Source organism: Gossypium hirsutum, chromosome A11, assembly GCF_007990345.1.
Source record: "Gossypium hirsutum isolate 1008001.06 chromosome A11, Gossypium_hirsutum_v2.1, whole genome shotgun sequence".
Classification (NCBI taxonomy): domain Eukaryota; kingdom Viridiplantae; phylum Streptophyta; class Magnoliopsida; order Malvales; family Malvaceae; genus Gossypium; species Gossypium hirsutum.
Window position 1 is genome coordinate 13440140 of NC_053434.1, and position 144179 is coordinate 13584318.

At 33.7% G+C, this 144179-nt stretch overlaps 10 protein-coding genes, 1 long non-coding RNA gene, 1 other non-coding gene and 2 pseudogenes across 47 annotated transcripts in view; 8 read left to right on the plus strand and 6 right to left on the minus strand.

Moving 5' to 3' along the window:
- Positions 1–2366: 2366 nt before the first annotated feature.
- LOC121209760 (uncharacterized) lies at positions 2367–4335 on the minus strand. Its single transcript, XM_041081109.1, has 2 exons — positions 4215–4335; positions 2367–3311 (listed from the first exon to the last, which is right to left on the minus strand). The coding sequence occupies exon 2, from the start codon at positions 3202–3204 to the stop codon at positions 2632–2634; it is 573 nt and encodes a 190-aa protein (XP_040937043.1). The 5' UTR covers positions 3205–3311; positions 4215–4335; the 3' UTR covers positions 2367–2631.
- Positions 4336–4474: 139 nt separating this feature from the next.
- Positions 4475–10498, minus strand: LOC107924813 (E3 ubiquitin-protein ligase SP1). 13 transcript variants are annotated; one of them, XR_005904863.1, is made up of 14 exons: positions 10016–10498; positions 9765–9817; positions 9019–9143; positions 8830–8925; positions 8505–8642; positions 8354–8419; positions 6896–7008; positions 6685–6795; positions 6508–6551; positions 6312–6417; positions 5234–5409; positions 4907–5093; positions 4740–4819; positions 4475–4612 (listed from the first exon to the last, which is right to left on the minus strand). XR_005904863.1 is itself a non-coding variant. In XM_016855413.2 (11 exons), the coding sequence occupies exons 1-11, from the start codon at positions 10087–10089 to the stop codon at positions 5307–5309; spliced, it is 1029 nt and encodes a 342-aa protein (XP_016710902.1). In that variant the 5' UTR covers positions 10090–10496; the 3' UTR covers positions 4475–5306. The 13 variants fall into 13 exon arrangements, 3 of the variants coding, with proteins under 3 accessions (XP_016710902.1, XP_016710904.1, XP_016710903.1); XR_005904862.1 differs by lacking the exon at positions 4907–5093; XR_005904861.1 differs by having other exon boundaries at positions 4475–4819; positions 4914–5093.
- A 950-nt stretch (positions 10499–11448) lies between these two features.
- Positions 11449–15989, minus strand: LOC107924191 (uncharacterized). 2 transcript variants are annotated; one of them, XM_041081107.1, is made up of 5 exons: positions 15520–15989; positions 14937–15120; positions 13963–14359; positions 12906–12983; positions 11449–12410 (listed from the first exon to the last, which is right to left on the minus strand). In XM_041081107.1, the coding sequence occupies exons 1-5, from the start codon at positions 15610–15612 to the stop codon at positions 11909–11911; spliced, it is 1254 nt and encodes a 417-aa protein (XP_040937041.1). In that variant the 5' UTR covers positions 15613–15989; the 3' UTR covers positions 11449–11908. The 2 variants fall into 2 exon arrangements, with proteins under 2 accessions (XP_040937041.1, XP_040937042.1); XM_041081108.1 differs by having other exon boundaries at positions 14937–15117; positions 15520–15986.
- A 46289-nt stretch (positions 15990–62278) lies between these two features.
- TRNAT-GGU (transfer RNA threonine (anticodon GGU)) lies at positions 62279–62350 on the plus strand. Its single transcript has one exon. It is a non-coding gene; the product is annotated as a tRNA-Thr (tRNA).
- Positions 62351–69064: 6714 nt separating this feature from the next.
- Positions 69065–73284, plus strand: LOC107924658 (BTB/POZ and MATH domain-containing protein 2). Of its 3 annotated transcripts, none has more exons than XR_001691822.2 (5): positions 69065–69736; positions 71125–71473; positions 71888–72164; positions 72367–72605; positions 72790–72977. XR_001691822.2 is itself a non-coding variant. In XM_016855199.2 (4 exons), exons 1-4 carry the CDS (start codon positions 69330–69332, stop codon positions 72966–72968), a joined length of 1212 nt encoding a protein of 403 aa, XP_016710688.1. In that variant the 5' UTR covers positions 69065–69329; the 3' UTR covers positions 72969–73284. The 3 variants fall into 3 exon arrangements, 1 of the variants encoding a protein (XP_016710688.1); XR_005904865.1 differs by having other exon boundaries at positions 72367–72583; positions 72790–72938; XM_016855199.2 differs by lacking the exon at positions 72367–72605 and having other exon boundaries at positions 72790–73284.
- Positions 73285–73942: 658 nt separating this feature from the next.
- On the plus strand, positions 73943–79091 carry LOC107923143 (sm-like protein LSM2; annotated as a pseudogene).
- Positions 79092–80740: 1649 nt separating this feature from the next.
- LOC107923601 (heavy metal-associated isoprenylated plant protein 42) lies at positions 80741–81623 on the plus strand. The gene is made up of 2 exons (XM_016853784.2): positions 80741–80882; positions 80952–81623. Exons 1-2 carry the CDS (start codon positions 80864–80866, stop codon positions 81566–81568), a joined length of 636 nt encoding a protein of 211 aa, XP_016709273.2. The 5' UTR covers positions 80741–80863; the 3' UTR covers positions 81569–81623.
- Positions 81624–82457: 834 nt separating this feature from the next.
- Positions 82458–85557, plus strand: LOC107922930 (apoptosis-enhancing nuclease). Of its 2 annotated transcripts, XM_016853136.2 has the most exons (7): positions 82458–82637; positions 83194–83345; positions 83424–83557; positions 83870–84099; positions 84183–84389; positions 84901–84981; positions 85114–85557. In XM_016853136.2, the coding sequence occupies exons 1-7, from the start codon at positions 82597–82599 to the stop codon at positions 85364–85366; spliced, it is 1098 nt and encodes a 365-aa protein (XP_016708625.1). In that variant the 5' UTR covers positions 82458–82596; the 3' UTR covers positions 85367–85557. The 2 variants fall into 2 exon arrangements, with proteins under 2 accessions (XP_016708625.1, XP_016708626.1); XM_016853137.2 differs by lacking the exon at positions 84901–84981 and having other exon boundaries at positions 82462–82637.
- Positions 85558–86189: 632 nt separating this feature from the next.
- LOC107923868 (mediator of RNA polymerase II transcription subunit 33B) lies at positions 86190–95694 on the plus strand. Of its 3 annotated transcripts, XM_016854027.2 has the most exons (12): positions 86192–86704; positions 87491–87601; positions 87969–88316; positions 88579–88898; positions 89003–89094; positions 89612–89972; positions 90408–90615; positions 91732–91846; positions 92002–92163; positions 92553–93213; positions 93700–93906; positions 94305–95694. In XM_016854027.2, exons 1-12 carry the CDS (start codon positions 86424–86426, stop codon positions 95423–95425), a joined length of 3987 nt encoding a protein of 1328 aa, XP_016709516.1. In that variant the 5' UTR covers positions 86192–86423; the 3' UTR covers positions 95426–95694. The 3 variants fall into 3 exon arrangements, with proteins under 3 accessions (XP_016709518.1, XP_016709517.1, XP_016709516.1); XM_016854029.2 differs by lacking the exon at positions 92002–92163 and having other exon boundaries at positions 86190–86704; XM_016854028.2 differs by lacking the exon at positions 87491–87601 and having other exon boundaries at positions 86191–86704.
- LOC121209762 (uncharacterized) lies at positions 95346–96634 on the minus strand. Of its 2 annotated transcripts, XR_005904867.1 has the most exons (3): positions 96485–96627; positions 95696–96184; positions 95346–95479 (listed from the first exon to the last, which is right to left on the minus strand). It is a non-coding gene; the product is annotated as an uncharacterized lncRNA (long non-coding RNA). The 2 variants fall into 2 exon arrangements; XR_005904866.1 differs by lacking the exon at positions 95346–95479 and having other exon boundaries at positions 95692–96184; positions 96485–96634.
- An 11013-nt stretch (positions 96635–107647) lies between these two features.
- On the minus strand, positions 107648–111077 carry LOC121209761 (isoamylase 2, chloroplastic-like; annotated as a pseudogene).
- A 711-nt stretch (positions 111078–111788) lies between these two features.
- On the minus strand, positions 111789–119372 carry LOC107924638 (CSC1-like protein At4g02900). Of its 8 annotated transcripts, none has more exons than XM_016855166.2 (12): positions 119050–119372; positions 118616–118954; positions 118197–118346; positions 117427–117562; positions 116310–116411; positions 115978–116094; positions 115744–115824; positions 114836–115176; positions 114014–114259; positions 113158–113482; positions 112410–112643; positions 111789–112176 (listed from the first exon to the last, which is right to left on the minus strand). In XM_016855166.2, the coding sequence occupies exons 2-12, from the start codon at positions 118927–118929 to the stop codon at positions 112000–112002; spliced, it is 2223 nt and encodes a 740-aa protein (XP_016710655.1). In that variant the 5' UTR covers positions 118930–118954; positions 119050–119372; the 3' UTR covers positions 111789–111999. The 8 variants fall into 8 exon arrangements, with proteins under 8 accessions (XP_016710655.1, XP_016710656.1, XP_016710658.1 ...); XM_016855167.2 differs by having other exon boundaries at positions 118616–118970; XM_016855169.2 differs by having other exon boundaries at positions 116343–116411; positions 118616–119372.
- A 1593-nt stretch (positions 119373–120965) lies between these two features.
- Positions 120966–132769, plus strand: LOC107923946 (protein HUA2-LIKE 3). Of its 10 annotated transcripts, none has more exons than XM_041081113.1 (12): positions 120966–121572; positions 122413–122489; positions 127064–129022; positions 129347–129815; positions 130082–130190; positions 130296–130408; positions 130487–130674; positions 130760–131228; positions 131339–131771; positions 131864–132025; positions 132248–132300; positions 132434–132769. In XM_041081113.1, the coding sequence occupies exons 1-11, from the start codon at positions 121450–121452 to the stop codon at positions 132271–132273; spliced, it is 4128 nt and encodes a 1375-aa protein (XP_040937047.1). In that variant the 5' UTR covers positions 120966–121449; the 3' UTR covers positions 132274–132300; positions 132434–132769. The 10 variants fall into 10 exon arrangements, with proteins under 10 accessions (XP_040937047.1, XP_016709649.1, XP_016709644.1 ...); XM_016854155.2 differs by having other exon boundaries at positions 120986–121572; positions 129326–129815; positions 131864–132083; positions 132378–132769; XM_016854156.2 differs by having other exon boundaries at positions 120986–121572; positions 129326–129815; positions 131864–132083.
- Positions 132770–142509: 9740 nt separating this feature from the next.
- Positions 142510–144179, plus strand: part of LOC107924591 (GTP-binding protein BRASSINAZOLE INSENSITIVE PALE GREEN 2, chloroplastic) — a 2776-nt gene continuing 1106 nt past the window's right edge. The window contains exon 1 of the mRNA XM_016855104.2: positions 142510–143946. Within this exon, the coding sequence (XP_016710593.1) occupies positions 142654–143946 (1293 nt within the window). The 5' untranslated portion in view covers positions 142510–142653. The remainder of the gene's footprint in view (positions 143947–144179) is intronic.

Below are 144179 nucleotides of genomic sequence, written 5' to 3' on the forward strand. Positions count from 1 at the left end.
AAGTCTTAAGCAGAAGCAAAGCAAGTCAACAATTTTGTTTTGTGACAATAGTTCTACTATTTCGGTCACAAAAGATCCAGTTCTTCATAGAAGGACAAAACACATTCGCATTCGATATCACTTCTTGAGGGAACTAGTGAATAATGGTGATGTTCAAGTTGAATATTGCAAGACGGAAGATCAGATGGCTGATATCTTCACAAAGCCTCTAAGTGGACAAGTCTTCAAGAAAAATGTTGAAAGGTTGGGAGTTCAAAGCAAGTTTAATTTAAGGGAGGCATTGTTGGCACATAATTAAATTAACCTTACACAAATAAATTATGAAAAGTTAGAAGAGTGAAGAGACTTGAATATGAAAAGTGAAAAAACTTGAATATGAATAGTGAAGAGACTTGAAGATGAAAAGTTAAGAGGCTTGAATATGAAAAGATACACACATGCATGAATAGTCACAACTCCTAGCATATAGTGATATAGATGAATAGTCACTTACAACTCCTATATAAAGAGTTGTATGTGATGAAGAATTATTAACTTTGTGTGCTTGAAATAAAAGATTATTTGAAAGAATTTTTTCATACAAAATTTATTTCTCTTCTCCATTATATTCTTTATCATTTTCTTTGTTTTATTTCTCCAAATATTAATCATTCAACTACAGTTTTCATTGAGATTAAAGAGCACATAAAATGTTGACTGAACCACAAGTGGAATTGTAAATTATTTGTGTTCAAATACTTAATCAAAACAGTCTGGGATTCAATCTCACAACTACCGTTTACCCCTTGAGAAAAGGTCATGTGCTAATGAGATGCTTAATATACCAGTTATAGGAACAGCCCAGGTGAGCTGATGAATGGAAAAAAAAGATGGGGTTTGAGCTTAACAAACAAGGGATAAATGCCTTGAATGCAGTTTGGGCCAAGATAGTGTGAGAGTACTCAAAAGGACTGTTGACAAATCCAAGCTAGTGGGCTTTCTCTCGCATAGTTTTTGTTTTCCCTCCCGCCTCTTACTTTTGCTAATTCATTGTAATGATTTTGGTATGGAATTTAATATTTTTAAAACTAGATAGTCTACAATACCGGTAACACTGAAATTCTCAGTTGAATCAGTTAATAGTTCAAAAAATACAGCTATAATATATTTTATTTAAATACCTTTTATTACACTTTATTGATAACACTTACAAAATCTTCTTATTTCACATAATACATTTCAAATATACCATTAATTTTTTGATTTAAATTTAAATCCCAATCTTCAAGAGTTAATCAAAATTTTCTCATCTCCTACTTTATTGGTTTTTTTTACTGGTTTTCTAGTCTTGTTTTTTTTTTCTCTATTTTTATATTTTTTCTAGTTCGATGACATTCCAGTTAAATGTATAAATTTTAATTCATATTTGATGATGGATCGGATTTAGAGAAGAACTTAAATACTTTTAAGTTTTTAAAAGATGAAAGTAAGTTTGATGATTAAAACTTGCGCTCCGAAATGTTCTCCAATACTTAAGTTAATTCAAAGATTTTTGTAATTGAAAAAAAAGAGAAATAAGATTGTAAAGAAAAATGATGGTAAAGAAAGAAGATGAGATAAAAAGAAGTAGAAGAAGAAGAAGAAGAGAGAACCCTCTCTGAAGGGATAATACTTGTATCTTACCCCTTTAGTCTAAGGCTATCTCTTATTTATTCTTGATCTCCAAATATCCTAACATAGTGGGTTGATTTTTAACCATAGGATGGCCTCATTGATGTTTGACAACCATCATGACTAATATTTTGGTGTGGCAATTTCGACCTTTAGGTCGGAGATAGATTGTAAAATGATTTGGCAAAGATTTGCATCAAGTTGCTTATAGGATACGATACATTGGTTATTTAAGCATCTTGTGGATAGGTGATAAATTATAGTTAGTTTATTTGATATGACTTTGTTGCTTGAGGGATTAAACTCTATCAATTATATGAGAACAAATCTGCAGAAGACAAAATGTTTGACTTGATAGCATCACCCGAGTGATTGACTATAAAATACTAGTTGTTGCTTAGGCGACTATAAAACACTAGTTGTTGCTTAGGCCTCTTTTATGCTAATGAAAATGTCAACTATTGTCCCTAGGGTTTATTACTTTCATACATAACGTTTAAGAATGAGATTTCTTTCGAGTACATATGAATTGATCATGTTTTTTGTTATTAATATGAGAATTCATCTATTTGATTTTGAGAGCTAGTTTCTGTAAGTTAGATATCCTTTCTGTAGCTTATCTTGCTTTTGTTGTCACAGATCGAAAGGCATGTAGTATTTCCTTTTCTTAGTTCCCATTGTTGTATACAATTCTTTAGGTTATGCTTGTTAGAAAGTGGTAAAACATTATATAAAAAATTTATTAAATCAATAATGGGTAGAGTACAAAAGCATATTAAGTGTTTATTGGAAAACACACACACATATATATATATGCATGTTCCAAATATATTTGACAACATAGACATCACCCGACATTATGGAATACGAGATAATTATTCATCGAACCTATTAAGCAGAAGTATGTATAGAATCTCCAGTTTATTCATTGTTTATAAAGGACTCATCATCACTTTTCTATCCTCGATACTTGAGGTAACTCTAAGCGGAAAAGTGATGATTCTTACCATATTCCACCACAACCTTGCCCAAATCCTGCTCCTCCTCATCAACAAATGACAACTTTTTCTTCGTTTGTTCGATAAATTCATCGAAAGTTTTGTAATTTTTGGTTGGTTTCTTGGCTCCCTCCACCTTGGTGGTTTGATGTTGTTCATCTCGGATTTGGATTGGCGACCTATTAGGCTTGGACTTATTTCGTGGCTGCTCACCATTATGAGTGGAGGGCTTTTGTGTTTCCACCTGTTGACCCATCCGGCCAAGTGGTGATTGGCGGGTTGAAGCATTCAAGGTGGTTGCTATTGGCTTTGGTTTCTCAGTAGAAGTATAGTCAAACTTGATGGGAATTGCCGCTGCTTCTTCGGTGGTTGTAGGTTTTGGGTATTGTGGAGATGCCATTTGGGTTTTGACAGGGTTTTGTAATGGTGGAGTTCGAGCATGGCTGATGGTTGATTGTTGTTGGGGGATTGTGATACGATGGGTTGTGCGGAAAGCAGGACCCAAAGTGATTGCTCTAAATAGTTTCTCACACACACCCTCGGGGGAGGAATCCATTGACGGTAATATGAATTGAAAGGGAAATTGGATAAGTTTTGTTTTTGGTGGAGGAACAAGCAGGTACCGGAGGGCAGATATCTACTTAACATGGCCAACCCACAAACCTGTTTTATACTTACTAATAAGGTCTTGTATAGAGACCAGTGAGATTAAGGAATCACACATTAACAAAGTGAAAAGACAAGGTCTAATTTTGCCCTCAGTCCCTATACTTTTCAGACTTTTGAAATTTAGTCATTTTGCTTTTAATTCCAAAATTTTAATATCTACTTGTTTGATTTAAAAATTAAAGTAATTTATATCATTGTTAATTGACTTCTATTAAATTTGACTGCCATCAATTGAACTTACTTTTAATCCCATCTTTGAATATTAAAATGCAACATATTCAAATTTAACAGAAGTTGATTAATAGTGTTTACCAATTAGATTTTAAATTTTAAATAAGACAAATAGGAGAATAAATTTCAAAAAGCATGAAAAGTAGAAGGATAGAGGGCATAATTAAACCCCCAAAACAATAAAACTATTGCATGGTGTAAAAACAAAATCTAGGAAGCTAACTAGCTATCGTAAATTTTGGTACTGATGTGATAGATGGGAAATGAGGGGATCATATTCTCCTCTTTTTCTATGCTTCAATTTCTCAGCTCCAACTATGAACCACAATCTAACTAAATGTGTACAACTTAGGAAGTGAGTATCTTCCTTTTTGACAATGCAATGAAAGAAGTGAGAAAGAGACAAAAGGTTGATGAATTTGTGATGAGAAATGGAGAGGGTATCGGATTCAGTATCTAGGTTTAAATTGAAAAATGGACATGTGAGTTAAAACTATTGATGAGGTTGACAACAACATTCAGGGCAATGGCGTCACCAGTGGGTGACGCTGCTCATGCTCTTCTTTCTTACGTCCCAAAACCTACTGGTCCATTTCACAAGCAGAAACCACTCTGTTTTCCTGGAAAATTCTAGAAAAAAGTGGAATATTACAGTGTGAAAGTTACCTTGGATTGGAAGAAAGAGTGTTGGTGACGTTGGATTCTGGACAGCCTTTTGACTTTGTTAAAATTTGACTTCTTGCAACTTCCATTATTCGTTTCCCAAAACTAGCACAGCACCTGGCACACGTTGCACGTTGCACGCTGCATCTCATGTTTCCCGTGTTCTGTTAATCAGCTCTTTCTTCACTGGGTTATTTTATTTTTATGGAAGATGCTTCATTAAAAAAATCATTAATGGAAAGTCACGTTGGAGTTTCAAAGGGTGAAAAAGAAAGAGCACTAACTGCTCATTCTTTCATAATCTCATTTTCCTTACAAATCCATTGAGCAATACAATCGGATAGATCTTACCATCAGTACTAAGTGAAATAAGCAAGATGATGGACCAGATTGTTACCGGTCTGCAATACATGATCAAAACAAATAGACGTAAAAAGACAGAACTGTAATCTCCTCAACTAAATTTCTCAGGCTGGACAATAATTGTTCATTGCCTGTAAGAAACTTAAATACTGAATCAGCTTCTACCTCAGACTTGTTCCACCTGCAATTCCTTTAAACACTTCATTCCAAGGAAGACAGCTTAAGCTTCTAGTTTCACACAGCATCTGGAAAACAATATACAAATTTTCAAGTTTCAATTAAGCTTCTACCTCCAACGTTTCATGGAAATTTCCTGATGCTTGAAACCAAACCTCAAACCTCTAATGTAGGAAAGCACGACCGAGAGCTGTCCCTAATAAGATCAACAGAGCTCCAGAGGGACAATAGTTGAGGGAGCTGAACAGTTTATACAGATCTCATCTATTTCCTCCTTAATACGAGTAACAAACAATATTTATACTTAAATTTCAGGGTTGGGAAAATATAAACCCTCTGCATCTGTCATTCAATTGCAACCATTTATCATTTGAAATAATGTTTGAATGATAAATCTAAATATTTGAAAGGGCCTTAAGCTTATTATTTTACAGAAAGAAGTGATTACTAGTTTATAGGATTCTGAACTATTGAAAGCTTACCTCTGACCAAAAATGAATACCCTGATTTCCCAGCTGGTATGATCACAACTTAATAAATTTCATAAGCAGAGTTTCAATGGCGGAAGACTTTTACAACCTGCTCAATTCGTCTCCGGCAAAGCGGACAGTTGGTTAAGTGTAAAGAGCATGCCATACAACAGCACATGTGACCACACCTGCATATCATAAGCAATAGGTCATTCATTCATTATGAGTGAACAATTCCAAAGGAGCGAAACTTTAAACAGAACCAAGTATGTAATGTGTCTGAGTTTAAAGTTGGAAATGAAGAAACAAAACTTCAGAAGCCAAAATTTGTATGTTGACAGTGTCTATTATCTCACATGCTAAAACAAGATGAAAGAAAGAATCTACAAACACTTTATGTATAGGTCACAATATAAATATTAACATTCCCAAGAAAGCTTTCAAATGCCATTGGCATAATGCCTCAAGCTCGGGCTTGAGCAAGGGGAAAAGGGAATTCAAGTGTTACCAGAGCCCCTCCTAGCTGATTCCAGTCACAACCCAGAAACAAGGGAGGGAAAAAGAAAAAGAATGGTAAAGATGATGAAGAGTTGGAACAACATTATTTGTGCATTTCACATTGAAGTAAACACCAATCCTTCGTAGAGAAAGAATAACTATGAATTTATGCAAAATAAAGATGTTACTGCTTTCTACTTGATAAGACTTTAAGAAAATCAAGAAGACCATCTAGTTCCAGACCAAGGTAAACATCTTACTTGCAACTCACAGTATGAAACAGAGGCAACACAAATCTTATGCAGAAGAAGCGACTGGTTCAGTATTAGTTCATGTAGTAGAGTGGATATTGATAGAATTAATTTGGTAGATGATAGCTTTTTTTTTCTAATGTCAGCATAAGCATTGCTAACAGGGTTCATTATGGACACAGATGCATAAACTAAAGTCAGACAAACAGCCTTTATTCTCACAGCAACTAGTATCCCATTAAATTTAGTACTAAGGAACCAACAAGCATAGAAATCACGGCTAGGAAGGCAATTTAACTACTTGTATGCTTTAATTAAGAAAATATAAATAGTGGACTTACTGTATGAAAACAGCATTGTACTCTTGCTCAAGGCATATTACACATAGATCTGGCATTACGCAGTCTTGATTGGTCTCTGTTCCATTTTCAGCTTTCAAAGTTGAATCTACAGAAATTATTGAGATGCCAACACATTATACAGACAAAACCATGAAAGAACAAAATTTTGGAGACGTTTAGAAAGCTAGAGAATTACCTTCATTATCTGATCCTGCTCTCTTAGCTGCAGCAGCAAGAACCCTGAATGAACAAAATTTCACAATTCAGTTTGTTATTACAGAACATAACAAAAGCGGACACATAAATACATGCCTCTTACAAAGAGCTTGGTCAATTTATATAATGTTTCGCAACAGACAATCATCAAGCATACCTTCGCCGCAATTCCCAACGGTGTCTTCTCTCCAAAACATAATGGATTGTATGCTTGGAGATTAGAAAGACACCAAAGATGGTCAGTCCAAATGATGCATACTTGTACCACCTAATAAATAACTCAATGTTATTTTCTTCATTTTTTGAAATAATCACCAAAACTAATGCATGTTATATAAAGGAACAATTGCGACTGAAATATTTACAACCTTGCCCACTTCCCAAGGTTGGAAACGACTTGATCAATAGATTTTGGGTACACATAAAAAGGCCCTTTTTGTGGCTTCTGAATCCGAATTGTTCCAATGTCATCCTTGACAGCCTGCCATGTATAGGAGAGAGAGAATGAGAAATAGTAAATAAACCAACAATGTAACCCAAATATGGATAGTGAGCTTAAGAACTGCAGCGTTCTAAGCCATGAAAACATCTCAAACTCAAAAAGTTCTAATAAAAATTCCATTATATTTAGACATTAAAGAAGAATAACACTGTTAATTATGTGATGCTTCCAATGAAATACTCCAACGGGAAGTGATGTACAGGGCCAAGTTATAGATTTAGCGTGGCATAATGGTCCATGGTGATTAAGCAAAGATACAAAGACGGCAAGCAATTCCTTTTGTTATAAACATATTAAAGTGCAGCACAGCCTTTGAATAATAACTTGTGTTATGTATTTTTCAAGGATACAAGGTAACCGTCAGGCACTCATCCAAAGCCATGAGGGATTTGTCAAATGTAAGCCATGGTGTTAGAACACATCTGCATGACACAGCTTTGAATTAAAATGCTCTGTATACATTATCTGAATTCATTAACTCAAGACGCCCTATGCATTACTTAAATTCATTATTTGGATGGTTTAGGCATGCAAGATCTGTTAATTCTCCAACAATGTTCGCATCCGTTATTCTTTTGATGTCCATAATTGCCCCTTCAAAGATACAAGGGAGAATATTACAGAAGTTAAGAGAACCTGCTATCTTGGTGGATGCTTCTTGAAAGAAAGAACTAAAAGCTGGAATAGTAAACCTTCAAAGGAAAGCTCGATACCCTAAACATGCTAAAAAAAAACCTGCTTGAAGTTGCCCATGGAAATGTATTGATGGAAATCTGGCAGGTCAATGGAAGATCTGTAATTTGAAAGTAGTATTAAAGATGAAAGAAATAATATTAGAAAACAAAATTCTTTCTGCCATCACGGATCAGCTTAAGCTTTGACAATTGTTGATAAAAAAGATATTGGTATTTTGTAGGAGCTGCAGCTTAAACTTATAGGCAAGAAATGAGACCTTGGGCCTTCAAATACTAGCACCAGGTCATATCCATTCAAACTATAAACAAGCTGCTTCAGCACTCAGCTTTTCATGTTTTAACATAAGACTTTACACATATAGCCTTCTCTTAGCTTAGGACCGTTTATGATTACACACCAGGAAGGACCATAAGTGAAACCTAAGTAATCCAATTTACTAGGGAACATTCTAGCAAAAGAAAAAAAAAGGATTTCCGACCATAAAATATTCATAAGATACTTCAGAGCACATTATATAGCAAGCTACACCAAGTATATTTTGTAGTATATTGATAATGACACTTCTGTATATTTGACTCTGCATTGATCTTTCTGCATGATTTGCTAAAAACATTAATAAAAAACGTACCTCTCCGACAACAGTCAAAGAAGAACCAGTGGGAAGCACCTGCTCAATTCGCTTGACTCCAAGCATCTAAAAGGAAATTTGGCCATCAAATCAGCTTTAACTGAAAACATGCCACCATAAAATAAACACTTCTAGGCCGGGGAAAATATACCTTGAGACCTTGGAGATAGTCTAATGTTCCACGTACAATTGACCGACCTGACTCTTCAAATACTTCACTTCCAACTGTTAGTGCAAAACCTGCTGCACCACGAGCACCAACTACATAAACACGACCAGTACCATCATCCTATAATTAACGATTAAAGATGTTGTCAGAAAATCTGCTATATTAACTACTTTAGTTCTTGTGCAGTACAACATAATCCCTCAAGAATGACCCCAAAATACAACCATCTTAAGAACCTGAGCAATCATACATAAATAATTTCAGCATAAAAGTCAAAGTAAACGGGCAGCGAGAAATAAGTTCTAACCAGGTACCATGGGACCTCTTTACACATAGAAAGCATCAAAGCAGAATCTTGTATCCAAGAACCGGCATCATTGTGCTTTAGAAAATGTTGTTCCGCCTAAGGAAATATAAACAAGAATTTACATATGCAAGTAGAAAAAGGATAAAATAAGTAGCAGAGTCAATGCTCGTTTAATTAAAAACATATTACCGTTTCCTCTACTATGACACCTCTTAATCCACTGTGCTGACAATTTATTGGTGTCTCGGAACCAACTCTTCCAGAGATTGTAACAATTATAGGTATCATTTTACTTTCAAGGTCAAGCAATTGAGCTGAAAAAAATGTGGTATCATCAAGATATATGTCTTAGCACATGCTAATGATGCCGATTAATCAAATCAGTCTCCAGTAAGTGTATCACCTAGCATTAATTTTATGTTGAACAATTTTAGAGTCATAAAAAATGAAAATGTAGGCCACCAATCAAATACTGTGTCCCACAGACCCACACCCATTTTTAATCAGTAAATGTTTAAGGTGGATGGGACACTTTTTTTTTTCCCAATGGCATCAGACTTTTTAACATGAAATGCTAACTTATCCTCAATATTAACATTGGAACAACCTTGCTGCAACAATAAAGACCAAGCGAATTCACATTTACCTAGGATGTTCCCGTGCCACTAATTTACAAAATACTCAATAAATTCTTAAATAATTAACAAATGCAAAAGCAATCCTCTTCAACGTTGATATGCTATAAGTTTGCATTAATTATAAGCTGGACTAGGCCAACAACTTAAACTATCGTACTCGGCACGTTTCTCACATGATCTTCTAAGCTTTATAAAATGCACGGGGAACAATACCCGACACTATAAATGTCTAGAAGCTATAAAAGAGTCCAGTATCACATAAAAGGAAAAAAGGAGTTGACAATTAGGAATATATACCCAATTCTTTGAGCTGATTGACTCGAGTTACTGTCTTGAGAACCTCTGCATCCCTGTTCCACCATTATTAAGCATAGAACATGATTAACAATTATTTCTGGCAAATAATGAAGAAATTAGCTTTATTTACAGGATCTTACTAAAGGTTATTATCTATCATAACATCTTCATCAATGCTTTGCAAAGGATTGATAGTATGAGCAAATCATCAGCGAAGCCCTTATTTGTAAGAAAGTTGATAGAAATCTAACCTTCCACTGCTCCTACCAAGAAGATAGAGAGCGGCTGCACTCAAGCAGCAACTGAGACCGCCCCATGGAACCATCTTAACGTAAGAAACTGGGAACAAACGAACCCTTACTTCTAAACACCTTGGGTTACAGCATTTATTCCTCGCAAACAAGGATCACATTTTAGGAGAAACGGAAGCTAATTTGATTCTAGAATTACCGAATTAGATACGCCAGCAGTCAAGTGAAGGACATTAGGATTTAGAAAGGAAAGGAGCTTTTATCATCCAAGGCACGCAAGATTCATCACTCACTGCCACTCTAACATTGAAATAGGTACATTTCTGGTTTTAGTCCCTCTATTATCACTAAATGAGAGATTAGTGCCTGCCTATCTGGCACATTTCGATTATCTTATTGTTATTTTATCATCCCAAGTTTTTATTGCATTTCAAAAAAGCAAACCATGTTATCCCAAAATCTAAATAAGCTTTGATTCCACTAAGAAAAACCTTCTTCTTTTTTTATTATTATTACATTCGATCCCATTATCATTAAGGAAAAATCAACCCAAATAATTGAGTATCAAAAAAATTCCATTAATATATTGATGTGACATTTTCTTTAATATTAAAGATAAATATAAAAAATTATACACAAATTTTGGTCTAATATATAATACTATACATTTTTTTTATGATATGTGCAATGCTATATATGAACTTCAATTTTATACAATTATATACATAAAATATTACTTTGATTCAATTTTTACAAATCACTAGTACTATTATGGGTGTATATTGCATGTACAAATAATTATATTAATCAAACATGAAAATAAATAGATATATTTATTTTTTAAAATGTATACAATTAAATCAAAATTAAAATTTAACGTGTACATTTAAACCGCAGCCAAAGTTTCATATAGATAATTGCATCAAATCAAAATTCATGTATTGAATTACAAATTAAAATAAAGTTAATGTGTAGTTTTATTATTTATCGATTTTGATAAGCATTTATGACGAGAGACATTAAAAAATGAACTAATTATTAAAAAAAGTACCATGTAGAGCTAAAATATTTTTCTTTCTTCATTATTCAACCAATGAGTATAGGAGATTAAGAGTTCCTTTGGTTGGGAGATGCATTTACGGTTAATGTAAAAACAATGATAACAATAGATATTATAGCAATACTATAATATAAAATAAAAAATAAACTAAACGCACAATAATAGAAGTAAACGCTCAACCAAAGAGACTCTAAGACAAGCAAATTCTTTAGGATTTGAACAACAATAAGTTATGGTTATGTGGACGTCGGTTTAAGGTTTGTAATCTTTTACCTGTAAGAGAAAGAACTTTGTTGGTGGCTGCAATGAATCGATAAATAGGGGACCGATCAGTTGCACAAGTATTAAAGAGATTGTTAGTGAGCGATAATGATGAATTTTAAGGACTCAATTATTTTTTATTCGGTTTCCAGTGGTGCATAACTAGCCAGCATATCCTTTCATTCCTTGTACATAACTAAATAAAAAAGCACAATCAAACAGCATTTCAAGACATTTAAAAATTGTAGCCCTCTTGGAACCTGAACACCATAACCAGTCATTTTTCTTTGCATGAAGAAGAATATATTAAAGATTAGTACCAGTTCTACTAATCCGCTCCCACCCATTTATGTCCGGCAATGACAATTCGTATTTTAAAATATATGAAAGGTTTTCACCCTCTTCTCCATTCATAGCGCTTAATGATTATTATATATATACAAGCTGGCAGATGCTGAGGTCCTGCTCATATGAGCTCAAGGTCATCACAAGACCATAGATGTCAATGTTTTCTGTTGTTGAAATATTCAGCCAGTCCAGATGGTTATCCAAATGAGTTATATCTTCAGAATTCATACAAACCTTAACATCGCTGCAGCCATCAACGTTGCAGCTCTGATGTAGATGTCATCAACACTTTTCTCAACTCTCTTAATCATCTCTTTTTCCTTCATATCCAACTTGCCAGTATTCTTGCTGATATTTTCGATCGTGTCCCTCAGTCTGTTAACTGCCCAGGAGAGCCAAACTAGCCCGAAACCAAGGCTAGTGCTAAAGAGGTTAGATGTACACAATGGGGCTCTCGCATACGCTACCTTACAGAAAACAGACAAGACAACAGCAAGACCAGTCCCGGCAATGCCAGCAGAGAATTGGGTCAAAAGTTGAGGAAGTTCAGGGCCAGACTTCTTCAGGGAAAGAATTGCCATTTTGCCATGCCGGTGCTTATTTACCATCAAAGAAAGAAGACTCTCACATGCATGGAAATAATTTGCTTTGTAAAGATTTCTCTCCCTGGTTGACTTCTTAGACATCTTCCTTTTTGGTGATGGCTTGGGCTTGATTTTCTCCGGACTGTCAAAAACGAGTTGCATAAAAAACACATTTTAAACAAAAACAGTTGAAAGAAAGCAACAAAAATTATAGTTTTTTGCAGAAGTTCATATTTTAACCATGTATCTATAAAAACAGACCATATTTTAGGTCCAGATCCAGCGGACAATAGCCAAGTTGGAAGAAACCTTATTAAAATATAGGTTAAACCTACCTGCCATATTTACAATATTTAATAAATATATCTATCTATGTCCATTCCATACTACGGTCTTACATGCAATCAACATAAATGAAGTGTTACAACTCACAAATCATTATCGGTTTGTTACAGAAATTCTAGGACTAGATATCAAGATCCCTAAACAACGTAAATCCAATTATTTCAAGTTGACAGTTTCCATTATATCATCTAGAAGAATTATGGCAATGGCAAGGGTATTTATAAATTAAAAAAGAAAACAGAGAGAGAGAGAGAGAGAGAGGGCACAATGAGACAGATGATCAGTCACAGACCTCTTTGGAGGTGCAACACTCGCAACTTCATATTTTGGAGCGAGACTAGTACTAGCATGCACTTTTTTGCTCCGGGTCCTGTTTAATCAGAAGACTGTATGGTCACATTCCTTTCAAACAACAATGAAATCTACTATTCATTTTACATCTTATACGATTGTTTATTAGCAACAAATTTTCAATAACAGTCAAAACACCACAATATGGTCCGTACATAACACAATATGATTGTTTGCTGCATGGTTCTCATTTAATTTAAGAGTTTAAAAACAGATTTTGGCCTTGAACTATGACAATTTTGTCACATTAGTATTCAGAGAATAAAAATTTGCAATAGAATACTCAACCATGTTACCCACAGATGTTTTGACCCCTAGTACTAGCATGCACTTTTTTGTTCCGGGTCCTGTTTAATCAGAAGACTTTATGGTCACATTACTTTCAAACAACAATGAAATCTACTATTCGTTTTACATCTTATATGATTGTTTATTAGCAACAAATTTTCAATAACAGTCAAAACACCACAATAGGGTCCGTACATAACACTATGATTGTTTGCTGCATGGTTCTCATTTAATTTAAGAGTTTAAAAACAGATTTTGGCCTTGAACTATGACAATTTTGTCACATTAGTATTAAGAGAATAAAAATTTGCAATAGAATACTCAACCATGTTACCCACAGATGTTTTGACCCTTTCGACTAACACAGCAAGTCAATTGGCTAAAATGAAAAAAACAGTCAAAAAAAATCTACCACTTCTCAAAAAAATGGTGACTCATTTAGCATGTAAATACCATATCAGCATAAGAAATATTTTATTTTACCCTTCATGTTGGCGTGGCAGTAGATTCACCAGCGACAAGATGATGACAAGACAATTATAACAGACCTAGCTTTGGAGTCAAATGGCTGACAAAATATAAGTTTAAGTACTTCATATGAATTTTAATTCTTTAAACCCTCAAAGTGACAGAAATGTCATAGTATAAGGGCCAAATGAGTATTTAACCTTTAATTCAAATCAAGGGGGTGTAAGTAGTAGTATCCATACCTGTTGAAGTATGGGACCAGTCCCGACTGCCTTCTCGATTTAGTTGAGTTGTTTGATAAGTGAAATTCAGCAACGATTGAAAGAATGTCTTTCATCTCGGTCCCACTACTTGTAAATACAACTAGACCATCTGAATTAACAATAAGTTTTGAATCTTGTACCATCTCTCCTACAATGTCTGGAAGCGGCTTCTGGTCATCAAACTCACTACTTGGATAAATTAGAGAAGCATAAGGCTGCTGATGCACACCAAACATCAACGGTTCAATCAAATCTGATAGCAATGATAAATCAAGTTCCCCTTTATCCACATCCTTTGATCCAGACACAAGAAACTTTAAGAGTTTTTCATGTCTTGTGCACTTCTCAGCTATCCCAGAGCCAAAGAGAGCTGTGTCTAGATGAGCAACAGCGAATAAAACAGGATTAGAATAACCATTAGACAATGATTAACCAAGGGGACTTGGGAAGAAATATAAAAGAAATTGACGTCACAAATGAATAGTCTAACCTATAATCACCCACAAATATGTTTTCTGCCTTCAAGTGTGCTACTAAATTGTTGTACTACATTATCGATTGGAATAACCTGATCTAGCTGCTAACACTTTTATATCCCTTCAAGAATCACCTTTCATATCTATGCTATAACTTATTTTAGTATATCTCATTACTCTTTTCAATCATGTTGGGAGCGGCAAGAAGTGTGGATGGGATTGTAAAAGAGAATCATAGCAAAGATTTGAGTTTACATCCAAATTCCAATACACAACCTCTGTCCAAGGAGAAACAAAATATTTAATCGCATTGTTAGTTAAACTTAATACCACAAACACCCAATCTTTACGGTGTTTTGAGAATTATATATTTTTATAGATTCTAAGAAAAATAATTGGTTTGAGTCGCTTTCCCTAAGTACATAGCAAAAGAAATAACTAGCACATACAAAGAACAAGCAACAAGAAGTTGCAGACCTGGTTTATCAATAGCCATAGGCTTTTGTGCTTTTGGATCGACATCTACAATCAGTTTAGGCTCACAAAGAAGGGTAACTGGTTTTGGCTGCTCTTTGATTCCATTGCACTTCAGATCAAAGGGACCCGTTTGTACCATGTCATTTTTTATTGCTTTACTTGGCAACAAGGTTTGACATTCCTGCTTTTATGGAAACAATAAAAATTCAATAACAAAAAACTCATAAATTATATGCAATATAATTTTTAAATAAAGTTAATAAATAAAAGTATTAGTAGAAAAATAAGAGGGGGGAGGGGGCTGCAAATTACTGATTATTGATGATCAAATATCGAAAATTTATATAATTCATAAAATATATACATATACATATATATGCAGGCACAAAATCCTAATAAAAATCGATTTGTCTTCATTAAAGCGCTAGAGAAGAATCCAATAACTCCATAATATTCATGTCACCCAAACAATTAATCAAAATAGAATTAGCAATCATAGACTGCCAGTAGTAGCTCACAATCGAAATAGTAACCAAGAAACCCAAATCATCAAACTGTACAAAACAAACCAAAAAAAAATTACCTTGATCATCCTGCTAACACCTTTTTCCCGGTGAAAAACAAGTCCCGGGCTGGGAGTGTACCCATGAGAAGCCATTAAACAAAGTTTCAACATTTTTTCTATCTATGGAGAGAATCCAAGATCTTAAATCCCCAAAATTCTCTCCTCTTATTTTCTGACCTCTATTTTTTAACACAGAACCAAACACTTATCCATCTCAAAACCTCAAAATCTTGGATTTTCCTCCCAATTCAAATCTTTCACTTCAGCGGTAACAATTAAAAAAACGAAAAGAAAGTATTAAGATTTGATAACAAGATTTATGTGATTTGATCGTAAGGATTGGAGAAATTTTTCTAGGTTTGGTATCTGTGGCAGGCGAAGCCTTGAGAATCCAGGTAGGGGACCCTGAAATGTACAACAAAAACATATAGCTGTCTTTTATTGGATTATTCACGGAGTCAGACCACCCCCTTTTGAGTTTTATTCTTGACCGTCCGATCGGAATGAGATGGGTTTGATGAGATGTTCTTGCGTTATGATTTTTCTTTAATCAGAGAGCGTGTGGTGGAATACGTTACGCTAGACCCCAGCCGTTGTAAAAATCTGCCGGGGACCATAAAACCCGCTTCAGAAGGATTGACTAAGTTAGGTCATTTGAATGAGTGGCTAAGATTATATCCCATCAACCGAGACTTTCTGGTTTTTTTTAATTAAATAAAATTGTTGGGAAGGAATTTTTACGGTTGTATTTAATTGAAGACCTCTTTTCATGTTAGTTGGTGATTAAATATTTTTATTTTACGTTAGGACATTACGCGATTAGATCAAAATTAATTTAAGAATGAAATTAAAACACATATTTTCTAAGTTTTTTTTATAGATAAATAAAGTAATCAGCAGTCTTAGAATCTAATAGTCTTTACATGAGTTTCTCCCTGTTTATATTTTAACAATAATTTCCTAATAACAAATAAAGGGAATTCGAAACTAACTAGCTCAAGATCATTAGTGGGACAATTTTTGGCTAACCAGTGAACTACTATGACATGTTGGAATTTGATAGTCGAGAAATGTCGACATTCTTCTTTAATTCTACAAACAAGAGATGTAAACAATATTTCCTCTGAATTATCACTGAGTATGTCAATCGCAGTCTTTCTATCACATTCAAGAATTAACTTAGAATAATTTCTATGGCAAGCTACTTGTAGGCCATGGAAGATTGCATGTACTTCAGCCATGAGAATTGAGACTTTACTAATAAATTTATGAAAACCTGTCATCAATTTACCATAAGAATCACGTAGTACCGCTCCTATAGCGGAGTAGTTCCCGTTCACGCTAAACACCCTATTTGTATTGATTTTAACTCAACCATGGCTTGGGGGACTTCATTTTACATGAACACTTCAAATCGTCGAGTTTAAACCCCTCGATTCTTGTTGTGATGCATATATTGATAGCAAGACTTTTAGCCTTTCCAAGTATCTCGTCCGAATTCAAGTTGTCTTGTTGGAATATGGCTTTGTTCTTGCTTTTCCATAAATACCAACATATAACAGCAAAAAGTACACCTCCTGTCTACTCTTTCAATATGTACAACAACCATATTCCTCATATTTGCAATCATCCAATCTTCTAGATCTAGGCCAAATAATTGAGATAAATAACTATAAAAAAAATCAATTTTGAGCACATACCTGTCGTATATGGACAATCTTGCAAGATACGAATAATAGATTCTTGGCACCCACCACAAATATAATAGTCGCTATCTTTAATTAGCCCCCTCCTAGTTTTTTTCTTGGTTTGTTAACAATAGTCCTCTCAAGACCAACTATAAAAAATGCTTTATTCTTGAAGGCAACTCATTCTCCCGAACATCTTTCTATAAAAATGCATTTAAAGAGATGTTTGGTTGAACCAAAATCTTATAAGCTTCTCTAACTAAAAATTTGTCTGATGCATTGGTACTTCAATCCCACCTGTCCTTTACAAGACCACATTTTGGTGGAGGACACGTTGTAATGTACTCTAAAATTTCCCCATCAAAGTATTGGCTTAAAAGGTTACAATTCCACTAACCATCTTAATCTACTAAACCTACAACTTTGAGTTCCATCAGATTAATCGAAATGTCTTTCACGTGATTAATCAATAGCCCCAAGCATGGAATCCAATTATCACATAAGAAACTAACAGTTCTCCCATCTCTTATACTCCAACAAACATTATTAAGAAATAAAATCCAAGAGAACTTCAAATGTAAGAACAATTAGCTCTACTGATAGATAGAAAACATAATTTGGTAACCTTATATTTATTCCATAGGAGTCTTACTAATCTGCTATAATTTGATACGTTAAATTAAGCTCTCCATTACACTTTAAGAGCTTATTCTTAAGCAATTTAAGTGTCTTTTATTTGCTTTTGGCAATTTTTAGTTTTTGCTGTTAATAAAATATTTTTTGTGAGTTTTATGCTCTTTTGAAACCCAAGTTGGCCAAACGTGTCATGGAGAACCTAACAATGTGCTTGAGTGAGTCAATAATGGCCCGAACTTGAAAAAAACATCACTTGAAGGGGGATATCGCAATATCAAAACATGAAAGTTGTGATACCCCTAACAATGTTGCAGTGAGGAAATTTGAGGCCAACTACTTTGATATTGCGATACTAGAGCCTAGTATTACCATACCGAGACTGTCACACTCAATCTCCTAAGGACCCAAACTTAAAGAAAAGTCCAGCAGCCAATTATTTAGAAACAGAAATTTGTGGACTCTAATCAGATATTTAGAAACTTGAGTAGCTTGTTGGGAATGATTATATTTTAATCCTAGTTTAGTTAGATTAGAACCGACTGGTTCTTTAATGAGAGATAAAATGATTATGATTTGTGGCGGTAATGGTCTGTGGAAACCATGTCGGTGGAGTATATATATCTGTCTGTGTGGAAACAAAATTCCTCTCAATTCTACTTCCCAAAATCTTTCTCTCTAAGCATAATCTTCCTTAACCGCTTTGAAGAAAAAGAGGATGTAGCTTAATGAAGCTCTGCATGTTATAGTCATCGTATGATTTGGAGTCTAAAAGTAGAAAGATTGGGAACTGGTAAGTTTCTTTGTTCCTCTGAACTTGTGGATTGAAAAAAATGAGTAGAGTAATAATCCTATAAACTTTGATATAATTATGAATTTTAGGTTTTAAGGTATGAATGTCTTCAAGATAACCGATAAAATGTTGTTATGCTTAGTTGTTAGGACAAATGAGGCTCTGGCATTTGGACAAAGCTAAGCTATTAAGGATAATGAAATAAGGTGAGTTTTTATACCTTACCTTCGGAATGAAAGATAGTTGATGACAAGTAAATTGGTGTGATGTATGTTAAATAATAAATTACATGATATGCTTGTGTATTGTATGTCTGATGTAGGGGAAATTATTGATGAGATAGATGGGGTTAGGATTGGAAAAAGTGTGATTCTGCTAGATACCGTCATATAGTGTTCTTGAGTGCACCCGTGATGTGCGACGCTCCGGGCCTTGTAGAGGGGACACTATGGTGTTCGAGTATCAAAGTTAGGAATGACATAATGGAAGAATGGGCAAAGGAATAGAGAAATTGGAATTCCGTTAAGATTTTACCATCTGGGGTTGTTGGAGAAAACCGCGATGTGCAAAGCTTTGAGCCTTGCAAAAGGGACACTTCAGTGTTTGAGCATCAATGTTATATGTGAAAAATGTCCTTTAGGATGACACTGTGACAGCAGTTGACCATATGCGCATAAAACAAACGGATTTATAAAGTAATTTTAAGGTGCAGTTTTACTGCAAGCGTACAAGTTAGTTGTAATATTTATAGTTCCTATGGAACACTAAGTATATCAAAGGGTCGAACCCAAAGGATTGCCAAGTGGGTAAATGCGTTTATCAAGTTAATTACAAGTTAAGCAATTACTAATCTAATCAAGTAGGAAATTATTAGTACAAGTCCAAATAAAATTGTTTATAAACTAAAATTAAACTATTGATTAAACTAACTAAGCTAAACTTTCTTCCTAATGTTTTAGAAAATGTAAATAATTAAACGATGGTCGATTGATTAGTTGAGTGATGTTTAAACTAATGAACCTATACTAATTATATTGGTTGCCACTTTTAGTTAAGAATCTCCTCTCGGTCTCATCCTAGACTAAAAGATACCACCTAAGGTTACCTCTGGGTCTCACTACTCAACACAATCATATCGAATTATCTAAGGATAAACTCTCATCTCGGTCTCGTTTATCTAGGTTTTCCACTAGGGACATCAATTCTAACGTATTAAGTATTAAGCATTTTGCTATAATAGAATAATCAATCAATCAATAATAGACATCAACTTAAGCTAACAAACAAGCAAACAATCAACCATCCAACAAATTTAACACATATTCAAACTCAAATCCCAAACAAGAATTTTATTAAACATATTGTAGGCATAAAATGAAAGCAAAGGGTTTAAGAAAATGCTTATTCAATTGATGAAGTTCCGTTAGAGCCCAAGAATTTGTCCATCATTGTTTACAAAATCTTTAACAATAAGAAAGTAAACAATAAAACTAAAATCTAACGTAAAAAGAAAAGAGAAAAACTAAACTAAGAATGAAAAGAATAAGAAAAACCCCTAACCCTAAACTTAACCTAAAACTAAGGAAATATGATAGAAACAAAAGTGAAATGTAACATCCCTAACCCATCTCCGTCACAAAATTAGGGTTAAGGAGTATTACGACACATATCAAAACAATTTACATCATAAAACCATTCATTTACTAATTTAAATATCAAATATTCAAACCCGATCATATTTCATAGTATATAAACAATTATTGGCCTTATATCCAGCCTACAAAGCTTAAAAATCAATTCGAGAACAATCAGGGACTTAATCAAAGAGATGATGGAAAATCATATATTAATTAGTGTGCTCAAATGGTTAATTCTCCTGATATTGGTGTCCCATATGTCAATACTCAACAAGCTGCTGCTCCAAAGCCTATAGTATTGTACTTAATTTATTTTTTACTCTATTATTTCATTTAGAAATACATATTTTTTTATGATAATTGAATTTTGATTTTGTTCTGTTTAATTATAATGGTAGCAGGAGACATGCAATGGTTGGTATTGTGATGAATGCAAACCAAAAGACCCTAATACCACTAAAATGTGGACTGAAAATTGGACTGGCTGGTGAGTTTTTCTTTTATTTTCATCTTAAAATTGTTGTTAATTTAATTTAAATTTATAATATTTATATTACATTATTTTAGGTTTAAGAGTTGGGGTGGTGCAGACTCTCTTAGAATAGCAGAAGATCTTGCTTACTTTATTGTTTGATTTTTCCAAAAGGGTGGTACACTACAAAATTATTATATGGTCTATGATTTTTTTAATTTTTGAAATTAAATTCTTAAATTTAATAAAATAATAATTTAAATTTATTAATTAACCTTTTTTTTTCTTTTTTTTTAGTATCATGGTGGTACCAATTTTTAGTAAAACTTCCATTGGTCCATGTATTACCACTACATATGACTATAATGTACCTCTTGATGAATATGGTAATTTCATGCCTTTGAATATATATTTATAATTTTTTATAAATTTTAATTATTCTAATTAATTATTAATTTTTATTAGGAAATTTGAACCAACCAAAATGAGGACATTTGAAGTAGCTTCATGACGTTCTACATTCTATTGAGTATACTCTTACAAATGGGGAAGTTAAAAATGAAAAACTCAACAATCTAGTCATGGAGTCATGGTAACAAAATTAATTTATATATAAATTTATTTGAAAAAAATTATAAATATTTATCATTTTATTCTAATTATTGTTATTGATTATATATATGATTTAGGTTACTGTTTATCAAACAAATAAGAAATCAAGTTGCTTTTTGAGCAATACAAATGCCAAAATAGATGCAAATGTCAAATTAAGAGGCATTAATTATTTTGTTCCAACATGATCTATTAGTATCCTTCCAAATTGCAAGGAAGAAGCATACAATACCGTTAAGCTAGATTCTATTTTCGTGTTTCGAGTTATTTTAATTACAATAAATATGATATGATTAGAAATGGGTTTTTGTGTGTGTGTGTTTTTTTAAATAAATTAGGTTTCTGCTCAAACTTCTTCATTGATGGTTAAGAAATTGAACAAAGCTGAAGATGAATTGAGTTCTTTGAAATGGACATGGTGACCCGAGTTGATCGAATCGACTTCTGTTCAAGGAAGGGAGATGTTTTTGTTAACAAGATTGTTGATAAAAAAGGATCTGGCAAATGATGCTAATGATTATTAGTGGTATATGACAAGGTAAATTATTTAAATTACATTATATTCAATTCATTTAATATAAATTATATATGTTTCAATTAATTAATTAATTAATTAAATTTTTGGACAGTATTGATGTTGCAAAAGATGATCCCATGTTGAATGGAACAGTGATATTGGTCATGTTCTTCATATTCTTTTCAATGGAGAATATATTAGTAATTATGAAATGTATTTTATATATATTATATTGAATTCAAAACATATTTATTTAAATGTATATGTATTGGTTTTCGTAGGTTATCAATGGTCAAAATATGATAGCAACAATGTGATATGTTTTCGAGAGGAACATCAAACTATCCTTTGAGAAAAACTTTATTCAGTGTCACTGTTGGATTCGAGGTGTATATATATACATACAACAAATAAACCCCCTAGAATTTTAACATAGAATTTGAATCAAAATAATGCATAACTATGGTCCATTGTTTGATTTGGTTGGAGCTTGAATTATATCACCAATTTAGTTGGTTTTGAATAAAAATGTCGTCAATGATTTGTCTTCAAATAAATGAACATATAAATTTGGTTTGAATGGGATTTCGAACAAGATTTTTGATATAGATTGTGCTTCAAAATCATCATCCAAATGGGTTTCAGACCCTATTCTGATTGATAGGACTTCACTTGGTACAAGGTAATTAAAACCAATACATTTACTTGTATATAAATGTTACATTATTAATATTTATGTTTAGTTTTTCCGAAATTGCAGACAACATTCAAAGTTCCATTAGGGAATAAACCAACTGTTGTGGATTTACTAGGTTTAGGAAAGGGCATGGCTTGGGTGAATGGTCATAGCCTTGGTAGATATTAGCCATCTTATATAGTTGATAAGCAGCTTTGTAAGACTGGAACTTGTGATTATCGAGGTAGATATAGTGATAATAAATGTGTCTTTGAGTGTGGTAAACTTACCCAAAGATGGTAATACTAATTTTCTTACATATATAAATATATAAATTTATATTTTAGTATTTATTATTATTATAATTTTGTTGTTTTATAGGTATCATGTTCCTCGACCATCTCTTAAAGACGGTGAGAATACTTTGGTATTGTTTGAGGAATCTGGTAGTAATTCGTTCGCTATACAATTCCAAACCGTTGAAATTGGATCGGTTTGCATAAATACTCACGAAATAAAAGAAATGACATTATCTGCCAAGATTAACCAATTTCACTAGTTTTGGTAGTCCGTAAGGTGTGTGTGGATCATTTGACAAAAGCAAATATGACTTGGAAGTCGATGTTTTATCAACTATATGTAGAAGTCGTTTGTGAAGATTTTACATCTTTTTTTTTTAGATTTTTCAATAATTTTAGGTATTTTTAGTTTTATTTTTTAATTATTTAGATTTCAAAGCATGACCAAAAAACCCCAAGTGTGGAAGTATTGCAGCAGCTTTAGAAACAATAATGAACAAAGACATTTATTTGCTTTTAAGTTACAAAAGTTGTCATTAACAAGCAGCTAACATGCTATCAAACATTCGAGGTTCAATTCCTATGATTTTTCTTATTACTGATGTGTCTGTCGAAAACAAGCAAAACATTTGTCACTTTGTCGAAGGCGAGAGAAAAATTTATCACTGTATATAAAAGCATTTGACAAATCAAGAAGTGTGATGTCAATCCATCCATACTTCTGGCATAGGTAATTTTCACATGTTAGGGTCTCCTTTTGATTTCCTTTAAGTTCATTGAATTTAGTTCTCGATGTTGTTGACCAACGCCATCTTGTTCTGTTAATTCTTTACATTGTTATTGTTAGTTAACTTGTTGTGTGGGAAATGGGAATGTTTCAAGTTTATTCTGTAATCATTATTTTCTACCCATGACTGGTGGGAGGAATATAGTGCTGTTTTCGATTTAGGTCTGTATGCATTTTGACATTTTACATTTGAACTTCAAGCCAAATAATTATTTCGATTTCCCAAATTCTACAAGCATGAGTCTGAACCATATGCTAAATCCTTAAATTGTCAGATTTCATTAATCTTACTAATTATTATTGTTGTTATTTCAAATTCTATTGAGGTTCAGATGAATAAATTATTTAGCAAAGGTTTGTCTAGTGTTCTAGCAAATATCACCATTGATGCATTTTAATGATTGGGAAGAAATAGAGTTACGTTCATTCCCTCTGTATATCACTGATATATATCATGATGGTTATTGTGTATGCCTAGTTTCTCTGATTCGTTTTTTTTTTTGCAACAACCATTCCAATTTAGGTTCTCTTCTAATTTGGGTTTCTTTACAATGTTTTCGACTCTTCCTATAAATAGATGATACCGGTTACACAGGTAGAGTTATTTACACAACTTTTGAGAGATTGTTATTCTATCGAAAAATAAAGAAAATTTATTCTCAACTTATAAATATATGTTTCAAAATAACAATTTTACCGATTTCTATTATACAAGAGAGAATTTTCGTTTTCACTCCAAAAGGAAAACTTTTTTTAATTCTGTGTTTTGATTCAATTGGTTCGAGTCTACACTTGAAGCAGTTTGTTGAACGAGAATAGCAAAAAATATTATTTAGTTGAAAGCTAGAAAACATCAAGGATTCGCTTATCTAAAAACACATGTATGAATTGAGTTAAAGTTTATTGCTATAAATATTACAAACCTGGTCAATTTTCAAAATTTTAATTTTTCGTTGTGTAAGAAAATCTTTTTTAAACCGGATTTTTTCCAACATGTGTTTCATTTACAAGTCCCATAATCAATGAGCATTCACATTTGCAGCATGTACTATTTCATTATAGCTAACATTCATATAATTTTTCAATTCAGTCCATATAAGCCACATATATCAATTTCACTAAATTTTAATTATATCTAAATATATAGATGAAATCAAATACAATTCACACGTAATATAAAATAAGATAGTAAGTTTTATATGAATTTACATGTCCAAAATGTGAAAAGAGTAGATACTTCAGGAATCCACAATTTTAGTTTTTCCCCAACTAACTCCACTTCAATCCAATTTTTGACCTAAACAATTATTTATATCCCAAATCAATACCGAACATTCTTATACTATACTATGATATGCATGATCCTATAGAAATTTACTTTTCAATTTCCTCCAAAATGTTCATTTTATTCAATTTAGTACCTAAACTTCGGATAAGCTTAGCTTTTGATTTCTAGCTTCAAATTAAAATCCGATTTCATACATTTTCATTAAGGACCTTATACTTTCTAGTTCTAACACAATTTCATGTCAAGTTTTACATTTATTTAATTTGGTCTCTAATATAACAAGGTTAACAATAAGCTAAATTAACTTTACAAGCTAGTTCTTTTCAAAATATAAGCTTAAAATCTATCAATTTCAAGTCTAATTCTTTAAGAAATCAACAATAATAACTTTCTAAAACTTTAACAGTTTTACAAATTGGCACATGGACTAGCTAAATGAAGCTCTCATGACTTCAAATTCATAAAGATCACAAGAAAATGACTTGAATTTGCTTACCAAATAATGGTCGAAATTTTGTAGAATTTCCTTAGATTTTTCCTTCCATGGACGACAAGAAGAAAAGAAATGAGAAAGATGACATTTTTCCCCACCAATTTAACATTTTATACTTTAATTAACCTTAATTAATTAACTAAACCTTTAACTATTTTACACTAATCACCAGTAACCTTATTAGTGGAAAATAACATCATCATCCATTATCCTATGCTATAAAATAATTTATTTACCATTTTGGATCTTTGGTTAATTGCTATTTGAGTCATCAAGCCTTTTGGCAATTAAAACTTTATAACGATTGAACTTTTACAATTTAGTCTCTAAGTCTTAATTAACTATTAATACGGGAAAAAATACTAGACCAATTTTTAATATTTTACATGTAAATATTAATATTTAATATTTACGAATTTGGTTTATAAAAATAGGGTTCCGAAATCGCTTTGGTACCATTAAAAATTGAGCCATTACAGCTACATTCGTTGCTGGAGCAACTTCATTTAAACAAAACATATTTTCCAATACATATTCCAAATCAGGTTTATATGAGCTTACGAAATCTCTTTTGTTAACCTAGACCATTTAAGGACGAAATTGCAACATTTTCAAAAGATTTAAGGTTGATGTCGCGACCTCCAAGACATTAAACAAGCTTCACTCATTGAGAACCAAATTGCAAAGTTTTCCAAACTATACCGATTGGACGTCGTAACCTTAGGGTTGAATGTAGCGACTTCAAAGGTTGGCGTCGTGACATTAAGTGGTGGTGTTGTGACCCTAAAGACAATATACTATGGTTCATCCTATCTTTCATCTAAAGTCACGACATCAAGGGTTTCAACGTTGCGACGTTAAGGCTGGCGTTGCAACATCCAAAAGATAGTGTTGCGACTTTACCGATAGTCCACTATCAACTCAAATCCTTCTTTAGTTTTACCCTATAAAACACATATGTGCAACCTTGTACACTTACTTGTTTTAAACAAACATCAATTTTCCCATTTTACCGATGCATACTATCATATCAAATTATGCCAAATCTTCATTATAGCACTTTTTCATTCATGGAGCACAAAACACAACCACATTCTCAAACTTAGATATTCCAAGTCATATCCCCACATTAACAAGCCAAGGCATCTCATTTAGAAAATTATGACATATAAAGCCTAAGTAAGCTTAAAATATTAAGTTCAAAATGGCATTTAGCATGATAAAACTAAGCATCAATTCAACCATATACCAAGCTCTTTAAGTGACACAAACTTAGTCACAAATTACATCTTTGGCACACGAATTAAATTGACCATCTACATGACAAAATGATCCTAAATACATGCCACAACATTAAGAAAAAGAAAATGAATATATTTATACCGTTTTGTTGATAGTGTGATGTTCGTAAAGATCCGATTTTGAGAGTTCTGCAAGTCGATCATTTATAAATAGGAGAAGCAACTAAAGTAAGCACACAAATGGTTAGTAGATTCAAATGAAAAATAGTATGTTTACCTTGATCATACCTAAGCATGTTAGCTACCATAGTTTTAGCATAAATTTTGGCTAGAACATGACACTTAAAATTGCAACGAGGTGAGCATAAGTGTTCATACTCATTAAACATCAAAAACAAAACTCAAAACATAATCGATTTATACCACTTCCACATAACTCATATTAATTTCATTCTATCATTAATTTATAAGATTATACAAATTTCACCTATTTCATTTCAATGTCACATTCTATTATCAATCTATAAGTTTACACCAATTACATATTATTAATTTCAATATTGTATCTAATTGATCAATCGAATTTATTTTATTATATTTTCAAGTTTCCAATTTCAATTATAATGTTTCGCTCAATGAAACCCTAATAAAATAGACCCAGATACATAGGTTAACTACACCATACCAAGTAGTTCATAAGTGTAACACCCCCTAACCCCAAACCGTCGCCGGAATAGGGTTTCGAGGCATTACTGAACATATTGGTTAATTTACGAACAATTCATGAATAAACAACAAACATATTAAAATTAAATCATTAAGTCTCTTTTATGAACCCTCGAGGCCTAAATCACGTATTATAAATGAATAGGAACTTATTCAAGTACTCCGAATTTTTTTTTCGTAATATAATTACTTTTATTATTATTTTTTTGTGTTTATTTATTTTATTATTATTATTATTTAGAAAAAAAAACTCAATATAACCCCTTTAGAAACATCTAACCTTCCCTGCAATTTCAAATTTGCAACCAATTCAACACAAACAACAACTCAATAAATACAATCTTCATCCAAATCGCATTCGTTTCATAACAATATCACTAATCCTTATTTTATCTAACATTATATCCATTCATACTTTCAAGTAGTATTTAACCATCTTAGTGAATTTCCATTCATATCATATATTAACTTATATTAGTTTAACTAATATATTCATGAGTTAATACAAAACATAGTCATATAAGCTCCAATACATGCCATATAAACCATTTAAAGTATTTATAACAAAATCTACCGGAAAATCGAGATAGTGTGACTTGAGCCTGATGATCTGATCCTCTGACCCTCTCATTACTCTACAAAGAGCAATAAACATTACAAGTAAGCTAACTATACCTTAGTAAGTTCGTCGGCTTTAACTATAAATCTTACCAAATATTAGTTTTCCAAAATTCAAATCATATGGACATTTCAAGTAAGTTACTTTCATCCTGTAAGTCATAATCTCATTTAAAAAAAATTTACTTAATTGAGCTCAATAATAATAACGATAACATTACTTACATTTTTTTCCACACGTTACATTTACGACTTACCAACTTGTCCATTCAAGGAACAGCTTACGGATTTGAGTACATCGTGATCTGAAGCCCGAAGTCTAACTGAAGCAAACAAGTGTTAAACGGAAGCCCGAAGGCTAACTGAAGCACACAAGTGCTAAATGGAAGCCCGAATGCTAACTGAAGCTCATCAGAGCTGAACTTAAACCCCAAAAGGGTTAACTGAAACTCATATGAGTTAATGGAAGCTCGTAAGAGCTAAACGGAAAGCAATCACGAGAATTCGCAACAAATGCTGAATCTCGATTTACTTGGGTAATTTACCATCAATTCATCTTTTTCACTGAACGATCATACTCATTACCTACTTTTCGTTCTTCCGAAATACTCAGTTCAATTACGTAACTTTTGTACATAATTTACCTATTTTCAACAATTAACATACATAAATATTAATCACCATTCATAAAATAATATTTAAATTTAATAATTTAACCGTACAAACTTACCTGGAACAATTTGCAGTAGTTGTAGAGATTTCTAGAAATATTCCGAAATTTTCTCTTTTCCTCATTTATCTTCGATTACTTGATCTATAATATAAAATTTCTCCATTTATTCATTAGTATTTATTCAAATTATACTCTAATTTACAGCTTATGCACTTTAATTTTTTAAATTTCACTTTTACCCCAAATTTTACACTTTTTACAATTTAGTTCCTGCTCAATTAACCCTCCAATTGAACTATTTTTTTTCAATTAACACTTTATTCTATTACTTTAAACTACTTCATAACATTTTTATATCATAATTTCAGCATTAGACCTTAATTCTAAACTTTTTCACAATTAGGTCCTAAAGATCAATTTCCACTAAAATTGCTTAATAAAATCATCATATAATAAGATTAAAATTTCAAATTCCTGCTAAATCATCATAAAATTACAGAACTTATTCATGGAAATTTTCAATTTCACTCATAGAATAAAAAACAAATGAATTTAATAGTAGGACCTAGTTGTAAAAGTCTTAAAAACGCAAAAATTACAAATAAAAAGCAAGAATTAAACTCACATGATGCAAAAATTTGAAAACCCAGCTTATTCCAGGCCTCCTATGGTGTTTTTAGCTGATGAGAAAGAAGAAATATAAAGAAAAACCTAGATAATTTCAATTTAGTCCTAACTTTATTTAGTTAGTCTTGGCAATATTCCAATTTTTCCCTTATTTCACTAATTTCCTGACTTTTTCTCAGCTATTGCCGGCCAAAATATCTCCCTTAGGTAAATTTTCTCTTTAGGCCCTTCCTCATTAGACACTTAAGCTATTTAATCACTTTCACAAGTTTTACACCTTTACAATTTAGTTCTTTTTATTTAATTAACCACCCAAACGATAAAATTTTCTAACAAAATTTTAACATCATATTACTAACACTCTAAAAATATTTATAAAAATATTTTTGGCTCTTTTTTAAGAGATCGAGGTCTCGATACCTCATTTTCAACTTAATTTATTTAATAATTTCTCTTTAAATTTTAATTTCACCTATTTAAAATATTTCTAACATCTCTCTCACTTATAAATATTATTTTATTTTAATTTTCTAATCCAGTCGTCGGATTTAGTGATCTTGAATCACTGTTCCGACACTACTGAAATTTTAGGCTGTTACTGTCGAAACCATTTTTTTGAAAACGAGAAATTGACTTTTGAAAACGAAAAGTTGGGAGTCGCCACCAATCGTTTTTAATAGGGTGTGATTGGATCACCTCAAAACACGGTCGTTTTTAATAAATAAATAAAATTTTCAAAACGACGATTTTGGTCTGCGAAAATAGAAAACCGGTTCGAGAGTTAGTTATGTACAAGGAAGGATTAACACCCTCGACACGCCCAAAATTGGTACTTGATTGATTATTTAGTGTCTTACTATCGAAAATTAAAGATTTGGACAGAATTCAAAACGCGATCCTTCTTTTATTGGCTTTTAAAACATTTAGGTAAGTCAAATGTGTATTAAAGACCATCTCACCTCAAGGTAAAACATTACATCCAGTACGTTAGGACACAACATTTTTTACCCTCAATTGTGAGTTTGCCTTTAAAACGTGTGTTTTAGCCTTAAGAGGATATTCGAATATTCAAAACAAACAAAGAAAGTGAAACCCAGTACGTTAGGGCACGATTCTTCGAATTCTTTAAATACCGAACATTGCCTTTATTTTAAAAAATTTTGAGAGTGAACTGGTAAGAAGATATTCGAATATTCAAGACAAACAAAGAAAGCGAAACCCAGTACTTTAGGGCATGATTCTTCGAATTCTTTAAATACCGAACATTGCCTTTATTTTGAAAAATTTTGAGAGAAGATCAATGGATAAATGAATTAAGGACATAGATTTTTTTGAAAATGATGATAATAGACAACATGAAAATAATAATATGAGAATAATGCTAACCATATATAAATAATAAAAAATAGTAATAGTAATTAATAGAAATAATTAATAAAACAACAGTAATAATAAATACAATAATGTAATAAACATTGTGCTAATAGTATTAATAATAATATTAAAAACATGATGATAATAACAAAAAATATGTTGACGATAACATTAAATATGAGGGATAATAGTAATATAAAAAAAATTGGAATAACAATGTTAAATTAGTAACAGTGAGAAATAGTAAATAATAATAATTTGATATAAAAATGGTAACCGATAATAAACAATGGTATAAAAATATAATATAATAAGTCTATGTATAATAGAAATTTATATTTAAAATAATTAACTTAGCTTAAAAATATATATATTTACATAATAAATATATAATAAATAATATAATATAATAATATGAAACATAACTCAAATTAATTAAATTAATAGAAAATAATAAAAAAATATAAAACTAATGCGAATAAAGCTCAAATTAATTAATTTAACAGTAAAATAACAAAAATAAAAAAATGGGTTAAATTGAATTAAAAATGAAAACTTTGGGGCCAAATCAGAAAGGAAATAAAATCAGAGGTAAACTCCCTCTCTTTTCCCTTCTTTCGTTTGTGTAAAGAAAAAATGTGAACGCCAAAGTAAACAAAATTGAATAATATAAAAAGTTAACTTAAAAATCTGATTTGTATTCTCTTTGATTTCGTATGTGTATTCTCTAAAAAAAATCCTCCCCTTTACAATAGTTTTTTCCATGGATTTTATAACCAAATTTTACAACTTATAACAAGTAGGGTGATGGAGTTAGTGGGGGTGATGGAGGTAGTGGATGGTTTAGTAAGGTATGGGGGTGATGGAGATAGTGGATGGTTTAGTAGGGTGATGGAGTTAGTGGTCGGTTTAGTGGGGTGTTTAATTTGGGCTGGTTTGATTGGGCCCGGGCAAAAATTGGGCTTAACAGCTGCCCCTCTTTGCTTGTTGTCATGTAATAGAAACGAAGCAAAGATTACAAAAGCCAATTTTACCCGGTCCTGTTAGATCTCGGCTTCTTGGTGTAACCTTATCGCAACCCACTGCATCCTATTGCTTCTAAATGAAGATACGATTTGTTGGAACTTTATCTGATCCGCTCTTGCTCAACGAAAATAAGATCTGTAATTTTAGCCTGTTACCCTACTGTTTAGGGGGTTAAGGCGAGTCTTCGACCTGCTCCACCACTGCTCGGAGAGCCAGGATCTGTAAATTTTAGCCTGTTACCCCATTGCTTAGGGGGCTAAGGCGAGTCTTTGACCTGCTCCACCACTGCTCGGCGAGCCCAAGTCTGTAAACTTTAGCCTGTTACCCTACTGCTTAGGGGGTTAAGGCGAGTCTTCGACCTGCTCCGCCACTGCTCGGCGAGCCTAGATCTGTAAATTTTAGCCTGTTACCCTACTGCTTAGGGGGTTAAGGCGTGTATCTTTGATCTGCTCCGCCACTGCTTGGCGAGCCCAAATCTGTAAATTTTAGCCTGTTACCCTACTGCTTAGAGGGTTAAGGCGTCTATCTTTGATCTGCTCGACCACTGCTCGGCGAGCCCAGATCTGTAAATTTTAACCTGTTACCCTACTGCTTAGAGGGTTAAGGTGTGTATCTTTGATCTGCTCCACTATTACTTAAGGAGATAAGATCTATAATCTTCAGCTTGTTACCCTATTGCTTAGGGAGTTAAAGCGTGTATCTTTGATCTGCTCCACTACCGCTTAAGGAGACAAGATCTGTAGTTTTTAGCCTGTTACCCTACTGCTTAGGGGGTTAAGACTGGTGGTTTGAATCTGCTCCATTGCCGATACATTGAGATAAGATCCGCTAAAATTTGATATGTTCCACTCTTGCCAGTGGGATGAGATCTGCTATATTTAGCCTGTTCCACTCTTGCTCAGTGGGATAACGCTGGTGGTTTGAATCTGCTCCATTGCCGATACATGGAGATAAGATTCGTCAAAATTTGATCTGCTCCACTCCTGCTCAGTGAAGATAAGATCTAGAGTTTAGCCTGCTCCACTCCTGCTCAGTGAAGATAAGGCTGGTGGTTGAAATTTGCTCTATTGCCGATACATGGAGACAAAATCCGCTGAAATTTGATCTGTTCCACTCCTGCCAGTGGGATGAGATCTGATATATTTAGCCTGTTCCACTCCTGCTCAGTGGGATAAGGCTTGTGGCTGAAATCTGCTCCATTACCGATACATGGAGATAAGATTTGCCAAAATTTGATCTGCTCCGCTCCTGCTTAGCGAAGATAAGATCTGTCGAAATTTGATCTGTTCCACTCCAGCCAGTGGGATGAGATTTGCTCTATTTAGCCTGCTTCACTCCTGTTCAGTAAAGATAAGGCTGGTGGCTGAAATCTGCTCCATTGCTGATACATGGAGGTAAGATTCGCCAAAATTTGATCTGCTCCGCTCCTAATCAGCGGAGATAAGATCTGTCGAAATTTGATCTATTCCACTCCTGCCAGTAGGATGAGATCTGCTATATTTAGCCTGTTCCACTCCTGCTCAGTGGTTTAAGGCTTGCTGAAATCTGTAATTTTAATCAATCTTGCTACACTGTCCACTGGGGAATCCATCAATAGAAGTGATTTTCTGTGGTTTATGCTTATGCTAAATGATTAGGATGCTATGATCAACATGAATCAAATACCCCTAACTAAATGTATTATGAATGACATTTGTACGAATGCAGAATGTCATGAAAATAATCCCATTTTAATGCTTGGGCTACCATAACTCGCTGTCTGTTAAGGCTATCGCTTCATTAACATGAGTCTTTCTTGTTCAGCTGCTACTTTTCGACAGAAAACTCATAGAAACAATCCATTTTCTTCAACTGGTTTGCCCCACTATAATTTCAAGGTCCAGTCCACTGTACTTCATGGGATATAAGGCTTGCACCATCTTCAAACTCTCCTACTGCAACTCGAGGGAATATAATCTAATTCCTCTTCAATTCATTCCCCCTGTAATTTTAAGGGTACAGGATTTGACTCTTCTTCCATTAATTTGGTCTGCTACACCATTCCTTGGGTGTCATGACCAGATGTATATGCTCGATATTTGCATGGATGCAAAATACCATCTTTCTCTCGAGAATGATCCCCTTTTAAAGCTTGGGTTGACATTGCTTGCTATTCGTCAAGATTGTACCTTCGATGCAATATTTGTCTCTGATATATTTGACAGAAAATCTTAAGGGGTAGTCCCTCAGACAATTCCAACCCTTAGGCTCGGTAAATTCTAAACAACAGTCCTGTTTCAAGTTCCCGTATTATTTAGAAACTTCTAGAGTCATAAGCAAAATCTCCTTTGTGGAAATATTTTAATCTATATTTCAATGCGAAATGCTTGAAAGAGATCATGGCAAGGGATAAGAATTAAATTAATTAAGAGCATAGCTCGCAACAATTAAAGTAATCGGAGATATCCAAGGTAATAAAATAAAAATAATTGGGGCGTATCTCGAAAAGAATAAGGCAACCAATGATAGTAAACATGGGTAAGATAGAAAATTAAGTGCCCCAGATATCGCAGCCTGAGCTTCTCTGTACAAACTTCTTGATGACCATTTGAGCTCAACATGTGTTTAGGTGATCCGAAGTACTTTGTCAATGCCCCAAGATGTAGCATACTTCCTCATTGTTAACTCAGGCATAGTAAGACTACTGTAAGCCCCACTTTCGAACCAAATTTGAGCCGCCCTTTCAGGTTTTCAACTCAAATCCCCTTTGGTCTCAAAGCGTCCTTTGCGGGTTTTCGCCTTGGCCTCTCCTTTGCTTTTCTTTTCTTTCTCTTTTTTGTTTTTCTCTTCTTTTTCTTTTTCCTTTTTTCTCTTTCATTTTTCTCTTTTTTTTTGTTTTTGAAAGTGAAGTATTCTTCGATTAAATCCAAGTTCACATGGTCAGACAAGTTCTTTTCATTTATCTTAATCAACATCAATGCCCCCACCAGGGATAAGGTCATTACCAATTTGACATCCATTTTCACTGAGATCCTTTTGTATAGGAAGGATCCTTCTCAAAACTAAGTTTCCTTAATGAAATTTTTTGGAATGATTTTTCCGTCATCACTTCGTATCATTTGACCGTAATGGATAATTTTCGACCTCCTTTTTCAATCAGGTTCACTTGATCATCGGAATTGGATTTACTCAACTCTGACGAAACTCGTGGAGAAGAGACCTTGCCAAAATTGCATTCATTCCATAAATCAACGAAAAACGTTACCCCGGTGGAGGTTCTGATAGAGGCTCCAATGATCCTTTTTTTTTTGCATCGTTCATTTTCGGGTGATATGCTATTAAATATTGAACAGCCTGGATGCTTCAAATATCGTACTGCTATTTAAATTTAGTACATCGTCAGATATGGTCCCTTTCGGTACTCCATACTAACATAGAAAATGCTGGCTATTGACCTTGTATCATTAACATATGAGGCAGCTTCTGTCCACTTGGCAACATAATCGATGACTACAAAAAGAATCAATACTCGTCAGAGGCTTTTGGCGAAATCAGCCTGACGGCACACATGCCCCATATAGAAGAAGATTATGGGTTTCACTGATTCTTTGCAACATGAGGTTTGCTTCTCATCTTGTTCACCGTCATCAATAGATCAGGAGATAAGCTACAATTCTAGTCATCTTCAAAGTCTTGAGGTCCCACTAAACACATATCTCGCTCAAAAGGAGATTCTAAGTTAGCAACAGTGTCACTCATATCATTGATATCTGGAGACCTGTTATAAGGATAAAAGAAACTTTGAAGAACAAGAGAAACCAAGAATATTTACTCGTGTGGTATGATCATGAATGAAATGGTAAAGAACAGATGTTTGAAATAAGAAACAAAAGAATGTATTTCATTGAAATAAAGACGCTAGACATAAGCCTATTTCACAAAAGGATTCTTATTGCCTCTAGTCTTAAAGTAACAAGTGTGTTTTGAATATGACTCTAGATTAGCCCAAAAAAATACAGGGATCTCTTCCACTATCCCATCGTTTAAAACACTCCCAAGTATGCAAAGGTGAATGCCTGTCAAATTCTTTTCTCCGCATGATCGATTATTGCATTTACCCCCTCATTAGCATGGTTGGGTAACAGATTTTCTACGCCAGACCTGTTTTCGAACTTCACAATACCCATTTCAGTGAGCCTTTCAACTAACTTCTTAAAAGGGATGCAATTTTCTATCGACTGCCCCGTGATTTTCGCGTGGTATTCGCATTGGGTGTTTTCATTGTACAACTTAGGGTATGGAGGTTGCATGGGTTTTGAGTAGAACGGTGCTAAAACATGAGCATCAAATAATCTTTTGTATTGCTCTTTATATGTCACTAGGATAGGGGTAAACTGTATCCTCTCCGTATCTCTCCTAGTGCTGGGCTCTTGCCTTGGTGAAGCTTGTTGGCCTGTGACTACCGTTCTCGATTGATTGACGATGACAGGTTTTGAATAGCCTGAGTTCACATTGCTTACCTCGCTTTCCTTTTTCTTTGGGGCTGACCTTCTCGTGCTTTCCCCCGTTTCTATCTTCCCGCACCTTATTGTATTTTCTATCATTTCACCAGACATCACTATGTCTGCGAAACACTTAGTCTCGCTCCCCAACATATGATTAATGAAAGGTGCCTTCAATGTAACACCCCTCGCCCGCATCCGACGCCGGGACGGGGTTCGAGGTGCTACCTGACTTTTACTAACACTTCCATACTAAACAGGGCCATGAAATCTCAAATAATTAAAAACTTTAATTTTCACATACAATCTGTCCCATATACGGGCTTACGAGGCCCAAAACATACATCCAGAGTGGTTCGAGACCCAACCGAGAACTCATGAAAAACTTAGAAAATCTCTTGCATTAAGGCTTCATACGCCCGTGTGGGTATAGAGCACACACCCATGTGCTAGGGACACGCCCGTGTCCTAAACCCGTGTCCAAAAACCTGGACAAATACAAGGCTATTTTCCAAGCCATTTTGCCACACTCACAATAGATACACGCATACTTATACAATAACATACAACATAGAAAAATTAGGTACTCAAACATTCCTAACATGTCATGATTATGGCAATTTCACATGCAATAGATATCATAGATTTTACTCACATCTTTACCACATTCATACTATAATCATTACAAACTCATCACATAATACCATAGCACATGCATGCATAATTAAAATAGATTTACAACCCCATAATCAAAATAGGCCAACACATATGGTTAAAACCATATCACATACTCTAATATTTAAACTCCTATACAGGCCATAGGCTCAAAGTACTTGAAATCACTACACCAATAGCGTTAGCTTAACAGTGTGATAATATCTCTGACGCCCTCCAACCCGAGCTAACCTGGAAACTCTAGAAAACATGGGAAAGAAGAGGGGGGTAAGCTTTCGCTTAGTAAGTTCATATGAAAACAATAAGCACTCATTAACTTGTTTTATCAATGTTTACAACATATTCTCAAGTTCACTACAAGTTGTCTTTCTGAGCAACAGTCACTAAATTATTTATATCTGGAGCTAAGAAACTCCAAATTAAGTTCCGCTAATTTTACCTGAAACTAGACTTATTTTCATTTCTTCCATAAAATTTTCAAAATTTTTGGTTAATCCAAATAGTACAGTTTATTCCTCAAAGTTACCCCTGATTCACTGTCTGACAGTTCCGACCCTTCTGTACTAAAGTTCAATTATCTCATAGTACAAGACTCGAATAATGTTTTTGTCTATTTCTCTTGAAACTAGACTCACATTTCTACTTAATAATTTTTTCCTAGAATTTTTGGTTGGGCCAATTAGTACAGTTTATTAGTTAAAGTCTCCCCTATTTCAGGGTATGACCACTCTAACCCCTGTGCACTACAAACCGAATTTCTCCCTGTACAAAATTCCAACGACCATGGCGTTTTTTTCACCTAAAAATAGACTCAATAAGGAATCCATGCATGTAAGGTACGACTCTTAATAATTTTTTTACAATATTTGGTGAATTTCTAAAGTCAGAACAAGGGATCTCAAATTCATTTAGACCCTGTTTCACAAGAATTCAAATATCACACAATATGGAATTCTTTTTCTTCCCCTGTTTCTTTCATGTGAAAATAGACTCATTAAGCTTTAATCTCATATTTTATTCTGTCTCTAACACATTTTCCACTATTTTTAGTATATTTTCAAAGTTACACTACTGCAGTAACTCAAATCTGTCAAGGCTAAATTACTCATTCATGATCATTGTTCACAAAATTAATACAACATCATTTGTATAATCATCACCGAGACATTCATATCACATTTTCATTTACCATCTTACCATATTGTTGTTATGTCGAGTTTTCAACCCGAGGGTTAAGTACATACCTGTTCAAAGTATCCATTTCATAACATTTACCAATACGTCCCTTTCATCTCGAGTATTCCTCCATTTGAGTAGAATTTTACCCGTTGAACACATCGGAATATAATTCGGATACATGGAAAGTTTGCACATAAGTGCCACATATGTAGCCAAGCTACCATGTAACCTGCCCATAAGTAAACTCGGACTCAACTCAACGAGCTCAGGCGTTCGCATCCATAAGTGAACTCGGACTTAACTCAATGAGCTCGGATGCCTAGTTACATCTCACGAACTCGGACTCAACTCAACGAGTTCGAACATTCGCATCCATAAGTGAACTCGGACTCAACTCAACAAGTTCGGATGCTCAACCATCCTAGTGACATGTCACTTGTATCCTAATCTATTCCTAAGGTTCAAACGGGATTTTTCTCAAACACATATCCTTGCCATCTTCCGTAAAATACCGAAACCAATACTCGGTAGCACTTTATATTTAACAGATAATACACATAACTTGCATTTGATTCGAAAATAACCACAAAGCATATATTTCATGATAAAAATCAGCATATCATATATTTAACATCAATAACATAAAAATAACAATTATGCTACATTATTTACACATGAACTTACCTCGATACCACAAAGGTGAAAAAAAGACGTAATTATCCTTTAATCGATTTCTTTCCGTTCTAGGTCCAAATCTCAATTTTCATCATCTAAAATATCACATTCAACTTATTAAAACAATGTACTGATCAAATTAGTCTATTGACACACTTGGGCAATTTTTACAATTTTGCCCCTATATTTTGCCAAAATTACCAATTACCCCTAGGTCGTAAAATAATTTTTATCACATTTCTTTACTCCTTGAGTCTAGATGAACCATTTTCATAACTATAGCAACTCATAATTTCAACTATTTCACACATTTACAACTCATTTTACAACTTAGCAATCTAGCCCTTTTAAGGTGTTTTCATGCAATTTCTTTCACAAAAGTTGTTTATTAGACAATTAGGACTCATAATCTTCCATAAAAACACAGCAAACAACACATTTAATCTCATGGCAAAACCCTAGACTCTTCATCATTTTGCAAAATAGACCCCTCATATGAAAGCTCATGCTTTAGGGGTTCCAAAAATGTAAAAATCATCAAGAAAAAGCATTAAAATCACTTACTATAAAGGGAGTTTCTTTGCTGAAAGTTTCCAGCTTCTAAACCCTTTCTTTGCTGCCATTTTTTTTCGGTGGAGAGAAGATGAAGAAAAGATGATATTTTCTTTTCTTTATTTTATTACTTATTTGTCAAATAAGTCATCCAACACTTACCTAACATGTTTGACCATTTCATTCCTTGTCTCATGGCCGGCCATCACTTTTTAAATGACCTAATTTCAATTTAATGACCCCCAATTTAAAATACAAGGCAATTTAACACCTTTAGTATTAAAACTCAACTTTTACCTTTTACGCGATTTAGTCCTTTTTCGAAATTGGACTAGAAATCGCTAAAATTAACTTACCAAAATTTACATGCACTTATAAAATTATATTATAACACAAAATAATGCTAAAATAATTTTCTCTGGCCTCAGAATAGTGGTCCCGAAACTACTGTTTCGACTAGGCCCAAAATCGGCCTGTTACATTTCTTCCCCCTTTAGGGATTTTCGTCCCCAAAAATCTTACCAGAAAAAAAATTGCTCTCTACTTTCACGAGTGACTTATATTTTTCTCTCAAAACTTACAAAACAACTCAGCTGAAACTCATACTCATGATTTCCGTAATCTTTCCACAATTACCATAAAATTCTCGGCTCAATTTGAAATACTGAAAACTGATATTTTAAGAACTATAAGCTTAGAAACAGAACTTGTCCAAACCCAACTAACAATACCTCTGTATATACCAGAATAGTCATGCAGACTACTATCATCAATCTATCAAAATCCAATATGGTATCTCTTATTTCCCGGAGAAGAGAGACATCTCGATACGAAATTCATACTAATCATTTCTCAATTTTCTCTTTCAATATCAGCACTGACAATTATAATCTTGAATATATCTGATAATCGGCTTTACCCGGTAGTCAATTTAACATCCTTTGGAAGAATAAACAAAAGACTGCTGTGAACTCTGTACACAATTCTCTGCATAGCCTGAAATTTCTCAGTACACTAATCTTACTCTGAAATAATAGTAACAGAAACCAGAAATCAAATCTTCCTTGCAATTCCAAATTAAAAGTCGAATCATGCTGTACTTGTTTAATTTACCACTTATAGCCACATTTCTATACTCTGATCATCAACTGTTTAGAAACTTTACTAACATGAATCAAATGATTCCAACTTCATAGATGTGGTCTCTTTATTAATCAGGATAACTATACTTATAACATCTCTCGAACAAGAGAAATCCAACTAATATGTTTCCATAACATACTTTCAAGAATAAAACCCCATCATTTCTGACCGTACGGCTACTTACCAAAGAACACGTAACAGTGTTCTCAAACCAGAGAATAAACTTAAATGCACATAACTTAGATTTACTTTTGCAGAATAACCATTCTTTACCCCAGGAATTTTAAAGAAATCTCGACACTGAAATCCCCACACTTTTATAGTTGAGTCAGAAGAATAATCATAACAGATTTTAATGTCGCAAGTCAAAGATTACTCATAAAGATAAGCCAAGCTCGATAATTCTCGAAACAAGAACGAGAGAAAAGCCAATATAAGAAATTCCAAGATATAAAGACTATACCAGAAATTCGAGAATATAATCCAAAAGAAAATAATAAAGATGATCCAGAAAATCCCTCAGAGAAAACCAGAAGGAAACTACTGTCTGTACGCTCTAGAATTTCTTGTAACAGAGATAATATAATTCTCGCATATATAAACCATAATCAATAGAACATCAGAATAATCTTACATAGATTTTTAATGTCAACTTCATTCCAATATATCAGAATAAAAATCTGAAGAGATGGGGAAATGTAGATCATAACTAACTAGACCAATAGAACTTTTCATCTAATATCACAGTCTCTAGCATCCTCACACAATAGAATTCCCACTCGAAAGGGATAACCATACGTATTCCCCAGAATAGAGGAAAACATAGAATACTCAAAAGAGAAAGATAGCCATCACTTTTGTTTAATTGAATTCGTCATACTCAGACATCTGTGCAAGTCCGACATTATTCCTCTAACTAATTATGTCTTCGCTAATCTCATACTATTCCATTTTTGTACTCTTTAGTTTCACTTTTGCAAGCTTATGCAACATATCTCTCGAGAATCTCATCGTATAACTCTATTCTGGTAAGGGGGCGAAGATTGTAAAGCCTCTAAACTTTTGACTCTCAAGCAAATACATATTCAACAACAACATAGCTTTACGCATATTGATTCAAACATTTCAAATTTCCAACTTGTTATAAACACATTTTCACATATCTCAGTAATACATGTAACTTTATTTCATGCGAATATTAGCTAAACATAAGTGAATTTATCATAACTCAAACTTTCATTTCTTTTTTCTCAAATTACCCTTAATGTCTTATCAAGTTTCCATATCTAGTCTTAATCACTTGCCAATATTTATCAAATTGGAGAACGTCTTACGGTTTTGAGTACATCGTTTACTTGATGCCATAGTCCAACTATGGTCTTGTACTAGCTTTCGTCTATCTGTGTCGATGCCGTGTCCCAGACAGGTCTTACACTGACACATGTAACCGTGCCGATGCATGTCCAGACATGTCTTACACTGGCTCTCATAATATGGCTGATGCATGTCCCAGACATGTCTTACACTAGCCCTCGTCTCAATGCCGATGCCATGTCCCAGACATGGTCTTACACTGGCACACAAATCTCATGTATTGCTACGGTCCAACCATGGTCTTTTCCGTTAATTCATTAGTGAACGATCGTATTCATTCCCTGCGTTCCACCCAATTTGATCTTTCATTACAACTTTCATGCTATTGTGACATTTATGATTCTGTAATTGAGATTATAAAGCATAACATTACTGCATCTTGACTTTATCAATCTAGACATAAATGTCAACCTCATGTATATACTGATTATTAATCATGCAATAAAAGCATTCATACATACATTCTGTCATTTCAAGCAAATTTCTTTCTTTTCCTAAACACTTGGCCAAATCAAGTTGGACATTTAACATCGTATGAATACTAACATGCATAAAAGCATTTTTCACAACTTAACTGTGTAATGACCCAAATTCCCGGGCACCGAAAAAACAAGTCGTAGGGCCTCCGTCTTAGGAAATTAAGTCCGTAAATATTTATTAAAAATATTTATGAGGATAATTATGAGTTAAATTAGAGTTTAATTAAGTGAATTTAATTTAATTAAGAGTGACTAAGTAAAAGGACCAAATTGAATAAAGTGTGAAAGTTAAATTATAGATTAAAAGAAAATAAAAAGGACCAAAATGGTAATTATGCCATTTGTCCTAAGTGAGGCGGCACAAACATAAAAATCTGATATTTTTATGTGTTAAAATATATATTAAATTATTATTATTAAAAGTAAAGTAAATAAAAAGGAAATAAAAGAAAAAGTAAGATAGAAAAGAACAGAGAAGCTCACGAAACTGAGAAAGAAAGGAAAGGAAGAAAAAAAAAAGGGAAAAATTGGAGAATTGAAGCTTGAAAGTTAAATTGGTAAGTTAATTAAGCCATTTCCTTTCTAATTTTGGTATTTTTGAAGCTTTAGAGAAAGATTTTCTTGAATTCGTGAGAAAATATTGAAAATTAATGAAGGTTTGATTATGGTTTATGTTGAAGAAATGATGAAATTAGGGATTAATTTGATAAAATTTTGAATTTGAATTGAATTAGGGACTTAATTGTAAAACAAGCCATAAGTTTTGAGTTTTAGGAATTAAATTGAAAGAAATTCGGAATTATAGAAAAATGATGAAAATTTGATAGTTATATGAATATTTTGATGGAAATTGAATAGAAATAAGGTGTGAATTGGTGTTATAAACTTGGTTATTAGCATTTTACATCAAAACAGTTTTGGGAAGTAGCAATGGTCTGACTTTGAAAATTCACTAAAAATTGTAGGAATTGAATTATAGGATGAATAAGATATGAAATTAAATCTTATTGGGTCTAGTTTCTTATAGTGGAAATAGTGTAAGCAATGAATTTATGAATCAAGAGGTATTTGAAATTTTGTAAGACTGGTTCAGGGTGATTTCGAGACACTCTGTTTTGACTTTGGAAAACCATTAAAAATTGTAAAAAAATTATTATGGAGTATAATTTATATGTGTGAACTCCTTAATGAATCTAGTTTTAAAATAAATAAATAAGAACCTTATTCGAGTTCTGTACAATGAGATAATTGATTTTTAGTAGAGAGAGGTCAGAACCGTCAAATGGAGTAACAGGGGAGTATTTAATGAATAAACTGTACTAATTGGCTAGACCAAAAATTCTGAAAATTTTATGGTGAGAATATATATGAGTCTAGTTTCAAGGAAAATTTACGGATATTAATTTCGAGTTTCGTAGCTCAAGATATAAATAATTTAGTAACAATGACTCAAACAGACAGCTTAATGGTGAAATTATATATCTTAAAAAAAATGGTCAAATTTGCATGTTTATACTCATGAATTAAATTGGATCGTATTATATTAATTAATTATAATTATGCTAATTTTCGTAGCAAACAAAGGAACCGAGGCATCCAATACAAAGGGGAAAGAGAAAGTAGTCGAGGAATAGCTCGGGGAAAATCGGTTTGTATTATCATAATTCAAAGTATTTATTATTGCATATTTAATTGTAATATATATATGAACGTGCGTGAAAATGACTTGAATGTGAATTGTTGATTAGTTGTGATTACATTGAGAAATATAAGAGAATTAATTGAAATGTGAAAATGTTTCGAAAATGGAAATATGATCGAAACCCTATTAACTAGTCGGGCTTAGTGGATATAATTGGCATGCCATAGGATTGGAAGTGTTCAGGGATTCAGGGATTCTTCGACCTCGAGTCGATGAGGCACTAGGTGTGCCATAGATTTACTTCGGATAGTTTCGATGAGGCTTTGGTAGCCACATTGCTTCGGCTTGGCCGATGAGGTACTTGGTGTGCCATAGATCTGATTTACTACAAACTATCCGATGAGGCGTTGGTCGCAACTCTGGTGTGTTTGGTTGGATCCGCGTATCCACCTTGGTCCGAGTCAGGTTAATAGGGCCTATAAGTGAAATGAGCAAAATTATCTAAATCTGATTATCTGAATTATCGAATGAAAGGTAAAAGAAAATGATGATATGAAATGTGAAAAGAAATTGTGCTGTGAAGTTGAAAGCATGAACTTTATGTTTATGAATTATGTATACATGAAATTGTTATGAATTAAGTGTTTACATGTCGGTGAAAATTTTATAATCATTTGAATGACATTAATATGACATGAATTGGCATATTCAATTGACTACTTGTGCATTTATGTTTTGAACTTGATTTGATGTTATGAATTGAATTATGATAATACCACTGAGTATTTTCAATACTCAGCGTACGGTTGTTTTCCGTGCGCAGGTTAGGTAAAATAGAGTCCGATTCTGCATTCAAAATCATCTCCGACTCCAGCTCATTTTGTGGTAAAAATCTTATCTTTTGGTAATGTGGCATGTACTAGGTTTTAGGTGGTCATTTGTATATATTTAATGTTTGAATGTAAAAGATGGTGTATAAACTTTAAGGAGTTTGACGTATAAAGGGACGATTCCTAAGTTTATGAAATGAATGGTATATAGTTACATGTTATGTGGAAGTGAATTGGATTGGTTTGTATAATTGTGTTTAGTGTTTCAGGGAGGCCTGTAGAGTTAGGATTCGAATCCTAACCCCACGAAAGGTTCATATTAGGTCCGTAGAACCTCGATAAGGGTAATTAACCTTATTTGAGTATAATTTTGTGGTTATTTTCGATTTGTAATAATAAAGTTTGTCTGTTTTCAGTAATGCCCTGTAACCCTATTCCGGGGACTGTTTGGGGTTAGAGGGTGTTACAAACTGTATTTTACTCCACTATTTCACATTCTTTATCTCAAGAGTATCACATAATGAATACTAGTTCATATAAAAAAATATGGATTTCTTTTCATACATTTCCCAATTTTCAGCATATCATAAGCATGATTCAATAATCTCAACTTTACTCTTACCTCTATCAAGATTTGCTTGGTTGGAACTCATTCCTGTCTTAATCAACAGTTTTATTAGGGCCGAGAGATATCACACTATCACGAGTAATACTATGGCATGTATAGCTAGACTCTCTTACGCTAGGTTAGTCCGAGAACCGACTAAACCATGCTCTGATACCACTAAATGTAACACCCCTTGCCCGCATCCGACGCCGAGACGGGGTTCGAGGTGCTACCTGACTTTTACTAACACTTCCATACTAAACAGGGCCATGAAATCTCAAATAATTAAAAACTTTTATTTTCACATACAATCAGTCCCATATACGGGCTTACGAGGCCCAAAACATACATCCGGAGTGGTTCGGGACTCAACCGAGAACTCATGAAAAACTTAGAAAATCTCTTGCATCAAGGCTTCATACGCCCGTGTGGGTATAGAGCACACGCCCGTGTGCTAGGGACACGCCCGTGTCCAAAAACCTGGACAAATACAAGGCTATTTTCCAAGCCATTTTGTCACACTCACAATAGATACATGCATACTTATACAATAACATACAACATGGCAAAATTAGGTACTTAAACATTCCTAACATGCCATGATTATGGCAATTTCACATGCAATAGATATCATAGATTTTACTCACATCTTTACCACATTCATACTATAATCATTATAAACTCATCACATAATACCATAGCACATGCATGCATAATTAAAATAGATTTACAACCCCATAATCAAAATAGGCCAACACATATGGTTAAAGCCATATCACATACTCTAATATTTAAACTCCTATACAGGCCATAGGCTCAAAGTACTTGAAATCACTACACCAATAGCGTTAGCTTGACATTGTGATAATATCTCTGACGGCCTCCAACCCGAGCTAACCTGGAAACTCTAGAAAACATGGGAAAGAAGAGGGGGGTAAGCTTTCGCTTAGTAAGTTCATATGAAAACAATAAGCACTCATTAACTTGTTTTATCAATGTTTACAACATATTCTCAAGTTCACTACAAGCTGTCTTTCTGAGCAATTGTCACTAAATTATTTATATCTGGAGCTACGAAACTCCGAATTAAGTTCCGTTAATTTTCCCTGAAACTAGACTTATTTTAATTTCTTCAGTATTTTTGGTTAAACCAAATAGTACAGTTTATTCCTCAAAGTTACCCCTGATTCACTATCTGACAGTTCCGACCCTTCTGTACTAAAGTTCAATTATCTCATAGTACAAGACTCGAATAATGTTCTCGTCTATTTCTCTTAAAATTAGACTCATATGTCTACTTACTAATTTTTTCCTAGAATTTTTGGTTAGGCCAATTAGTACAGTTTATTAGTTAAAGTCTCCCCTATTTCAGGGTATGACCACTCTAACCCCTGTGCACTACAAACCGAATTTATCCCTGTACAAAATTCCAAAGACCATGGCATTTTTTTTCACCTAAAAATAGACTCAATAAGGAATCCATGCATGTAAGGTATGACTCTTAATAATTTTTGTACAATTTTTGGTGAATTTCTAAAGTCAGAACAGGGGATCTTGAATTCATTCAGACCCTGTTTCACAAGAATTCAAATATCACACAATATGGAATTCTTTTTCTTCCCCTGTTTCTTTCATGTGAAAATAGACTCATTAAGCTTTAATCTCATATTTTATTCTGTCTCTAACTCATTTTCCACTATTTTTAGTGTATTTTCAAAGTTACACTACTGCAGTAACTCAAATCTGTCAAGGCTAAATTACTCATTCATGATCATTGTTCACAAAATTAATACAACATCATTTGTATAATCATCACCGAGACATTCATATCACATTTTCATTTACCATCTTACCATATTGTTGTTATGTCGAGTTTTCAACCCGAGGGTTAAGTACATACCTGTTCAAAGTATCCATTTCATAACATTTACCAATACGTCCCTTTCATCTCGAGTATTCCTCCATTTGAGTAGAATTTTACCCGTTGAACACATCGGAATATAATTCGGATACATGAAAAGTTTGCACATAAGTGCCACATATGTAGCCAAGCTACCATGTAACCCGCCCATAAGTGAACTCGTTCTCAACTCAACAAGCTCGGGCGTTCACATCCATAAGTGAACTCGGACTTAACTCAACGAGCTCGGATGCCTAGTTACATCTCACGAACTCGGACTCAACTCAACGAGTTCGAACATTCGCATCCATAAGTGAACTCGGACTCAACTCAACGAGTTCGGATGCTCAACCATCCTAGCATCCATAAGTGAACTCGGACTCAACTCAACGAGTTCGGATGCTCAACCATCCTAGTGACATGTCACTTGTATCCTAATCTATTCCTAAGGTTCAAACGGGATTTTCCTCGAACACATATCCTTGCCATCTTCCGTAAAATACCAAAACCCTAGACTCTTCATCATTTTGCAAAATAGACCCCTCATATGAAAGCTCATGCTTTAGAGGTTCCAAAAATGTAAAAATCATCAAGAAAAAGCATTAAAATCACTTACTATAAAGGGAGTTTCTTTGCTGAAAGTTTCCAGCTTCTAAACCCTTTCTTTGCTGCCATTTTTTTCGGTGGAGAGAAGATGAAGAAAAGATGATATTTTCTTTTCTTTATTTTATTACTTATTTGTCAAATAAGTCATCCAACACTTACCTAACATGTTTGGCCATTTCATTCCTTGTCTCATGGCCGGCCATCACTCTTTAAATGGTCTAATTTCACTTTAAAGACCCCCAATTTAAAATACAAGGCAATTTAACACCTTTAGGTATTAAAACTCAACTTTTACCTTTTACGCGATTTAGTCCTTTTTCGAAATTGGACTAGAAATCGCTAAAATTAACTTACTAAAATTTACATGCACTTATAAAATTATATTATAACACAAAATAATACTAAAATAATTCTCTCTGGCCTCGAAATAGTGGTCCCGAAACTACTGTTCCGACTAGGCCTAAAATCGGCCTGTTACATTCAAGGTATTAATAAACGGCATAGTCGTTTCTTTTTCCAGCAGTGGTGGTTGGACTTACGTAGCGACTTCCCTCCACCTCTGGGTGTATTTCTTGAAGCTTTCACCTGACCTTTTCTCCATGTTCTGTAACGTAATCCTGTCACGCGCTATATCAGTCACATAGCCATACTGTTTCATGAAGGCTTGCGTCAAATCCTTCCATGATTTGACCTGAGCCCGACTCAATTGATTGTACCATTTGGCTACGGCCCCAGTCAAACTATCCTGAAAACAGTGAATCAACAATTGGTCATTGTTGACATATCCCGTCATTCTCCGACAGAACATTATAATGTGAGCCTCAGGGCAACTGGTTCCATTATATCTTTCAAATTTTGGCATCTTGAACTTCGGAGGAAGTACTAAGTCCGGGACCAAACTGAGTTCCTTTGCGTCAACTACGCAATAATGCTCAGCACTTTCTAGCTCCTTGAACTTCTCCTCTATCCATTTGCACCGATCCTCGAGCTGCTTTGGGAGCTCCGCCCTTACTTTTTCCCCTTCAACCTCATCGAAGTCAGGGATCGTGGGATTTGCCATATTGTCTCCAGGGTTAAAGCACGAGCCAGTTGGGAAGTTTACCAGTGCCAAAGTGTCGGCTTGATATAGAGGTTTAACATTAACAGACACCTTTGGTGGCTGTGTTTGAATGTTTACTGGGCAAAGCTTGTAGGATAAGCAGAGTCACCGTTGTCATTCCCAGTATCACCCATAGGGCCTTTTCCTTTGTCAGACCCTCCCTTCAGCAGCTGTGTCAGCTGGCTTATCATGTTGTTTTGTGACTCCAGCATGTTTTTCTGGGACTCCAGCATTTGATCCCTCATCTCTTGCTGGATCCTAGCCAGCTGTTCTTGCTTCTGAGCTTGTAGTTGCTCCTGCATCTCCTTTTGCATTTGTTTTAATTTCTCTAACCTCTGATCCATATCCCTTGTTTTCCTCCGTGTATAGTAGTGATGTTCCAGGGTAACTTAAAAATCTCTAATTAATAGGGTTCTTTTGTGCAACTTAATGTTTATGATGCTATGCAATGCAAATGCATGACATGGATGCAAAAAGGAGACATCGATTCGAATTCAATTCCATTTAAAAAACTTCACTGAAAAACAAAATCTTTTACATAAAATGAATTACATATACGATCTTGCCCTAACACCCAAAGCTTTTATTTTCCTAAGAAGGCAGGCTAACTCTCGCCCTCGATCTGACTTTAACTCATATTTAACTCCTAGCACATCTGCTTGGACCGCCAAAGTTTACAAATAATCAGCCACCTCTCGTATTTGAGCTACAGCTTCGCCCATGAGGTAATCCCTATCCCAGACCTGATCCTGAGATCGGTGAAGCTGCTCCCCTAGTTGCTCATTATTTGCTTCTAATAAATTAATTTGATTCTCACAGTTCTGAAGTGTAGTCTCAAGTTCTTCTCCTTTCTCCTTCAAATTCTCGATCTTACTTAAGCTAGCCATTAATTCAATTACTGAGTTACGACTCCGATGTTGCTGTAGTGCTGTTCCTAACTCTGCCACCCGAGCTCTTAACATCTGTTTTTCATTCTGGCTATCATCCAAACTCTTTTTACAAGTGACTTCTCGAGCTTGAGCATCATGAAACTTTTTCTCCCACCAATCAGCCCTAGCCTTTTCCTCTTGGATTTCTTGCCTCCACTGTTCAGACGTTTTACCCAAGCCAGCATTTCTAATTGACTTATGCAGCTGCTTGTAATCAGTCTTCAGATTGTCCAGGTCTTCCTCAACCTCTCTCTTTCTCTTTCTCAAATTCTCAGCCTCGGATTTTTGAACATCAACATCCAGCTTCAAGTACACTTTTTCCTCCTCCAACTGCTCTATTTTCTTTTCTAACTCCAGGTCCTCTTTTCGAAGTCTTGCTTTATGATTTCCAATTCGGAAGGAACCACTCGCAGATATTCCTCTATCGGTCGAGCTTCTTCTAAATTTGGCCTCGGGATATTGTCGTTAACCCTTCTACTCCACCATTCATTATACTCAGGAGTTACCATTGGATTCACAGCAACTCCCTTTATTCGGCAGGTTTGGTTCCATGCATTATAAATCTCGCGGCTCTTTTTCTTGGAGTCTTTCTCCCCATACGAGAACTCACTCTGAGCTAGCCCATGCGTCATCGGTATAAATTTTCTCGATCTATATTGTCTCGATCTATATTGCCTTAATACAAGCAGAGGGGCGTATCCAATGGCTCTCCAAATCCCCAACAAAGGGACCCAATCATAACTCCTATATCGGTAAAAAATCTCATCAGAAACCATCCAAGGGGCTTTCTATTCGATATCCTCCTCTTGGAGATTTTGAAGTATCGCCATCCATTTTTCCTCTGTTATGTCATCTCTTCTCGATATGGTCACTATCTCCTTCAAAGGTGAGTAATCTCCGAGAAAAGGTCGGTAAGAGGCCTTTTCTACCTTCCAAAAGTGGCTATGAAACCATACTAACAAGAGTTGTGCACACACAATAAATCTGCCTTCACCTGCCCTCCGATATGCACTCAAAGATCTGAAAGTCTCAGCCAAGATTGCAGGAACATGAGTGACTCCTTTACCAAATCGGTCAAATAGATCGGCGACTGCTTCATCTACATGCCTTAAAGCCTTAGGGAAAATAACCAAACTATAGACGCTCAAGGCGAAGACATCAACTCTTTTCTTCATATCAGGGTGTGTTAGGATCAGATCTCTCAAATTTTCCCAATGGATACACTTTCTATTGCCTTTCTGCTAGACTCGAGCTGCAACCCACTGTTCACTTATCCCAGTGATGTTCATCAACCTCTTTACAAAGGTTGGGGTATTGACAGCTCTAGAATAAATCTTATCAACTTGAAACCTCGAACAACGAAGCAAGGTTGTATATTCCTCGACAATAGATGCTAGATCCACCTTTTCGAAAGAAAAAAAACTGTAGGCGAAATTCCAAAATTGAGCCATGGCGCGGAACAAATACCTATCTACCTTAACATCGAGGAGATAAGGAATATCACCATAATTACAGTAGAGTAGCTGCTTCATCTCCCCATCCCAGCGACTCCATAATTCTTTCAATTCCTGAAGATCATTCTGAACCACACTAATACAGGTAAAGTCCCATAACTCCGACGTGTACTCCTTTGTCAAACTGTCACCTTTCTCTAACTGTGCATTTTTCGACCATCTTTGGACAAACGCGTTGTCTTTCACTTTATCAAGGAATTCATCCTTCATGGCAAAACTTTCTATTAGTAACCGAACCGTATATCGACACTTCCTTTTATGATGAAAATGTTATGCAATCACTATTAAAGAAAGAAGGAAAAACACAAGTCAGAATTATGCATAAGAATAGAAATCAAAGCAATCAAGAAATTGTCAAACGCCTATTCGGGAAACCACTAGGGCTAGGTGTAATTCTACCTAAGGCGGGTTCCTACAGCTTACTATATGTGGTTTAGTTCTAGAGTAAAGGTACCTGAACCAGCATATTCCTCGATCCTCGCCCATTATAGGTTCATATGGATCAATTTGGTTCAGGGGAATACATTTCCTTATGCCCGTGCAGAGGTGAAAACCTCACGAAGACATAAGTACGGATGTATTTCGGAAGCGATCCCCTAGCCCATGCGGAGGTGAAAACCTCACGAAAGCATAGTTCCTCACTCCTACTTAAAAGGTGTGACCACAACGGTCATGCGATATAATGCGAGAGTATATAAAGAAATTCAACGAAAAAACAAACTCAACAATAACACAGAAAATGCAAAGCAAGGATCGTGTATTTTTAGAAAAACCGAATTTCTAACTTTTGACAAGAAGACAAAAAAAATCAATTTACAGGTCGACCCTCTTATTGGTCCCCAGCGGAGTCGCCAAGCTGTCGAAACCATTTTTTCGAAAACGGGAAATCGACTTTTGAAAACGAAAAGTTGGGAGTCACCACCAATCGTTTTTAATAGAGTGTGATTGGATCACCTCAAAACACAGTCGTTTTTAATAAATAAATAAATTTTTCAAAATGACGATTTTGGTCTGCGAAAATAGAAAACCGGTTCGGGAGTCAGTTACGTACAAGGAAGGATTAGCACCCTCGACACGCCCAAAATTGGTACTTGATTGATTATTTAGTGTCTTAATGTCGAAAATTAAAGATTTTGACAGAGTTCAAAACGCGATCCTCCTTTTATTGGCTTTTAAAACATTTAGGTAAGTCAAATGTGTATTAAAGACCATCTCACCTCAAGGTAAAACATTACATCCAGTACGTTTGGACATAACATTTTTTACCCTCAATTGTGAGCTTGCCTTTAAAACGTGCGTTTTAGCCTTAAAAGGATATTCGAATATTCAAAACAAACAAAGAAAGCGAAACCCAGTACGTTAGGGCACGATTCTTCGAATTCTTTAAATACCGAACATTGCCTTTATTTTGAAAATTTTTGAGAGTGAACTGGTAAGAGGATATTCAAATATTCAAGACAAACAAAGAAAGCGAAACCCAGTACGTTAGGGCATGATTCTTCGAATTCTTTAAATACCGAACATTACCTTTATTTTGAAAAATTTTGAGAGAAGATCAATGGATAAATGAATTAAGGACATAGATTTTTTTGAAAATGATGATAATAGACAACATGAAAATAATAATATGAGAATAATGCTAACCATATATAAATAATAAATAATAATAATAGTAATTAATAGAAATAATTAATAAAACAACAGTAATAATAAATACAATAATGTAATAAACATTGTGCTAATAGTATTAATAATAATATTAAAAACATGATGATAATAACAAAAAATATGTTGACGATAACATTAAATATGATGAATAATAGTAATATAAAAAAAATTGGAATAACAATGTTAAATTAGTAATAGTGAGAAATAGTAAATAATAATAATTTGATATAAAAATGGTAACCGATAATAAACAATGGTATAAAAAATAATATAATAAGTCTATGTATAATAGAAATTTATATTTAAAATAATTAACTTAGCTTAAAAATATATATATTTACATAATAAATATATAATAATAAATAAATAATATAATAATATGAAACATAACTCAAATTAATTAAATTAATAGAAAATAATAAAAAACAAATATAAATATAATGTGAATAAAGCTCAAATTAATTAATTTAACAATAAAATAACAAAAATAAAAAATGGGTTAAATTGAATTAAAAATAAAAACTTTAGGGCCAAATCAGAAAGAAAATAAAATCAGAGGTAAACTCCCTCTCTTTTCCCTTCTTTCGTTTGTGTAAAGAAAAAATGTGAACGCCAAAGTAAACAAAATTGAATAATATAAAAAGTTACCTTAAAAATCTGATTTGTATTCTCTTTGATTTCATATGTGTATTCTCTCAAAAAAAATCATCCCCTTTACAATAGTTTTTTCCATGGCTTTTATAGCCAAATTTTACAACTTATAGCAAGTAGGGCGATGGACTTAGTGGGGGTAATGGAGGTAGTGGATGGTTTAGTAGGGTGTGAGGGTGATGGAGGTAGTGGATGGTTTAGTAAGGTGATGGAGTTAGTGGTCGGTTTAGTGAGGTGTTTAATTTGGGCTGATTTGATTGGGCCCGGGCAGAAATTAGGCTTAACAGTTACAATAAGAACTTGAATACATCACACTAGGGCAAAAAAGTGCAAAACCCATAGGCATCACATGCATATTCATATGCAAATATCTCTTTTCTAGTTTTCATTCATAATAAAACATTAAAAAATTTCAATTTCTCTTTATTTTCCTTTTCATTAATATATTTTCCAAACATTAAAACAAATGAAGATGTCGTTATTATTATTATTATTTATTTCCAATTTCTTTCTCAACATTCTATTTGGAAAAAGGAGATTGCGTGTCCAATTTCGTTTATTGTATATTATATTAGTTGATTCTATATATTATTATAGTTGATCGAACTTTTATTGATTCTTATACTTGCAATATATATTACATTCTATACTTATAATTATATTATCTTGTATTAATGGAACTTTCTATTTATATACGAGACCTTGATATTTTTTAGATATGTTAAGATAAATAGAAAGATTATTAATATTTTCTTCTTGTCACTCGTAAAATAGTTTGCACAAGTAGCATAAAGTTTGAGTTCAATTCGGAACTCAAGCTTTAAAATTCTATTTTATTTTATTTGAATTTTATTTTCAGATTTTTAAGATAAAAATTAGTTTATTTATTTATTTCATTTGATTAAGCTTACTTTTTAATAAAAAAAAAGTTTGATTTCAGTTTCGATTTTGAGTTTTCTTAATTTATTCAATAGTTTTAGAAATTTAAATTATAGCAGAAATAATTTAATTTTTTTCGAATTAGACTTATATAAATAATTATGTAAAAAACATAATTTAATAAAAAATTAAAATTGAACATGGAGATAATTTATTAAGGACTAACAATATTGCTATTTTTTTTATGTGTTTTAGTGTAATCAATATATTGTAGGAATGAGAAGGGAAGTTTTTGTGTGCCAAAAAGAAAAAAATAAAATAAAAACAGAAGAAGAAGAAATTAAGTTTTATTTGGTCTCGAGAAGCAAATGTTATTTTCTTTTTCATGAAAAATGAAAAGCATTCAAGAAAATGTATTTAGTTGAATTTTTTAAAAATGATATTTAAAAAGTGAAAATATGTGAAAAGTAAAAAATAATAAAAAGTTGTTTTTCGTTTATTTTCACTATAAAATGCTCTGTAAAATAGAAATTAAATGAATTGACAACGTAAAATATTTTTTTAATAAATTTTCAAATATTAACTCTGGTTCGATTTCATATATATGTAATTTATTTCATTAATTATGTTTTTATTATAGAAAAATAGATATCAAAATTGTTTAAAACAATATTTTATATCTATTTACAAATTTATTTTTTCAATTTTAATAAATAGAAAATGAATACTGTTTTTTGAAAATAAATTTAAAAAATATTTTCAGAAAATAAAAAAATAAATTTGTTTTTTTTTTCTAAAAATGAAAATAAGTATCAAACACGTTGTCATTACTGAAAACCACTTGATTTCAAAAAGTTGAGGAACTTTCATTTTATTAATATCTAAGAAAACACAAATGGTTAAATTTTTTTGAAAACAAAAATTTTAAATTTTAAAATTTAAGTCCCTGTTAAATTTTTTGTTAAATTTGTTAGTGTGATATTTTAGGAAAAAAATCACTTAGTAGCTATGTAATTAAAAGATAACATTGTAATGAACTTAAATTTAACGAAAAAAATTAATAATGTTAACAATTAGACCTAAATTTTAAAAGTTGAAATATAAAAATATTAAATTCTTGAAAAATAAAAATACAATGACTAAATTCTAAATTTTCAAATAATATGACCTATTTTAACTTATTTTTCTTAACAAGTTTTAAATTTTAAATTTTAAATTTTTTACCTCATTAAAATCTAATAAATGTAGTGATTTTTTAAATTTTATTTCTCATAAATTTTTATTTTTATTTATCAAATATAATTTTAATTTTTAAAAATATAAAATAAAAACATAAAACATTTTTAAAAACCTAGTTTGCTTATGATATCAATGTAAAAGAAACCTAGGCCTTGCATAGTAAATGAACATTGAACAGTCAACATCTACTGATGATACAATCTTCAAAATACAAAAGGATAAGAAAAAAAGCTACAACAAAATTGAATAGTCAATATCTACTGACGACAAGCTCATTTATAAGTAGATTCAATATCTAACTAACCAATATAAATTTTCTACTTTTTTCTGGATATGAAAGTACGAGATCGTTGGCATTTTTAATACCCCCATTGACTCAAACATAAATATGTTAAACAGTAGTTAATTTATAGGAGATAATGGGTAAAAGTGTCATCAAACTCTCTATATTATGAGTTAATTTTCTGGATAAATTAATCTTCGATCATTTTTATTAAAAAATTTATCTATTTATAATGTTAAAAATTAGTGTGAATGCCAGAATAATTAGACAATGCCATGTGTACCTTATGTTGATGTATGGAGAGGTAGGGATCATGTTTTAACAATAAAAAATAATAAAATTTTTAATAGAAGGACTAATTTACTTTTTGATCTAATGCTGAGACCCATTTTAAATAGAGGATGTAAAATAGAATCTTCTAATACAAAGGCCTTCATAATACTTTTATTGTCATAATATCATTGTTGATATCTTAACTAGAACAAAACTTATCTTACTAGACTCAACGATTAATTAGATCGAATTAAATATCATAATAATGTTTAGATGAGAGTACAAAACTCTGTTGCAAATATTAGGAATGCTAAGATGTTTAAAAACCTAAAATTGACAAATTTATACAACAATCGGTAGCGCAAAGGAATTGTACACCCTCTCCAAATCTTTGAAAGTTTTATTGAATTATTATTATTTAATAATAAATAATAAATATATAATAATAACTCAATAAAAATATGATTTTCAATCTTATAAAGAATTAATAGAACATTGGAAAATCAAATTTACTAAAAGTACTGATAAAAATAAAAGAATAGAATATTTAAAATTAATAGAAGAACTTTATGAAAAACATAAAGATCTATTTACTCAGTTTAATTACTATTATATGTTAAATTATGATACTACAGAAAGTAGTAGTTCTAGTAATTCAGACAATCAAGAAGATTTAAATGTAATTAGTTATAAATTTGATGAAGAAAATACTTCAACAGATGAGGATGAAAATATAAATGTTTCAGAACCAATGGATACTAATCAAACAGATCCTTATGGTAAAAGAAAACTAGAATCAGATGATCAAACAGATGATTATCTGAGAGCTTTAAACAAAGACTTTGAGACAGTTGAAAATACAACTAGAATTTTTTGTAATCAAACCGAAAATATAGCTACTAATGAAATTAAAACCGAATATACAGGAGAATCTTCTAATCAACAATCAAGTCAAACTATACCTATACCACATAGGATAGATGATTTAAATAAAAGAAATGTGGCTCAAGGTGGAATATATTTAGACTTAACTAATATTTCAATGTCAGACTATGAAAAAACTATAGATGATTGGGCACAGTCAATGGCAATCATTGTAAACAACAACGGTACTTGGTCAAAAGAAAAATTCTTAAATTATTTTGTAGGAACTTTTCAATGAGATGTTTTACAATTTTTAAGGCGATGGGTAGAATCAGAAGTAGGAAAAGTCCAAAAAGGACAACTAATTAATCAAATAAGTACTCCTAAAGATCTTTTAAAAGAATTAAAAAATATTCTAAAAACAGAATTTTGTGGCTATTTTGATAAAAAAGATCAAGATAGTATAGCCAGTTATACTTTTTCAAAAATTAAACTATGTGATATAAGATATTTAAAAGAATTTTCTAAAAAATTTCTTCATGAATATCAAAAGTTAAAAAATGAAAATATAGAATTTTGAAAAAACCAATACTTTCATAAATTACCCCCACCATGGGACGAAATATGTATAAAGAAATATGTGTCCTATTTAGATAAACATAGTAAAGAAGCAGGCATAGCAAAAGAAAATATAGATTCTATAGGAAATAGAATTAATTTTACAAAGGAAAGAATAACTTTACATTGTTTACAGACTAAAGCTGCTAAACAAGTAAAAAATAAATTAAGTTATAGTCATTGTACAAAAATTCTAGAAAATGAATGGGAATTTGGATGTAAAACAATACGTCCTAATACTTATAAAAAACATAGAAAGAAAAATAGAAAATATAAATTTATTAGATGGAAACCAGGAAATAAAAAATATACTGGTAATAAGAAAAAGAAAAAATTTGTTAGAAGAAAAACTTCTAAAAAATCTAAAAAACAAATATGTAAATGTTTTATATGTGATGAAGAAGGTCATATAGCACCAAACTGTCCTAATAAAGGAAAAAGTGCTAAAAAGATGATTAAAAGTCTTGAAGAATAAGATTTAGAAATCTGTTATGAAGAGGAAATAAATCCTGAAGAAATATTATATGAGTTAATATCAGAAACAAATTCTGATTCAAATGAAGAAGAATATATATTTATGTTTAATGTAGGTAGTAGTTCTAAAAATCAATTAGAAGAAATCTCTAAGTCTGAACAACAAGATATAAAATTAGGAAATTTGATTGGAGAAGAAAAAGACTTTTCTAATAAAATGATAGAAAAAATAAATAAAAATCATATTTCTAAAGAAGAAATATATAAAATATCTAAGTTTAAAATATGGAGTCAAAGACATATAGAAAAAATTAGTGGCAATACAGTCGCTAAGGATACTAGAGGAGGATTAACAGAAATCCCATTATTTACTAAAGAAAAAATTAAGAGAATTAAAAAGAAATACCCTCAAGTTAGATATATACATTTAGGTATAATTATGATAACAATAAGAGCCTTATTTAGAAAAGGACATGATATACCTATAATAGTAGTTTTATTAGATAAAAGATTTGAAAACCCGATAAAAGCACTTATTGGTAGTATTCAGTCTAATTTACATACTAGTGTAATAGGATTTAAGGTTAAACCAAACTATTTTATATCCATTACAGATCCTCTAATAGAAGAATGTTTATATTTAAGAATTCAGATAAAAAATTCTGAAATTAGTGATTTAGCAGAAGATCTAGCAATAAGTTGGACTTCTATTAATGAATATACCAACACAGCAGAAGTAGAAATTAAAGAAATTAATAATAAAATAATTGAGTTATTTGAACCCAATAAATTTACTACAGAAATACAACCAAAATTATTACATCTAAAAGATCTGTCAATACCAAAAGATTGGATGATTGATAGAATAAGTGGTGCTAGTACTTCAAAACCAGTAAGTACTATAGAATATATGTCATCTGGAGATAGATTATATTTTAAAAATAATGCTATAACAAATACAAATGATAATTTAGTTTTACCCTCTAATTCTCAGATAGAGGAAGAAGAAGAAGAAGAAGATAATATGAGTACAAATTCAACAACACTAATAGGTATGAAAACAGTTCAAATACCTATTTTCCCCACTGAACCTAGTAGAAATTCTAGAAATACTAGAATGGAAGAAATACAAGCTACTACTATTATTCAACAAATGAAAATGGGAAAAAAATGATATTATTACATTTTCAAATTTTCAACCTAGGAAATATTATACATATATAGAAATTACATTTCAATTTAGAGAATATAAAACATATTTTTTTCATGCCTTATTAGATACTGGAGCTACCACAAGTAGCTGTCGAGAGAATGCCATCCCTGTAGAAAAATGGGAATTAATGAAAAACCCAATTAGAGCCATAGGAATAGATGGTAAAGAAACCATAATCCAATTTAAGGCTAGAAATATACCAATTTACATAAATAATGTAAGATTTGTAATTCCTAAAATATTGTGTTTTCCTGAAATGCATGGAGACATATTATTAGGAAATAATTTTATATATCATCATTTACCGTTTTCTATAGATAAAAATTTAGTAATATTGTCAACAGAAAAAACTTCTATAGACATACCTTTAATAGAAAATCATAAATTTGCATGTAATAAAGGATTTAGTCCAATAAGATATGAACAAATTAAACAACTAGAAACAAATCATTGGTTGTTTAAAATTCTAGAAAATAATTTTAGTGAAGAACCATTAAAATTATGGGAAAATAGTCCAAGATATTGTGAAATAAAATTAAAAAATCCCAATAAAATTATTAGAATTAAACCTGTAACGTCCCCCTACCCGAGACCGTTGCCGGAGTCAAGCAGGAGACATTACAAAACTTATCTTAGCACTTAAACAGTTTTCGTAGTAAACTATCCATCTGCATCACGGTCTCTAAAAAAATCATATCTTGAGTTACGAAACTCGAAATCCAATTCCGTAAATTTTCCTTAAAACTAGACTCATATATCTACTTACTAATTTTTTTCTAGAATTTTTGGTCAGGCCAATTAGTACAGTTTATTAGAAAAAATCTCCCCTGTTTTAGGGTTCGGCTACTCTGACCCTTGTGCACTACGAATCAAATTTCTTCCTGTACAGAAATCCAATGACTATGGCATTTGTTTCAATTAAAAATAGACTCAATAAGGAATCCATACAAATAAAGTTTGAGTCCTAATTCTTAATACACAATTTATGGTGAATTTCTAAAGTAAGAACAGGGAATCTAGAAATTGTTCTAACTCTGTTTCATCAAAATGTAAATATCTCATAAAACACAACTCTTTTACCTATTTTGTTTCTTCCATATAAAAATATATTCATTAAGCTTCAATTACATATTTTATTCATCATCTAATTCACTTTATACTATTTTTGGTATATTTTCAAAGTTGGACTACTGTTACTGTCCAAATCTGTTTTAGTATAAAATGTTGATAACTAAGTTTATAACATCTTCATTTCTTCTCTCTACAACATTTACCAACAATTCCTCTTATTACTCTTCACTAACATATCAAAACATACCATACTTAAGGTTTTGGTAACATTTACAAAACATACCAAAATATCACTTAACAACTTAGATACTTTCAAAATGACCAAAAGACATCCTAGGTACAATGCCATTTTCCAAAAAGATAGAAACTTCACCAATTTGAGTTCGGGGATCGGCTTGTATGCTGAGTCCTTATACTTTCGTACCTAGCCTGCGCACGGAAACAAACCGTACGCTGAGAATACTCTCAGTGGTATTTCTATAAACAATAGCTTAATCAACTTTAAAACATGGTAATTCAAACACATTATTGCTATTATTCAATATCAATCAGTACTTTAATAATCTTTACTTTATTTACCCTTATTAACATAACTCGGACACTGACGGATACACGGATCCAACCCACACTCCGGGATAAGTACATAGTGCTTCATCGGAATAAATCCGGAACTTTAACATTATAGTACACAAAGTACTTCATCGGAACAAATCCGGAACTTTAACAGTAGTCGACACATAGTGTCTCATCGACTCAATGTCGGAATATCCCAATACTTCCAATTCCTATGACATGTCAACTATATCCGACTAGCCCGACACTGTTAATAGGGTATTCAAAATCACATTCATTTCAATATGGTAAAAATACTTACCTCATTCACATTTTCATACAATATAAATATCAAATATAGCAATAACGATTAAGCTCGGTTTATAGAAATACAAACCACTATTTATCGAATTTAATCGATATCTTCGTTCACTTTCTCTTTTCCCTTCTTTGATGACGTATCCGGTGCTACATTTGCTACTAACAATCATGCAATTAAAAATCATCAATATACTAATTCATAAAACACATTTTCACTTTCTATCAAACTTTTACAAAAATTTCAATTTCGTCCTTTTTCCATTACTAATATTTTTTTCTTTAACTTAAGCTTCATATTCTCTTTTAATCAACTCATTAACAATTTCTAACTCATAAAATTCATTATAAAACATAAATTTTGAGCTCTATTCAACTTAATCCCTATTTAAACCTAACTTAGAATTCTTTTAATAAATCACTCAATTTTCACTTCTAACTTCAATTCCTATCAATTTAACCCATAAAACCTCAATTTATTCAACTAAATCAATATCTAAAAATTTTCTGTTTTTCTTCATTTTAACCTCATACATGTAGAACTTTGAATTAGGCATCCATAAACATAAAAATCATATAAAAAATGAGCTAAAACAACTTACCAATCAAGCTTTAGGGCCTTAATCCTCAAATTTCCCTTTTCTATTTCTTTCTTTCTTTCTTTCTTTCTTTCTTTCTCACGTTACACGTTAAGTAAATTAGAATTCTCATTCCTAAGAGCTACTAGCCACTATGAGTCTACTGCATATACTTATATATATAAATAGATCTTATCCGTCTACTAATTCATTCAGTAATTGAATCGAACCGCCCTTTTAACTCAGTGGTAGAGTAACGCCATGGTAAGGCGTAAGTCATCGGTTCAAATCCGATAAGGGGCTTTTGACTTTTTTTTTCATAAAACTCCTATGAAATGGTAGTATTCATATTGAAACATAGGGATGTTGTTTTTATTGGTAATAAAAACCCAACTGTATATGTATAATAATTGAATTAGAAATTGTATAATTTAACTCTAATAAGTTATTATTCTAATGAGTTAGAGTAGAGTAATTCTAAAAGAAAGTTGAAATTATAATGAATAATGATAAGCCGTCTCTTGAAGCGACAAATATATATTTATATTTTGTTTTGATTTTGAATTAGATTATTCCAATCAAATCCATTGTAAAGAATTGTAAAGATTAGAAATCAACAAAAGAAAAAGTAAGTGGATCTAACCCATTGAATCGTGACTATATCCACTATTCTGATATTAAAATTCGATAGAGATGAAATTGGAACAGTCGATTTCTTTTTATTTCATATTTATTCGGACTCCACAAGAATCTGTCGATATTTCCGATTCAATCTTCTTGTTCCTAGGAATAAATTAATATTCTATTCCTTTCGAGATAAAGAGAAACATTTATTTCAAGTTACAACCTAAGAGCCTTTTTCAACATCTTATCTTTCTTTGATTCCAGAACACAACAAGATAGCTATTTATGATACTATGCAATTTGTGCAACCAGATGTGCATACAATATGCATGGGATTGGCTGCTTCAATGGGATCTTTTCTCCTGGCCGGAGGAGAAATTACCAAACGTCTAGCATTCCCTCACGCTCGGCGCCAATGAGTTTTTTTTATTTGATGGAAAGAAAAAAGAAGACTATGCCTTCGCCATATGAAATATGAATTAGTAAGTAATAATAGCATGGCACTTCGAATTCGATATGAAATTTTTTTTGATTTCTTTTTTTTTTTCAAAACATTAGATTATGTATCGAAAGAGTAGTATGAGAGAAAGGGCATTTCCAATTTTATCTTAGCAAGTTCCTTTTCGAAATCCGGGAGAGGAAGATGCAGTTTGGGTTGACGTATAGTGTGACTTGTCAAATATATTTTTACTCATTATTCTTTATTCATTATACTATATTATATTATTATTAACCTATAATAAATATAAAATTAACATGTGTAATAGCTATAACATAAAATATCTTATAGCTATTACACATATATACCAACTATTACACATGTTATATCATACATTCACACACATGGCACTTAGGGTCTAATTACTAGATTAGTCCCTTTTACTAATCTTTAATCTATAATTAAACTTTTATACCGTATGCAATTTAGTCATTATTCTAAATTCAAGCTACTTAACTTAATCAAACATTAAATAACCATTCAACTATAATTCATAAATATTTCTAATAAATATTCATGAATAAATTTCACGGAAACAGTACTCAAGACTCAATTTCCGATACCGTAACTTTCGGTTCATTACAAAACCCATGATCTATACTAAACAAGATATAGAAGAATTTGATACACAAATCAAGGAATTATTGGAAAAATGATTAATAGAAAAAATTAATAGTCCACATTCAAGCCCAGCTTTTATGGTAAGAAACCATGCAGAAATAAAAAGGGGAAAAGCTAGGATGGTAATTAATTATAAAAGACTAAATCAAAATACTGTTTTTGATGGATACTTTATTCCACGAAAAGATGTTTTGATTAATCAAGCTAAACAAGCAAAATACTTTAGTAAATTTGATTGTAAATCAGGATTTTGACAAATAATACTAACTGATGAATCTAAATCATTAACAGCCTTTAGTGCACCTAATGGTCATTATCAATGGAAAGTAATGCCATTCGGGTTATGTAATGCACCTCAAATCTTCCAAATATGGATGGATTCTATATTTAATAAATATAAAAATTTTGTGTAGTTTATATAGATGATATTTTAATATTTTCAGAAACTCTGGAAAAACATAGAAAACATTTAAATATTATCTCTCAAGAATTCATAAAATATGGAATTATTTTGAGTCTTAAGAAAATAGAATTAGAAAAAACAGAAATATAATTTTTAGGATTAAATTTATCTACTGATGGTCTTAAACTACAAGATCATATTATAGTAAAAATAAAAGAATTTCCTGAAGAAATTAAAGATCAAAAACAACTTCAACAATTTTTAGGAATAGTTAATTATGGACGAAACTTCTTTCCTAACTTATCTAAAAAAATAGGTGACTTATATGAAAAATTAAAAAAGGATAAAACTTTTAGCTGGTCTAAAAAAGACTCGAAAATTATTAAAAATGTAAAATCAGAAATAAATTATACCCCAAAAGTCTATTTACCAAAACAAGGCGATAGATTAATTTTAGAAACAGATGCATCACAAAATTATTGGGGATGTATTTTAAAGGCTAAAACAGCAAAAAATGAAGAACTAATATGTGGATATATTTCTGAAAAATTTAAACCAAATGAAGTTAATTATGCTATATATGAAAAAGAATTATTAGCTATTAAAAAAGCAATAAAAACCTTATATGAAAAAGAATTATTAGCTATTAAAAAAGCAATAAAAACCTTTCTTATATATCTAGCATCTGAAAATTTTATTATTAAAACTGACAATCGGGCAGTTAAACAATTTCTTACTAATAATAGTTTAGAAAATGTACCTAGAAGAATTAGATTATATAATGAATTATGTAGTTTTAATTTTGAAGTTTTATATGTAAAAGGCACTGATAATATTATTGTTGATTATCTTAGCAGGCCTTATGGATAGAGGTAAAAAACCTCTAGAACAAGTAGGGGAATGGACTACTGTCCATAAAAAACCCAACAAAGGAAAGCAAATAAATCCTAATCAAGGATTTACTCCTATATTAACATCATTCTATCCTAACCAAGGATATTACGTTCCTTATCCAATGGTAAGACAACCAACTGGATCTCCTTCATCATATGCATCAAGAATGGTAAGCCAATACCATCCAAGAACAATAAGCCAATCTCCTTGGTCTCAGGATCCAAATTTAGCATATCAAACTAATTATTCTGAAGTTATAAAAGGAGCAGAAAATTTGTTGAAACAACAACAAATTCCAGAAATAAAAGATTTTTATAATCTAGGTTTACCAAGTGAAATTTATAAATACATTAATGAAATATGGAAAACCCATATTTTAGAACAAAGAGCAAATTTTAGACAAGCTCTTACAAAGTTTTCGCAATTTTTAGTTGGAAAAACAACTAAAGAAAACGAAGCACATGATTTATTATTAAAAGATGTTTTATACAGATACTGGGAAGAACTCGAAATAGAGTATATAAATATCAATGAGATAAATAATCTTATTGATATATTACAATATTTTATTCATAAAGGAGCAAGTAGTCCCATTATGAATAAAATGTTCAGAATATGTTTATATAACAAAGTTAAGAAAATATTGCCAGGAGAAATTTTTGGAAAAATCAATAGAATTATCTGCAACCAGCAGGATCAATTTAAAAAAGATCTTTTCTGAATACTTTTTACAAACATATGTTTTACTAAATGAAATAGGAGAAGAAATTCCTACTATAAAATTCAGACTAGATCATGAACCATTTGATATAAACAGTATTGAATGGGGTTTTGTCAGAGAAATTGTAATACAAAACTTTTCTTTTCATTTATTAAAAAATTTTCCTGCTATTATAAAAGCTATATTATCACTTTTGGTATATCAAGATGATTTTTATTACTATTTTTATATCCAAATAAGTAGTCTTATTGGTATTACTGAAAAAGAGCGATTTTATCAACCATATCAAATTTGGATTATTCAAAGAATGATTGATAGTCCTCATTTATCAGCAGTCAAAGAAGATAAAAAACACTTGACAAAAACCATTGACAAGTGTTACAATAATCCAAAATACTTTCAAATACAAGCCGGAATTGATTTAATGTCAACAGCTCAACATGTACTTCATCAACAAACATACAAATTATCCACCGATGGAAAAAGAATAGTAGCTAATGACACTGGCGTAGTCCAGAAAACAAGAGATGAAGAATCCATACAACTGCTAAAGAAAATAGCAGATATAGAAATAGATGATTTTCCTTCAGAAATAATTGAAGAAATCAAGAACACGTGGGAGACTTGGAATTCACCAAGACTATCACCAGAATCTTTACATCTGGACGAAATAGAAACGTGGAACCTTGACAATATCCAAGAAAGATAAAGACAAAATAAAGACCACGTGGAGAGTCAAGAAGACTTTCAAGTAGATTTTCAAGATTGGCAGTAAATTGAAAATTAAGGCATCCATGTACGGACCAATATATGATAAGACAACTGACAATACACGTAGAAGCAACAATAAATTCATCCTTATCAGAAACACTATTCGGAATTGAAGAAAAATTAAATAGAACTTTGAAATTCTGCTATAAATAGCAACGTAAGAAGCCTAAACAAGGCATCGAAAAATAGCTTAGAAATCTTTTCTTTTACTTTCAGTATTCTCTCTTTGTAAACACTATCTCTTTGTAAAACCATTCATTTTACTTTTAATAAAATAACTATCTTGATAAATAAAAACCATTTATAATTTACAGTCTGAAATTATAAATAATATAAATATCAAAATACTTTTATTAAAAATATTTATAATTTGAATTAATAGAAGTTTTCTTTACCATAAGGATCTGTTTGATCAGTATCCATTGGTTCTGGAACATTTAAATCTTCTTGATTGTCTGAATTACTAGAACTACTACTTTCTGTAGTATCATAATTTAACATATAACGGTAATTAAACTGAGTAAATAGATCTTTATATTTTTCATAAAGTTCTTCTATTAATTTTAAATATTCTATTCTTTCATTTTTATCAGTACTTTTAGTAAATCTGATTTTTCAATGTTCTATTAATTCTTTATAAGATTGAAAATCATATTTTTGTTGAGTAATATTTTTTCTTTTCTGTTTTTTAAATTTTTTATTTCTATTAACAGTAGAATATGACTCTTCTGAAGATAATTTAAATATTTTAGATAATTTTATTAGTAAATTATTTTTATATTATTTTATCTTCTTTGACTGCTGATAAATAAGGACTATCAATAATTCTTTGAATAATCCAAATTTGATATGGTTGATAAAATCGCTCTTTTTCAGCAATACCAATAAGACTACTTATTTGGATATAAAAATAGTAATAAAAATCATCTTGATATACCAAAAGTGATAATATAGCTTTTATAATAGCAGGAAATTTTTTTAATAAATGAAAAGAAAAGTTTTGTATTACAATTTCTCTAACAAAACCCCATTCAATACTGTTTATATCAAATGGTTCATGATCTAGTCTGAATTTTATAGTAGGAATTTCTTCTCCTATTTCATTTAAAAAAACATATGTTTGTAAAAAGTATTCAGAAAAGACCTTTTTAAATTGATTCTGCTGGTTGCAGATAATTCTATTAATTTTTCCAAAAATTTCTCCTGGCAATATTTTCTTAACTTTGTTATATAAACATATTCTGAACATTTTATTCATAATGGGACTACTTGTTCCTTTATGAATAAAATACTGGAATATATCAATAAGATTATCTCATTGATATTTATATGCTCTATTTTGAGTTATTCCCAATCTCTTTATAAAACAGCTTTTAATAATAAATCATGTGCTTCGTTTTCTTTAGTTGTTTTTTCAACTAAAAATTGCGAAAATTTTGTAAGAGCTCGTCTAAAATTTGCTCTTTGTTCTAAAATATGGGTTTTCCATATTTCATTAATGTATTTATAAATTTCACTTGGTAAACCTGGATTATAAAAATCTTTTATTTCTGGAATTTGTTGTTGTTTCAACAAATTTTTTGCTCTTTTTATAACTTCAGAATAACTAGCTTGATATGCTAAATTCGGATCCTGAGACCAAGGAGATTGGCTTACCATTCTTGATGCATATGATGAAGGAGATCCAGTTAGTTGTCTTACCATTAGATAATGAACGTAATATCCTTAGTTAGGATAGAATGATTATTTAAATAATATTCAAATAATTATAATAATCCAAAATACTTTTAAATTCAAGTCAGAATTGATTTAATGTCAAGAGCTCAACATGTACTTTATTAACAAACATACAAATTATCCACATATGGAAAAAGAATAATTAAACATACTACAATAAATATATTATAATAATTATTATTAAAAATTATATATTTAAGAATTTCCTGGATCTCCTACTATCATCTTGTTTTCGTGGAAAACCCCACATGTAATTGATACAGGTGGCTCTTCCCTTGATACCCTAGGGATGGCAAAGATCGATGCCACTATTAAAGATGATATTAAGAAATGGCTGATGGGTAAGCGAACTGATACTTGCAAAGATGCCAATATCAACTAGATGTCATCACTATTATATTTCTTATTACTAATCATTGATGCATGATTGCGAGAATTTTTGGTCAAAGAAAACAATAAATGTATCTAATTTTAAATTTATTGGAAATGAAACCTACTTTTTTTCTACTTATTTTACATGAGGAGACCATGTCACTCGCCAATGACACAACAAAATGGTTTAGGTTCAAAGACACAAACCTTAATAATATTTTTCGCATCCATAACAGAATATGTAAAAGAAAATGAATTTAAATGTTAATTGAAATTGATAAATATTTTTTTTATCAATCCAATTAATAAAAAAAAGGAATTTTAAAAAAATGACAAAATTTTAGTTATATTATCAAATTGAAAGAGAATTGAAACTCTATATAAGTTGATTGGTAACTTGAATTTCCTTACAATTACGTATACCGATACAGTCACCATCTTCAATTATCTCCCCTTTTTTCTGTTCTCTCTCTTGGAAACCCTAGAAATTCATTCTCGTAATAACAGAAAGCAAGAAAAGAAACCTAAATTTTCTCAAAGAACCTCTTCCCTAGAAAATCCTTATCGATTTTAACAGAGAAGAAAGTTTTAAAAAGCTACAATTCCAGGTTAAGGAAATTACTATTTTCTCTGGGGGAATATGGGGAGGGTTTTACGGGAAACGTTGAAGCCATCGACCTCCTCCGTCAGCGCCACCACGACGTCGACGTCGGTGACGGAGACGGTGAACGGGTCACATCAGTTCAAGATCACGGGGTATTCGCTGTCGAAAGGTTCTGGGATTGGCAAATACATAGCTTCAGACACATTCATGGTGGGTGGATATTTGTGGGCGATCTATTTTTATCCCGATGGGAAAAGCCCCGAAGACAATGCCGCCTACATTTCGTTGTTCATTGCCTTGGCGAGCGAGGGGACCGACATTAGGGCGCTCTTTGAGCTCACACTTTTGGATCAAAGCGGCAAAGAGAGGCATAAGGTTCATAGCCATTTTGGGAGGACGCTTGAGAGTGGGCCCTATACGCTTAAGTATCGCGGCAGCATGTGGTAAATTTTCTTCTTTTTTTTTCACTGGATTGGTCTTTGGCTTGGTTTTTCGTTGGAGCTAGGGGGTGGTTTTTTTAGGCTTTACAATGGCGAGTTATCTTTGGGTTGATTGATGTTTTGGTCGGTTTTGAGGGTTTGACATTGTTAATCATGACTCTTGGTCCTCTGTCGTAATGTTTTACGGAGTTTAAAGTGTATTGCTACCCTTTAAGAACTGCTCGATGGGTTGGTTGTGTTTCCTGTTCTGTAATTTTTTATTCCCAGGTTGACAAAAGGATGGGTCCTGGGCCTTTTTCTGCTTCATTTTTGAGCTTTATGTTGATTCGTACGGAGTTGGGATGTTTGCATGACAAGTGTGTTGCCTATTATGGTAGATAGCAACATGTTAGAAGAAATTGAGGAATGAACTTCTATCTGGTGTTATATTTTTTTTGAAATCAAAAGAAGTTGGGGTGGCTGGCTGATCATAATGTTTCAAGAATTTTGTTAAAATTGGTTAGTGGCCTAGATGCTATTAGCCACTATTCTATGTTACTTGCCAGTGCATTATTCTTTTCCCATTATTGTTAGCTAGCTAAGTTCCTGGCTGACTTTAACATTCACTACTAGTACTATTATTTTGGTTTTCTCTGTCATTTGTCTCGCCTCATTGAGATTATATGACATGTACTCTTAATTTGAATTTGGTAATATGTCTGGTTTGCAATTTCGAGCTTTGCATGTGTATGGGTTACTTTTTATTGGATATTGTACTAAAATTGAATGTTTTGAGGCTAATGTTTAAGTTTTGAGGTTCTTTTTTTAATATGTTTAATATATTTTAATTCTAGTATTTTGCGTAGTGCCTACAGTTTGATTGTTTGTCTACATTGATTATTTTCTGAAGCCATGCTTCTTGTGCTTGATGTCAATCCATACAGTTTGACCTCACTGCAGCTTGTGTATTTTGTGGCATCATAAAACAATTTGGTTACAAGTACAATCCTGTCAGAAATGATCCACAAAGATATATGCAACAACACTATTTCTAGCCTAATTGAATAACTCCATTGTTTGTAGCTTTTGTTTGCCTCATTGTCTGGGTGTTCATTATGTCTGACTTTAACTAACTAGATGTTAAATGTTAGTTATATATTTTTGGGTTGTGATATTTCAGAATTTTGGATTAGCTGGTTTTCCCATAAGTTCTTAACTGAATGTTTGTTGGGGGATTTGTCAAGTTCCAGGTTTTGATTCCTTCAGTCTCTTTTGCTTCCCCCCTCCGCCCCAAAAGAAAAAAAAAAAAAAAAACAATGAGCTAACTGAAGAAGAATATTTGTTTGTTTCCCTTCCAATTGCATATCAAAACTTTTGGTGAGTAGTGAAGTAATTAGTTTGATTTGACACAGGGGATATAAACGATTTTTCAAAAGAACGCTACTGGAACAATCAGACTACCTCAAGGATGATTGTCTATCTGTTCACTGTAGTGTTGGCGTTGTTATGTCACATACTGAGGGTCCTAAGATTTTCTCCATAGCTGTTCCGCCTTCAAACATTGGTCATCATTTTGGACAGCTACTAGAAAGTGGAAAGCAAACTGATGTTAGCTTTGAAGTTGATGGGGAATTCTTTCCAGCCCACAAGTTGGTACTTGCTGCTCGTTCACCCGTGTTTAGGGCACAACTTTTTGGTCCAATGAAGGATCATAATACAAAGCAAATAGAAGTTGAAGATATGGAAGCTCCTGTTTTTAAGGTTCAGTGCAATACCTCCTCCTGTTATGTAGGACTAAAGCTCATGCTACTTCTTATAGCATTCACTGGACTCAGATTCATGATGGCTACTTCCCATTGATAGCATGCCTGATGTGAATAAGTAGTTATGGAAACTTCGCATTAGAAACCATATGCTGTAGTGTCTGATTTTAGTAGTCTGAAATCAGAATCATAGCATGTATTGTCTTAAGCTTTTAGTTAATTGCTTCATATAAAGCATGTGCGGGTGGTCAAGATGTATTTGTCTTTGCATTTCTGAAAAATATTCATGCCATATTTTAAGTATCTATAATTTACTTGTCAAGCTAAAGTAAATTGACTACTAATGTGTACGCAATTATTGTACTGATTACTGATAAAGGATTGTCTCTATGCCATATTTTGCACATTTCAGGCCCTACTTCATTTTATATACTGGGATTCTCTTCCCGACATGGAGGAGCTCACTGGTCTCACCTCAAAGTGGGCCTCTACTTTGATGTCTCAACATCTGCTCGCATCTGCTGATAGGTATGGACTAGACAGGCTGCGACTAATGTGTGAGGCTAACCTTTGTGAGGTTGTTGCCATTAACACTGTGGCAACTACTTTGGCCTTGGCTGAACAACACCATTGTTTCCGACTGAAAGCTGTGTGTCTCAAGTTTGTTGCAATGCCCGAAAATCTAAGGGGTGAGTCTTTTAAACTGGAAATCTTTGAAATTATGGACTGCTCACCGCAGGCAGACAAGTTGGTGAGAATTGTTTTTAGATAAAATCCTAGGAAGTCATCTTCTAGCTCCTTATTTCCGGGCCCTTGCTTTTAAGCCTTGTAGATTGGGTGGAAAGACAATAGGTTTGAACATTTATTCGGATATGTCTTACATTTATATAGGTCACACAAATGCCACTGCTTAATGCAGTCAAAGCTGGTCTGACCTTGGAGTTCCATGTGGTGCAATTGTGTCTTATCCTCCATGATATGGTGCAACCATTTTTCTTGCGAACAGATATAACAAATGCATAGGGCCTGTTACAAGCTTTTGTTGAGATCTCAGACTTTTCCGGCCTTTATACAGTTATCCTGTATCCCTCATTTGGGATTTCAGGGGGTAATGACTTCATATTCATTATGTAAGAGTTGTTGCAATCTAATAAACGTCTGAAGTATGACTTTTAAATATCCATAGTTGTTACAAGATTTATCCCATTGTCAGCATTGCGGTTGTAAGTTATCTTAGTTGGATGAAAATCAACGGTGTGTTCTTTCTAACAATGTTTCTTAACTGAACCGCTGGTTTAATTTTCTTGTTTGCAGCTGTAATGCAAACTGATGGTTTTGAGTACTTGAAGCAAAGTTGCCCTTCTGTCCTGACTGAGCTATTGGAGTATGTGGCTAGAGTGAATGAACACCCAGTGATCGTATGCAGACATGGGAATGAAGCCATCCTCGACGGAAGTGATGCCAATGGTAGGCGGGTGAAGCAACGGCTATAGTAGCTGCAGCTTTTGTAGTTGAAAAGGAAAAGCAAATGATTTTTTTTTCTTTCTTTAAGGAAAATATAAATTTCTGTAGGATTAGGAAAAAAGTTGTTCCAGTAGTAAAAGGTTTTGTTGTTTTTTCAGTAAGAGATGTAAATGCAGTTGTTCATTTGGTGTCCATCTGTTTCCTAAGTTCTCCAAAATTGAAGCTCCCCCTGATGTTTGTTTGAAGAACGCATGAATCAGTTGCTAATTTTACATGAATTCTGCGAATATTTTGAATTGGGTGACGTTATGAATAAAATAAATGCTGAGGAGTAAAATAATTTAATGTGGGGAGTTGTTCTGATTTCGAATTATTTGAAGCTCAATGTGGAAACTTCTTTTTGACATTTAAAAAGAAAAAAAAATCTGAAGAAATTCAATTATGGCAGAAAAGCCTCATACTTATGAAAGAAAGGTGGGGCTATATTCGTAATTGAGTAATGGAGTGGTTAAGTAATAAGTTTGGTTTTCGTTGTGCAACTCGGTTCAGCTTTAGGAAGGTTACCGGCTGTGCTCCATCAAATTCTTATTTTAATTTTCTTCGCAACAAAACCCTGAAAACTATCTTTTTCAGGGATAATATTTTATTGCTGTAATTTGGATTTCCTTTTCTGTTATTTCTGTTATGTTTTCCTTTTTGTTCTTTCCTGTTAATGTTGTTAGTCGAAAGCATCATTTAGGATCATAATTTAATGAAACGGTGTGTGTTAAGGCATGGTATGGGATGTCACTGTTTATGAATCGGTGCGTTTCATGACTACAGCGGTACGTAACGAGCTTTAATCGAAATTCAATTTCCTTTTAACAGCAGAGGCAAGGGGCAATTTGTTACCATTCTGTTATGGAATAAAATTTTCATTTTCTTCCTCCTCCATGGCTTCCTTCTCTTCTTGTGGACTTCTGGAGATTTCTTTTAACAAGATATCAGAGCAAGACAATCCTCAATGGCCGGTGATGGAATTTCAACGCAGCTACAAAAGGAGTTTACCCATCTTCAACCGGAGGTGACGAAACTTCAAATTGAGTTATCTGAATGGGACATCAAGTTGGAGAGATGTTTGAAAGATGATTTTGTTGAAATACGTGTTGAAACCCATATATTTTGGGATATTTTTTTGCTATTTAGATAAATAAGTCTTAGAATAATCAATTGAGATTTGTTAGAATTTTATTTATTTATTTTTTAGTTGTTTACTAGAATAAGGGAATTAATTTTGTAGTTATGTTGTAAGTCTTTTTTGTATTTAAATTTAATTTTGTATTTAATAAAATTAGAACAGTTTTATTAAATACTCTTTTGAAAGCTTTCATGGTATAAAAGCTGGGTTATATCTCCAATAACACTATGGCTAAAACAAACTTTATATCTCCAATAACACTATGGCTAAAACAAACTTCACTAAAGATAAGAGATTCAGCAACCAAATAGAGATACAAAGTTTTGCCGTCGGAACAATTACTGAGAGTGCAATGACTCAAGGGACAAAGGCGTCTCACCTCTCTTTTTAGCTAACATTTCACAAGCGGAATGGCAATAATTACCTCGAATGGTCGCAGTCCGTGAAGTTAGCAATTAATGGGTGCGATAAGCTAGGACATTTAATTGGGGAAGTCGAGCAACCATAGGTGGGCGATCCAAGGATAAGCACGTGGAGGTTAGAAAATTCTATAATAATTGTGTGGCTTATCAATTTCATGGAAGCATCCATAGGTAAATTTTTTTTTCTCTCGACTGTTAAAGATGTTTGAGACACTATGAAAGATACCTAGTTAGATTTAGAAAATGCTTCACGGATCTTTGAGTCAAAAATAAAACTGTGGAAGGCTAGACAAGGGGAAAATGAGGTTACTTTTTATTATAACGAGATGTCTCTTTGGCAAGAGCCAAATCAATGTTATAATGATGAATGAGTGTCTAGAGATAGTGTAAAAACTATGAAAAAAAGAAGAGAATGAGAGAGTTTATTTATTTCTGGCTGGTTTAAATAGAGAATTTGACGAAGTGAGATATCAGATCTTAGGGAAAAATTGCTTCCAACACTCGGTGAGATTATTTTTGAGATTAGAAGAGAGAAGACTAGGAGAAAAGTAATGTTAAGGCCAAGTTTTGAAGCTAACGATGACTTCTGCTCTCGTGACTATTAAAAATGATAATGATAGTGAAAAAAGAAAGAAACCTTGTTGCCACCTTTGCAAAAAATATTGGCACATTCGAGATACGTGCTGAAAGCTCCATGGAAAATCGATGAACGAGAGAAATAAGAGTGACAATGGTTGTGGTTCACAATTTGGAGATAGCAGAGCTTTCCAAATGATTAATTGAAATCATGAGCAACAAAGTTCTCTAGAAGGGTCTCTATTCACTAAGGAACAACTAGAGCATTTACACAAGCTTTTTCAATCACCACAGTTTCAAATGAATTCTTCTATTCTTAACTCATCAAATACTCCTTGCTTTTTTGTCCAATCAAGTATTGATTCTTTTGTTTTTTCAGTGTCAAGCCTTGTAAAACAAACACGTGGATAATTGATTCTGGAGCTAGTGATCACATGACTAGTAGTCATTTCCTTTTATCAAGTTACACACCTTGTGTAGAAAACAAAAAGATCAAAATAGCAAATGAGTCATTCTCGACAATAGTAGGGAAAGGTACTATTAAAATTTCACCTTTGTTGGTTTTACATGTAATCACATATTTGTCAATAAATTATCCCAGACCTTGAATTGTTGTGTTATATTTAACTCATCTATGTGTAAATTTCAGGACATGGTCTTGAGGAGGATGATTGATAGTGCTAAAAAATTTGGTGGAGTTTACTTATCATTAAGTCGACCAACAACTACTCTATGTTTGAACTATGTTTCTAGTTTTGATAAGGTTATGATTTGGCATTATAGGCTTGGACACCCTAATTTTTACTATTTAAGTCACTTGTTATCTGATCTGTTTAAGAATAAAAGTCCTTCTTCATATCGCTGTGAACTTTGTGAATTAGCTAAACATCATTGGTCATTATTTCTACCTCAAAAATATAAAGCTTCCAAACCTTTTTTCGTTCATTCATAGTGATATTTTAGGACCTTCGAGAGTCAACTTTTTCAGGAAAATGTTGGTTTGTCACATTTATTTATGATCATACTCGCATTTGTTGGGTGTTTTTATTAAAATATAAGTTTGATGTTAAAAATGTGTTTTAATCTTTTTATACTATAGTGAAAACACAAATTGGTGTGAAAATAAAAATATTTCGAAGTGACAATGGTAGAAAATGTTTTAGTGACCAATTAGACATTTTCTTAATCAAATATGAAATAGTCTACTAAAACTCTTGTACAAATACACCACAATAGAGTGTGATTGCGAAAAGAAAAAACCATTATCTTTTGAAAGCAACTAGAGCTTTGATGTTCACTAATCAGGTATTACATTATCTTTAGGGAGAGACTTTGCTAACAGTTACATATCTTATTAATAGAATGTCCAGTAAAACTCTAAACTATAGAGTTCATTTTAGTCTTTTTGAAGATAGCTTTCCTCGAATTAAAACCCTTATTAATTTTGGGCTAACTGGTCTAAATCAAAATTTTATTATTATTATTTTTTTATAATTTTTATAAGTTTATATCTATTTTAATTTTGTTAATTCTGTTATGTTTCCTTTCTGTTCCTTTCTATTTATGTTGTTAGTCGAATGCACGTTTAGTATCTTAATTTAATGAAACAGTGTCTTTTAAGTTTTAACTTGAGGTTAAAACATACGTGCGATGGCTTGGTATGAGATGTCACCCTTTAATGAAAACGGTGCGTTCTATAACTACAGCTTACATAACGATGTTTAACCGAAATTCAATTTCCCTGTAACTCCTCCCTCGTGTTTCAACAGTTTTTAGCAGCAGAGGCGGGGGCAATTGGTTACCATTCAGTTATGGAATGAAATTTTCATTTTCTTCTTCCTCCGTTGCTTTCTGTTCTCTGCTTCCTTCTCTTCTTCTCGACTTCTGGAGATTTCTCACATATCTCTCGGCTTCTGATTAGAGGATCAAAATCATGGTAATCTTCTTTTCCTTTCCTCTTTTTCGTATATTTTTTCTGGCTGCCATTTTTTTTATTATAATCTTTTAGATTCAATTGAGTTCAGAAACTATTTCCCCTTAATTCCAATGGGTTCCCCTTCGATTATCTTTTTGTTCTTTCTGTTGTTGGGGGTTGCAGTTGTTTTTTTCGTATTTCAAGGACTTAGTGGGAAGAGAAGTGACGGTGGAGCTGAAGAATGATTTAGCAATTAGAGGAACTCTTCACTCCGTTGATCAATAAGCTCGAGAATACTAGGGTTGTCGATCAAGACAAGTATCCTCACATGGTATGCCCGCCCTTTCATCTGCTAATTGATTTCCACCTCCATGTTCTTATTTTCATTGGGATTTTTTCAAGGAATTACTTTAAAATTAGGTGTATAAAGATTTAGGGTTCTTTTGGAAAAAAATTAAATTGGGTCCTTCTAGTCTCTGCACTCGCCCTCTTCCCCTCCCTCTCAGGAAAGGGTAAACATGAGATGATGGAAGCTGAATTTAGGGCTTTTCAGTTCTTTTTTACACTGTGACACTGTCTTCCTTTATTTATGTTATCTCCTTTTTTAGCTGATTTTGTACTGAGTATCTGCCAGGTATTTCATAATTTAGCCTTTAACTAGTATTCGCCATTGTTTTACTTGAGAGGTGATGAATATAGTAAACTTTGCATTTTCAACACCCCAAAGTCCAAAACCTCTCATCTTAGTTTAAATTGCCACTCCCCAGCGTTTCTTCTTTGCATCTAAAATCCTTGCTCTTCCTTTACGTCTGTTAAAAATTGTCTCCTCTTATCATCTATTGTTCTTTACTTTTTGTTTTTTTTTTGTTTGCACGATTGGTATGTCTCCCTGTGTTATGTGAATGCCAATTTATTCCTCTAAGGTTTATCTTTAGGTGAAAATCCACAAGCACTCGTATTTTTTACGGGAACTTCTTGTTCCTATTTTTTTGGTCAGAAAAGTGGATTCAGGAACATTACACTCAGTACTGCAAAATATGCCTTGTCAATATCATGGTTACCTGAAAGAAGTCGTCCCAGTATTATCTATTACCTGAGAGACTTTCATCCCAATATTGGCATTGGATTCGGCTCAACTTTGAAAACCCATGTAGTAATTGATCACGTGATCTTGCCCCATGATGCTTTGAGAATAGAGTAGCAATGTAATCCAACTTGTTTGCTGCTATGAAAGATTGGTTTGTTTTGGACCCAGATAAACCTGTCAATGTTATTGGGGTTTGCTATAAGTACACCTGCCAATTCTGTCGCCAACCTAGAAGCTCAACCCGATAATCTGAACCATAACTCGTCTCAATCCTGATTTGACCATAAAAGCCAGTAACCGAAACCCACCTAACGCAAATCTGAAAATGTTTTGAACCAGAAATGACTCAAATCCTAACAAAAATTATTCAAGCCTGAAATGATCCAAATATGAAATGATCAGAACTGGAGATGACCTGACCTGAGAACCCAGTTGTCCTAAACCCAAAATGACTGAACTCAAAACTGACCTGAACTTACTCGACTTGGTCCAATTTAAAGCCAATTCAACTCATCCAATGGATAGGTATAGCTACAGTGATCCTCTATTGTGGCTAGCCTGATACAAATCTGTTGATCATTTATGAAATAGATTTTGCTAGGTTTTGGTTAGTGCATCTTTTCTCTTAAAAAGTATATGCATTTTGAAACTTTCTATGTTTCTTTCTGTTTACAACTTTCAGTGAGGAACTGTTTCATCAGGGGTTCGGTTGTGAGGTACGTCCAGCTACCTCCCGAGGGAGTCGACATTGAATTGCTTCATGATGCCACAAGAAGAGAAGCTCGGGGAGGCTGAAATACTTTTTAATGAACATCTGACTTGAGATACTTCTAATAGTTTCTGAATTAAGCAAAGATAAGTTACTTAGTAATGAAAGAGATCCTTCTTTGTACACACAAATTGATGTTGGCTTGTTTATCAACATATTTTATTGGGTAAACTGCAAAAATAGTAACTTTTGTTTGTTTCAGGTTACATTTTAGTCACTTATGTTTGAAATGTTATGTTTTACTCACTTATGCTATTATTTTGTTATGAAGTGATCACTCTTCCGTTAAGTTCTGTTATCTCCTTAACGGTAATACTACGTGGCAGCCTAACTAGATTTTAAGTGCCAACTTGAATTTTCTAATGGGATGAGAATAGATTTTTTTATTAAATAAATTTAATTAATTAAAAATTTTAAACCCTAAATCTTAGTTAAAAAACCGTTCATCTTTCCCTTTTTTTAGTTTTCTTTTTTAATTGACTAAAAAAGCTATTATCATCAAAATTTTGTATTCACGTACAAAAAGGTGATTCAATGGAGAGTCCAGGTATGTCTTCTTCACCCACAAATTTATGTTCTAAAACTTAAAATGAAGTGGTTGTCGACAAATAAGAAGATGGTAATCGTTTTTGTTCCTAATCATTGTATTTTTCAATTCTTCGCGTTCTTGAATAATTAGTTTCTCAATCCGATTTTTTCTGATCTGAATCGACTTGTTTGTTCACATCCCTTTGTGGGTATCTTTTTTTCTGATCTGAAATTCTTTTAGTTGTTAATATTCATATCAAGAATTTTAATTTAGGGTTTTCATTAAATAATAAAAAATCTAATTTTTTATTTTTTAGTATTGAATAAAAGAGATATTTTTTATTTTTTAGTATTGAATAAAAGAGAGAAGAATGCAAAGAAGACATACCTCCATCTTTGTGAAGCAGTTAATTTGATTTCAACTATTTTGATCTTAATAATAGTTTTTCCAGTCAAATAAAAAAAAATCATTGAAAAAAAGAAGAGACTGAAGAAAAATTAAAAAGAGGAGATGAACAGTTAGAAATCCAAGTTGACATCTAAAATTTAGTTGGACTGCCACGTAGGATTACCGTTACCGTTAGAGAGAAAACGAAACTTAACTGTAGAGTGATCTCTTCGTAACAAAATAGTAATATAAGTGACTAAAACGTAACCTTTCAAACATAAAGTGATTAAAATATAACTTGAGACAAACAAAATTGACTATTTTTATAGATTACCTTATTTTATTTGCTGCAAGAATATTGACTTATCAGAGACGTGTAAAATGCATGCTGTGAAATGTCCACTGTTGAAGATGCTGTCTCGAAAATGAAAATATTTCATGTTTATTACAGTTATTACCGTTCCTAGTTATATTATCAATACCAATTTGAGAAACACTCTATTTATTCTCCAGAAGTTATAATATTCAAGGCAATCGATCATCAATCAAATCATAACCCCAAAAAAGAAAGAGCAATCAATCAATCTTATTTAGTGGTCATTTCGGTTAAGCAATCAATCAAATCTTATTTAGTGGTCATTTCGGTTATCTTATCTTCAAAGAACAAACGTAAATTCTTGTCATCATTTATGGAAAAGTAATCTTGCCCATTGTACAACAACATGGTTTTTTTCCCCTTAAGTAAAAAGAAAGGAAATAAATCATCGAGATTTTCCTTTTAAGTAGCCACCAACACGCTTCAAGGAACACGTAACTATATTACCCCTCTCTTTACTGTCTTCTAACTACCGTCAGTTCCATCAACCATTTTTCTCTGTTTTGCTAAGCTTTTCTTGGACTCCAATGGCAGATGCTCCGACTGTCCCAGTATGAAACTCTTTTCTATATATATATATTTATCTTTTTCATGGTTTTTAATCTTTGCTTTTAATCTCATTGCAGAGTTGTGTTTTGAAAGTGAACGTTCATTGCTGTCCTGCATGTCCCAAGAAAGTGAAGAAAATGTTGCAGAAAATCAATGGTAAAGAATATTTAAAAAAACACCTTTTAAAAATGCTTTCCCATTTTTTTATTTGATTTTGTCACCTAGGGGTGGTTGCCGTCGACATAGATACCGAAAACGGGCTGGTCACTGTTCATGGCATTGTCCAACTCTCTACGCTCATTCAAACGATATCAGAAAAGATGGGCAAAAAAGCAGAGCTTTACGCCTACGAGAAGAACCCCAAGACTAATAACGAGAAACTAGACAATGAGAACACTTGTTCTGCTTGTAAATACGAGGAAAAGAACCAAACATGTTCTTTTGCTGATAAATCTAATGACGGTAAAGCTAAAGACCCTGTCCCACAAGGACCCGAAGTATCGAATCACCCACAACTTGTCACGGAAAAGAAGAAACACTGGCTTGGTTGTTGGTTTGGCAAGAAGAGCAGTGTTGAACCAAGAATGTTTGGCAGTTTTGGAGGAACAAGGCCAGGGTGTTACGCATGGCTGCCGCCACCACCATTGCCACCTGCATTTCGACTGCCATCATATAGATGTAGACAATATCGACCAGTTTATCCTTACTCGCCACCTTACCAGATAACAAAGCCGCCGCGACCATATCCCTATGATTTCTATGAGGATACGGAACCGCCAATAGGCAACTCTGTTTTTCACACATTTCATGATGATAATGTTAATGCTTGCAGCATAATCTGAGCTGTGTGCTGTAAACTTGACTACTTTCATTGATTTATGACTATTTTTTCCACGTTGTCCCGGCAATATATATTTTAACATATCATTTACTTTGCTCTATATACAATTTATTACCACATTTTTTTATCAACTAAGATAATTAAGATTTTATTATTACATGCAGGGCGAAGCTAAAAATACTGATAAGAGATCCGCATATTCATATAAAGTTTGACATATTTAAATTCAGAATAGTGTTGGCTATCAATGACGGTTTAAGTCCTTGCGCGTGACTATTGTATAAAAGATATTTCATGAGCCATTAGGGGTCAACATTTGATTCAGCGGAGTCAAATTAAATTTAAAAATTCGAGTTAATTAAATTGATAAATTATATTTTAATAACTAAATTTACTTTAAAAATTTTTTGAATCGAGTCAAGAAATTTTAAATTAAGTCGAATTGAGTTAATAATCATATTATTTATATTCAATATTACATTTACATAGACCAATTATTTACCTAGTTGACAGTACAATATTAGTTAAATACATAAACAATGAATAATTGGTAAACATTTATTAAAATGATATAGTCTTTGAACTTAATGGTTTTGATTTTACATTTTCCTATTCAAATTTTCGAATAACTCAAATTGTGTAATTCATATTTGAATTAAATCAAAAATTTTAATTTTTATTCAAGTTGATCTAAAAGGCTTGATTAACTTAAATAACTCAAACTATTTAATTTAAAATTTAAAATTTTTATATCATTTTTCGAATCGAATCAGATTTTACTCATCCTTAATCTAAGTATTAAATCGGTCTGTCTACAGTAATTACCAAAAAGGTTCACAGCGTTCAAAACGGCATCGTTGTCTTAAGTTTTTCTTTTCCTTTTCTAATCTCAGTTGCACGTCCCACTCCGTCCCTCCCACTCGTCGACGAGTTCAATTGCTAACTTCTTTTTACCCAAACTCCAAAACCCACGTCTCTGTTCACCGGAAAATTTATCTTCTTATTTAAAAAATTCCGGTGCTACTTCCGATGGCCTCCGACCCCGATCATCCAAAGCCCAAAACCTCAAGGTCCCATTTCTCTCTAATCTTTTGATCGTTTATTTATGAGATGGGTTTGGATGCTTCTTACGTATGGGCAAGAATGTGGAAGAAAATGTTTGATTGGTTCACTTACTTTGCTGTTACTTGATTTTTTACTTCTGGGTGCTAAAGAAAGTAACACATGCACTTAGTTCCTTTTGTTTGCTCGAAATTTCTGGGAACCACTCTTTTATTGTGTTTCTTTTGCTCTGAGGTTTTATTTCGTTTCTAATGCCTACTTTTTCAGCTACAATGTTGAAAAGGGCTTACCCTTTTTCCCCTTAACCTCTTACTTTGTTGTTGCTTCTATTTATGGACACAATAGACATAGGGAATCAGCAATTGGAGTTAAAACTGTTTGAGCATGATACTGTGAAATAAGGGGGGAAATAAGATATTGCTGGAAAGTTCCCAAAGCTTCAGTAGCCTCCTCTCTATTTAGATTTTTTAGCTGATATATTGTCTTTGTTTGATGATGATGCATTGGTTGTGATTATAATGCATGTGAAGTAAACGTTTCATTGTTCTTCATTTTCTATTACAGGCACAAATGCCCTGCATGCTATAAACAATTTAATAGAAAGCTGCATCTTATTGAGCACATGAAAATCTCGTACCATTCAGTTCATCAACCTAGATGTTGGGTGTGTCAAAAGCACTGCAAATCTTTTGAATCGGTGCGGGAACATATTAATAGTAAGATAATCTGCATGTTCATTCTCATTTGTCAACGATTTTATTGTGTAATTTTCTTATTTCTTTCCTTCTACATAGGTCCATTATCGAAAACAAATTGTTCGAAGATTTTTGTGGAACAAGGTTGCAATCTTTGTTTAAAAGTTTTGGATAGCCCCTCTGCCCTTAAGGAACATAAGCAAATGTGCTGCCTAGTGGCCCCTGCTCCCCTTGTAAGTAAGCTTTGTGATTAAAATGCTAATTGGAACCTTATCTCTTATAGAGCTTTACTCCGCTTCCCTTGTTTAATTGTCTATAATATTAATCATTAATATGCCTGTTGTGTGTATTTTGACTATATTTTTCTTGATTTTGTATTTTGGATGTCTGATTTCTAAGTTCTATGTCAAAATAATCTTGAAAACAAGGAAAATTTTGGCTAAAATTGAGACTAGATGGTTGAATACCTTATGTGTAGGGACTGCAACACATTCATATTACATTATAACTTGATATAACCTAATATTATGTTGTTGTTGTTGCAGGGAACAAAGATCACGCCTTGTATAGAATCTAATGTCACTATGTCAGGTTCAATCATGGATGAAATGCACAATGGCAAAGCTCAAAAAGCCGTTGCTATGGATTGTGAAATGGTTGGTGGTGGAAGCGATGGATCAATTGATCTTTGTGCTAGAGTATGTCTTGTTGATGAAGATGAGAATATAATTTTGCACACATATGTTCAACCACAAATTCCTGTCACCAATTACAGGTATTTCTATGCTCCATCTTCACTTAAAATAGCCACCTTTAAGCCGAACTACCTATCATGCCTTTATTCATACATATATGCAGATATGAAGTAACTGGGCTAACAGAAGACCATCTGAGAGATGCCATACCACTTAATGAAGTGCAAGATAAAATAAAGAAAATTCTATACAATGGAGAGTCTGTTGGAAGGATACCCCCAGATGGGGGGAAGGCTACGCTTCTTGCGGGCCATGACGTACAGCATGATTTGGACTGCTTGAGAATGAAATACCCTGGCTTTCTGTTGAGGTTGGTTGAAATATTTCAAAGGCTATCAATGAAGCAAGCGCATTCAAAATCCTTTTGACAAGTGAATCTGCTGAAAATGGTGTCTGCATTTTTTAACGAAACCCTTTGTGATGTGTTTCCTTGATTGTCAGTTGGCATAACCTAGTTCGTTTTTAGGTGAAATATGTCTTGATATTAACATATAACAAACTAATGGCAAGTGGCAACATATTAGTATAATAAGGGTCATCAGATAACCTTCACAAATTAACTCATTCTGTATTTGTGTCTCATTTAATCCTATGCTTCGAAAGAGGAAATGATGCATGGTATAGCCAAGCACAGATGAAAAGTAAGTGTAGAAGGGTTGGAATAATTTTAGATTTTGGCCTTTTTTCACCATGATTCGACTTTGAATTTTCCCAAACCCGTTTTCCCCTTTCTGTATTTCTTTTTTTTCGTATCTTCGACATTCTAAAATAAAGATATGCAGAGATGTCTTCCATTACACAAGCTATTTTCTATTGTGCAGGGACACTGCAAAATACCGTCCATTGATGAAAACAAATCTTGTTAGCCACTCACTGAAGCACCTCACAAAAACATATCTAGGGCAAGTTGCTATTTCAGAGTCTACATTCCAGTTTTAGATAAAAGAAAATTGCTCTTGCTGCTGCTCTCTGTACACTATTTTCTCCTTTTACTCCCTTTTCTTTCTGTAGCATCATGGTGTATTGTTTGACAGGTACAACATCCAGTGTGGAATTCACGACCCATACGAAGATTGTATATCTGTGATGAGACTGTACAGGCGAATGTGTGGCCAAGACCATCAGCAAGTGTTCAGACTTGGAGATGAAAAAGCTAACAGTGGCTTTGATTCTTTTCGATCAATGGAATTGGAAAAGAAGGCTCCGGATGAACTATATGAGATCTCAACATCTGATTATAAGTGTTGGTGTCTGGACTTGACCAAAGATTGCAACCCTGGCAGCTGACTATCCATTTTCCTTTTAACACCTGCAATATCTACCCGAGAAGGGCATGTTTTTGGTATATGTATGTTTGGTGTCTTCTTTGGTGGGTTGTTGGGGCAAGATCAGATCATATAACTTTGGGTTTGGTCAGATGTTTTGGTTTGTATGTTCCCAAGTGAAAGCAAAATGAAAGTTTGATTGGCTTTGTTCAATTTGAAAGTAAATATTTTCATGTTAAATCAACTTCTAGGCGTGCAAGACAAAAAAAGTTTAACATTTATGTTAAAAATTTTAAATTTCTCACTAAGTTTATGTTTTGATCACTCTTAACTTTAAAAGTTTACAAAATGGTTATTGAACTATTTGAAAGTTTTTATTTAAGTTATTTAACTGTAAAATGGTTGATGAATGATATTTTCTATTTGCATCAATTGAAAGATCTTATTTCTTTCTCTTCTACAATTTGATTTTTTTTATATGAAATAACTTTGAATCTCATAAATTTGTGAATCAAAATTTAAATAACTTTTTTTTTCAATCTTTAATATTTGACTGTTAGATTAACTTAAATTTAAGGTATATTATTCTACTCATTTATGGATAGTTTATAATTTTTAATGTTATATCATCAAAAAATAAACTTACTTATAAATTAATGATTCATAAATTTATTATAAAAAATAATAAAAAAAGTCATAAAAGAACAAATTTGGAGGAAGAAATTATTAATGAGTGCTATCCTCCTAAGAACAGAGAACTGGTCGTTTAGGTGGAAAATTAAAACGGTCCGCAAAATTGACTTCAGTGGCCCCTTCATTTGACAAGCAAGCACGGATGGTCAAATTTTAAATCTCCCATACACGTTAAATCTCAGAGGGTAAAAAAATTTCCTAAGCGAAAGTTGCTTGTCCATTTTCACCCATTCTTTCGATCAAGGTGCCCCTATTGATTAATAATCTTGGTCTCAAGTTTTGATTTTGAAAAAACAGCCGACTCAACTCTCTACTTTAACTGAATCCACTGCAAGTACAGGCATAATCAAGCTCCATTGCAGCACCAACTTGCGGCGGCAGCCGGCATGGCGGTTTCCGTACAGGCGGCGAGTCCGGTATGGGAGTCGGTGCTGGAGCAGACCAAGTCGGCCCAGGACAAGAACAGAGATCCACTTCTCTGGGCTGTTCAGCTCAGTTCTAGTCTTAACTCGGCTGGGATTTCTTTGCCTTCAATCGACCTGGCTCACCTCCTTGTCTCCCACATCTGCTGGGATAATCACGTGCCCATCACGTGGAAGTTCCTAGAGAAGGCCTTGACTGTCAAATTCGTGCCTTCAATGCTCGTCCTCGCCCTCCTATCTACCAGGTCGGTTCCCTCCCTCCCCCCCCCCTTTAAGTTCTCTTTTTTTAATAGAAAAACAGGGTCGATGAGTTTTATGACATATAAGTTCGACTTGTTTCTTAGCCATTTTTGTTATTTGGTGTGTACGCGTGTCTGCTTTTTTTCCCGGTGGCTATACTGCTTGGTTCTCGGTTTTTGAGCTGATTGAAGTTGATAGTATAGCCCTTTTGATTGGCCATGGTTTAAGATTCTAAACACAATAATATTCTATGGTTCATGCGAAAGGATGCTGTACATTTTGTTGTTCTCTTGTCTTGTAAGAATTAGCCATACATTTAGGTTCTCACACCTTACCCTTGGATTCCTATTATGATCTGTAATCTGTTTTAAACTCTATTGCCAGTGTACATGATAAACTTGTATGTACGTGTTTGTACTTGTTAATAGATCATGTAATATTAGGTGTTCCAAAAGTTATTTTAAGGCCATTTGCTAGCGAGTGACTAAACTTCAAGATATGTGACAACCAGCTGTTCTACTGTGGTTCATTTCTGTGGATTGTTGTTAATGTTGCTTTTTTAATGTCGGTGCAGTTTTGGAAAAAAAAATTCTGTTTGGTTTTATGTTCGATTGCAATCTTTAAAGAGCTAAATTTTGGGTTTTTTTTTTGGCAAAATGTTCATCTTAAAGTATTCCACCAGTACATGTTGTCTAACATTTGATGGCCTGTGGAATCATGATTTTGGTGGAAGTTCCCATTGACTTGATATTTCTAAGACTGAAATTGACTACACCTGGAGTCTATGACAGGGTCTTTCCAAATCGTAAGTTTCATCCTGCAGCATATCGGCTCTACATGGAACTCCTCAGGAGACATGCCTTCTCACTTAAATGTCAAATCAATGGACCAAATTATCAGAAGTAAACTTCAATTTCACCCCCACCCTTCTTGTCATAGAAGTATGCTTTATTTATGAAATGCCATTCAAGTTGACTGCTTGCACTGGCTATAGTAAAATGGATGATTCATTAGAGCGGTTGTACATTTTATTTTATCTGCAAAGATATGTTATATATTAGTTAAATTATATATATTTTAAGAAAAACTATATAGCATGTTACAAAATAATGAAACCTAAATTTACGTCTGCTAATATTCTATGAAATTGGTTTGATCTAGTCATGTAAAATATCATATCTTTGCCGGTCTTTCACTTTATGTCATTTTAGGGATACTTGGCTAAGCTACTACTGTAAGTATTAATGCAAGTTTCTGGTGAAATGGCAGGATTATGAAATCAGTAGGTGATGTTCTTCATCTTTCCCAGATATTTGGTGTTAAAGTGTCTGAACCTGGTCTGCTTTTAGTTGAATTTGTTTTTTCAATTGTATGGCAACTGCTTGATGCATCACTAGATGATGAAGGGTTACTAGAACTTACACCAGAAAAGAGATCAATATGGCCCACAGTAACTCAAGACATGGAAATAGATAGTGTTGATAACTTTAATGAGAAGAGAAGTGAGCACCATGATGTGCTGTGTAAAGGAAACACTACAATGGCTATTGAGATCATTGGGGAGTTTTTGCAAAATAAAGTAACTTCAAGGATTCTTTTCTTGGCACGGAGGAACATGTAAGACTTACTTCTAGTGTTGAGTTTTCTTTCTGTTGAGGCATTATGGTACTAGTTATGCCCTATGAATAAGAGAGAGATCCGAAAAAGGCAGTTCATAGAGTGCCTTTTTGATTTATGTAATTCCATCATTTGGTAGCTAAAATAAAAAAGAAGAAGAAACGACTTTACTGAACTAGTGAACTTTGGGTGGGATCCTTGTCATACTTTGTGATAATTGAGTAAGATGTGACTAACACTTATATTCCTTTATTCTTCTTAGGCCTTCGCATTGGGGAACTTTCATTCAGCAATTAAGAGTTCTTGCAGCAAAGTCAGTGGCATTGAGGAATGCAAAACATATAACTCCAGAGGCCCTACTTAATTTGACGTCTGATATGCATAAAGTTGTGTCTAGGAAGTGTAAAACAATATCACAACAGGAGTTTAATGCTGTCATTGGTTCTGGGTCTTTAACAACTTCATCTGGTCAGTGTCACGGGACTAGTCCATCTGCACATTGGCTTCCTATTGATCTGTTTCTTGAGGATGCTATGGATGGATCACAGGTGGCTGCAACTGGTGCTGTTGAAAGTCTTACCGGTACTTGTTAATTGCTGTCTTCAGATTCCGAATTCATTGCTTTGTTTGAAGCATAGTGACTATGGGTCCTTGATCATGTTACTAAGGCAAAATTAATATTGCAGGTTTGGTCAAGGCTTTACAGGCTGTAAATGGTACAACATGGCATGATACATTTCTTGGTCTATGGATTGCAGCTTTGAGGCTTGTTCAAAGGGTAGGAATTTGTGCAAACTTGATCAAGCTCTTGTTTACCTTCGACCATCGTTCTTCTCTTTTTCCCTGAGAAGAAAAGTCTTGAATTTGCATGTGTTTGTGTGTATATGTCTGCTATAGCATTTATGTATTCATTTTTCTAGATGGATGGATGTGTTTATGTACCTGTCTGTTGCAGGTAGAGAAGCTTCTGCATTTGTGGCTTCCTACTTTTGTGCTTTAAAGCCACTTTAAGTTTAGTTCTCTGTTTTGATCTTATAAACTTGTCAATTTGTGAGGAAATTTAATGTGATTTGTTGTGACAAACCAGGAGATAATACAACTATTCTCTGGGAATACTGGAATATTTGAATGATTATGTCTAATAGGAGAACATGATATTGAGAAATGATTAGTTTCTACTGAGTTCTGTTTCTAAAAGCATATAAATTAGAAATTATGATCTGGGACACTCAGATATTCTTTGTCCACTATTTTGTGTTACAAACTGATGCCTTTTTGTTCTGTTTGTTTCTTAGGAAAGGGACATTAGTGAGGGTCCTGTACCTCGCCTTGACACATGCTTGTGCATGTTGTTGTCAATTACACCACTTGTGGTGGCCAATATTGTTGAGGAAGAGGAAAGTGAATTGATTGATGGAAGTGATTGCAGCCCAACCAATCAAATAAAAGAGAAACAAGCCACAGGAAGATGTCGTCAGGATTTAATTTCCAGCTTACAGATGTTGGGTGATTATGAGGCTTTATTGACCCCACCTCAACCAGTTCGTTCAGTAGCCAATCAGGCTGCTGCCAAAGCTATCATGTTTGTTTCTGGTCTCACTGTTGGTAATGGATACTATGAGTGCATGAGCATTAATGACATGCCCATGAATTGCTGTAAGCACTAGTACCCTTATAATATATATAGTTAACCTGATCTATTAAGGCAGTTTTGAAATGTGTTACTTGCATGGTTAATTTTAGTGCAGATGACTATTAGATCAGTTCAAGTGGAACAAGGGTAGCCACTTTTTTACTATTTAAGATTTTTGAAAAACACTCAAGTATGCTTCTTAGAAATTTCAGTCATGCTATTAAAATATTGATTTTGTTGACTGAACTACTCTGTTTGAGCATGCTTATTGTGGACTCTTTCTCTCTTTAGATTTGTTTTCTTTCCTGAAAACTAGTTGATTTTTTTCTCTTCATTCCTTTCAGAAGGATTTATTTGCCCCATTTTCTAATTCTCTTATGTCTGTTGAAAGTTGTTTCTTTCCATAAATTCTTTTTCCAGCTAATGCTTTTCCAAATTCTTCAATTTATTCCTTGCAGCTGGGAACATGCGGCATCTGATTGTTGAGGCTTGTATTTCTAGAAATCTATTGGACACATCCGCATATGTTTGGCCTGGTTATGTAAATGCACGTGCAAATATACCCCGTAATGTTCCTGTTCAAGTGACTGGTTGGTCATCACTGATGAAAGGATCCCCTCTAACTCCCACGTTGATAAATGCTCTGATTGCAACTCCAGCTTCTAGGTATGCTGCAAATAATTTTTTCCTTTTCTTTTGCTGTTGCTGTCGCTTTAGTAATGGGGAGAGTTAGGCTTGGTCACTTAGTTGGCAACCTTTCTCTTTCATTGTCCCAAATGTCTAAGATGGGGCTGTTGAAGCAAACATCAAACCTCTGGACCTAATACTATCCATGCAAGCTCTGCCATCTGCTTCTTTCTCAGTTGCAGGGGCCATAAAATTCATGGAATAGACCCATTATCTATCTTTTATTATATTCTGACATCTCAGAGAAGAATGCACAGTTTTTATGAGGGTTCAATTCGCTATGCCTGGTCCCTAAAGTTGTATAAGTTACTAATACTATTACTTTGATTTTATTGGAATGTCTTTTGGCTTCATTGGAACCCTTTTTTTTTTATCTGCTTGTCTTTTTGGTTTTCCCAAATGGTTATTCTTTCTGCTTTTTCATATGAGTTTGAATGAACTGTGATCCTACTACTTTATGTTATTACTATACTTAAATGATATGTGGGAACCTGTCAATGGGATGGATGAAAGATGCCAAGAGTATCAGTATACCTTATGGTTATTATATACAGCTTAGGAGTTGGTCATATGGAATTTGATTTAATTAATATCTGCAAAAGTTTTATATTATTTCCAATTCTCACCGACTTCAGTATGTTTTTTCATTTTGCTTTTGGGTGTTTGATTTATGATGCTGTAATTGAAATTAATTAGCTGAAAGATGGCTTAGTGATAGTGTGCTTCAACTTCATAGCATCATATTTTCTCTCTTTCTGTTCGCCTATGATTATTCTCTTCATCTTAATATAAGCTCCTATATATGATACATATATATACTCACATGCGTACAGAAATTAGAAATGTATGTCAGTATGCCTCCACCACACAGATACTGGATATTTATCTCATTATGGTCTGGGTCTATGTCTGTGTTGCCGTGGGGACTGAAAGTGTCCAGACTGATTAACTGTTGTATCCAATTAATCTGGTGTCCATGACCTGGTCTTCAGTTACAACTTTCATTATCCTGAAGCCAGGTATATGAGATGCTCTTTTTTGTAAATTTACCCAGTGTTAAGGCAACTGAATTTAAGCTCATGGATTTGATGGAAGCTTAGCAGAGATCGAGAAAATATATGAGATTGCAACCAAAGGTTCAGATGATGAGAAGATTTCTGCTGCTAGCATTCTTTGCGGGGCTTCTCTAGTTCGTGGTTGGAATATACAGGTAATTTGACAGAAAGTCCCTTGCTACAAGGTGCATTACAATCACATAATCTGTCACTACTACACTTAAGTGCTTCTGAAGTTTTTTTATCCTTTATTTCTTTAAATTTATTGTATGTGTACTATTTTTGGGTTTATTTTGGTGTCGCTTTGTAGGAACACACCATTCTCTTCATTACAAGCTTGTTGTCGCCACCAGTTCCTGCTGATTATTCTGGGAATGAGAGTCATTTAATCAGTTATGGTCCATTTTTTAATATTCTTCTCGTTGGAATATCACCTGTAGATTGTGTCCAGATATTCTCTTTACATGGCTTGGTAGGTTTTTTTTCACTTCGTGATCCATGTTTTTGCTGGTTTATATGTGTATTCTGTGTATCATATGAATTGAGGAAGGTTCAGTGGAGCTAATCTTTTAGCAAGCACGCTAAAAAGATCCTCCTCATATATTGCACATTAATGATATATGGATTTCCCCCATTTTCTGTAGAACTGAAGGGAATTCCTTCTTATCTTTGCAACTTTGGACCATAAAAATTTAGTCAGCTGTTCCTTTCTGCATTGACAGAGAGAATATGTTGCGGAATCATTATGCATGCAATGTAGCATGCATCCACATAACAAAAGAAGAGGATACAAACAATTTTCTAGTGGAAGTAGAAACCATATGTGCTCCATGCACTGATATCATTTGATATTCTTGTCAGGTTCCACTGCTTGCTGGTACATTGATGCCCCTTTGTGAGGTTTTTGGGTCAACTTCTCCCAATGTGTCATGGACACTTCCAACAGGGGAGGAGCTGACTAGTCATGCGGTCTTCAGCAATGCATTTACTCTTCTACTGAGATTATGGAGGTTTAATCATCCACCTTTTGAAAATGCGATGGGAGATGCAACACCAGTGGGATCCCAACTAACTCCTGAATATCTGTTGTTGGTTCGAAACTCTAAATTATCAGATTTTGGGAAATCACCAAAGGATCATATGAAGCTTAAAAGAATGTCAAAAAATTTAAATATCTCCTTGGAACTCTTATTTATGGATTCCTTTCCCAAGCTAAAAAGCTGGTACCGGCAGCATCAAGAGTGTATTGCTTCCACCCTGTCAGGACTTGTACAAGGGACCACCGTCCATCAGATTGTTGATGCACTCCTCAATATGATGTTCAGGAAGATAAGCAGGGGTGGTCAGTCTTTAACTTCTACAACTTCTGGAAGTAGTAATTCTCCTGCATCTGGAGCTGAAGATGTATCTATGAGACTAAAAGTGCCTGCATGGGATATCCTGGAAGGAGCTCCCTATGTGCTTGATGCAGCTCTGACAGCATGTGCGCATGGAAGACTTTTGCCCCGTGACCTGGCAACAGGTTTGGCTTATTTATTTATTTATTGCCTCAAAGTAGGCAAATAAATGGAAAATATATCAGTTTACCATGAATTAGAGATGATAATATATCAAGATCTTATTGAGGAAGACACTGATACATCTTGTCAAGCTAAAGTGGACTGAATTTCATGATATCAGAGCTGGGGGTCATTTCATGCATGTTATCATATGCTTCTTCCTGATATGTTGGGGTCGATTAATAAATTGACCCTTTGGTTAATTACTCGTATTCTGCAGAAGTGTAATTACTTGATTTTAATCTCGAGTTTGTTTCCTATTCTAAAGCATGATATCACATATAGTAGGAATAGTTGCAAACTATTTTTTTCTTTTCTTTCTATATGGCATAATCTAACCAATTGCACTTAACATTTATTGAAACAGTCTTTAAAGTGACCAAGGTTCCCTGTTCTTCTAGATGCCTTTATTCCTTTACAACATAATTTTGTTGCCTGCAATATCTCAGGACTCAAAGATCTTGCTGATCTCCTTCCGGCTACCCTGGCAACCATTGTCAGCTACTTATCTGCTGAAGTAACACGAGGTATATGGAAGCCAGTTTTTATGAATGGAACAGATTGGCCGAGTCCCTCAGCAAATTTATTCATGGTTGAGCAACAAATCAAAAAAATTATAGCTGCTACTGGTGTTGATGTCCCAAGCCTTGCCATAGGTATTATTCTATACCATTATGTAAATTTTCTATTGACCTAAATCTCCAGCTCTCCAGAAGTGACTTTTTGAACTAAAGTTGCATCAGTTATACTGGCCACTGAATAGGTTTTCTGTATCTTTGAATGTAATTAAGAAGAAAAAGGAGAGAAAGGATTGGATGTGTGTGTTTGAGTTTTTTCCATGCTTAACAGAAACATGAATGGAAAGCGTATCCAAAATCTGGAGGAACCTACACTTACTTTAGACACAGACTGCCGCCAGTTATTTAGCAGGATTCTGGCAATTGTAAAAATGTTGGAAAACTGAATTTTACTCCAAGCATATATTGGGATTTTTATGATTTGACAAATCTATCAGTAATATTTTGGTCTCTGATCTTGTTTTCTTTACTTGCAGGGGGGAGCTCTCCAGCCATGCTTCCTCTGCCCTTGGCTGCCCTTGTTAGCCTCACTATAACCTATAAACTTGATAAAGCTTCTGAACGTTTCATTGTGTTAATTGGCCCAGCATTGAGTTCGCTAGCTGAAAGTTGTCCCTGGCCATGCATGCCCATCATAGCCTCTTTATGGGCTCAGAAGGTTAAGCGTTGGAGTGATTTCCTTGTGTTCTCTGCTTCTCGTACCGTCTTCCACCACAACATTGATGCTGTAGTCCAACTTCTCAGGAGTTGCTTCACATTGATCCCTGGATTAAGCCCCTCTACCATTTACAGCAATGGTGGAGTTGGTGCACTCCTCGGCCATGGATTTGGCTCCCATTTCTCTGGGGGAATGTCTGCAGTTGCCCCAGGGATTCTGTACTTACGAGTGCATCGATCAGTCAGAAATATCATGTTTATGACAGAAGAAATCGTCTCTCTTTTAATGTCTTCTGTAAGAGATATTGCCAATAGTGGGTTATTCAGGGAGAATTTGGAGAAACTGAAAAAGGCGAAGTTTGGATTGAGATATAGACAAGTTTCTCTTGGTGCAGCAACAACACAAGTCCGACTTGCTGCATCACTTGGGGCATCATTGGTTTGGCTATCCGGTGGATTAAGCTTGGTCCAGTTGTTAATCCAAGAAACATTACCGTCTTGGTTTCTATCAGCCCATAATCCAGATCAAGATGGTGGGGAACCTGGAGGTCTAGTTGCCATGCTGAGCGGCTATGCACTTGCATACTTTGTAGTGCTTTGTGGTACCTTGGTGTGGGGTGTGGATTCCTCCTCACCGACATCAAAACGGCGACCAAAGGTCCTTGGGGCGCATTTGGAATTTCTTGCGAGCGCAATAGATGGCAAAATATCACTTGGATGTGAGCATGCCACTTGGCATGCGTATGTAACAGGGTTTGTGAGCTTGATGGTAGGTTGTACTAAGAAGTGGGTTTTGGACGTCAATGTTGATGTTTTGAGAAGGTTAAGCAATGGATTGAGGCAGTGGAATGAGGAAGAACTGGCTATCGCATTGTTGGGACTTGGTGGTACCGAAGCCACCGCCTCCGCAGCTGAACTGATTATTGAAATTGGACCGTAGACAACTTGTTAGCTACTTTATCCACTTCCAATTCTATGCGTTGTCGTTGCTTTCCTATAAAAGATCATAGCATGAGTTCTAGCAGCGGAATTGACAAACCAATCTTATTAACGTTTTGTAAATATGGTTTTAAATGTTGTTTTTGTTGGAAAATCTGAAAGCACTTCGCTCGCTTATGAAGCTGAAGTTTTATATTTCCTTAAGAACGTTGATATAGAAACATTCACTCAAAGATTAATTGAAAAGAAGTGGATATGCAGCATTGCTTACCCTAAAAACCTTTAATGTTTTTGCTTACTTCAATCTGTTGCCATTACAATTATACAACAAAAGTAATGATACAGAAAAGAAGGTTGTTCCTGTAGCATTTACTATTCTAAAAAGTTTTCAATGAAGAAAATGAAGGGTAACTATATTATTAACTACCATCAGTGCAAGCTTCAAACAAAGTGCAGCTGCGAGACTTCATTTTGTAAGCAACTAACCCCATCATTTGCTCAAGAATAGGCTTACCATCAGTTGAGAAAAAGCCAGGGTAAGGTAAAGCTGTATCGACTAATTGACGCTGTTACAGCCCATTTTGCCCGGGCTTAAGGCCCAACTACCCACCAAACAACCCATTAACCCAAACCCATTTCTACCAGCCCAAATAAACAAAAAATAGAGAAAGAAAGAAAACCTAATCGGTCCTGACTACTGCCGCCGTTCCTCTGACCACCGACGCACGGCCTCACCTGCTCCACCAACTCCTCTGACTCCCTGCAAGATGAAACCAAACACGCAAAGCAGAGACAAAAATAGATAAAGAACTCATGTAAAATGACTATAAAAAGCCAAGCAAAATCGGTTGTAAGGGGGGGCTTTTAGTTTTCTTTTTTTCTCTTCCGATTCTTGTAACAAAGAACAGTTTAAGTAGATAGAAAATATAAAAACTAAATTTCAAGGTGACTTTCTTCTTGTTTTGTTTCGGATTCTTTTTATTTCTTTCATTTTTTTTCAATCATATATATATATAATAGTTTATATTTACGAAAATAAAAAAAAAGTGAAATTTTTTACCTTTTCGAATTTTCCGGCCACTGCACGCGGTGGCCGGAGCACGGCGGCCGACGGCGATCCTCACGCCGGAATCTGGGCAATGCCCAGCGGAAGCTAGAGAGAAAACAAATTTTTTAACCCCTTTTTTTTAAAAACAAAACTGCTGAAATGAAAAAAATAAAATTTTTGGGCTTTTATACTGTTAGCGAAACGACGTCGTTTCATCTGGATGCTTTAGCGCCAAAACGGCGCCGTTTAGCCCCATTACCCGCGCATTGACCCGACCCGCAACCCAGGGTCCGCGTGTTTTTGTGCGGGTGGGTTATTTGCGGTCCAGGTCCTTCCGCATTTTCAGTTTATTTCGATTTGGCCCTGTTGCTTATTTTTAACCTTTTTTGAGATTTACCCATAGAATTTTGCTTTGTTTTCGATCAGGTCCTTTCCCATCAGCGCATTGAAAGCGGACATGTGTCCGAATTTGTCCTTTTTTCCATTTGGTGCTCCTCTTTTATTTTACTTTCGATTTTGACCCCGAATCTTCGTCCTATTTTCAAATCAGTCCCCTTTTGTATATTGTTGCTATTAATTAATTTTAATAATAATATTATCAGTATTTTTACTACTATTATTATGTTTAATACTGTTATTTATGTATTTTTACTACTATTATTATTATTCTTATTTATCTATTTAATATTGTTGTTCATTTATTAATGCATGATTATTTATTGTATTTCTTATTTCTTATTATCACCATGTATTTATATATACTTTTGACCCCAAGCTTCACTATGTATACATGTACATACAAACATGTTTGTCTTTCTATGTTTTATATTTATATATATAGATATATATATATATACATACGTGTAGTACCATCCATACATTTTTTTTGTATAATTTCGAAATACATATATACATACATTTTAATATACCTTCATGTGAATATTTTATATTTCATATGTTTTACCTACTTAGTAGCTTCAAAATACATTTATATACATACTCGTATATTTTCATACATATCTATATTTATTCACACATTTATTTTCATAAAAACGTATACCTATTCCTTATTTCTTAAAATCCTTTTTCTATGTTTTATAGTTCGTATATACGTATTTTTTATATTCTAATACATATGCATATATATATATATCTATGTACGTTTTTGTAAATATATATACATACACATTCATACATATCTTTTAATCTATATATATACATGTATATATTTTTACATTTTTGATTTGTTATTCACATGCTCATTATTGTTTTAAAAGAATGTTTTCATTTTATTCATTCATTTATTTGATATTATGTACTTGATTTGTTTCTTATGTTTATTTATTTCATTTTTGGTGATGGCTTATACATACCTTATTGAATTCATTATTATTTTGTTATGTGCATTAACCTCGTGTTTCATTTTACCCGATATATCAAAATCCGTTTCAAATAAATCACATGTTTAGATTCAAGAAGGTCATACCCTAACGTATTGGGTTCCGATTTTCTTCGTTGAATTTAAATAATCGAGATTACTCTTTTAAAATTGATAAAAAGCTCGTTATCAAGAATTCAATATGTTGTATCCTAACGCATTGGATGTGACACGTTGTTTTCTCGAGACGAGGATTTTTCAAAATAAACGTAATATTTAATGTTTAATATTTTGAAAAATTGTGCCCTAACGTATTGGGTTGCGATTTTTTCGTTTGATTTAAACAATTGAATATTCTTTTAAGCTTTATTACACGATTTTTTCCTCAAACTCAAGTTTTAAACAATATCGGGAATTAAAAAAGGATCGTGTCCTAACTTACTGGTTGTGATCCCTTTCTAAATCCAAGATAATTAAATATCTTTTAAATAAGCATTTTTCATTCGCATATCGGGAATTTGAGATATTGTGTCCTAACTTACTGGATATGGTTCTCTTTCTCGAATAACGTGAAATACCCCTTTTTCTCGAAAATTTTTAACGTTTTAATACAAGGATCGTATTTTTAAAATTCTTCAAAGTTTTCAATCTTCGACATTAAGACATTAACTAATCAACTAGGTACCAATTTCTGGGCGTTACGAGGGTGCTAACCCTTCCTCGTACGTAACCGACTCCCGAACCCGTTTCCTAAATTTCGTAGACCAAAACCGTTGTTTTAATAAGATCAAATTATTTATTAAAAACAACCTCTTTCCAAGGTGACCCAATCACACCCCAAAAAGGATTGGTGGCGACTCCCGTTTCATTTTTCAAAACCCAAGCTGACCCCGTTTTCATCCAAAAAATGGTGTCAACAGCTTGGCGACTCCACTGGGGACAAAACACGAGAGTCAAGCCATGAGTTGATTACTTTTTGTCTTTTTGTCACAAATCAAAACTTAGTTTAAATATACGATCCTTTCATTGTATTTTTATCTTTATTATGATTTTCGTCATTATGATTCATAATTGCTGTGTTTAAGTTCAGATTTATTTTTGCACATTGCATTGCATGACCGTTGGTCATACCCTTTTAAGTGGGAGTGAGAAGCTACGCCTTCGTGAGGTTTTCACCTCCGCATGGGATAGTGAATCGCTTTCGGGATACATCCGTACCTATGTCTTCGTGAGATTTTCATCTCCGCATGGCCATAGGGAAATGTATTCCCCTGAACTGAACTCAGTCCGTATGAGCCTATGATGGGTGAGGATCGAGGAATCTGCTGGTTCGGGTACCCTTACTTTAGAACCAACCCTCATATAGTAGACTTAGGAACTTAACCTAGGTAGAGCCACTCCAAACCCCTAGTATCTACCCGATTAGGTACTTTTTGTTTTCTGTGCTTGCTTATGTTTTGTACTAACCCTTCTTGTTGTGTTTTGATTATGATTGCATTACATTGCATTTGCATCTTAGGAAAGAGATATGGACTCAAATCCAATTACTAAATTAGAAAGCTTGTCATGGAATACGAATTCCTTGATAAAGTGGAAAACAATACGACTTCCCAAACATATTCTGAGAAACACAAGAATGGCGATGGAAGAGTTCGTGACCTTGCTTGGTGGCCTGGGGATTCGAGACGATTGTCCAAAAGCCTTCAACAAGCTGACGAGCCTTATGAAGATGGGCAGATGATGGATCACGACCAAGATCAAGAAAATGAGCTAGCAATGGCATATATTGGTGAGATTACTTCAAACATGCGGATGAAGAAAAAATCGATGTTGTTTCTTGGAATATGAGGGTGAGGTCGTACATGTATCCGTTTTATGTAAGGGAATTTGCTTTCTAGAAAAGTCTCCTAAATGTAATTGAATCAGAATCAACGTCTCTTTAGGCATTCATTTCATGCATTTGCATTACATCGCATCATATGCATTAGACTTTCACGAAGTGACCCTAATTATGTAAAATTATTTCAGCTAATCTGGAAAACCAATCAACCAAACATCCTTACGGTACTCGTCGCAAAGCCAAAGAAATGGATCAAAGATTAGAGAAACTGGAGCAAACGCAAAAAGAGATGCAAGACCAGTTACAGGTGCAAATGAAAGAACATATGGAAAAGATCCAGAAAGACATGGCACAAAAGATGAAGGAGTCTCAGGATGAACTAATGACTAAATTGACGCAATTAATAACCAAGGGAGTGGATAAAAGGAAAAATCCTGTGATTTGCGATGAAGAAGGAAACAATGATGAGCCACTTTTTTCTCCAGGATACGCGCCTCCGCAAGCGCAAATTCAGATTGAACCACATCCACGAAGATCTTCTGTCTCGATTAGACCTCAGCACTTTCAAGGTGACGCTTCAATACCGAAGAACCTTCAGGTCAGATCTGGTTCTAATCCTGACGATAATCTGGTTGTCCCGGACTTCGATGAAGTAGCGGAGAAAGACAAGATGAAGGAGGAGTTACCAAAGCAGTTTGAGGAGAAATGGAAATGGATTGAAGAGAAGTTTAGGGCGATAGAAAGTATCGACGGCATTCTTGGAATAGATGCGAAAGATCTGAGTTTAGTTCCGGATTTGATACTTCCTTACAAATTCAAGATGCCGGAATTCGAGAAATATAATGGGACCAGCTGCCCAGAAGCTCATATTACTATGTTCTGTAGGCGTATGGCCGGATACGTCAACAACGACCAACTGCTCATACACTGCTTTCAAGATAGCCTCACAGGGGCAGCGTCTAAGTGGTACAATCAATTGACGCGTATCCAGATTAGCTCTTGGAAGGATTTAGCACAAGCCTTTATGAAACAATACAGTCATGTAGCTGATATGGTCCTTGACAGAATTACCCTTCAAAATATGGAGAAAAAGCCTAATGAAAGTTTTAGGCAATACGCACAAAGGTGGAGGGAGGTCGCTATTCAAGTTCAGCCGCCACTCCTTGAGAAAGAAATGACGATGCTCTTCATCAATACATTGAAGGCCCCGTTCATCACCCACATGTTAGGAAGTGCTTCGAAGAGTTTTTCAGACATAGTCATGAGTGGTGAAATGATTGAAAATGCCGTGAGAAGTGGAAAGATTGATGCTGGAGAAAATAATAGGAGGTCAGACTTAAAGAAGAAGGAAAATGAGGTGAGCAATGTGAACACCTACAACAAATCGATTACACAGCCAAGAAAGGTGATTACTAGTCAGCAAGGTTCATCTAGACAAGAATCGTATGTGAAGCAAGGCACTGAGAACCTTCAATTCACGCCAATTCCGATGTCATATAAGGAGTTGTATCAAAGCTTATTCAACGCACGTATTGTCGCCCCTCTCTACACGAAACCTCCACAGCCACCGTACCCCAAATGGCACGATGCGAATGCACATTGCGAATATCATGCGGGAAATACGGGGCATTCCATAGAGAACTGCATAGCCTTCAAGAAACTGGTTGAAAAGCTCATCAACATGGGTGTAGTCAAGTTTGGTGATTCATCTAATGCAGAAAATTCGCCACCCAACCATGATTAACAATGGGGTGAACGCAATATATGAGAAAGTGTTGGGAAGTTTTCACATCAATACCATATATGAAGGCATAATTGAAAAGGGATCTTGTTAGATGTCCGCCTTTATAAACCTGGAGTGCTCCAAGCAATGAGCTTGTAGAAGAAATCTCTGTAGTTTTTAGAGCTTATTTAGAGTAATGTTCAGAACATTTTTGCTGTTTTTAGCCTGAAGCGATAGAAATTCCTTTGTGAAATAGGCTAATGTCGAACGTCATTATTCTAATAAAATACATCTTTGCGTTCCTTTTTGAGCCAATATTCTTTCATTCTTTTTGATTATTTCAGTCTGTTGGATTTTCTTCCACAACATTCATTCATAATCATATCGTAAATAATCATTCATAAATTTATACATTCTTTTGTATATTCCTCGGTGCTTATTATGGGTCCTCAGATATCAATAACATGAATGAAACTGCTACAAACTCAGATTTTCCACTTGAGCGAGATATGTGTTTAGAGGGATCTCACGACTTTGAAGATGACACAGATCGTAGCTTATCTCCAAACTTGATGAGGATGGTAGAACAAAAGGATAAACAGATCCTACCTCTCAGTGAATCATTAGAAATTGTGAGCTTGATGAAGACTAGAATTGACCTGCCTACAGAGACGAAAAATTCAAAGATGTCTTTGTATGATCATGCCAGGGTATCCCTCGATTCTTATAATAAAACCTGCACAACAGCACGATGTCAGGAATTTACAGTGCGAACGATGCAATTCTTTGCCGGGGCAATACCGTTCTCGTCAATTCAGCATAGCTTTGCCCATTTGAAGTCGAGTTTCTATTCCTTCAAGATGTTGCTGGATTTTATCCCGATGGAAGAAGAAGATCAAAAGTTTCCAGTTGTAGTTTTGCCCTAAAAGGCTCTATAAAGGAAATTCGATATCAGAGAAGATCCTTTGAAGGGGATAACAAGGACTTGCCTAATCCCAAGAGTTTAGATCCGATTCAAAAAACAAGAAAAAAAAACAAAATCAAAATCAAAATAAAAAAATAAAAAAGAAAAAGAGAAATCAATCAAAGTCAAAATAGAAATAAGAAAAGTAAAGAAAAGAAAAGAAGAGGCCAAGGCGAAAAACCAAAAGGGGCGCTTTGTGACCAAAAGTGGTTTTGAGTTGAAAACCCAAAAAGGGTGACTCAAATTTTGAGCAAAATGGGGCATGGACATCACCATTATCGAAGACTTCTAATGGGCATTGCCTCACTATTGAGATCATTAATTACTTCATCAAATGGATAAAGGCTACAGCATGCGTCAATGTCATCATATGCCAATATAGAAATCCAGAGACGATGGTATGGGAAAATGTATTGAACTGGAATGACAACATGATAGTTGAGGGCTGTAATCGGTTCAAAATCAGACATCACAGTTTGTCACTGTATTGTAAGACAATGAAGTTCAAAAAAAAAAAAAAGATGAATAATGAAAATGGAAAATGAAAAGAGTAAAAATGGAGAGGCTAAGGGGAAAACCCGCAAAGGGCGCCTTAGGCCAAAGGGGATCTGAGCTGAAAACCCGAAAAGGGCGGCTCAAATACTGATCAAAATGGGGCATGAGGTGATATAAGCTGCTAAAGTTTTGTTCATATTGAGGCATGTGTTGATCTTGCCATGCCTGAATCAACAGGAAAGGATAGGCGACATCTTGGGGGCATCGACAGAGCATTGTAGATCTCCTAAACACATGTCCAACTCAAAAGGGTCTTCAGAAAGTTTGTATAGAGAAGTTCAAGCTGTGATATCTGGGGCACCCAATTCTCATGTTATTTGTTGTTCTTGGAATACTTTTTCTTTCTTTCCAAGATATACATTCCCAATTAATTCTTTTGTTGTCCTTCTTCACTATTTTCGATAATTTGTTCTTTCGAGCTATGCTCAGAACCAACTTTATTCTTATCCATTGTTATGACCTTTTTGCAAGCATTGGAATAATGATTAATGGACTAATAAAACTTTCACAAAGGAAGTTTTGCATATTACTCTGAAAAGTTTCTAAATAATACAGGAACCTGAAACAGGACTATTGTTTAGAACATGCCAAATTGGAAGGTTGGAAATTTGAGAAGGAAGAGTCTAAGTTTGGACTTTCTCTTTGGATTTTGTTGACAAATGCAGTGATTGAACAAAATGACAAGATGTCGTGTCAATGAAAAAGCTTAAATAAACAAGCAAGCAATGATTGTTAGGCAATAGGAAGAGGTTACCTCAGAGAAGAGAGCCTTCATTTGTGCATGAGTCTTTGAAACGACACCCTGGAAATGGTGTAAGGGGGACCAGAAAGATTAAGATCCTATATCCTTGAATTGTGATAAAAGAGGATTGAGGAAAAACCATATTTCTACCCTTGGATTGTAGAGGGAGAATGATCGTACAAATTTTGTGCCCTAGTGGATTAAACTTTAAGGTTTACCGTGAGGGCAATCGGATTAAGTGATTCTTTGGATATGCTAGCCGAGCAAGAAGGTGGTATAGCACGTCAGTAATAAAGCCTTAATATGCTTTTGTGTGATGATAACCTAAGCGTTAAGGAATCATTTTCATGACATTTTGCATGTCATTCATACACATCTAGTTAGGAGCATTTGATTCGTTCTGATCATGTCATCCTAATCTCTAAGCATAATTAGGTTCATAAAATAGAACATACAGGTCATGTTCCCTAGAGAACAAATCAGTGAACATCGAAAACAAGCCTTGCCTTCATTGGTTGCAGTGGAGCTGGTTAAAGAAGCAGATCTTGCCCTCCTGCATTAATAGCGAAGCAGATCGAGAATAAAACCTTGCCTCCATTGGTTGCAATGGAGCTGTTTAAAGATAGCAGATCCTGCATTCCTACATTAACAGCGAAGCAGATCGAAGACACAAACCTTGCCTCTCTCGGGTGTAGCAGAGCTGGTTGAAAACAGCAGATCTTGCCTTCCTGCATTAACAACGAAGCAGATCGAAGACACAAACCTTGCCTCTCTCGGTTGTGGTGGAGCTGGTTGAAGACAACAGATCTTGCCTTCCTGTATTGACAGCGAAGCAGGTCGAAGACACAAACCTTGCCTCTCTCGGTTGTAGTGGAGTTAGTTGAAGATAGTGGATCTTGCCTTCCTGTACTGACGGTGAAGCAGATCGAAGAAACCAGATCTCATCTCCCTAAGCAGTAGTGGAACAGATCGCATCAAGTCTTATCTCCCTAAGCAGCAGTGGAGCAGACGAAAGAATAAATCCTATCTCCCTGAAGTTACAGTGGAGCGGATTAAAAACCACAAATCTCATCGCCATAGAGTTGCAACAGAGTAGATTGAAGCCGTATCTCTCTGAACTGCAACGAAATGGATTGAAGCTGCAAGTCAGAACACTCTGAAGTGCAGTGGAGTGGATCGAAGCAACAAGACAAAGTGGACTGGAGTGAAGCTACTTGAAGAAAAGCGTCAAGAGGAGTCCAGACTCGGCGAGACCGGGCAAAATTGGGCTTTCTTAGTCTTTGCTCTGTTCTCGTTACACGACAACGAGCAAAGAGGGGCAGCTGTTACAGCCCATTTTGCCCGGGCTTAAGGCCCAACTACCCACCAAACAACCCATTAACCCAAACCCATTTCTACCAGCCCAAATAAACAAAAAATAGAGAAAGAAAGAAAACCTAATCGGTCCTGACTACTGCCGCCGTTCCTCTGACCACCGACGCACGGCCTCACCTGCTCCACCAACTCCTCTGACTCCCTGCAAGATGAAACCAAACACGCAAAGCAGAGACAAAAATAGATAAAGAACTCATGTAAAATGACTATAAAAAGCCAAGCAAAATCGGTTGTAAGGGGGGGCTTTTAGTTTTCTTTTTTTCTCTTCCGATTCTTGTAACAAAGAACAGTTTAAGTAGATAGAAAATATAAAAACTAAATTTCAAGGTGACTTTCTTCTTGTTTTGTTTCGGATTCTTTTTATTTCTTTCATTTTTTTCAATCATATATATATATAATAGTTTATATTTACGAAAATAAAAAAAAAGTGAAATTTTTACCTTTTCGAATTTTCCGGCCACTGCACGCGGTGGCCGGAGCACGGCGGCCGACGGCGATCCTCACGCCGGAATCTGGGCAATGCCCAGCGGAAGCTAGAGAGAAAACAAATTTTTAACCCCTTTTTTTTAAAAACAAAACTGCTGAAATGAAAAAAATAAAATTTTTGGGCTTTTATACTGTTAGCGAAACGACGTCGTTTCATCTGGATGCTTTAGCGCCAAAACGGCGCCGTTTAGCCCCATTACCCGCGCATTGACCCGACCCGCAACCCAGGGTCCGCGTGTTTTTGTGCGGGTGGGTTATTTGCGGTCCAGGTCCTTCCGCATTTTCAGTTTATTTCGATTTGGCCCTGTTGCTTATTTTTAACCTTTTTTGAGATTTACCCATAGAATTTTGCTTTGTTTTCGATCAGGTCCTTTCCCATCAGCGCATTGAAAGCGGACATGTGTCCGAATTTGTCCTTTTTTCCATTTGGTGCTCCTCTTTTATTTTACTTTCGATTTTGACCCCGAATCTTCGTCCTATTTTCAAATCAGTCCCCTTTTGTATATTGTTGCTATTAATTAATTTTAATAATAATATTATCAGTATTTTTACTACTATTATTATGTTTAATACTGTTATTTATGTATTTTTACTACTATTATTATTATTCTTATTTATCTATTTAATATTGTTGTTCATTTATTAATGCATGATTATTTATTGTATTTCTTATTTCTTATTATCACCATGTATTTATATATACTTTTGACCCCAAGCTTCACTATGTATACATGTACATACAAACATGTTTGTCTTTCTATGTTTTATATTTATATATATAGATATATATATATATACATACGTGTAGTACCATCCATACATTTTTTTTGTATAATTTCGAAATACATATATACATACATTTTAATATACCTTCATGTGAATATTTTATATTTCATATGTTTTACCTACTTAGTAGCTTCAAAATACATTTATATACATACTCGTATATTTTCATACATATCTATATTTATTCACACATTTATTTTCATAAAAACGTATACCTATTCCTTATTTCTTAAAATCCTTTTTCTATGTTTTATAGTTCGTATATACGTATTTTTTATATTCTAATACATATGCATATATATATATATATATCTATGTACGTTTTTGTAAATATATATACATACACATTCATACATATCTTTTAATCTATATATATACATGTATATATTTTACATTTTTGATTTGTTATTCACATGCTCATTATTGTTTTAAAAGAATGTTTTCATTTATTCATTCATTTATTTGATATTATGTACTTGATTTGTTTCTTATGTTTATTTATTTCATTTTGGTGATGGCTTATACATACCTTATTGAATTCATTATTATTTTGTTATGTGCATTAACCTCGTGTTTCATTTTACCCGATATATCAAAATCCGTTTCAAATAAATCACATGTTTAGATTCAAGAAGGTCATACCCTAACGTATTGGGTTCCGATTTTCTTCGTTGAATTTAAATAATCGAGATTACTCTTTTAAAATTGATAAAAAGCTCGTTATCAAGAATTCAATATGTTGTATCCTAACGCATTGGATGTGACACGTTGTTTTCTCGAGACGAGGATTTTTCAAAATAAACGTAATATTTAATGTTTAATATTTTGAAAAATTGTGCCCTAACGTATTGGGTTGCGATTTTTTCGTTTGATTTAAACAATTGAATATTCTTTTAAGCTTTATTACACGATTTTTTCCTCAAACTCAAGTTTTAAACAATATCGGGAATTAAAAAAGGATCGTGTCCTAACTTACTGGTTGTGATCCCTTTCTAAATCCAAGATAATTAAATATCTTTTAAATAAGCATTTTTCATTCGCATATCGGGAATTTGAGATATTGTGTCCTAACTTACTGGATATGGTTCTCTTTCTCGAATAACGTGAAATACCCCTTTTTCTCGAAAATTTTTAACGTTTTAATACAAGGATCGTATTTTTAAAATTCTTCAAAGTTTTCAATCTTCGACATTAAGACATTAACTAATCAACTAGGTACCAATTTCTGGGCGTTACGAGGGTGCTAACCCTTCCTCGTACGTAACCGACTCCCGAACCCGTTTCCTAAATTTCGTAGACCAAAACCGTTGTTTTAATAAGATCAAATTATTTATTAAAAACAACATCTTTCCAAGGTGACCCAATCACACCCCAAAAAGGATTGGTGGCGACTCCCGTTTCATTTTTCAAAACCCAAGCTGACCCCGTTTTCATCCAAAAAATGGTGTCAACAGACGCCATGCCATCCCTTCTGGAGGTGGGGGTAGAATAATGGTCTCCGCTCTATCAGCTGCATTGAAGGCAATAAACAGGTCACCCTTTAATTGAGATGCCTCAGAGCTCAACTGGCCCTCTGCTTTATCAGCTTTCAATCTCATAGCCAGGAATTTGCAGGAGGGGTCTTCCCATCCTGGCGGTGACCGATTGCTTCCATGCCATTCAATGTTTTCTTCTTTGAGAAAGTTCCTTTTTGAAGGAGGTCACTTCGCCTCTTTCTAAGCGAAATCAAGAATGAGATAAACTTTGTTGTTTGAATACCAAAACCTGTTGTCATGGTATTCCAATCTAAATGTTTTCTGCTACCACATGACGGGGAACCACTGGAAGAGTGGCCACATTCATCTCCCATGTTAAGAACAGGAATGCCCAGCGAAATGTACAAAACAAAGAGAAAATTACGAATTTGTTTCAGTCTTCTTTCGAGCACAGCAGTGTTACTTGTAGGTCCTTCTTCCCCACAGTTCCAACTTACTTCTGAAGCTAATTCAGCATTACTATAGCTGACCAAGTCCACAAGAGGAAGTCCAAAATTCCTAGCAATAAAATTGAATGAAAATGCTGGGCCTCGGCCATCAGAGAATATGTCCCCGCTCCCACAAAGCCGTGTAGCAAGACTACTCAGGGCGCCTTGGCCTCTCAAAAAGTTCCTTATATCGGAACAAAACTTTGTATTCATTTCTGCCCATTTTTTCCAATGAGGAAAACGTATCTCCTTTGGCATCTTGTCATATGGATCCCAGCAATCTGCAATGATTTTAGTCATGGACAGCACTGGTTCAAAAGCTATTGCTTCAACCAAAGGAGGACGAGACAAGCGTTCACCATGAACCCCTCTCAACAGACATGAAGCATTGATGAAACAGAAACCATCAATGTGGAATTCAGTCACCCAATGCCGAAGGCTATCTAAAATCAACTGTTGAACAACAGGATAGTTACAATTCAAAGCATTTCTAGCTTCTAAATCTTCAACACTATCTTGTGATAATAGGATAAATCATCAAGTCCTTGCAGGGCTCCACCCTCAGCAGTATGGGTAAAAACCACTTCCAGGAAGATCTCTATCCCATTGGCATGCAAGCTCTTAACCATCCCCTTCATCGAGTTGATAGCAGATACAGAACCATTAGAAGGTCCATACAGGTTTGCTGGTGAAAAGAAATGACATGGGAAATATGGTCCCTTCTGCTCATTGAATGTAAGTATTGGCTCTAATAAGACAGCATTAATGCCGAGATCTTTTAAATGCTGTACTTTCTCAGTTACACCTGAGAAAGTCCCTGCCACATCAGCTGGTAGCTTACTAGATTTGTCTTTAGTAAATTGCATAACATTCAACCGATACACCAGTAATTGTTCCAAAGGTATCTTTGGAGAAAGATCACCACTCCAGTCAAAAGCAGGCTCCTTGCATAGTCGCCCAAGGTGTTTCGGGAGCAAACCAGACTCATGATGATTAGGAATGGAACTCCCAATTATTTTAGCATAAGGATCCAAAAGAACATGTTTTGCATGGAATGTGTCCCTGTTTCCCTTGCACCGATAACCATAGCTCACAAAAGTCCATGCACCTTCTATTGAAGCATGCCAAATATCACCAGTCCGATTAACGTAAGGATCAAGGTCAAGCTCTAAAGCAGGTTCTTCAGATGCATTATCATCATACAAGCACAGGACCAAACTTTCTGCGTTTCTTGAATAAACTGCAAAGTTCATGGAACCATCTGTTGAAAAGGAAAGACCCAATGGAGCTGGATACCCTTGATCTAAACCAATCGGTACACAAAACTAGACTTCCTATGACTCCTGATTTCTAAGCCACTTGAACTTACACGTGATGAAGCTTCAGCAAGAACGATAAGTAGCATGGGACTTCTTCAGCTTCAAACTCCAACTCAAGTGCCAACTCACTGGAAGACCTTGCTATAAATGGGGTTTCAATGATCTGGTTTATTATATCACGATTGGATCTGTACAGACCTCCACTTAGCTTCAGGTGGCTGTCATCACTGGAAAACTGCAGGGATGAAACTTCAATATCTACTACATATTTGACACTTCTTTTGCAAACAAAAACTTTGACCTGACCACCAGTTTCTGTTCGAAAGAGATAAGTCGATTGCTTTTGAAGTTCATCAACTTGGCTAGTTTTATTGACTGATTCTTCAGCTTGCTCAACAGAAACTCGTGCTGCAGCAAAGCATCTCAAACCAAGACTCCAACGAGGAGATTGAGCGACATTATGTACAACTTCTCCAGGTAAAAGCTTTCTTCCTACATCTATTCTCTGAAGGCTCTGTCCCACTTTGCTTTTACAAACACAACTGGTAACAGCCGATTTAGACAGTTCATTGGCTCCCAAGTTTAGGCAATGGGACCCTATTGTATGGAAAGGAGAAAGAGTAGCCATAAAATCTTGCAGAAGAAAAAGGATTCTGAACCAGAGAACAGCACAGAAACTTCTCAAGGAGGATAATTTTTCCTTACTGAATTAGAGATATCTTTCTGCTAGAAATTAGAAACGAGTTAGCTTACTGAATCAGTAAAACTTAAACAGAATAACTGTTTTCGTCAGGTTTAGATACCAAAGCCTTAAGAAACATTCAGACCCAGAAAGCAATCAAATACATGTTAACGAATGCAATTGCGGAACATCAACAACTCCCCAAAGAAGATCGATCAGATACATAACTAACATAAAGAAAGTAGATAATGCATAAAAGAAATGAAGGTTTTACATGCAAGAAAATCAAAAGAAAGAGAAACCCAGATCAATTGCAGCCTAAGAAACTATGGGAAATTTGAAATATGAAGTGCTGATAATAAAAATGAACTGATTCCCAGTTGATAAAAGAAACGTACAGTAGCAGTAATAAACCCAGATAACCAAGAAATCAATAGAATAAAGTAGCATACCAGAAGCAGAGAAAGAGTAAATTGAAAGTAGAACTTACAGCATTGGAGACTATCAGCCGAAATTGATTAGTGATCAAAGTCGGAGTACTGAGTACTGAGTACTGAGTTAAGGAGAGCGAGTTAGCAGAGAATGAGAAGAAAAAGAGAGAATTGGGTGAAGTTAGTTGCAGTAACCGAAATCAGTGTAGAGTTGTCGTTTCTTGGACATTGGAATTTATAGCTTCCGCAATGACCGCACAACGCATTCGTCTCTGATCTACGCTCTTTCTTTCCTCAAGGCATCGTTGTGATTTGTAACTTAAACGGTGCGTTTTGGTTCCAACAAATAAAGAGATTTTTTTCTTGTTGTTCTCTGTTTTCAGATAATAATTTTCTTTGACTTGTTGTGAGGAAAGGGGATATTTTCTTTCTTATGTAGTAATGATTGGTTATAGAGAAATGTACGAACGGTCCATAATATTAAAAGTGTCCATCAACTAATTCATTTTCTTTTCTTAAATAAAAAGTTAAATTATTAAAGCTTCTATCCAAAAAAATATTAAACTATTAAAGAGTTTGCTTATTTGAAAAAAATTGAAAAAATAAAGATTTATTTGGATGTTAAATAAAAATATGAAATTTGTTTAAATAAAGTATCTCTATTTTGAATCTATTAAAAGTTTATCAAATTAAAAGAAACATGTAAGAAGAATTGAATTGAAGAGAATATCTTAATCAATTGTTAAGGTATTTTAACATTCAATCAAATTCGATAATTGAGATAAACAATCACTTTATCACAATCAAACTCAAAGATAAAATACAATCCGATCTTTTACCTACTATCACACAGTGTGGATAGTCATTGCTTTTGCAACCTCAATGAATGTTACAGGGACATCAAATAGAGCTTTCTGAGTTGTTATTTGTCATTTGACATACCACAAAAATCTAAATCTAAATTTACCATTTTAAAAAAAGTCCAATGATAAGGGTGTGAAAATTTTACCAAACCAAACAATTTAATGTTTTTCGTTTTAATGTTGAAAAGCAAGAGAATCATCATAAGTTCATTCAGAACCAACTTAATGATCATGTATAAGCAATTTGTTTCGACCATCTTTCTGGCTACGTTTCAATAACTAAATACCAAAATCTTGTTGTATACTTATATTATACCTACAAGAAGATAGAATAAGAATATGAAGACCAAATGCTAATACTGAACACCCATGCTGGTTTATTCCATCTCTAACTACCATCAGAACTTGATACTGAGCACCGTTAACTGCTCCTCCTTGTCAGAACAAGCGTGTTGTTCTCTTCATCAGGAACCAACAGAGGGCTCTCGAAGTGGATTCTGCCCTTGAAAACTGGATGTACATAAGCATCCTTAAGGTAGGCTCTCAAGTTTAGGTTAGGCTCTGTTGCCCGTTCTAGGGTATCTTTGGTCATTGCATCCTGTGTTTTAATAATAAAAAAGAGTCACCAAGACAAAGATCAAGGAAGAAATATGATATTTTCCTAAAACCTTGATCCAAATTAAATGGCTTCATAGAAACTCTAGAATTCCAAAGTGCATGTTACATTTTAGCAGTATCATGTAAATATATTCCTTTATATTGATGTTTCATCAAGTTTAAAACTCTTTCTTTAAAAGATTAATGTAGATCATAAAGCAAAGAGATCCTCACCTGCAACGAGAACCTTACAAATGCAGATTGGAAACGGCCCTTGCAGTATACATGAAACCAAATGGTCAAAATAGGAAGAGGAAGAAGCGCAATTGTTGACTTCTCAACGCTCTTTGTGCTCAACAATCCCATTAGAAGAAGTTGAGATATTAGTAAACCAATAAGCAGACGTCGATGCACATCTGGCCAAAATGAGCCTCCACTCTCGTATCTTTGAGCGTACACGTTGATTACCTTGCAACATGAAACAGCATTGTGAACCAATAACAGATGAGTATTACACCATGAGAGGAACATTTTGCGATCATAACCATAAAAAGCAGGACATATTGAATACTGGCGCAATATGCATCATTGTAGCCAAAAGAGAGGTTGTCTTATGGGGCTAAAGGCTGCCCCTACCTCAAAGGGATGTGCTATACCTTTATTTTACCATATTAATAGTTGTTCGACCAGAGAACTCTATATGATGAAATTAGCCCCTTGGATTCACTCCGCTTAATAATTAATCACTAAGGATACTATTTCTTCATCTTGGATTGGTCTACATGTACGGTATTGTACAACTATAAAATATCTATGTATATTTCCAGCATTCATATAAAAATTATGTATGAAAGGAAGAAAACAAAATGCTTATGTATATTTCCAGCATTTATTTAGCATCTAATGGAATGAAAGGAAACTTAAAAAGCTTTATATAGCTTAGAAATGCAAAGACAATAAAATATTAGGTTGAATAGTGTACCTGGTGACGAAATACCACATAGGAAAAAGCAAAGAAGATGATGACAAAAGGAAGAAGTACAGGTGTGACGGCAGAGTAAACAAGTCCAAGCAAGAAATACAATTGTATCTTTGGTTCATATGTTGCAAAGTTCAAACAACCAGGATCCATTGCTTCCTCCCTATCTTGTTCTGTTTTCACTAAAAACATATTTTTCAGGTGGAAAATGACTAACGGTACTAATCTGAGGATTTCTGCAGCAATCCCCGCCCATCCATCAACCATTATATAAGTAATGAAAAAAGTGGCTTTCATTGGGATAGATTCACCAACAGTTTTTGGAATCCTGCAGTACAATATCTCTAGTCAATCACACTTCCATATTCTGGTATGTTAAGATAAAATAGCATGATATAAATAGCATGAGAGGAGAGGTTGGATCTCAGGGGTGCAGACATAATGGTATGCTTATCAGCATAGCATCAACTCATAAACACATGAATGAGGATCATGACAGAGAAAAGCATGCACTGTGACTGAAAAAGTATGATAGGAACTAAAGAGTGAAAAAGTGAAAGAAAATCAGTGGCCCAGCATGGATTAAAAACTATGAAGGTAATATGTCTCAGTTCTGGTCACAAAAACATCGAACGGATTTATAAGAATACCTAATGAATTGGCATGTTGGAGTCCAGTACAAATAACTAAATGTCTTTCAGAATATATAGCAATCATTGCTTCTCAAACTTAATAAATTTCTTGTCGCAGTAACCTGGGTTTTTAACCCCCAATTTGTCTCAGTATTCAAACTGCATGTGTATATCATAGTATTAAACGTGTTACCCCGTCCATTTTTTTGGAAAGAGTTTGTACATACTCTGTTAGAGGCTGGTGAAGGAAAGTTTTAAGCTGCTGAAATGCCGTGCCAGTGATAATACTTCCAAGAAATACATTTATGAGAAGGAATAGGTGATATTTCCCAGCTGATCTTCTATCCAAAGATGAGCATGATGAAAATCCTTCTACCTTGGACATCATCATAAGAATTGTTGGAAGTAGAATGAGAAATATCTTTAGTACAATCCCAGGGAGAAACCCTTGGATGAAGGACCTGACAGACTTCCTGAAAATGCATTTTCCAACAGCTGAAATTTCACATACATCAAATCTCAGTCGTTAATAATTGAAAGGAATGATAAGCCTAATGATTATGTCTAAGATATCAGCCTGTGGCGAAGATCAGGTAATAGACCACAGCTGCTAATATATTCATTTTCTTAACTTTTTCTTCCCCTCCCATTGAGAGCCAGTTATGCATTAAGCAGGTGAAAATATTCTACAGGTTTTCTCTGGAAATTACACCAAAAAGAAGTTTAACTTTTCAGCATTGCAAAGCCAGAAATTTAACTATTTTACTAGTTGCAAATAACAGGAACAGAAGTAATCGGTGCTATAGTGTGTCCATGAGGCTCAAGAAATTAACAGTTAAATACTTCTTTCTTTCCATAACAATATATATTATGTAGTGCAAGATGCCATCCCTATCCATGCGCTGCTTGAGAAAATGGTTAGACGAGATGGAGATGTGAACCAGGATTCATTTAGGTCAAACACATAAATGACTGATTAAATGGAGGAAAATATTGAGGACATATAAAGAAATGCGACGCTAATAGAACAACACTGACAAGGAACTTACGTTTCTATTAAAGGCGTCAAGAAAGGAAAAACCTTCTCAATCCCTTCAATATTGGCTAGAGATTGAACAAAAGCTATAGGGATCATGAAGAAGAAAATAAGAAAAAAAAGTGCAATGGCCATGAGCAACCTTCGAATGGTGAGATCAAAATATGGTATTGCAAGATTCCTCCAATAAACATCACGTGGCTCAGGGGCCCATTCTGTCAACCAAATTGTTGGGTTATGGGATAACTGAGTTTGAGCACAGACAGCAGCCGCCCATCGGGACTTGAATGAAACAAATGCTGCTCGAACTATGGCCTTTGGATCACTCAGGACTTTTTCTCTTTCTAAAGCTTCCTACATAACAATGACAACATTACAGTTTTCCCTGTAACTAAATTACCCATTAACATAAAGGGAAGAAACAACAAACTCTATTGTTGTCTTTGACAGCATACAGCTTCATGTTTTTTTGTATTCCTTATTAAGAGAAGAGAAGAAAAGAGTAGAGAGAATATGGCGTTTCCTGGAAGTAAACTTTATATGATCTTATTGTATTGTTGCCTTGCTCCTGTCAATTCTTTCCTTAATTGAATAAGAAATTGAGAGAAAAAGTTGCCTCACTTGTCAATGTATGTGTGTGTGAATGTAAGGAAGGGAGTGCGTCTTAACCAAGAGAGACAATATAGCAATTTCCAAAAGATAGACTCTTCATTGGAAACTTTAACCATATAGCATGGTTTCAGCATCAAAATGAGAAATGCTATTAAAAATTATTTCCCTTTAAGCCAAGAATGATTATAGCAAAAAAAGATGTAATGACAAATTGTCAAAGAATAGCAGGTACAAAGCATCACATGAAACAACAGTGGAATTTAAAAGCAAAAATCCCTGGTACAGTCGCTACGGTGCACTGAAACTTACTGCTTCACTCAGCTTCTGAATCTCAGAAGAGTAATAATCGATTGCATCAACTTTAGTGCCAACAACACCACCGAAACCTGTCTATAATAACAAAAAATTTGATAATGAACTACACAGCTAAAAATCAATATGGAATAGTAAATTGCTTTGCTGTACACATCAACTTTATTCTGCCAAGAAATGAAATGGAGCCAAATAAATGTTAATAGTAAGATTGTTGTGCAAAGATATTACCCTTGTGATCGGCCTCTTTGAAGTCCTCTCATACTTATTAAAGTAGTAAGTATACCAATTTTGTAAACTCTTCTTCTTTTGAACCAATTTTGCAAGCTTATTTGCGTTATATACAACCTATCAAGTTACAGAGTAAAGTAGTTTATGTTATAGAAACTTATATCACTGGCAAATAGAAAGATAGTACTTCTAGACACCATCAGTTCCAAAATTACGTCTTATTATTTTTGATGTTAAACAGCCTATTATTATCCTTTCCTGCACTGCTGCTACTTCAAACTAATTTACCGGTTGAATTATCATAGGTGATGCAACTTTTCAAAGAAACACACCTGATGAGTGAGATAAGAGTCAGGGTGATTTACACGAAAAAAATGTTCAATGTGCTCACTAACTGTTTCATCAGGATCAGGAGGAACATTTCTCACTAGAACCTGCAAAATATATTAAAGCAAACAAAAGCAAGGAAAATTAAGTGCTAAAGCTGGGATAAGACAAAAATGCTTCAGATACATGCACATGTACATTGATTGTGTCAAACATGACAGACTCACAACTGCCATCTATCTTACACCAACAACATGTGACCCTCTAAGTCGATCAACTTTAGGTAGAATGACAGGGTCCTCATGGAGACACCATGATTCTATAATTGACTTGCACAAAACTGGGAGCTTTCAAGGTTGAATCTTAAGTTTTAAGATGGAGGATCTTATTTACAGAATGGGAGAGTGCTACCTCCCGTCATATAGCCCAAGGCTCAATGTACCCAAAAACATTTTCAGTTGAATAAAGAAGCAATGATACGAGTATGTCAGTTGTTATAAATTATAATAGAAAAATGATCCTGGAAGACCAAAACTGTGGGATGAGAAAAGAGGGGAAAACCTAGAAGAAAAGTGCCTAATTCAACGATAATGCAATGCCATTGACAAAGATACTTCAAAAGCTTGATCAATAGGACGTTATATGACAGTTCATGTTATACTAGAGGCACAACTTCATCATGTGCTAAAATACTTGATTAAGACAAAGCAAACCTTTCTCTATTTAATTGTATAATACATTAGGGAGCATAACTTTAGGTTATCTGATTCAGATATTACACATGAATGCATGATCTGTCTAGTCAGAGACTTGAGAATCTCTGATATTCATCATGAAAAACATCTTAGCCTGCAATTTTAATACGAATAAAATATTAAATACCATTTAATGATGATTGAAAATTTTAAGGACAGCCTTTTGAAGCTGTTGCGAGACATCCAATCCAATTACTTCAAATGTTCAAGCTAGATATGGTGCCAGTATCAGGATATGCGTGTGTTTTTATGTTTGCAACTAGAGATTCTGGTGCACTTAAGAGATCAGCTTGCATAAGATAATCAACAGTTGTAAATAACAGCATAACAATATAGGCATTAAGCAATGAACAAAGCAAAAACTCACAGTGAATTGATCAGGACGACGATTTTCTGATGCTAGATATCGTAACCTCATAGCAGCTACTTCTTTGTATTCAACATATAGCACATAAAATGTCCAAAGTGCAAATACATATGACATAACAATATGCACCCAGAACCTGAAAAGGATAAACTGAAACCTCATAACAGAGAAATGGAATAGATACTTCGTGCAAAATGAAAACTTTACAGTATAACAATACTTGGGCAAATGTAAAAGCCGAAAAGGAAAAGAGACAAAGTACTGTATTACTTGGATGAGGGCCTAAAACTGGATTTTTATCTCTAACATGCCTCGTGCACAATCCTTTAGAAATGGAAGTGCTAAGCACAAGCTTTACTTTTGCCTTGTGCTAATAATAGAATGATGGCACCAGATGTTTGAACCATTCAACCCTAAAATGTATGTTACTGCATGAGGACCTTGAGAACAGGTAGCAACAAACCAAAACAGTGTAAGAATCAGATTTCAGAACTCCAAAAAGGAGATGGAGTACATTAACACGGTATTTAATATAGTTTGCAACACCTCCTCAGAGCTGCATATAACATAAATATTGAAATATTAAAACCTGTCTCACGTTCTGCTTGAACAAAAATTACATCACTAGTGTTGGGAAGGCCTAGTATTTAAAAATTAATCTAGACCCCAATTTTTTTCCAATTCTGTAACTGATGAATTCCAGATGACAATCAGGGTAGGGCATTCGATAAGAGAAGAGCTAAAGAAAAAAAGAAAAAGTTATTCCTGACCTTTTTGATCCATCTGGAACATTTGATATTGACAGCTTGTCGATGTCGTTGTATGCTAAATTCTTGACACCCTCTAATGTTTCCCCCTTCCAATTGACAGGGACCAAAACCAAAAAGGCTAGCACAGCTAAGGGGCCAATTACTTTCAAGCTGCACATAATCGGCATCATAATCATATTATGCTGCTTAACCCATAGCAAACAACAATACGAAACTGTAAACTGTACACTGATTCGAACACAATTATTTCGTATTATACAGTACATCATGCATTTCGTACTTTGAGGGGGGGGGGGGGACATCGATATGTCGCTTCCAAATTATCGTAAAGATTAGTATATTATTTGTTTCTGTCTAATTGCACTTTTTGTTTGGCAAATAACAGAACCATCAACCCAACGGGTATCTAAAAAACTGACCCGAGAAGGTAAATTCGAATATATACAACAGAATCGAGCCCAGCATGATCAATGAGTTCGAGTTCAGGCATTCTAAAAGCTGCAGGCATCCAATTCAAGAATTTAATGTATGTCCTCCAATCTAAGTTGACAAATCGGGTTACGCATACTCCAGATCGCCTCGGGCTGTTTCTTATCCCCCTTCGATACCATTTCGGAAAGTAAACCCTATCATTAATTGGTTGAAGCCTCAATATTGCAAAAGCCACAAGGAATGCAAATGCAGAGAGAAGATTCAAAGCAGCTGAAACAGATATCTCTCCGAGGTTCGCCATTTCTTTCCTCGCTGGTGCAATTTACCTTGAATAAAAAGTCACTGAAATCTTGGTTATACCATCATGAGATTTCGGGTAATAATAACAATGAGAAACCAGAGGAAGAAACGAAAAGCCGACCTGACAATGGCGAGGCCTTTTCAAAATTGGACTTTCGACGAAACTGGCGACGAACCGAAATCAGATTCAATTTTCTTAGGAAACGGAGATGAAAATTAGTGGGTTTTTTTTTGTTTTTTTTTCTTGTTTTCCTTTTATTTTCTTTCCTTCGTCGCTTTTTTCTTGACATCAAATAGATTTGAAAGAGTGCAAATGCAATGGCGGCAAAAAGGACGGAACTCGGTTTTGGTGTCGTTAAAATTTTCAAACTTGTAACTCACGAAGCTCAAATATTTAAAATTTTATGGGATTACCCTTTGGCCTTTTTGGTTTCTTCACGCCCTCTCTGCACACTCGTGTTTATAGAGAAGGTAAAGCTTTTAATTTTTACAAAATTTTGAAATAATAAAATTAAAGGATAAAAAAAACCTCAGTAATAATTTTAAAAAAAAGTCAATTAAGTACTTTTAAATTTTAAAAATTTATTTAAAAATTATAAATAAAATTCATAAAAAGAAGTTATAAAAATTATAATTTTTTTATTAAAAACAACAATATTAACCCAATAAAAGAGTAGGAGTCAATTTTTTTAAAAAATTTATAACCATTTAATTTTAGTGGATTGTTATTGTTATTTTTATTAATAATTTTATAATTTTTATAAATTTTTGTTTATAATTTTACCATTTAGTCTTATCAGTTTTAAAAAAAACTATTTCCTTTCAATAAAAAAATAAGATTCAAATTGAGTAAATATATAAAAATTGAGGGTTATATTTATTCTTATATCTTATATATAAATATCAAATTTTAATTGAAAAACTATTTTAGTCACTTGTCTAATATATATGAATAATTTACTCATTTTTCACTAAGAAAACTAAAATACAGTTTAACAGTTTTATCATACTTTTACCCTCCCAGTATTAAAAGATGGTGGCAAATTTTAATACTGCAAACACTTTTTTAACTAAATTCATTGAGAGAACATTTATAACAATATACAGATTTCCTAAAAGATAAAGCATTTTTCGCCGATGGTGGCAATTTTTTAATACTAATAACGTTTTAAAGAAAAGTCATTGATTAATTGATGTAATAAATACAGAAACTAATATTGAAGTTTAAATTGATTTTTTTTTATCTTTGACATTTATTTTACTATTTATGTTTTAGATTTATGATTATCTTTTTTAATAGTATTTATATGTGTTTTTTTAAATGTGGTATATTTTATCATTTTATTAAATACTTATTAATATATTTCATTTTAATATAATATTAGATATCTAATAGTAATTTAAACTAGCCACGTGAAATTGACTCCATGAAAAAAAAAGTTATAATTCAACAATTTCAACACATAAAAAAGTATCATGAATAATTGTATAAAAAATATATATCATTATTCAAATTTATTTGATGTCTTTTTTCTAATTATTATTTTAATAGATTTTCAATAATTAAATTAACTATATGCATTAATTTATATAATTTTTATAAACGACTCAATTTTAAAAAATGGACCATAATTAAAAATTATGACTCAATCCCTAAACCAATTTTTGGGAAAAAATTAAAAGCCTGTATACCATTAAATACTAATAATCAATAGGCCCAATTTCCATTCTAATGACCCATGATAAGACCCATTTCCCTCTAATAATAATCAAATGAGAAAAAAAAATAATAAACATAAAAATTAAATTAATAATTTTATTATAGATTCTGATGATAATTATACTGATAATTTGAATCTTAAAAGCTAATTAATTTTAACTTAGACATTTTTACTACCGATACGGGGAGATTTATTCATGTTTTAGGTTTTTTAAATTACAAGGAATGAGAATAACATGAAGGGGTTAAAATATAGGAGAGATAGGTCGTCCAAAGTATGAACTCTTCTGAATCATGATAGCGTTTTGCCTCGTTATCATTAGTGAGTGACACTAAGTTGGGTGAGTCACGTGGATTTGCTTCCACCTTTTGACCCTTCCACACCCCTCTCTTACCAGTTTCCGCCACCCCCCAAGTCTTAACCTACGCTCCCTGCGTTTTAGCACTTTTCCTTTCTCACGGTTACTTAACCTACACCCTAACGTGTACTTTAGCAATACCCCATCCCCTCCATTTTGCATATTCTCTTTAGTGATTATCTTTCTATTTCAAAACCAAGAAAGGAAAAAAGAACAAAAAAGCACTCTACAAAACAAAAAAAAAACTAGGGTTTTTTCTTCTTTTCACAGAGTATCAGACTTTGTTGCTCACTCACTTTCGATTCGAGGTGGGCGCTTCAAATGCCTTCAGAATTTGTGCCAAATTGCTGCGCCGGAACCTTAGAGAGTGCCAAAGTATTATGCCTTTTGGGCGATTTTGGCGTGCCTTTGAGTTTGGGATAATTGTTTTATATATACTCTGATGGCGCCCAGCCGAAGGAAAAGCGCCAGTAAGGCGGCTGCTGCGGCTGCCTCTCGCCGCCAATGGAAAGTCGGCGATCTTGTCCTCGCTAAAGTCAAAGGTTTCCCTGCTTGGCCTGCTACGGTATGCCAAGACTTATATCACTATCTTCTATTTTCTCCTGTTTTAAATCTCTGTTATGCTGGAATACATGTTATTGCCTTAGGTTTGTGGTTGCATGTGAGTTTTAATGATCCTTTTCTTTTGTTGATTTAGTGGCATGATCAATTCTATTTAGCATATGTTTATGTGTTAATAGTGCATTAATCAGGAGGAATTCTTTGGTGGGTTTCTATTTTGTTTTACTGATTAATATTTAACTATGTTCTGAAGTTGCTTTTCCCGAATCCAAAGGGGAATTAAGTGTTTGTTAATTACAAATTTGAATGCATGAGTTAGAAGTTAAATTAGAAATCTTTTCGCTAGTTTTATTTGAAAATTAGATTTTAGGGAAAATTGAATCCTTGGTATCTCAGTTCTGCTAGAAAGTACTTAAGAGAGGAGACATATTTACCTTTTGTTTTGTAAGATTTATTTATTTCATATCTAACTTCTTTACTTTTGATTTCTTAGTAATATTTTTTTTCATATCTAAATTATAAATCTTATAAAATACTTTTGATTCATTTCTAACTTCTATTTTGGGAGGAAAAAGGACAATTTTGACTAAAATAAATAAAACAAAGGGAAATTGGTCCAAAATTTAATACTATGCCCGTAATGTAAGTGGTATTAAGATTACACCCTGCATTCTGGCATCTTGACATTATTTGACATTATTTGGGAATGTGAGATTATGTGGTGGCTGTAATGTTGAGGATCAAAACAACCTAATCTTATATCAGAATGATATTATGAGGGTTTAATGTAACATTCGCGAACCAAATGCACCTTTAGGCTTATATTTCTAATTGCTTTTGGCAGGTAAGTGAGCCTGAGAAGTGGGGCTATTCATCTGATTGGAAGAAAGTTATGGTTTACTTTTTTGGAACACAGCAAATGTAAGTACACATTTGAATATTTTCATCTTGTTCAATTTATCTTTTCGCTTTGCTTTACTTGTTTATAAGTCATGACAAGTTGCAACTTTGCATTCTCTGTTTTTGGTTTTTCTTGTTGATATTAATGTAATATTTTGAAAATGTTTCGTTGACTTGTGTTATTTGATTATTCCAAGCAAATATGATTTGGATGGGATCTGTCCTTGTAGCATATTGTCTAGATTTATTGATCTATATATTTTTATCATCCCAACAAATGAGATAATTTGGATTTAGGACGTCCTTGAAGGGTAGAAGCATCTAACATTCTATTTCTAGATGATTTATTAAACTATATTGACAACTAGAGGTTTTCATGGGCTAGGATTGGGTTTATATTTTTCTACCCTGGGCTGGCTCGGCCTGACCCAATTTGCTGTTATACAATTGCATAACATTGATCTAATATAAAGAAAACAAAGCTCAAAAGTAGGATTATGGTGTGGTAGAATTTGGTCTACTAAGTGGTGATTTGTTTATATTATTCTAAGAGAGTTTTGTATAGGAACTTCATCAAACTGGGCACTTGAATTTGTCAATTGCTGAATTTTGATGAGGTGAAGGAAAAAGGACATCTCTCTTTGGGGTCCTTTGGATCATGGAATGTTGTATGGTTACCAGTGGTCATCTTGCATTTTGTAATCGTATAACTATGTTTGGTTCAACAACATTACGTTGAGCTGGTAATATTATCACCGACAGTGCCAAGATTCAATAATATAAGGGGTAATCTTAATACCAATCTTATATTACTTTGATAACATGAGATTTGTGACAAATTTACCATCATTCTTAATGTCTTTGATCCATTTTTTTTAAAACCAAGACAAAGAAATAATAAATACTAATAAATTCTTTTTCCTTATGTATATTCATTCAATTAACAATTTAACTATATTAATTTATTTGTATTTATTATAAGAGAGTTTTTTCTATTATTATTAGTTGAGGAAACTTAACATTTGTTTGTTAGATTACATTTTGTTGATTAAATTACCTGAATTTTTAATTAGTTAATAGTATTACTAGTGAGTTTTTTCCATTATTCAGTGATGTTGCTTCCTAAAAACCTCATCATCAAGAAGTGCTCCTGAACAGCTCTCAAATAAATCTCTTTAAATCATCCCAAGAATGGAGAAGCAACTTACTCAGAGTTCACTGTTGCGTCAACTGTTTCCTTTGTTTTCTCTTGCATTAATCAGTTTACCTTATTCCATAGCTGGTTTCTTTTCTTCATGCAATGGATGAAAATTTCTGTTTTACATTATGTTGGTCTGGTAAACCTCTCATTTCTTTGTATTTTCCTACTAAGTAATGTCTAATACTTTTCACTGGAGCTTGCTGCATCTAGACATAAAGTTGAAACTCCTTATTGTAATTTTCAATTATTGATTCATGGATTGGGTTGTTGAAAGCTGTTGTACGTTCATTAGATGATGTTAAAAGTAAGTCTTATTAAGGCCTCAGTATCCTCCCGGTGACATGAGCTATCTTTTCCGGATTGTAGATTAGATATTTTCTTTGTTGTTATCCAATGTCTGCTTTATACTTTGTTTGGATTGTCTTCAGTCCTTCCACTTTATCTTATAAGAGTTAACCTGATAATAGATTTACAGTTCTCATTCAGAGAACCGGTAGATGGGTTTTTAAGGTGTAGAGAGTTGTATTCTGAAATGGACTTTTTGGGGACTCACAAGTGAATACATGATGCAGGCTTAGTTGGGATGCTACCATTCTAATTTATATTTCCTAAAGGTGCTTGTGACATTTCTTCCCGTAAATTTTTTTGTACGCGATAGAGACATCAGGAAAACTAGAAAATGATTTTTAGATTATCAAATACCTGAAACATTAGTGGTATTGTTTTTAGATTTTGTAAATCTCAATAGTTATTTGATGATGCTGATGTATAGTAAGATTTTGTCTTCAAATTTAGAATCTCTAAAGACCAGCGAAGATTTAAGGAGTCATTTGATAACTAGGGTTTAGAAGTTCCTTGGGATATCTATCAGCTGTGTTGTAACATTCTTTGACCTAATGATATTTCATCAGCGTAATTCTTGATGTGGATGTTCTGTATAACCTGTTAAACAAATGAAAACGGTAGAGGAAAGAAGACAATGCTTCCTTCTAATGTGTAGCAAAACTTGTATGTATGATAAGAATGTTGTCCTAATTTCTTATATAAATAACCATGTGTGGGCTGACCTTGGGATTAGATACATGGAAATATAATGGAATACATAATTTTAATAGGTAGTTTTGATAATTACTCTGTAGAAGTCTTATACATCAAAAAAGCCCTTAAAAATGCAAAAAAATTCAATTAAGCCTCTGTATTAAATTCACACCCAATTAAGCCCCTCTATTTAAATTTCCGTCATTGACCACATTGACCATTAGAATAAATTGGACCAATCAGATGGTGACACGTGGTTGCTTATAGTTTAATGTAATATTTTTCCCATAAAAAAACAGAAAAAAATTATAAAAATAAGAAATATTGAATATTAAAAATTAAAAATTAAAAATTAAAATTGATATAAACTTATTAAAATTATAAGTATTATAAAAATATAAAAAAATCTAATAAATTATAAAACTAATAGAACTTATTTAAAATAAAATAAAAACATATTAGAATACTTAAAAAATAGAAAAAAATTTGTAAAAAAATTGTAAAAACTTGAACTAGACCAGTTAGCCCGAAATCAGTAAGGGTCCGAGTTCGGGGAAAGCAATTAGATTGATTGACTTAGGAATCGGTAGGCTGAATCGATTTTTTATTTTTTAATATTTATCAAATCAAAATTTCATTATCCAACTATTAGCATATGTAAGAATGAAATATTCTAACCAAGGTTTGCAGAATCGAACCAGTGGTCGAATCAATTAGGCCACCAATTTGGTAGTTTGATTGATCTGTCCAGTTCAATTAAATAAAAAATATATATTAAAAAATAAAAAATCGGTTCAACTATCTGGTTCCCAAGTCAACCGGCCTAATGTCTTTTTCTGGAATGATACCTTGCCGATTTCGGTCTAATCGGTCCAACTCAAGTTTATGAATTTTTTTTATAATTTTTATTAGTTTATATTAATTTTAATACTTTTTTATAATTTTTATAATTTCTATAGAATTTAATACGTTTTTATAATATTTTAAATATGTTTTATTAATTTTATAATTTTTTCTTTTTTTAATATTTTTTAGGATTTTTTAATCATTTTTATGAGAAAAATATTAGATTAAACCAGAAGTTGCCATGTGTCACCATTTGATTTATCTGCCAATTTCTTTTAATGGTCTTAATTGATTATTTTAGTTAATAGCAAGGGCTTAATTGGGCGCAAATTTAATATAGGGGCTTAATTAATTTTTTTTTGCATTTTCTTAAGGGCTTTTTTTATATTTAAGCCTATATAAAATTACTGTAAATATCTTTTTTCGGTTGTTTTTTTAAGTGGATAGTTGTCTGTTGATGGTTGCAACTGTGTCTGTTCTTTTCCTTTTTTTTGGATAAATGTAATTTCATTTATCCAAAGAATACATTTATCCAAAGAAGCAAAAATCTCTGCTACCGTAAACCAAAATCAATAGAATTCCCCTATTGACAACTGATCCCCCATCTATTCAAAGCCAACAAACAATACTTCATTCATCCCATATTGACAATTGATCCACCATTCTATACAAAGCCATCTATTAGCATTGTCTACCCTATTAATATTTTTCCCCAACAGTTTAATAAGCACAATATCTTGGATGGAGTTGACAACTTGTTCTTCATTTCTTTGTATACCTTGAAATTGTCTATAATTCCTTTCTCGCCATATCAAATATATACATGCATTCCATGCAATTTTCAGGATGAGAGTAATCAAGGATCTACCTTTCAATTTCTTGATAGCTAACAGCAACACTTAATTCAACTCATGACCCTTCTTTGCAGGTGGCATAACTTCAAAATCTACTCCCAAACTTTCTTTGAGAAAACACAATTAAAAATAAATGGTTTTGATTCTCTCTTGCGGCTCCACATAGCATGCATGCTTCATCAACATTTAAACCAGTAACTTTCAATTTCCCCTTTGTTGGCAATCTATCCAGTTTAGCCAACCATTTGATAACCGAATTTTTGGGAACATTCAAAGAATGCCACAACAGCCTATACCATTTAACTTTTTCTTTCTTTCTTCTAATCTCCCTCCAAATGTTACTTTTGTATGTTGAGGGCATCTCTTGCAACCTCTCTTAGTTTTAAAATACTCTGCCAAGTCCAGCTGCCAAGCTTTCTGTTAGGTAAATGCCAAATTGACGCTTCCTTTATCACATACTCATAGATCCAAGCAATCCAAGGTGAACCTTCTTCTCTCAAAAAACTTTTAATATGCTGAATTAGACAAGCCTGGTTCCATCTTATTAAATCTTTCAGCCCAAGCCTCCTTCTGATGCCTGTTCTTTTTCTCTTCATGCATAATTCAACTTAGTTTATTTTGCATTCACAGTTCACATATGGGTATCTTTCATGCAGAGCATTCTGTAATCCTGCTGATGTTGAAGCATTTACAGAAGAGAAGAAACAATCTCTTTTGACCAAACGTCAGGGGAAGGGTGCAGATTTTATTCGTGCAGTCCAGGAAATTATTGACAGTTATGAGAAGTCAAAGAAGCAGGATCAAGTTGATAACTATAATTCTGCTGATGGAGTTACTCAGGCAAATTGTGGGAACTCAGGGGACTCATCTGTGTCAAAGGATCTGACTGACACTTGCGAGGCAACTGAGATTGCTCAAGCTGATGCAAGAATAGATGCTCTGCATGAAAAAGAATCAGTCTCAGAACAACCTTCAGATACATTTCCGGTTAAAGAAGAACCTGTTTTGACCACATACTCATCAAGAAAAAGATCTGGAAGTGTACGATCTCAAAAATCTATTGGACAGCAGAAGGCATCACCAGTTCGAAGAGGTAGAAGCTCAACAAGGGTGGAATCCTCTAGATTCCCGAACTTTATGATGTCGTCTAATGATGTTAGGAGTGTCTCTGATGTATCAACAAATGTGATCCAGAATGGGTCCCAAAGGAAGAGTAAACAAGTCAAGAAGTCTACAGATGCATCTAAGAGTGATGATGTGGACTTATCTGTGTTAATGCTGAATGGTAGAATTGATGACAATGGGTCTGACATTGCTACTGTTGATTCTGATGCTGGTAGTTTCAATGAGGGTAGCTCTATGGATTGTAGTTGTAAACCTGAAGACTCTGGGACTGTTGTTGAGTGTTTGGAGGGAGATGCTGAGTTGAGCAACGGGCTTGATTTCCAAATAAAAGCTCTTGTCATTAAGAGAAAAAGGAAACCATTTAGAAAGCTGGTGAACATTGATCCTGCTGAGCCTCTTGCCGAAGCAGATCTGAGTTTAGGAATCAGTAATACGAGAGAAAATTTGCAGAATACTTGTGATAATTTAAATGAGAGATATTCCAAAGATGATGGAGATGAGCATCTACCATTGTTGAAAAGAGCAAGGGTTCGCATGGGCAAACTGTTAGCTGCCGATGAGTTTGTTAGTTCTTCACCAATGGAAGAAAAGCCTATTAGTGAAGGCACTGTCAATTTATTGCATTTGCAGCAGATGAGTCCATCAAGCAGTCACAATGATTCTCCTACTGAGAGAGACTCTTTGTTGTTGAAGGGTGCTTTGATTAATGTATCACCTTCAAAAGGTGACAGTGAAGTTCAAGGGAGTAGGCCAGAATCTTTGAAAGTTTTGAGAAATCAGTTAGGGTGTTTGGCAGGCGGTGAAGCTGCTTTGCCTCCATCTAAACGCCTCCATCGTGCTTTGGAAGCTATGTCAGCTAATGCTGCTGATGAAGATCAGGCAATTGCTGAACTTTCTGCAACCATGAAAACATTAGATGATGAAAGTCACGACTCTCTGGTGAGTTCTCATGTAACTGTTGAGGACAAAGAAGCTAATGTGTTGGAGCAACATGGCAGGGATTTGATTGCTAATAGTGATTCTGGCATGTTTTCCGTATCAAACTCTATGCCTTCAGATAAGTTTGTCGAATCTTCTGTGGAACCACTTGTTTGCTGTCAACCTGTGAAGAGTCCTAAGAATCAAAAGCATGTACAACATGAGGATGTCTTTGTGGAGCCTATGAACCATGCTAGTTGTAATACTCATAAAAGCCAATGTTTAGACCATTCATCCCCTAATCCTGAGAAAAGCCAAGCTAGTTTCAGATCTAATTGTGGTTCTTTATATCAAAAGTTCCCTTCAAATGATGATTTGGTTGCTGAACCTGCTGGCTTGAGCAATTTCGGGGCTGAAAATCCTGATGAACAGTTTAATACTTCAGAACATGCTGACATGAGTTCTGATCCTGTCACTGTGACTGGGAAAACTTGTAAAGTTTCTCCTCAAGATGGCTCCAAAAGTGAGCGACTGAAGTCTCAAATTAATGACAGCAGCTTAGTCAACAGCATGTAAGCATATTTATCTTGCTTTTATCACAGTTATTAGGTGAATTATATCTAGAAAGTAATATAGTAGAGAATTATTTGTTCTGAAGTATGCCATGAAATTTTGCATTTAACAGCCTAACTTGAACCTGAAATCATGAGAGTGATCTGTTATTAATTTGCAGAATTTGGAGTATGATGGCAGCTTATTGTAAGCAAATTAAATAATCATGATGTGTAAACCTCATGAGAATTTAGTTCACTGAGGGCTCTTTTTTAAGCATGTTTTCTCAGTTTTTTTAGTGGATATCTGCTATTGATTTGCAGAATTTCCCCTTATTCATGTAGGCATGAGGTTGAGGAAGAGTTTCAACCTGAAATGAGGCATAAGACAACTTCTAGTTTGAATCTTGATGACAACTCAGACAAGGATGTTGTGGGTGCCCAGTTAAGTCCATGTTCAGCTGATGGAGTAGATTCTTCTGCACGGGTCTCTCCTTCAAATGCCTCTCTTTGTCATGTTTCTACCTCGGAGAGTGCTAGTATTGTTCATAGCAATGGGTATTGTAGTCCAAATGTTCATTTGTGTCCCAACAAAGTTTTATGTGTTTCAAGTGCTGACGATGAAGCCAAAGCTGATTCTGTGACCTTTGAAAGACCAAAATCTGTCAGTAAGTGCAGTAATTACACTGATGCACAAGCTGTTCTGTTGTCTTTTGAAAATATGCTTGTGATCTTAACGAGGACAAAGGAGAGCATTGCTCGTGCAACGCGAATAGCAATTGATTGTGTCAAATTTGGCGTCTCTGCTAATAAGGTAGATAAAGGCATTTTGTAGACTGTCAAGTTATCAAAGGCATTTTTACTTATTAGCACTTAAATTGAAATTTGTCATAGATAAACTTTGGCATTAACGTTATTTATTCATTCATTCCCCTTTTAGGATTTCTTTCTGGGCTAATACTGTATATTCTGAATACTAAGAGAGCGCGCATGCTAAAAGCATGTACAGATGATATACCGTTATCACAAAAGCTCTTATTTTTTATTTTGAAATTCATTGGTTTCTTCTTTTTAATCTAGGTTGTGGAAATTATTGCTCGAAATTTGGAGAGGGAGTCAAGCTTACACAAAAGGGTGGATTTGTTCTTTCTTGTGGACTCCATTACTCAGTGCTCCCGGGGTTTGAAAGGTATTATTTGTATTTATTTACTTTGTGAATTTTTTATAATTTAGCAGCATGTTAGGTGTTTGGTCTGTAACTTATGGCTATGTGCTTACCGAATTTGGTATCCAGGTGATGTTGGTGATATCTACCCTTCAGCTATTCAAGCAGCACTTCCTCGTCTACTCAACGCTGCAGCTCCCCCTGGACCTAATGCACAGGAAAATCGTCGACAATGCTTGAAGGTAGGTGGCTTTGATGTTTTTATTTTTCTTTATATTTTGTGTGGATTGTTGGTTTCTCACCTTTTCTCTTTGATGTAGGTTTTGAGACTGTGGTTGGAAAGAAGAATCCTTCCAGAATCTGTTGTTCGGCACCATATACGAGAACTTGATTCCCTTAGTGTTTCATCTTCTGGTGGTGTCTTTTCTCGTCGTTCAGCTAGAACAGAGAGAGCATTGGATGATCCTATTAGAGACATGGAGGGTATGCTTGTTGATGAGTATGGCAGGTCTATATTTCAGTATCACTTCAACTTATGGTTACTTTAAACATTCTAGATCTGTGTTCCTGAGATTTGTTTTTTCTCGCCCCAGCAATTCAAGTTTTCAGCTCCCCGGATTTTGCATGCCTCGAATGCTCAATGAGGAGGATGAGTGTAGTGATTCTGATGGAGAAAGTTTTGAGGCTGTCACTCCAGAGCACTATTCTGGAGGTCCTGAAGAACAAGAGGCAAACCCTGCAAGTGAAAAGCGCAGACATATTTTGGAAGATGTTGATGGTGAACTTGAAATGGAGGATGTTGCTCCTGAGATTGAAATGAGTTCAACTAGTTGTGCTGCTGGAACCAATACTGCACAAACTTTGCAAGAGCATTGTGATCAGCATTTTCCATTGCCATTTGCCCCACCTTTACCTCATGATGTGCATCCGTCATCACCACCACTGCCATCATCTCCACCTCCGCCACCCCCTCCACCGCCTCCTCTTCCTCCACCCATCCCTCCTCCTATTTCTGGTCCCTACACAAACAATGTTGATTCAACAATTCATACAAGTATACAGGTAGGTCCTCGTTTGTGTTCCTTTCAGTGGTTTCTTATAATTATGACAATGATGATAATGTAATAGTGAAATACGTTATTTATGTACTTTTGTTCTTATTATATTTGCAGGACAGGCAGGATGATTTGAGATCTATGGTTCCACCGTCAGTTGCACCCAGAATCAATTCAACAGTGTGCGCCAATACAGTCCCATATAATGGTCCTGATCCTAGAAATCCTCCTGTTATGCAGGTTTCAGATTGTAATACTGCTTTCAATAGTTGCCCAGTGCCTCCGGTGAATAATATCCAACAACCTGATGGCCCGAACTATCACAATGCCTACCCTCCACAACCTATCCATCCTGCACCTACAAATCAGTTTGCATATGTTAATTCAGCCCTGCACGTGAATTTGATGAGGGATGCACCCCCTCCATACACTGACAGATACTCTTCACTAAACTTTGATGGTGCAAATTATTATCACAGCCATGAGAGAATGAACCTGGCCCCAAATGAACCTAGAGAGAGCTGGAGGTATCCTCCACCACCTTTTTCTGGTAAGTTTCTTGAATCATGTTTTGTATCAGTCTACTGTTATCATGCCTTGATTTGTCTGATGCACCTGATTCTTTATATTTTCTCCTAACAGGACCCTGGTATGCTGATAATGCCAATTCATCGTATGGCCATGGCCATGGTTCTTATGGTGGGCCCCAATGTGAGCCAACAAGGTTTCCAAACGAGGGATGGGGCTTCCGCCCCCCTCCAATGGATCACAGAAACTTCTTTCCTGGCAGACCACCTGCAGAAGGTATGGTTCCCATTGGATCAAGAGGTTCACATTTCTCCTGTGAGATTGTGGTTCAAAAGTTAGACAAAGCTCTCTCTCTCTCTCTCTCTCTATATATATATATATATGTTTTTGTGTGTGTGTGTGTGTGGATCATTTTGCATTTGCATACTTTCTAGATACCCTGCATTCAGGTAGGTTTAGGTCGGGCCTGATACTTGAAGTCCCTTTTATTTGTTTCAGCTCCTTGCATTTGGCAGCAAAGATGACCAAATATTAATCAGTTGCTTTAATTGGTACGTCATATTTTAGTGATAGTTTTATCATTTCTTTCAGAAGTTCTCTTTCTCACTGGTTTTGTTGTCATGAATAGGTATTAAAACCCCTTTTTTTTCTTTTGGCATGGGTTCTGCGGCTTGTTGAAAACAGCTGGGAGTTTTTGCATGCAATGAACCGATAATAGGATGAGTTGAGCCGAAGATGAGCGTGTCGGCATTGCTGATTCTGATTTTGTAAATATGTAAAATCTACCACCGGGCAGGACAGTATGATTGGGAGAGTAAGGCTATCATCGTGTATCAAAATTTTATTTTGTTTTTGTTTTCTTTTTGCATAATTTATTCTCATCAGCGCCCCAATTAAAGACCTTTAGCAATTTTTTAATCGGGCCATTCCCTATCAACCTTTTGTTCCCTATACTTGGTTGTAACAGTAATATTTTATTAATACAGTGGCAGGCAGGCAGGCAGAGTTTCAATGGATGAATCTAGTTGTATTCTTATTGTTGATGAACTGTTCTTATATATACGGGAAAAGAGTCGTAAAGTCTAACCTAAAAACTAGGATTTTTATATTTCATCTATAAATAAATTCGGAGCTTTATAATTTGCTTGAGTTATGCTTTTAGGATTGATTTTATGATTAAGTTTGTGGTGGTGCGCTTGATAGGGGATAATATTTTTCTTTTCGAGAGTCAGTTATGATTTATTGGTTATAGAGCAGTTGCTAATCCGGTATTGTGCGTGGGCAATGTGGTCATTTCTGAAGAATTAATGGGGAGTATTTATACTTGTATGTACTTCTAGGGCTTGATTTTAACTATACTAATGAAAATAGGATAAGACATACAGCTATAAGTGTCCTAGCATTGATGGATGTTGAAATTATTGTGATATTATCTGTCGTAATTTAATGTCAAATTAGGTTCTCTGGCATACTTGATTAGCTTGTTGTCAAGAAATATAAGAGTATTTTCAATATTTTTTTTTATTTTTAGTTCTTAATGCTAATAATAATTTTTCTTACATTTTGATCCTTTTGCAAAGCTATTTCGTTGGGAGTTTAATGGTTTATTTTAGTGTAGGAAAATGATTATGGTCAAATCATAAAGAAAATATCAATTGTTTTGGTTGTCGCGATGTCGATCGGGAGCAAATTTTCAATCAGAAATCAACTTGGAGCAATCTGTCAAGAATGTTGCAACATCAGGTGTGTTGTGTTGCTACACAGCCCCGATGTCTCGACTCCAAGTCTTCGAGGTTGCTACTCCATTGTTGATGGTTGAAGTGAAGGAGTTGAGGTCATTATTGAGGGTATCGTAACACCAGCTAGCCTGTGTCGTGTAGTCTGTGCCACAACATTGAGAACCCTCAAGGAAAGATTGTACCTATTGTAGAAGTTGCAACACCAAAAACTGAGTGTCGTGACATTGAAGCCTAACGAGGTGAAAAATATGTAATTTTGTCTAACATCAACTTAATGCACTCCATGGGTATTTTTGTTAAATACCAAAGGCACACTTGATGCCAAACATAAACGAGTCTCTTTTTTTAGCTCCCTTTATCTTCTTTTAGCTCTCTTTTATTCTTTTCACCATTTTTTTAGGATTTTAATTTTTTCTTTCTTAGCTTAGTTAGTATTTTTATTTTTATTGTAGCTTATACTTTCTTTCAATTAGATACAAAACTTTCTCTTGTTATCTTGATTTCTCTTTAAAGTACCTAATAGATTTTATTTTTGATAACTTTTAAAAGTGTAAAAATGTAAATTGTAATTGTGCGTTCGTCACAATTAGTGTTTCTATCATCTCCAAAAGAGACTCTATCATGAGTCATTAAGATTTTATCAACCTTGTCTTTTTATATTTTATTTGATGATTCATTTTAGCATGAATTTGGTTGATATTTGTATATTGGTGATGGGTAGTTGGTTGATTGAAATATTGCATGGCTAGTTTTTGGGTTAGAGGCTAAATCATAAAAATTGGACTAAATCGAATAAATTTCAAAATTTAGAATTGACCCCCAGGTGAACATTTAGATAGGTGAGATGAGAGAAGAACTTATTGCAAAGCAATTTGATTGTCTCAATTTAGTTTAGTGAGGTCGAGAGATAAGTCAGACTAAATCGTCTAATAGGGTAAAATGGTGATTGAAAGGTAAAATTGAACCAATTAGGAGTTGCTCCTAAGTGTAGTTTATTAACCTTTGATGTTAATTTGTTGTAATATAATACTTAATGATTAGTTAGCTAGACTGTTTAGTTGCATGCATTATCATTGTTAGTCACTTTATCGCCCAATCTCTCTTGGGTTCAATCCTTGAAATACTCGAGGTGTTCCATTGTAACACTTACAAATGTTATAAATGACCTGTCACACTTGCAGATAAGCCGCCTTAATTCTTGATATTTTATGTTGATTCTTTTCTCGGTGTTTCTACGTCGTGGCACGATCTATTAATAGATGGAATAGTTGCTTTAATTCTTTAAAGCTTTAACTTTCGCAATTTTGATTGACTTTAACTTGTTTTTATTAAATGAATGTTCAATTGTAAGATATTCTGATTTATGCATATTGATTTCTAATATTACCAAAAATTTAAGAATACTTTTAAAAGAGAAATTGTTAAAACATTTTCGATGTATATAGATAGTATTCCAGTAACTATAACTGTAAAGGTGTTAATAATCAAAAGTTATAACTTCAGTTATTAATAAAGAGTTATGACAATTCGTAATAATGAATTATGTTTCTTAAATATGACGACCTATATGAAGAGACATGAGAATTCAAGTAATCATTATGTTTATTTAAGATATGTAAATATTTAGAAAAGACACATATTAAAAAGTTATGTCTTTATGAAGATATATGAGAATTCTTATAAATCGGGGTGAAATCTCATTCGGATAATATAATAAAAAAATCTGAAAATGGTTCTTTTATTTCTCCATCTTCTATTATTATTAGATTATTCTATAAAAAAAATTACTATAAAAATTATTTATTGAAATTGATTTTCTTGCTATTCTCTACTTAGTACTTAGTGGACTATTTTCGTTACTGCAAAACACAAATAGCCATCAACCTTCATTGTATCATCGAGATTCATTTACTTAAAATTCATTTGCACACCAAAAATAAGCAAGAGAAAACATAACCTTAAAAATCGTGACTTGATACACACCTTAGGACCTTATCTTATTAATTAGTTTTTCTATTCAAATAAGTTCTTATTCCTTTCGCATGTTTGAGATTTTCTAGATTCTTCACCAATAATTCAAAGGTTTCACTCCAACAGGTTGATTAACGTGAATTAGAAAGAAATAGCTTGACATGTTCCATGAGTTTTCCAAATAGAATTTTAGCTAATTTTTGTTCCTAAAAGCTTCTAAGTTTATGTCTGCCACAAGTGATCGAATCTAAGATGTTTCATTGTAGTTAATTTTGTGGCTACAGGAATAATATACATATTTACTTTTAGCGACGAAAGAGAGTAATTTACAAAATGACCATCATTTCACAAATTTTCTTTCGTTAATAATGAAGAAAACCTATTTATCATAATACGATTAATAAAATATTGGCAGGATCATATACTTGTGTTGTCCATTAGAAGTCATCAAACTCTTCAACAATTTAATATTGACTCTTATAAGCATTTTATCTCCTAATTCTATCGAGTGCCTAAGTGCTTAAAGAGTTGACAATGACGGATTTATAGAGCGAGAGTGTCTCACCCATCAAGCAAATATCATATTTGCACTTGGTGAGATTTAAACCTATGCCCTATAGTGGTGTCTTTGGAATCGAATTAGACCAGCAAATCAAACTTGTTAGATCTAGAATCAATTGGTGTATCATTTTGAGAAAAGAGATTAAATCAACCTTTGAGTGAACACTCGAAATTAGAAAAAAAAAATCAAGAAAAATCGATGGTTGAATCAATTTATAATTTTTTTAAATTTTTTTAATATTTTATTAATTTTATGAATATAATTGTTTGTTTAATTATTGTTGTGCTAGCAATTGAACCGATTGGATTAATTGAATCAGGAATCAGTGGTCTTACCAATTCAACCATCAATCTAGTTTCAAAAGCATTGATATATAGAGCATTGTTGGGTAAGTATGCTACCACTTGGGTGAGGCACTAGTACCTGCCATTATCGTCTCTTTAGTCTTCCTTTTTAAGACTCGAGTTCTTGAAAAAGTTGAGAGACAAAACTCCTACCAAGGAAAATACTGAACGTGTTGAAGGTTTGTCGACTCTAGATGGGCAACACTTCACAAACTTATCTTAGAGGATTCGGAAATCTCTTAACAAAAAAAAATTATCTTAAAGGGAGGCTTGTTTCTAGTGGAGATTTTGTCTCTCGACTTTACCAAGTGCCTGAAGAGGTGTCAATGGGGAGTTCACATAGCATGAGCAATCGTCATATCCTGAAAGCCAAAACATGTTTGTCATGCATGGTTATACTTATAGCTTAAAAGGCGTTGGGTGAGAATGTGACCACTTGGGTTAACAAAAGTAGTAGCATAGTACCTAACAATGGGCATGAGCTCAAATGTAGCATAGTACCTAACAATGGGCATGAGCTCAAATTCCAACAATCACAGTATATGAGATTTCTTTAGTGGGTGAGGCAATTTCATTTTATAAATTCGGTATCATTGCCTCTATAGACACTTGGGCATTCAATAAAATCAAAAGACAAAACCTCCACTAATGTAACACCCCTATCCCGTAACCGTTGTCGGAATAGGGAAGGGGTATTACCAGACTTGTAACTCATGTCAGAACAGTAAAATTTTAAACTTTTTCTTGAAATAAAGATCATTCATTTAGATAAATGCTAAATACAGCCAGGGATAAAATTAAACTTCTATAAGTACACATTCAAAAGATGCCATTTTCGCATGGCTTATATACATTAACCAGAATATTATTCCGCTACTAGTCTATTCTATACATGCCATAAAATAATCCAAAACATAGCAGTACCAAACAGTGGATAGTGATAGTGTGACGAGTTGTTGACGATCCCCGAGCATAGGCCAAATTTGATAATCTATAAAACAGAGAAACGTAACAACAGAGTAAGCTTTCAAGGCTTAGTAAGTCTTAAGTAAAACAATTAACTTTGCTGGATTAAATACATTTATAACTTACACAAAATCCAAGTGAAGTCTCGGTGGGCTTAATAAGCCTACACAAGTACATAATACATACCTGGCCAACTTAATGTGCTGAACATCCGTAATTGTTGATTTATTACTAAGTCGCTTAAGATTAGGCCTTACACAAATCACGTTTTGAAATGTCAAGATATATCACCATTCGGTCAAATAGATTAAACCCTATGTATGCACATGTAATTCATCTATTTCATCCCAATTTAAGAGTATATACCCCTTCGCATTTAAAAACATCAATGCTACTTTTAGTTTAATCAGTCGAACTAAAACATAACACTATAATCACATTCGGTTTCCATATTTGGAAGCACATATTCATGTTTTCATCTTACATAAACAATTTGATAGAGTCAATACTCGTTGAATATAACTTATAACCATCTCATAAGTGATTCCCCAAGTACATTTGTAATACAAACGAAATCGAGTTCACTTAGCAAGTAAGTATCACTTACCATATACTTAACCTTTGTACACTTACCGTTTCCATAGTTACCAATTACCAATTCAATCTTTCAATACCTCTAACCACTTAATCATATGCACTCATTTCGTGCACATACATAAATGTATATATGTATTTAGGAGCTTAGTTCTTTAGTTCATATTCACATTAATATTTCAAATAATCAAATCATGACAAGTATTAAAGTTTCGTATACGTATGTAAAGGACCAAACATATTCCTTATCACATATACATAAATGAACAAACGCAATCCATACCTTGTATTTGCACATCCTGCCGAATACAACTCAAATTAGTAAATTTTTATGAAACTAATTAAATCCTTATCGTCAAGATATACAAATGGTCTTCGGTTTGAAATAATTCAAGGCACTTAGCCATAGCCTGCTAGGTTTAAAAAAAATCCGAATCCAGTTACCAGTACCAAGCCTGCGGGACTTTAAGCCCGAATATATCATCATAGTTAATTCACAAAGTTGTATACACATCAATTCACATACCTTCGATTTTTCCAACACGGAAACACATTAATAAGGTATCACTTCATTCGAACTTATTCGTATCTCAATATAGCTAGTCTCATTTCACAAGAGCCATTAGGCCACATCACGTAGTTAGCGAGTCTTAACCCGGATACTTTCCAAATTCCATATATATTTAATCACATGTTACCACATTTCACACAAACTATCACCATTGTAATTCATTAAACTCATTCGAATATAAGCATATAGCATGTACCTTAACTTCATGTCATAATATCATTCGACTTTAATACATATTTATATATATATATCCCTTTCAATAAACTTCCAACTAAATAAGAAAATACACACATGACTTACATTCTTCTCATGACAACCATTCGGCTAAACAACATATAAGTCACTACACCTTCAATTTATAAAACTATTAACACATATTACATATACATTGCTTACTGTTTATAAAATAGCTATTCGGATAACTTGCACACATTTAAATTTTAGCCATTTTGGCCTCACCACCTATATATTTATCTTGTACATCAATTCAGCAATAGCTTATAAGCAACTCAATTAGTTTCATCAATGTTTACAACAAAATCACAGATTCATCACAAGCTGTTTTCTTGAGCAACAATCATTAAATTATTTTTAACTGGAGCTACGAAACTCCAAATGAAGTGCCGTAAATTTTTCACAAAAATAGACTCATATATCTTCTATCCATAAAATTTTCAGGATTTTTGGTTTGGCCAATAAAAACCAGAATTTTCTTAAAGTTTCCCCTATTTCACTGGTTGACTATACTGACCACTCTTCACTACGAATCAAATTTCTCATTGTACAGATTTCAAAATATGTTCTTGTTTATTTCATTTGAAACTAGACTCATTAAGGAGTCTAAGAATATAAATTTTATCTTATAACAATTTTTTTACTATTTATAATGATTTTCTAAAAACAGAACAGGGGATTTCAGATTCATTCTGACACTGTCACACACAACTTTAAATATCTCTCTATAGGAAATTTCTTTGCTTGCATTGTTTATTTTATAAGAAACTAGACTCATTGAGCTTTGATTACATATTTTATTCAGTCTCTAATTCCACTCCAACAATTTATGGTGATTTTCAAAAATCACGCTACTGCTGCTGTCCTAAGCAGATTATTACAATTTGCTCTTAAATTTCCAAGTCCAAACACTTAAGAACTTACCATTTGAGTTTAAAACATATCATCATATATAAGTACTTCTTATTATCACATACAAATCATAATTTAAATATCACTTTTCTAATAACCAATCGGCTAAGGCTCATAGAAGTAACTTATTCCTTATCATTTTACTATAGGTAATTACACCAATTCATAGTCCCATCTTTACCCGTATTCCATATCATTCTTCATTATAACTAAACTTATATGCTAGAAACTTACCTTAAGAGTTGTCGACGACTATAATTCTATGGCTATTCGCTTAGTTTTGCCTTCCCTTTTTCCGACTTTTGTCCTTGATGCTCTTGAGCTAATGATTAACAAATTTACAAATAAAAAAAATTCTACCATGACAATTATAGCCGAATAACATAGACTAAGAAATTAATGTACATATAAAACGTATACATATATAATTAGCTCAACCTTCAATAATTCAATTTGCTAATTAAAACATAGAAATTTATAACCAATTCAAAATTCCTTAACAATGGCCGAATGTAAGCTTTACATGAATTTTGAAAATCCTTACAAACATCACTTATTTCTTAAAATTAAAACTCAATTCTACCAATTCAAAACTCCATTCAGCAATTAAACATGAATTACGAGCTTTAAAACAAAATTTCCACATTTCTCTTAAATGGTCGAATGCCCTATGATCACTTAATCTAGAATTAAAATCATGGGTTATCTACCACATGTCACTAACAACCAAATTTCATAATCAATTTGACAAAAATCACATTACACCCCTTTAGAATTAGATCTATGCATATGGCCGATTATTTGAGCTTCACTCCCTTATTCTTTCTTTTCCACGGCAATGAAGAAGAAGAATGAACCAAACTTTGTTTTTTTTTTTTCACCCCAAAATATTTTATTTATCTTTTCTTTATAAATTAAGGCCATATAATATTAATATACTTACTTAAATTCATTTTCTATGCACCCTAATCATTATGGCCGGCCACTACTTCTCAAAATGGGGTATTTGACATGCAAGTCCCCATTTTGAGAATCATGCACTAATTAGTCTTCAAATTAATTCATCACTTTTTTTTTTGTTTCTCACATAAGCCCTTTGACTAAAATTCACATTCAACTAACAGAATTTAAGCATCAAAATTTCACACATGCACTATCACACATAGTAGATATGAATTTTAATATTTAATAAATTTTATAACTCGATTTTGTGGTCCCAAAACCACATCTCGACTAGGGTCAAATTAGGGATGTCACAACTAAGAACAATACTAAACATGTTGAAAGGTTCATTGACACCAAATAAACAACACTTCGTACACTTCTCCTTAAGAAGTATAACACCCTTCAACAAAGCTAATGCTCTATTTATTAGTTAATGGTAAAAAAATTCAAATCAAGAAAAGAATTTGCTTATATGAAGTTATGTCTATATATATATATATATAAATGATTCTTAACAATAATAAAGAGAATGAGATATACTTTTCGATATTTGAATTTAGTTTTTTTTTTTACATTGATATTTATGTTTCTTACCAGTATTGTACCAAAAAAGAGTATAGGAACTAAAATTCACATTTAAATATAGTGGGATAAAAAACGTAATATGATTGGAGCCAATTTATACTCAAAACACATATTATACCTAATAAAAGTATAGGGACTAAATCTCAAATTTAAGCATGATAAAGGGATCAAATCCATAATATGATCAAAGATAATCTATACCTAACACAATCACCCCTAATATATATAGTACAATAAAAAATAAATATTTGATACTACTTGATCTATTTTTTATTGATTTATATCTCACAAATTTGACTATTATATTTATTTTTCTATATTAATTCACTGTCCATATGAATACGAGTAAAAAATTTTTTACAAAACATGTGTTACCGCCTTTTGCCTTTTTTAAGATTATATGACGATGTTAAATTTCAATTTTTTGCCCTAACGGAAGATTGAGATTTAATATCTATACTTTAATTTTTAATATAATTGAGTACTTAAATTGTTATAATGTCATTAATTAGTTTAGATATTTTATTTGATTAAAATATTAATGTGAATTTTAAAAAATTATTAACACCATTAAAATTTTTTATCAAATTTAAGTCTATTACAATATTTTTTTCTTGTTACATAGGTACTAAATGAGTTTTTCAGAAACAATTCAAAACATCAGACTCGCTAATTCAATTAAAAAATTGTAACAATATTAACAACTGAACCTAAATTTTTAAATATAAAAAGTAAATAAATTAAATTCCTAAAAAATAAAAATATAGACTCTAAATTTTAAATATATAAAAAATATTCAAACTTAAATTAACCTAATACGGAACAAGGTGGAAACACAAAACCATACCGATTAATATTTTAGTATAACTTAGATTTTAATTAAAAAAATTATTTTACACTTGAATGATATTAACTACAGGTTAATTGTTTTTTGAATCAAATTATATAGTAAAAGTTTGTAGGTTAAATTCTGTTTTAAGCCCTTTCACTTTTTAAATATTTTTAAATATTTTAATTGAATCGTTAAAATTCTTTTATTAAATATATTAGTGTGATATATTAAAATTTTAGGGGAAAAATTCACTTAGTAATCATATAGTAAAAGAATTAATATTGTAATTGACTTAAATTTAATATAGTAAAAGAATTAATATTGTAATTGACTTAAATTTAATAAAGAAATTTAAAGTGGTTAACAATTCTTGAAAGCTGTATAGGGTTTAGCTAGTACAGGACCAAACTGATAAAAGAAAATACAAATACCAAAATGAGAATTTAGCTATAGTCTAGGGCCAAAAAAGATATTAAGCCTTTATTAAACCCTAATTTTTTGTTCACTTGTTTGAAAAGTCTTTACTCTTTCTTCCATCGTCATCTTCCTGCCATCTCTTCTCTCTCTCGTCTCTGCAAATCAGGCTTTTTTTTTTTAATTATCTTTTGCTTCTCTTCTCGCACTGCCGTTTCCGCTGGTTTTTAGAGAAATGATCTTTAGAGCCAGAAATCATTCTCCGTCGAATTTCATACCCCTTTCTTCTCTTGCCCTTTTCTTTACCAAACCATCTTTTACTTCAACTACATTGATAAGTCCATTATTACCCGCAAATACCCCCCAAATTCCCAACAACTTTTCACACCTCATCTTCTTCACCAATCATTTCTCCTCTCAACCTACGGCCACAACTTCAGCGACTAAAAAGCTTCAAAAACATCTGCAGAAGCAGGAGCCATCTTCTCCTAAACCTTTGACCCTGAACCGAGATGGAAACTATGATGATGGCACTCCCTACAATGTTGTTTGCCCAGGATGTGGGGTTCACATGCAGGACTCAGACCCTAAGCTTGTTGGGTTCTTCATCAAGCCTCCAACAAAGACCAAGGACCCGACGCTCAAAACAAGTTCCCGCCACTTGGTACGTGTTTCAACAGAACCTGAATTCACAGCCTTTCTCAAGAAAGGTCTGATTTTGGAGGAAAAACGTGAAAGTCCTGACCTTGAAGAAGAAAACCTAGATAAAGAAATGCCTGAAAAGCCTGTGGTTTGTGCTAGATGTCACTCATTGCGCCACTATGGTAAGGTGAAGGATCCAACGATGGAGAACTTATTGCCAGAATTTGATTTTGATCATACAGTCGGGAGGAGATTGGGATCAGTTTCAGGAGGTCGGTCGGTGGTGTTAATGGTGGTTGATGCATCAGATTTTGATGGATCGTTTCCAAGAAAAGTGGCAAAACTTGTTTCTGACGTAACTGAAGAGAATTACTCAGCTTGGAAACAGGGAAAATCCGGAAATGTGCCTAGGGTTGTGCTTGTAGTTACTAAGATTGATCTTTTACCTAGCTCATTGTCACCTACGCGATTTGAGCATTGGGCAAGGCAGAGAGCGAGGGAAGGTGGAGCTAGCAAGATTGCAAAATTGCATTTTGTGAGTCCTGTGAAGGATTGGGGGGTGAAAAACTTGGTGGATGATGTCGTGGAGATGGCAGGGCCTAGAGGTACTGTGTGGGCAGTGGGTGCCCAAAATGCTGGAAAGAGTACATTGATCAATGCCATTGGCAAGTGTGTTGGTGGGAAGATTGGTTTCTTAACAGAGGCACCCGTGCCTGGGAGAACTTTGGGCCTAGTAAGAGTGGAAGGGGTGCTTCCGGGACAGGCAAAGTTATTTGATACTCCAGGGCTTTTACAGCCACATCAGATGACGACTAGGTTGACGAGGGAGGAGCAGAAGCTTGTCTATATTAGTAAGGAGCTGAAACCAAGGACGTATAGAATCAAGGTGAAACTCAAAACAAGTAGCATTAGTCTACGTTCAATATAATGTGCTACCTACCTAAATTTCTAGCTGGAATTTGCTGTTGCGATGGTCTGTAAATAGATTTTTCTGCCCATTTTTTGGTCAGAACAGATTCTTTATTTTTGCTGGCTGGTGTTTTGTTTCAGATATTCACTGGATAATTCTGGGTTTCACGTTTTGGTTCCTTTTTGTAGTTTAATGCTAATAGATTCAAA

Bases quoted from the DNA above. Each gene is read 5' to 3' on its own strand.
- LOC107924638 (XM_016855166.2), bottom strand. From the start codon at position 118,929: ATGGCGAACCTCGGAGAGATATCTGTTTCAGCTGCTTTGAATCTTCTC. The intron at 115,825-115,977 runs GTAATATCTTTG...TTGTTATTATAG, and splicing joins CAAAGAGGCCGATCACAAGG to ACAGGTTTCGGTGGTGTTGT. The intron at 112,177-112,409 runs GTGAGGATCTCT...ATTAAAACACAG, and splicing joins TTGTAAGGTTCTCGTTGCAG to GATGCAATGACCAAAGATAC.
- LOC107924813 (XM_016855413.2), bottom strand. From the start codon at position 10,089: ATGGTTCCATGGGGCGGTCTCAGTTGCTGCTTGAGTGCAGCCGCTCTC. The intron at 9,818-10,015 runs GTTAGATTTCTA...ATGGTGGAACAG, and splicing joins CTTGGTAGGAGCAGTGGAAG to GGATGCAGAGGTTCTCAAGA. The intron at 6,796-6,895 runs GTTGTAAATATT...GTTATTTATTAG, and splicing joins AACCTTGGGAAGTGGGCAAG to GTGGTACAAGTATGCATCAT.
- LOC121209760 (XM_041081109.1), bottom strand. From the start codon at position 3,204: ATGGATTCCTCCCCCGAGGGTGTGTGTGAGAAACTATTTAGAGCAATC.
- LOC107924658 (XM_016855199.2), top strand. From the start codon at position 69,330: ATGGGGAGGGTTTTACGGGAAACGTTGAAGCCATCGACCTCCTCCGTC. The intron at 69,737-71,124 runs GTAAATTTTCTT...GATTTGACACAG, and splicing joins AAGTATCGCGGCAGCATGTG to GGGATATAAACGATTTTTCA. The intron at 72,165-72,789 runs GTGAGTCTTTTA...TCTTGTTTGCAG, and splicing joins AATGCCCGAAAATCTAAGGG to CTGTAATGCAAACTGATGGT.
- LOC107922930 (XM_016853136.2), top strand. From the start codon at position 82,597: ATGGCCTCCGACCCCGATCATCCAAAGCCCAAAACCTCAAG. The intron at 83,346-83,423 runs GTAAGATAATCT...CCTTCTACATAG, and splicing joins GGTGCGGGAACATATTAATA to GTCCATTATCGAAAACAAAT. The intron at 84,390-84,900 runs GTTGGTTGAAAT...TCTATTGTGCAG, and splicing joins TACCCTGGCTTTCTGTTGAG to GGACACTGCAAAATACCGTC.
- LOC107923868 (XM_016854027.2), top strand. From the start codon at position 86,424: ATGGCGGTTTCCGTACAGGCGGCGAGTCCGGTATGGGAGTCGGTGCTG. The intron at 88,317-88,578 runs GTAAGACTTACT...TATTCTTCTTAG, and splicing joins TTCTTGGCACGGAGGAACAT to GCCTTCGCATTGGGGAACTT. The intron at 90,616-91,731 runs GTATGCTGCAAA...ATTTGATGGAAG, and splicing joins ATTGCAACTCCAGCTTCTAG to CTTAGCAGAGATCGAGAAAA.
- LOC107924191 (XM_041081107.1), bottom strand. From the start codon at position 15,612: ATGTTGAAACTTTGTTTAATGGCTTCTCATGGGTACACTCCCAGCCCG. The intron at 15,121-15,519 runs GTAATTTTTTTT...TTTCCATAAAAG, and splicing joins GTGTTAGCAGGATGATCAAG to CAGGAATGTCAAACCTTGTT. The intron at 14,360-14,936 runs GTCTGCAACTTC...TTGCTCATCTAG, and splicing joins TATGGCTATTGATAAACCAG to ACACAGCTCTCTTTGGCTCT.
- LOC107923946 (XM_016854155.2), top strand. From the start codon at position 121,450: ATGGCGCCCAGCCGAAGGAAAAGCGCCAGTAAGGCGGCTGCTGCGGCT. The intron at 122,490-127,063 runs GTAAGTACACAT...TCTTTCATGCAG, and splicing joins TTTTTTGGAACACAGCAAAT to AGCATTCTGTAATCCTGCTG. The intron at 130,675-130,759 runs GTCTATATTTCA...TTCTCGCCCCAG, and splicing joins CTTGTTGATGAGTATGGCAG to CAATTCAAGTTTTCAGCTCC.